At 44.2% G+C, this 144,179-nt stretch overlaps 3 protein-coding genes and 1 long non-coding RNA gene across 7 annotated transcripts; 2 read left to right on the forward strand and 2 right to left on the reverse strand.

Moving 5' to 3' along the window:
* Positions 1-2,670: 2,670 nt before the first annotated feature.
* Positions 2,671-6,064, reverse strand: LOC117096883. Its single transcript, XR_004442701.1, has 2 exons — positions 5,377-6,064; positions 2,671-3,058 (listed from the first exon to the last, which is right to left on the reverse strand). It is a non-coding gene; the product is annotated as an uncharacterized LOC117096883 (long non-coding RNA).
* An 8,133-nt stretch (positions 6,065-14,197) lies between these two features.
* On the reverse strand, positions 14,198-74,550 carry CEP43 (centrosomal protein 43). Of its 4 annotated transcripts, none has more exons than XM_033234236.1 (14): positions 74,526-74,550; positions 59,324-59,656; positions 58,719-58,772; positions 53,923-53,977; positions 53,363-53,451; positions 52,780-52,917; positions 47,180-47,260; positions 44,448-44,507; positions 34,531-34,757; positions 32,203-32,312; positions 30,180-30,248; positions 24,345-24,384; positions 23,043-23,139; positions 14,198-16,706 (listed from the first exon to the last, which is right to left on the reverse strand). In XM_033234236.1, the coding sequence occupies exons 2-14, from the start codon at positions 59,423-59,425 to the stop codon at positions 16,632-16,634; spliced, it is 1,197 nt and encodes a 398-aa protein (XP_033090127.1). In that variant the 5' UTR covers positions 59,426-59,656; positions 74,526-74,550; the 3' UTR covers positions 14,198-16,631. The 4 variants fall into 4 exon arrangements, with proteins under 4 accessions (XP_033090127.1, XP_033090126.1, XP_033090128.1 ...); XM_033234235.1 differs by having other exon boundaries at positions 32,203-32,315; positions 74,526-74,544; XM_033234237.1 differs by lacking the exon at positions 44,448-44,507 and having other exon boundaries at positions 32,203-32,315; positions 74,526-74,542.
* On the forward strand, positions 60,658-62,650 carry LOC117096885. Its single transcript, XM_033234239.1, has one exon. It carries the CDS (start codon positions 61,165-61,167, stop codon positions 62,089-62,091), a length of 927 nt encoding a protein of 308 aa, XP_033090130.1. The 5' UTR covers positions 60,658-61,164; the 3' UTR covers positions 62,092-62,650.
* Positions 74,551-105,891: 31,341 nt separating the features above from the next.
* RNASET2 (ribonuclease T2) lies at positions 105,892-134,262 on the forward strand. Its single transcript, XM_033234241.1, has 9 exons — positions 105,892-106,429; positions 109,701-109,761; positions 115,016-115,071; positions 117,495-117,552; positions 121,223-121,293; positions 125,332-125,445; positions 130,307-130,352; positions 133,049-133,123; positions 133,975-134,262. Exons 1-9 carry the CDS (start codon positions 106,344-106,346, stop codon positions 134,176-134,178), a joined length of 771 nt encoding a protein of 256 aa, XP_033090132.1. The 5' UTR covers positions 105,892-106,343; the 3' UTR covers positions 134,179-134,262.
* Positions 134,263-144,179: the final 9,917 nt, after the last annotated feature.

Below are 144,179 nucleotides of genomic sequence, written 5' to 3' on the forward strand. Positions count from 1 at the left end.
GATATTGTGTGTGGTGGTGACACATGAATGTCATGGCAGCAATATCGGTTGATAGCCCCTTCTGATAAGAACAGCCAAAAAACCCCAATTATTGTAATGAGCACAAAAACCCACTACTGTTCGCTTTCTTTCCCCTTGGGAACACTGACTCGCAGTGGACTCACCCCCACCGTGTCCAGCGGGTCCTTTCCTGCCATTCCTCCTCCTCTGTCCCCAGCTCCTCCTCTCCTTGTTGAACTTTCTCCTCCTGGCCCTGGATTCTGTCTCTCACATTCTATCAGGCTCTGCCACTCTCCTTCTCCATCTTTACTTCACCTCAAGGAATCAACCAAATAGTTGATCTTGTAAAGTTGCTCATTTAAACACTATTTTCCTCTAAAAACCTATATTTTTTTCAAAGTCTTCTGAGCCCTCAATTGATTTCCTCAGTAGAAAAATAAATGTAGGCCAGGTGCAGTGGACTCACGCCTGTAATCCCAGGACTTTAGGAGGCCAAGGCGGGCAGATCACCTGAGGTCAGGTGTTCAAGACCAGCCTGGCCAACACGGTGAAACCCTGCCTCTACTAAAAATACAAAAGTAGCTAGACATGATAGCGTGCCTGTAGTCCCAGCTACTCAGGAGGCTGAGGCAGGAGAATCACTTGAACCTGGGAAGTGTAGGCTGCAGTGAAGCGAGATCACGCCACCGCACTCCAGTTTGGGCGACAGAGTGAGACTACGTTTCAAAAAAAAAAAAAAGAGAGAGAAAGAAAAATAAATGAGAAAGGCTTTCCACTGTTTCTTAGGAGATGCATTGCCAAATATTTTTCTAAGCCCATGGCAATATTTTTTCTTTCTCTTTTTCAAAGAGGTGGAAATAGCTGCAGATAAACCACTTCCACAACTCAAGTGGTTTGACTTGAAAATGTGAGCTGGATAAATGACCTATTTTTTCTTGTCGTACTAGTAGTTATTTTATGTAGACAATCTTATTTAAATACCTACATATAAGTAAAAAAAGAAAGTAGTTTTAGCATTTTGGGAGAGGAGGTGCTTTTAAGATATTAAATAATTTTAGTCATTACTTTCACTGACTTTGAACACAGCTTCCCTAGACATGAGCAGGCATGCTTGTCTTCTAACGGAGGCCTGAACAGTCTGCCTTGAGCATCAGGACTTGATGTTGCCTCAGAACATGTTCAGCTGATAACACAGAGGTCACACTGGCCTTCTCTAGAAAGCTTTGCTTTCCTTCCCAGGTGATCGCACCATCCAGGCAGCTTGCTCACTGCAATCCTGAGGCCAGCCACTCGGTGGAAATGGACAGTTCCCAAAGAGCCAGAAAGTTAGGGCTGGGAGAACTTAGTCCAGTAGCTTTCCCTAAACCAGTTGTTTAAGGAGTATTGCTCTTTGTAAATGTTAGGAAAAAAGTGCTGTTCCTCTCCCTGTCCACAGCCCCCTGGAGCACCCTGAGAGCCCTGGAGCTCCAACAGCCCAGAGCGGAAACACTGAGAAACAGTTCCGCTCCCGCTGGTGAAAGGTGAAGCCCGGGGAAGCCAGCCAGGCTGCCAGGGAGTGGCATGGCAGGATCCAGAACCCTAGGATTCCGACCATGGCCCACAGTACTTCCCTTTAGACAAGGCCACCTTTAATTTCCCTTGAGCACTCATTTGTTCATGTACTGCATTTATTTTGCTATTGCACCTAAAACATAGATGTGTACAAATTGACAAACTGTTTTTCCAAAGGCTCATTTTAACACCTATTCTGACTTAGCACTTAAAACTCAGAATGTTCCCATTTCTAGGGAATGTCTAGACTTTAAGAAATCATCATTTGATTTTAAGGCAATGTATGGGTCAATGAAGCCCAGCAGACATTCATTATAGACATTATAGACATTCATTATATCTATTATAGAACTTATGCCTCCTCCACTGATACAGAGTACAACAAAACAAAGTTACTCAAGCTTCAATTTTTGAAAGGTTACATTTCAAAAGTTCCCTAGTATGTCAGTGGGTTATGTACATCTCTCTGTAGGAATATGTGTACTAACATGTAGAAAACAGGGTCCAGGCTGGGCGTGGTGGTTCATGCCTATAATCCCAGTGCTTCGGGAGGTCGAGGTAGGTGGATCACCTGAGGTCAAGATCAGCCTGGCCAACATGGCAAAAGCCCATCTCTACCAAAAATACAAAAATTAGCCAGGTGTGGTGGCGGACACCCATAATCCCAGCTATTTGGGAAGCTGAGGCATGAGAATTGCTTGAACCTGGAAAGCGGGGTTGGAGTAAGCTGCGATTGCACTACTGCACTCCACCCTGAGGGACAGGGCAATACTCTGTCACAAAAAAAAAAAAAAAGAAAGAAGGAAAGAAAAGAAAGAAAGAAAGAAAAAGAGAAAGAAGAAAGAAGAAAGAAAGAAGAAAGAAAGAAAGAAAAAGAAAGAAAGAAAGAAAAAGAAAGAAAGAAAGAAAGAAAGAAAGAAAGAAAGAAAGAGAAAGAAAGAAAAGAAAGAACAAAAAAAGAAAATGGGGTCTAAGCTCCAAAAGCATATTCATCTTCTAATGCACAAGTGTACTTCTACTTCCTGCTCTGAGGCTTTGCAGAACATACATCCTTAGAACTCATCATCCTGGACATGTTCACATTTTTTAAAAGATCACAGACAGCCATGAAAGGTTTGTGCATAAAATTTATTTAATTTCAACTGAACAAAACCCAGAGAGTAGGAAACTGCAGTAAGTGGAACAGTGTTTGACTATTGCAATGAAGTCTGTGATGAAAACTAGAAGTATGCGGAACCATTTTGAAATCTGCACAATCAGAAGTTCTGCCTCTGGGATAGGGTCACCTGGTGAAAGGCAAGGGATGTCCTCCAGGATACATTGTTCTAGTAAGATGCAGGAAAGGGGGGGATTTCATCTTCCAAAGAGTTGTCGGTGGGAGTTCACAAAGGCCCCTGGAAATAAGCTCAGGGTATCCACTAAAGGAGGTGCAGCCCCTTTCACATGCTTTTCCTTCCTCTTCCTTCCTTCCTGCATGCCCTGCTTCCCTTACTTCCAGTCTCAGGTTCTTTAAAAAACATAAAATTATATAAGAAAGTATAATAGTATTATTGAGTTTGTAACATATACAGAGGTAATAAGTATAACAATAATAGCACAAAAACAAGTGAAGAGGACCGAGAGCTATAAAGAAGAAATTTGTTTATATCTCACTGGACGTAAGTTAGTATAAACTTAAGTAGATTCTGATAAACTGAGAAGGAGATTGTGTGCCCTCAAGCATTCACTATGGAAATAAGTAAAAATAATAATATAGTTAAAAATAATTTAAGAAATTAAGTTGTTAAACTAGAAAATACTTAATGCGAAAGAAAGCAATGAAGAAGAAGCAAAGCCACAAAAAGACATGAGACATACGGAAAACAAAAATTAAAATTGCAGATACAAATCCAGCCATATCAATAGTAACACTAAAAATGAATGAATTAAACAATCCAATCAAAAGAAACTAAAAATTATCCAACTATATGCTATCTATAGGAGACAAACTTTAGATTCAAACATATAAATACACTAAAAGAAAAAGGTATCATACAATTAGCCACAGTAAGAGCAAGAATAGTTATGTTAATATCAAACAAAATAGACTTTAAATCAAACAGACAAAAAGTACTAAAGATAAAAAGCAATATTTTACAATGATAATAGTGTTTTTTTTTTTTTTTTTTTGAGACGGAGTCTCGCTCTGTCGCCCGGGCTGGAGTGCTGTGGCCGGATCTCAGCTCACTGCAAGCTCCGCCTCCCGGGTTTACACTATTCTCCTGCCTCAGCCTCCCGAGTAGCTGGGACTACAGGCGCCCACCACCTCGCCTGGCTAGTTTTTTTTGTATTTTTTTAATAGAGACGGGGTTTCACCATGTTAGCCAGGATGGTCTCGATCTCCTGACCTCGTGATCCGCCTGTCTCGGCCTCCCAAAGTGCTGGGATTACAGGCTTGAGCCACCACGCCCGGCCGATAATAGTGTATTTTACAGTGATTACAATACCAATCCATCAGGAAGATATAACAATTACAAATATGTATGCACCTAACAACAGAGTTCCAAAATACAAGAAGCAAAAAATGACAGAACTAAAGGAATAAATAAATAATTTAACAATAAAAGTTTCAGATTTTGAAACTGCCTTTGTAAATTTTAACAGTGAGAAAATTATAACAGTGAAAGAGATCTGATCTAACCAACTCCATCTTGACTTTAATCTCCAAATTGCCCTGGGTCATTATTGGGCATGGACCAAGCTAACTTTGGGAGAAATGATTCTAGTTTATAGTTTAGATGATAATAGCCCTGCCCCCCAAAATTAAACTGCCTTTGTAAAACTAATGAAAGACTACCAGGTTAGGAGAATTTGAGGGGCCTGAATTCTGCTAATACACAGGTGTAAAGATTATCACTTATTTTTTACAGAGGTCACAAGATTTGCAACTTCCCCAATTACTATAAATAACTTGACTATTGTAGACTCTAACATTGGAGATGACTTTCCAGGCTTTTGCATTTCTGACAACCAGATGGCCCTACTTGAACCTGTACCTCTTGAATTCTTGGTTCAACTCGTCCTGTGGCCCCTACCCAGAAGCTGACTTAGTACACAAGGAACATTTAGTTTCTTAGTACACAAACTCCTGCCCACCAAACTATCCTTGAAAAGCCCTAGCCTCCAAATTTTTGTGAGGCTGATTTGAGTAATAATATAACTCCAGTCTCTTGTTTAGCCAGTTCCATGTGTATTAAACTCTTTCTCTACTGCAATTTTCCTGTCCTCATAAATCGGCTCTATCTGGAAAGCAGGCAAAATGAACGTGTCAGAAACTTACAAATCCAATGCCCCGTTTTCTTTCTTCTCTCTCTTTTTTTTTTTCTTTTTTGAGTCTCACTCTGTCACCCAGACTGGAGTGCAGTGACATGATCTTGTCTCACTGGAAACTCCGCCTCCAGGGTTCAAGCAATTCTCCTGCCTCAGCCTCCCAAGTAGCTGGGATTACAGGCGCATGCTGCCACACCTGGCTAATTTTTGTATTTTTGGTAGAGACAGGATTTCTCCATGTTCGCCAGGCTGGTGTCGAACCCCTGACCTCAAGTGATCTGCTGGTCTCGGCCTCCCAAAGTGCTGGGATTATAGGCGTGAGCCACCACGCCCGGCCAATGCCCCATTTTCAATAATGGATAGAACAACTAAGAGTAAGATCAACAAGGAAATAAAAGACTTGAACGACACTATAATAAGATATAAAAAACACCTGTATTAGTCCATTCTCACACTGCTAAGAAGAAATAGCCGCAGCTGGGTAATTTATAAAGGAAAGAGGTTTAATTGACTCACAGTTCAGCATGGCTGGGGAGGCCTCATGAAACTTACAATCATGGCAGAAGGCAAAGGAGAACCAAGGCACCTTCTTCATAGTGTGGAAGGACAGTGTGAGTGCAAGCAGAGGAAATGCCAGATGATTATGAAACCATCAGACCTCGTGAGACTCACTATCATGAACACAGCATAGGGAAAAATCACCCTCATGATCCAATTACCTCCACCTGGTCCCACCCTTGACACATGGGGATTACGGGGATTACAATTCAAGATGAGATTTTGGGTGGGGACACAGCCAAACCATATCAACATCTCTCGAACAGTTTACCCAACAACAGCAGAATAGATGTTAATATTTTTAAGTGCACATAAGACATGCTCCCAATGCAAATCTAAACCACAAGGAGATACAATGTCACACTTGCCAGAATGTCTATATTTAAAAGAAGAGATCATAAGGAGTATTCGTGATGATATGGAGAAACTGGAAGCTTCATGCATTGCTGGTAGGGATATAAAATGGTGCAGCTGCTTTGGAAAACAATTTAGCAATTCTTCAAAATACTAAACATAGAGTTATTATATTACCCAGAAGCTCCACTTTTATGTACTCAAGAGAAAATAAAGTATATTATACATCTACACAAACATTGCATATGAATGTGCTTAGCAGTGTTATTCACAACAGCAAAAAAAAAGTGGAAACAATCCAAATGTCCATCAACCAATGAGTGGATCAAGTGTGGTCAATCCCTACAATGGAATATTGTTAGGAAACAAAAATGAACGAAGTACTGACAAGTGCTACAACACAGATGAATCTTGAAAACGTTGTGCTAAGTGAAAGAAGCCAGTCACAAAAGGCCACATAGTGTATCATTCCGTTTATATGTAATGTCCAGAAGAGGCAACTCTAAAAAGACAGGAAGTGGTTGCCAGACAGGGAGCTGAGAGGAAGGCGGAGCACAGGGAGTCACTGCCGATGGGTACAAGGTTTCTTTTTGGGGTGAATTTTTCAAAATGTACTGTGGTAATTGTTTTACAGCACTTGAAGTTCATAAAATTTAAGTTGCCTTCTTTTCAAAAGTGAATACAAAAGTATATAAAATTACCTGTGAATGAGGAACAAATCCCAACAAATCACAAATTTTAAAAATCTGACAAATACCACAAACATCACAAAATCCAAAAAACTAAGATATCCGTAACTGCCTGGCATGCCTTTTTGATACATGTGTGCTACATTAAACAGCAAACGTTCTCATATCACCTTTCCATAGGACAATGCTTTTAAAAATATCTTTCAACAGAGATAAAAAATCAGTTTACTCTGTTGATCAAAAGTGATTTTTAATTATTGAGAGGTTTTAAGGGTTTCATCAATCTTTACAATCCCTTTTTTAAAATGTCATGGAAGTGTTAGAATTGTCACATTTCTGGAAATCTTTTTCAAGTTCTTTTTTCACATATGAGTTTAGAGGACATTTCACACTTTCAGTGACTAAGAACATTTAGTGATATACATGTTCTTTCAATGACATTCATTATCCAATTTTTCATTAATGTCATCATAATGGCATATTACAGTTTTATGTTATTTACTTCAATATTTTGTGTCCAATCAGTAATAATTTGAATATTTTTACCATGTATTTGCATGGTGTCTTCCCTTCAGTAACTGCACTGTCAAATCATGGAAGAGCTCCTCACCATCTCTGGACAACATGGAATTTACGAACTACTGTTTTGATATAATTTGAAAGATAGTTTGTCACAATTATTTTTTTTTTTTTTTTTTTTTTTTTGAGACGGAGTCTTGCTCTGTCGCCCAGGCTGGAGTGCAGTGGCCAGATCTCAGCTCACTGCAAGCTCCGTCTCCCAGGTTCACACCATTCTCCTGCCTCAGCCTCCCAAGTAGCTGGGACTACAGGCGCCCGCCACCTCGCCCGGCTAATTTTTTGTATTTTTTAGTAGAGACGGGGTTTCACCATGTTAGCCAGGATGGTCTCGATCTCCTGACCTCGTGATCCGCCTGTCTCGGCTTCCCAAAGTGCTGGGATTACAGGCTTGAGCCACCGCGCCCGGCCCACAATTAGTTTTTTTTTTTGAGATAGGGTCTTACTCTGTCACCCAGGCTGGAGTCCAGTGGTGCAATCTCAGTTCACTGCAGCCTCGACCTCCCTGGCTCAAGCAATCCTCCTGCCTCAGTCTCCTGAGTAGCTGGGACCACAGGCATGTACTACCATGCCCAGCTAATCTTTGCTTTTTCTTTGTAGAGACAGGGTTTCACCATATTGTTGCCCAGAATGGTCTCAAACTCCTGAGCTCAAATGATCCTCCTGCATCAGTCTCCTCAATAGCTAGGACTACAGGCACAAGCCAAGATGACTAGCTAATTTTTATACTTTTTGTAGAGACAGGACCTTACCATGTTGCCCAGGCTGGTCTCAAACTCCTGAGTTCAAGCGATCTGCCCGCCTTGGCCTCCCTAAGTGCTGGGATTACAGGTGTGAGCCACCACACCTGCCTACAATTCAGTTTTAATGTCCAGATGATTTCTAATGTTGGATCACTCATTTTATCATGCAGATATCTAAAAGCAGAGCTAAATAAAGAGCTCATCATGTGAGTTAAAGCTTGTGTGTTATTCCTGGGCAGCACAGTCTGTGGTATACTAAGAATTGTCGTTTATCTAATCTCATAATTCCCTTGTGAACGAAATGAAAACGCAGGTTTTCGTGAAAATCCTTTTCAATGTAAACTCTTACGGCTTCCACCGTGAGGCTCCTCTGAGTGGTAGTAGAGTCAAGACCAGAAATCCACGGTTTCTGATTCTGTGTCTCATGTTCTTACCACAATACCACTAATAGGGATATGAGAAAAAAGCTACCAGGTCATAAAAATACATCACAGTAGCTTAGGGGGCGAGAACTTTGAGAAGGAAGTGACATATGAATTAGGTTTTGAAAGGGGAACAGACATTCATCAGAAACTGAACAATCATCCGAGAAATATTCTCTCTTCTCCTCACTCTCAACATTTAGTTAAGACACTAAGTGCTGTGAATCTTACCTTCTTAATAAAAATAGTATTTACTGAGTAGTGGTGACTTGCCAGGAACAATACTAAGCTCTCTGCAGGCACTATTTAATTTAAGACCAGGGCAGCCCTGTAAGGGAAGGAAGCATTTAACCCCCTTTGCAGATGAGAAAACTGAGAATATTGATATTAAATAACTTGCCCAACATCACTCAGCCAAGTTGCCCATCCAGGCTTCTAACCACTGTAGTGGAGTTGCATGATTTATATTCAATTACTCTGCTTTTCCACTTTCCTGAATGCACCTGTTGCCCCCACAGCACCTCCCTGCTGGTAGGGGACCCCTCCCCTGTCTAGGGTGGCCTGTGCTCATCCCTCATGATTCTGCAAGGGCCGCCAATCATGGGCAGACCCCATCAGCCCATCAGTTTTTCAGGTCCCAATGTTCAAATATCGCATTGAACATCCCCTCCCTGAAGGTTGGCTCACACCTTTGCATCCCCATGCGGAGCACACAGGCATTCTCCCAGCCAGGTTTGCACGTGGACACTGCAGGCAGCACCCCCTATTTAGCACATGCTGGAGAGCCAAGTGCTTCCATGGTCCCCACTCCTAGGGGTCACAGATTGGGCTCCCCAGGAAATGGACTCTGATCCCCACAGATTGAGTTTCCTGCCAGGAGTTTATCAAAAGTGCCCCAGAAATCAATGCCTGCTGGAAGCTAGAATAGCAAGAGGAACTTGCCAGGCAAGCTCTCAGGGAGCTTTGGAGCCAGAATGGACTCAGCCTGAGAGGGCCGGGCCTCTTACCCTGAGGCAGAACGGTTGTTGGATGGAGTCCCATGGGAGGGCCTGGCCTTGGTGGCATAGGTCTCTACAGCGGAGGCCATCCCTGGAGAGGCCATGAGAATGCCCACAGCAGCCAACAAAGCCCTTCGCTGAAAGGGATGTGGTGGCACATCACAGGATGGGGCCACCTCTGCATCTGTGGGCAGCGAGGACAGAAGAAATCAGTCAACTGCTTGTTGAAATGTACGGAGTGTTAATTTGCATAAGCAGTTCTAATTTAGAAATTAGGCTAAGAAATTCCGTTTCCAAGCCTGCAGTTTAACTCCAGGAACACACTTTCTGCCAGAACTTACTATGAAGAGGTTTAGGTTTGTAGGAACAAATGGCTTTCTTCTTTCTTTCCCTTCCTTCCTCCTTCCATTCTTCCCTTCCTCCATTCCTTTTCCCTTCCCTTTCTTCCCTCCTCCTTCCCTCCCTCCCTACCTTCCTTCCTTCCTCTCTCTTTCTAGTGTGATAGATATTTTATTGGAAATGTATGTTAAATAAGTTGGGGTAGATCAAATAAATGAGCCCCGCAACAAATCATGACAAATAAAAATAGTGGAGAATGTCTTCCATATATACCTAACCTCTATAAGTGTAATTAATATATAATTAATATATTTACACATAATAGTGTATGTTAAAATGTAGAGAGAAAACTAGAGGGAAACGTGAAGTTCCATCACTTACCTGCAGGGGGAGCACCGCCCCTTGGTGGAGCAATGCCTGCAGCAGAGATGAACCCAGGGGAGCTGCTAGAAAAGGCATGGCGCTGGGGCAGTAGGGGTGCTGGGGCAGGAGAGGCGCATGGGCAGGAGGGGCGCTGGAACAGGAGGGGCGGGGAGTAAAAGCGAGGGAAGGACCACAAAGGCAAATGCAAAGTAAAAGAAGCAGGAACGGGGTCGAGGCATCTGAGACGAATGCCCAGCGCATCAAAAATGTGGAGGAGACTCCCCAGCACAGCTGGAAGTGTGGCTTTCAGGAGCTGCTGTGATACTTTTGCTATGGGGAAAAAGAGTGTTAAATGTTTAGTGCAACTGCTTCCTCTTCTATCAGAAGAGCAAATCCAGAGAGAAGCTCTGTACCTTAAGGCCGTATTCCAAATCTGTAACTGCCTGCAAGAACGGCCAGACATGATGCAAAAAGCTAACCATTTCTGCAAACCTCGAATTCTTGGAGCTTTCAGGGGCAGTTCCTTCACCTCTTACCCTCTTCCACTTTGGCCACTTTCCACTACAAGACAACGGAGAGGACGATGCACTGCTTGTACCTTTATCTAGAGAAGAGTGAATGAACTCTATTATATGCCTGAAAAAAATATTTTCCCAAATCGGATGCTAAGAAATCTGTTGTGAACAGTGCTGACAGTAAGGAGATCAGCACGCCTCGCCTTGCACATCCGCACCTGATGCAGCACCTTCCGTGCATCACCCTGGGCATTTTTTGAAATATTGGTAACATTTCTCCCATGACAGGAATGTGCAGGGAGAAAATGAAACAGGTGATGATGACCTGGCATACCCTGGGAACGGAGACAAGTGGCTTTCTCTAACCTGGGCCTTGAGACAGGGGAAAAAGATGAGGAGTTTCCCAGGTTGGGTTAGATGAGGACGATGGATGGAAAGGCAAAGCGGATAGAGGAAGGTGGGGCATCCCAGGCCCCAGCGACGTGTGCAAGGACCTGTCGCAGCACAGGGCGTCTTCAGGACCCCAAGGTGCAATTCGATGTGGCTGGAGAATATTGTTCTATCAAAATTTAAAACTTAAGTCAGATAAAAAAGATCAAAAGACACATACCACATGGACTGAGAAGGATGGGGGAACAATGTTCAGTGCTTTAAGTGAAAAGGGAACTTATTCATTAAAAATCTTCCTTTCAGAAAGCTACTAGTGCTTTAGAAAGCACAAAGGATTTCAAACAAAGTATGATTAAGATACATATCCAATAGTCTTGGATATGTAAGATACATATCCAATGAAACATGCCAAAGCTGGTTTTTAAAGAAAATACAGGGCTGGGTGCGGTGGCTCATGCCTGTAATCTCAGCACTTTGGGAGGCTGGGGGTGGGGGGGTGGCGGATCACCTTAGGTCAGGAGTTGAAGATCAGCCTGTCCAACATGGTGAAATCCTGTGTCTACTAAAAATACAAAAAATTAACTGGTCTTGGTGAAACACACCTGTGATCCTAGCTACTTGGGAGGCTGAGGCAGGAGAATCGCTTGAACCCAAGAGGCAGTTGCAGTGAGCTGAGATGGTACCACCGCACTCCAGCCTGAGCAAGAGAGTGACTCAGTCTCAAAAAGAAAGAAAAAAATACAAGTGTCTGAAAATTAAACATTTATGGAAAAAAGTTTCATCATCAAATCTGATGATTCTATAAACTACCAAAAGCAAACCTCCAGCGAAAACTGCAGAATGACTGGCCTCTGCATGCCACCGTCCATGCTCCTCCACGCTCCTGCCTCGACCCGGCCCACTAAGCTCAGGCCCTCTCCTGTTCCCCAGTTCTTGGGAAGCAGGTCTGGTGTGCAGAGGGCAAACCTTGCCCAATGCAGCTGTTACACTAGCAGGCAGAGACATGGCCAAGCACAGCGTGTGCTAGAAGCAGGGTAGGAGTTAGGAACTCGCCCCTCGTCCCTGGTCTGTAGCAGAGCACACGTTGCCACAGGCAGGGCCACAACACAAAGTCCAATGACACATGCGGGGGGCAGCTCGATCTTACCTTGTTTGGGGGTTCATTTTCTAAGGGCAGCAAGATTCATTTTTGAAAACATGTATCAGGGCATACATTTCACATTCAAAAACACTGTCCCTCCTACCTCAGAGGCCTTGCTGTTTCCTTCTGTCTGCCACTCTTATTTACCCAGTGCACACCCAGGTTTCCTTGAACCTGTGGACACTTTTCCGATCTGACTTCCTTGCGGAAACTTTGTCAGCCTGGAGGTCCTCTGGACAAGTCTCTTGGCTGATCTTGTCATCTTGGTCTTCTTGCTAAACATAGAGATTTCTTTTGAAATTGCCTTTGAGGTTACTGATTTTGAGTCATCCCATTATTTAGCCCTGCTACTGAATTATCTTAGGCCAATAATTTTTAAGTCAAAGATCGTTTTAATTATAACCTCTTTCATGCAGCCTCTTTTAGGTTCAAATGTTACCTCAAATCTCGGAGTGGCATAATCAGGTTTGTCTGAATCCATTCAGGTTCTTAAAGTACCTTGGACTGGATAATTTATAAAGAATGGAAGTGTAGTACTCACAGCTCAGATAGCTGGAAGTCCAAGGTCAAGGCACCGGCGGGTTCAGCATCTAGGAGGGCCTGTTTCCTCATCAGCAACACCTCCTCACTGTGTCCTCACATGCTGGAAGGGGCAAAGCAGCTCTCCAGGGCCTCCTATAAGGGCACTAGTGACCTCATCAACTTCCAGAGGCCCCACCTAATTCCATCCTATGTGGGATTAGGTTTCGACATACACATTTGGGGGACACATTCAGTGCTTCACAGGTTTTTGTTCTTGAATTACCGTGTTCCCTAATTACATTTTCTTCAAGATCAGTTATTTGTTCATCTGTCTTTCGTGACATGCTATTCACTTTCCTTAAATGTCCGATATCCTTGTTGAACGTGTGCAACTCTGAATGCAGCATTAGGACAACTCACAAAGGTAGCTGCCCTTCCTAGAGCAGGGTGACTAGGCCGGGCGCCGTGGCTCACACCTGTATTCCCAGCACTTTGGGAGGCTGAGGCGGGTGGATCACCTGAGGTCAGGAGTTTGAGACCAGCCTGGCCAACAAGGCGAAATCCTGTCTCTACAAAAAAAAATAAAAAATTTAGCTGGGCATGGTGGCAGGCACCTGTAATCCCAGCTATTCAGGAGGCTGAAGCAGAAGAATCAGTTGAACCCAGGAGACAGAGGTTGCAGTGAGCCGAGATCATGCCATGGCACTCCAGCCTGGGCAACAAGAACGAAACTCCACCTCAAAAAAAAAAAGAAAAAGAAAAAAGAACAGGGACATTGGGAGCATGGACTGCTCGGAGGGCAGGGGTGAGATTAGCACGCATGGACAGAGAACTGATGGGGAATCCCTCCCCACCCTATGCCACAGGAGGACTCCAACTTGGGCTGGGTGCATTTTTCTCCAGGAAGAGCTGCCTCTCCTCTCCTGCCCCTTTCCCATGTCCTTCATGAACCACCACCACAGCAGAACTGCACAGAGGGTACCCCCTTCAGAGGCCCTGCTCCAGCTGAGCCTGGTGGGTGGGGCAAATTCATAGGACAGCCTTCTCCTGAACCAGATCCCCTTGCTGCAGACTTGAACCTAAGGGTCTCTCCAGGTTTAGGGTAAGGACAGCTTTCCCCCGATTGTGTAGATTCTCCCAGCTGCCTCGCCAGAAACCACATTCTCCAGGCCCCATGTCAGTGCTCAAGCCTGTTTACAGCCCCAAAGGTACCAAGCTCATACTAGGGGACAAATGTTGTGCCAGGTACATAGCGGTTTCAAAGAAAATCCCTGTTCTCATGAGCTCATAGTTAATAATAATAATAATAAACACATAATAAGCAAGACCATTTCAGAGTATGCTGAGATGAATAAAATAAAAGGGGTCAATGCAAGGTGGGGAGGCAGGGACAGGGAGGAGAATGGACATCTCCCTTAGGTCTGGAAGCTTCTTTGAACATGAGACCAAAACAAACCAGCTTCATGCAGTTCTAGGGGAAGGACATTCCAGACAAGGAGGGGCAACTATCACATCTTGAGGCAGGAAGGGCTTTGGCAAGCTCAGGTGCAGAGGCTGTGTGGCAGCGGGCTGGCCCAGCTCTGGCGCATGGGCAGGAGAGGGAAGAGAGGAGGGGAGGAAGAGCTGTGGGCAAGCATGAGGCAGGGACTAATGGTGGCATCTACACAACTGCCCACAGGTTGTTATCCAACATAAAGTATAAAAGCACAACTGAATATCAACAAAGAGAGAATAAATGCTTTTTATTCATTTGTAGTTATCAGTAAAAGACCTAGCATTTAAAAACCTCCACTGTAAAACAAAGGTTACCATAAAAATGTATTTCATGGGTTAATATTTCAATATTTATTAACAGAAAACACTCATCACATGCAAAACTTGTCACTTCACATCTTCAAGTTTAATAAGTTGATAATATGTAATCAAAAAGTACATGTGAAAAGAAAGCTTTTTCATAGTTGAACTTGAAGTCATTTAAAATTATTCAATAAAATGGATGTAGTGCTGGCCTGGCACGGTTGCTCATGCCTGTAATCCCAGCACTTTGGGAGGCCAAGGCAGGAGGATCACAAGGTCAGGAGTTCGAGACCAGCCTGACCGAAATGGTGAAACTCCATCTCTACTAAAAATACAAAAATTAGCCGGGCGTGGTGGTATACACCTGTAATCCCAGTTACTCAGGAGGCTGAGGCAGGAGAATCACTTCAACCCGGGAGGCGGAGGTTGCAGTGAGCCGAGATCACACCACTGCACTCTAGGCTGAGTGACAGAGTGAGACTCCGTACCCCCCGCCCCCCGCAAAAAAAAGATGTATGTAGTGCTGACAAAAAAGTTTCATATTTGGCATTTTTCTCTTACCCTTCCAAATATTATCAAAAGGTCTGATTCTCTGGGTAACAGAAAAGTGACAAATTTTAGTTGCTACTGTTCGACAGTTTCATAAATTTAAAAAGCCACATCCTGCTATGCTTTCAAATCATTTCACTGAAACCTAGTTCCTATCAAATATTAAAAATAAATTATACATGTGATCCAGATTCCAGAGGGCCAGAACTATAGTGCTTTTAGAAAGTGATTGTTTACAGAGATGACTTACAAAGAAATGCATTTTATAACAACCACACTGGGGGACTGCAACAAGATTACATCTGCACATGGTGCTGTTTACTAAGACATGAAGAGCTGAAGGAGACTGAGATAGCAGCTCACAGACAGAGGGCAGAAATACACAGGGCTTCCAGGCTGTACCGGCCCAGTTTATGTCCTACTTCCTCTTGATGTTTACAGCTCAGTTTCACTTAAAATTTAAAAAGCCAGATCCTGTTACACAGCCTCAATCCTTACATTTTCATTTCCTCTACATGTTAGAGCTCAAGGAGTAATTTCTATAATATTTAGGCTAATATGAAATGAGAAACTGGCATTGCACAAGTCATGCAGTCTGCTCACTTACCGAGATCAATGAATTAGGTCTAATTTCTCCTTTTACTAATAAAGGTAACTAGTAGTAAAAAGTTGCAACTTAACTGAAATTATAAAGTGCAAAAACAGCATAATCCTAGCTTTACTTATATATAAATATGCATGCATCACTTTCTACTGTTTTTTCTACTTGCACATTTTAAAATGTTTGGGTATTATAAATGTCCGTGACCTACGTAATAGCAATAATGCTTTAACCGTATAAATGAGACTGTGGAAATTCTATTATTGGCTCTATTTTTAAGGATTACAATGAAATTATGTACAGTATATAAAGCTTGTCAAACTGAACATGGTCTTAGGCCATTACTACTATTTCATTCCAATTTGGATTTTAATACAATTGACTGACAGCTCTGAAATGAAAGCACTGCTTAATGGTTTCAGATGCATTTCGGTACTGAGCATGTTTCAAAGAATCTTTACAAATAATAAATTATAATGAAGAGAACCTACGACTAAAGCTGCTTACATGGACAACAGGAGGAATGACAATTGCAAATGTTAGCTGTTATTGACAATTCTAAGAATTAAAACTCATAACCACTTCTAGATTTCTTTAAAACAAGCAAAACTAAATAGCACAGACAAGAGTACTTTAATATAACCTTAATGGTCTAACAAACCTTCCAAATGGAAGGAAATACAAAATAAAGTTGACACATCAAATTTAACTTATAATAATGTACTTCAGTATTACAAATTTACCAAGTCATTTTGCCAACTATGTGTAGAACCACCTAATATCAAAATATACTATGGTGGGTAAGCTCTGATTCCAGAGGGCTAAAGCCAAGGTTTTCAAAGACCACACGTACCAGCAGCCACACACACAAAGGGTTGTGCGATCCTACGGCTTTATTGACACCTTTCATCATGCTCTTAACACTGATGTTTTCATGGGTTCCTTCCCTGTAATGAAACTGTGTAGATAATCAATTTCCATAAAGAAATGTACAGTTAAATTAAGAATATTAAATCTTTCACACATGGGCTCAAATAGGAAGTATTTTGTTTAGTAAAATGAAAATTACTTTTAAAAAATATCTGCAGTGTTTTTGAAATGCAAGGCACCAATAGAGAGCAGACATTCCAGCTGAGTGATTGTCTGGGGAAAAACAAAAAATGGAACCAGTCAGTCATCTGTCCTTGTTAATGAGAATACTTCCTTCTTCATGACTATGCAACATCTTCCAGATAATCCGCAACATCACTGAGCTGGGATACAGTCAGGTCTTGTGTGAGGTCATCAAGCTTTGTTGTTCAAAAGAAAGAAAAGAATTAAGTGTCAGAATGTGAGTAGTCTTAAGTTATTTTAAAAAATCTAAACCACAATGAGACACCTACCTTACTCCTGCAAGAATGGCCATAATCAAAAAATCGAAAAATAATATAAACGTTGGTGAGGATGTGGTGAAAAGGGAACACTTTTACACTGTTGGTGGGAATGTAAACTAGTACAACCACTATGGAAAACAGTGTGGAGATTCCTTAAAGAACTAAAAGTAGAACTACCGTTTGATCCATCATTCCCACTACTGGGTAGCTACCCAGAAGAAAATAAGTCATATGAAAAAGATACTTGCACACGCATGTTTACAGCAGCACAATTCGCAATTGCAAAAACATGAAACCAGCCCAAATGCCCATCAATCAACAAGTGGAGATAAAGACATTGTGGTATATACACACGATGGAATACTACTCAGCCATAAAAAGGAACAAATAGGCCAGGTGCGGTAGATCACGCCTGCAATCCCAATACGTTGGGAAGCTGAGGCAGGCAGACCACCTGAGGTCAGGAGTTCAAGACCAGCCTGGGCAACATGGTGAAACCCTGTATCTACAAAAATACAAAAATTAGCCGGACGATATAGCATGTGCCTGTAGTCTCAGCTAGTTGGGAGGCTGAGGCAGGAGAATCGCTTCAACATGGGAGAATCGCTTGAACCCGGGAGGCAGAGGTTGGAGTGAGCCAAAATTATGCCGTTGTACTCCAGCTTGGGTGACAGAGTGAGACTCTGACTCAAAAAACAAAAAAGTAACAAAATAATGGAATTTGCAGCAACCTGGATGGAATTGGAGACCATTATTCTTTCTTTTTTTTTTTTTTTTTTTTTTTTTTTGAGGCGGAGTCTCGCTCTGTCGCCCTGACTGGAGTGCAGTGGCCGGATCTCAGCTCACTGCAAGCTCCGCCTCCCGGGTTTCCGCCATTCTCCTGCCTCAGCCTCCCGAGTAGCTGGGACTACAGGCGCCCGCCACCTCGCCCGGCTAGTTTTTGTATTTTTAGTAGAGACGGGGTTTCACCGTATTAGCCAGGATGGTCTCGATCTCCTGACCTCGTGATCCGCCCGTCTCGGCCTCCCAAAGTGCTGGGATTACAGGCTTGAGCCACCGCGCCCGGCCTGGAGACCATTATTCTAAGTGAAGTAACTCAGGAATGGAAAACCAAACATCACATTTTCTCATGTACAAGCAGGAGCGAAGTTATGACGATGTAATGGCATAAGAATGATACAATGGACTTTGGGGACTCCAGGGAAAGAGTGGGAGGAGGGTTAGGGATAAAAGGCTCAGATTGGGCCCAATGTATACTGCTAGGGTGATGGGTGCACCCAAATCTAATGAATCACCATTTAAGAACTTATTCATGCAACCAAACACCACCTGTTCCCCCAAAACCTTTGGAAGTAAGAAATAAAAAACTAAAAATTAAAAAAACTGTTGCTGTAATTAAAGTATTACTTTATACTTCATAAACCAACTCATATTTAAACCTGTGTTGAGAAGTGATTTGCCTAAAATCATGTCTAATAAGTTAGTACAATCGTTTGAGTTCAATGTTTTATGATTACTCTGAAATATTTCAAGTGAAAATTTAAAATAAAACACATCTTAGACATTATTCCAATTTAATCTAAGAAACAAATTAGTGAAAAATTATATTAAACTTCTTTACCTGAGCATAGTCCCAATGTATGATTCTGTTCACAGTATCACTCTATGAATTGCTAACTCTAAAACCATAATTTACTCACATTAAATTTCACAAAAAGTTACTAAAATGTATACTTTGGAAACTACCCCTTCTTATGTTTTCATATGATGGTATAGAACATTAAGTTTCTAACATCAAGCTCGATATGGTGTGACACACTTTAACACTGTGCCACCTGAAGCCAGATCACGAGTCCTTTTGGAGGCTGAAGTGAAAACAGAAGGGCAGACAGGACGGCCCATGTAGTCTCAGACTCCCAGCCCCGGGTTAACAAAGTGTTGTAAGAAATGACTGATTTTTATTTCTGTTTAAACTACTTGTAAACTAGAAAGTTAACCTATTAGCCAACTTATACCTATTCATTTTATAAACAACTTATGATGATGGAGAAAGGAAATATTAATAGCCATTTAAGCATAATGCAGGCTGAGAAAACATTATTTCTTAAGTAAGGAAAAAACCTTACTTCAGTAAGGGTGAGGATACAGGCTCCAGAATATTGAACATACAGCTGGGCAGGTCCCACTGACAGCTGAGCAAGGACAGAACCCAACCTTTCCAGTCCCACCTAGACTCATCAATTGTGGTGACAGACCAGGGGACAGCCACAGCCACACCCACACCCACACCCACACTCTAAGGCATCATCTATAGCTGTCTTATCCATACAATGGCAGGGTGGAGTAGTTATGGCCTGCAAAGCCTAAAATATTCACTATGTGGCCTTTTAGAGAACAAGTGTGCCAACACCTGGGCCAGATAATAACACACAAGAATAAGAACATCTTGTAGAGATGCAACAGTTCCATACTGATACACTGTGAGATGCTTTTGTCTGTTAATCTGCCCCCCACATATCCTCTCATTTTGTTATTCTTCAGATATTCAGAAATTTAAGTTATAAGTAAAACCCTTTTCAACAAATAAGTCCTTGCCCTTCCTCTTGGTCCAAACATAGTCTTGCTGTAAAACTATCTCACAAAGAAAATTACTAGGAATCTTAACTACAGCTCTTATGCATTCAATTCAAATTCAGTTTACACAAAAACTGAAGGGTCAGAAAAGCTTGCAGACAGATTATAAAACAGACTCTGATACCTCGGAACTGTATTTTCTCCTCCCATCATTATTACAGAGTGAAATCAGTAAGGCATTCCATTTTGTTTACAAAGTAACTGAGTGTTGTATTCATACGAATGCTAAACTACAGACAAGAGTGAATACAGGAAAAATCGTGGATTGAAAAGGATCTTAATCTAGATAATTCAGTTATTGGAGGTCATTAATTTAGTTTTGCTTTAAGGCAAAGAAAAGAGCACAGTAACAACCAGCAACTTCCAAGAAGAACAGCTTCATTTAAAGTAGTTACCAAGAAAGAAAACTGAATGAACAAAAGCTAACTAGAAATAAATGGCTATTTAATAAAGCCTTTCCGCCAGGTACGGTGACTCACACCTGTAATCTCAGCACTTTGAGAGGCCAAGGCGGGGGGATCACATGAGGCCAGGAGTTTGAGACCAGCCTGGCTAATATGGGTGAAACCCCATCTCTACTAAAAATACAAAAATTAGCCAGGCGTGGTGGTATATGCCTGTAGTCCTAGCTACTCAGAAGGCTAAGGTAGAATTGCTTGATCCCAGGAGGCAGAGGCTGAAGTGAGCCAAGATCCAGGCATCGCACTCTAGCCTAGGCAACAGAGTGAGACTCTGTCTCAAAAAAAAAAAAAAAAAAAAAACACTAATAAAGGCGGCTTTCATGCCTCATTAGTTTTAGAATAAGAACTTAAAGTGGGCAACTCAGTTCAAAACTATAAAAATAGATTTTATATCACAAAATAAAAATATCTAAAAGGTACATTTTGAGTCTTGAAAGGGAAATAAAGGATCCCTGTGATAGCAAGCTTCATACAAATCGACAGGAATTTTTTGTAAGATTTTAAAAAGTTTTATGAAGTGTAAATGTTGACGTTTGCTGAATTAGATTGCTGTGCATTAACAGAAACCTGGGATGCACACTGATGTTCTGTCCCTTACAAACGTGTGGCCCTCTTCCTCCAACGTCTGCCTATGTCTTTGTTCATGCTGGCTCCCGTGCAGAGACTACCCTCCCCAGGGCCTCTGTTCCTAGTTCATCTTCTGTCATTTCTGGTTCAAAGTCACCTTCTAACAACCCTGCTCCTCCCAACATTCTGTCTCCTCACACAGCACCCTCCAGTGAAGCTCTGCGTCAGGGCGGCACAGACACGTCCCTGGATCTCCCTTCTGTTCTCGTGGCGCTTACCATGTTCCTCCTCAGCCCTCACAGAACCAAGTCAGAGTCATCTTTCAAAATCCCGATCAAATATTAGTTCCTGCTTCTGAATTTTCACGGCCCATGAATGACTGGCATTTTATGGCACTTGTCACTATAAAAAGTGATTACTATAAAAAGTGTCACTATAAAACGTGATTTTCCTGTTTGTGTACATGGCTTTTCTCTCTCTGATCCTGCATAAATTTGAGGGGAGAAGTCTGTATCTGTGCCTACGACAGAAATGTCTATTGTGACCATAATCAATAATAGTATTAGATACCATTTATTGAATGCCTATTCTGCTAAGCACTGAGCTATATGCTTTACACGTTTATCTCCAATTTTCACAACCACCATCTCTCTTGCAAAATAGATGTGAGACCCAAGGACCCAAAAGTTAAACAACTTGGCCAAATTTGTGAGTGGTAAGTAGCAGCTCCAGGACTCAAACCCAGATGTGATGAACTTACAGAACTTGCCCATTCCACTGAGCTATCTCCTTCCTCACACCCCCATATCCCCAGCCCTGTGCTTTCTAAATAGTAGGTGCTTAATGGACACTGGTTGTGGTCACCTTGGCTGAAAGGTGACCAAATTGCTGTATTCTTACCGCAAAGAACACAAATGCTTTTGTGTTCCCCAAGTGCCCAGTATCAATTCTCTGCACAGAAGGCTTTAGAAAATGCTTCCTGATGAAGTACACTGACTGTCAAAGTCCATTCTATGTAAAAGGCTGCTAATAAATGGCAAAATTATCTAAATTTAAGCTTTTAAGTGAAAATTCCTAAGAACATTGATATGCTAAACCCAGTGAGTAGGACCCAGTGAGAAGCAGCCTAATAAAGCCCAGACTCCTGGACGCCATCCAAGGCCTTCAATGGCAAAGGGATGCCACGCCTCCTCTTCAACCCACATCATTTCACAAATCCTAGTTTAACAGTCATTTATTCGAGTCCTCTACCTCACATTTAAAGAATTCTTCTGGCCGGGCGCGGTGGCTCAAGCCTGTAATCCCAGCACTTTGGGAGGCCGAGATGGGCAGATCACGAGGTCAGGAGATCGAGACCATCCTGGCTAACACAGTGAAACCCCGTCTCTACTAAAAATACAAAAACTAGCCGGGCGAGGTGGCGGGCGCCTGTAGTCCCAGCTACTCCAGAGGCTGAGGCAGGAGAATGGTGTAAACCTGGGAGGCGGAGCTTGCAGTGAGCTGAGATCCGGCCACTGCACTCCAGTCCGGGCGACAGAGCGAGACTCCGCCTCAAAAAAAAAAAAAGAATTCTTCTATAGTTTCTTTGGTATAACTTTAAAGTAACATTTTTCAGGCCTCTTCAGGATGACGCAGGGTGAAAAGAGAAAGCTAAATTTATAATTATAAGGGTATAATACATCAGGAATTAGAGAAGTGCTTTACATAGTATCATTTAACCTTCAAAATAATCCTATCACATAGGTATTAATACTTCCATCTTACAAGTAAAGAAACTGAGGGTCAAAGGTTAAAGCTTAACTAAGAAAATATATGAAAGAATAAGAATGCAAACATGGATGTTGCTGACTTAGATTGTGTGGTTGCATTGTAAACGCTACCTCTCTCAAAGGCCTTCTCCCTGTGTGACGATCACAATGCTTAGAGAATCCCACCTCGTTCTGGAAAGCAAGTCCCCTCCCAGCCATGGCAACCTCCAACCTGACTGATAAACTCGTCTGAGCTGGGGACAGCTTGATGTGGGTGCTGACAGGTGACTCTGCAGTGCTACAGATCACCAGCGAAGGATCTTCTGTTCTCTGCCTACATAAAAAGGTCAAGTTTGGATCTCAAATATGGACTCATAACTTTATAGTCTACTGTCTTGTCTCCTGTGGTTTTTAGCCCAGCGTGGCTCGCATGTTCAGATGTTGCAACTGGCCAAGATGACCACACTCTCTGCACTCCAGGCTCAGCTTCATCCTGTGATCACAGTACCCTACACTGACTTCCATCTATGATACCAGGTGGTTAATTCTCACTAGGCCTGACCCACCCTGATCCCTCTTAATCCACAGCAATTCCAGTACCCCAGGAATAATCCTCAGGTATTTCAGCAGCGAGACTTGGGTACCAAAGGAAGTGACAACCAAAACCAATCTTACACATTCATCAAAGACATTCTTTATAAACTCGAGCCAGGACTGTGTCATGACTTTTCATAATTTTCAACTGTTTTTCTACTAATTAGTATGAATTTTTGAAGTTTTACAGTAAATCAACAAATAGGTTAAAAAAAAAAGCGCTCTATGGGAAATGCAGAACACTACACCTTATCACTGGTATTGATGTCATCTATTTCCACAGAAAGGTCTTCTTCAATCTCTTCACCAATACTTATCTCACTTTTCTCTGAGCGATGGCTGGTACTAATTTCAGGAGGGGAAAAAAAAATAAGAACTCTTAAAATAAACATTTAAAGAGATTAACTACCATTCTTTAAACATTCAGATATTTCTTTTCATCCTTTAAGTAAAATATAACATTAACTATAATTAATTTCATACATAATGTCTTGCTTGACCCTTAAAATAATATGGCAAGGGCAGCAGCAGTCAAGTCAATGTAACAGATGAGGAGACGAAGGTTCAAAGCAGTGACTTTGGTCACAATAGCAAGAAAGAAACCAACCCAGATTTTTACAATTTCATCTACTACATCATGCTCTTTCTCAAAAACTGTATAATAAATTATAAAAAATACAGACTTCCAATTGGAAAGATAATCTGTCAACTAAATAAAATTCTCAGGCATCTAATTTAAAATTTCGAATCATATCCACAACAAATATTACTTCTACATTACGTATTATATTTCTGTGTATAAGAAAGGAATCAACGGGCATGGTGGCTCTTGTCTGTAATTCCAGCACTTTGGGAGACCCAGGTAGGTGGATCACTTGAGGTCAGGAGTTCAAGACCAGCCTGGCCAACATGGCAAAACCCTGTCTCTACTAAAAATACAAAAATTAGCCAGGCGTAGTGGCACGTACCTATAATCCCAGCTACATGGGAAGCTGAGGCAGGAGAATGGCTTGAACCCGGGAGAGGGAGGTTGCAGTGAGCCCAGATTGTGCCACTGCACTCCAGCCTGGGCAACAGAGTGAGACTCTGTCTCAAAAAAAAAAAAAAAAGAACGGCAATCTTACTAGGGCAGACCACATATTAAGAAATGTGATCTGAATCAAAAACCTAATTTGAGAGCGTCATTATTTTAAGTCAAATGGAGACAATTCCTGCCACAAAAAGGTATGGAAGGAAGAGAAATTCAGCACTTACAACATGGCAACTGTACTGCTTCTAAATGACTTCTCAATTAATTCTTCAATGTTTCTCTTCATCTCATTCTTACCACCAAGTTTCCTGAACATAATGTGTCTACATTCTAATGTAAAATCAAAAACATGCTCTAAAGTCAAATATTTAATTTTGGATTAACTATCTTTTCTTCACCTTCAATCAATATGAACAACAGAATCAAATACACTAAAATAAGCACCAAATGTAATTTTGTCTGGTTTGTGTTTGGAAATTGTTTATAAATATGTATATATTTGCCCAATAGTTTTTCTTACCTGTTAAAATCATCCACATAGTCATCGTCTTCTCCAGTTCCTGATAAGTTTAAGAAAAGATATGTTATATCTAATACACATCACAATTTACCTACCATTAAACACATATTTCCTTTAAAAAAATTAATTATATTGCATCATTTAAAAAGTCCTGGACTAGAAATAACATTTTTAGCATATATAATATGAAGACAAATGACAAATGAAATACCTAAGAAATAATAAACTGTTACAAGAGACTATAAAATGTGGTTAACACCTCATCTTTACTCCAGGTACTCTAAGGCAATTAACATGGGGCACGCTCACGATTAATAAGGTCCCTTGACTTAATGGCATATAGCAATAGCTAGTCATCAACAATCCCCTCTAGGTACTAGAGGAACTACTGAGAGTTTTCAACATGCTAATGGTTTCGTTATAAAAGTTAAAAACACGAAGTGTGAAGAGGCCACGGAGCACAGCAAAAAGGGCACCTTCAGTCAGACAGAGCAGGGCTCAGCTGCCACTCAACAGCTCTGCCACCTGAGAATGTAAGGTGCCCTTTCTTGGCCATGTCCTCAGCTCTGACGTACAGCCAAAGCCACACCAATCAGAGTTAACACAAGGATTCAGGTACATGGTGTGCTTAACAGAGACCTTGGTCCACAGTAAGATCTTTTTTTTTTTTTTTTTTTTTTTGAGGCGGAGTCTTGCTCTGCCGCCCAGGCTGGAGTGCAGTGGCCGGGTCTCAGCTCACTGCAAGCTCCGCCTCCCGGGTTCACGCCATTCTCCTGCCTCAGCCTCCCAAGCAGCTGGGACTACAGGCGCCCGCCATGTCGCCCGGCTAGTTTTTTGTATTTTTTAGTAGAGACGGGGTTTCACCATGTTAGCCAGGATGGTCTCGATCTCCTGACCTCGTGATCCGCCCGTCTCGGCCTCCCAAAGTGCTGGGATTACAGGCTTGAGCCACCGCGCCCGGCCGGCCACAGTAAGATCTTAATAAAAGGCAACTGAATGAAGGTGGGATGGTGAATGGTGAGGCAGTGTTACCAGTTTCTCAAAGTGCACCACGAGCCTTTGATAGAGAGGGCACCTTCAGATCAACTTAAGGCTATAAAGGACAAATTTGCAGATCAGCAGCCTTTCCCTCCCAGGACTTCTGAGGGCTAGATAAGGAAAAAGCGTTGTCAGCCTCAAAGCAGACTTGGAGGCACATGAGAGCCAACTTAAAATGTGAATGGATGGCCTACGAAAGACCCGGGAATTATGTACAGCCACATGCAGAAGATGTGGATCACAAAAGAAGACCTGACGTGACAGAGCCGTTCAAAGATCTTGTGGGCCTTGTCCTCGATCCTCCCTCAGATAAGGCTGGACTGTCTCTAAATCGGTCGGACTGCTGAGGGGATTCAAGCTCTGTCCAGACAGTTAGACAAGGTAATTCTCTTATGGTCAAATCTTATGATTAATTTATCAAGCAGATGAGTGATGACTAGGTCCCCTAGAGGTATAGCAATGACTAAGATGGTATCTCAGATCTCAAGGAGCAAACACTCTAGTGCAGAGAAACAGTGGAATAAACCAAATACTGCTAGTGCAATTGGGAAGAACTCCAAGGATGCAACTGAGTGGAAACCTAGGTTGCAGAGGTACAAATTATTGGGGACAGTGTGTTCCAAGAAGAGGAAACATGTGACAGGCCCTGAGGTGGGGAAGGGTGCGGTGGTTTGAAAAACCACCAGTGCAGCCCAGAGCAGTGACGCACATCTGTAATCCAGCTACTTGGGAGGCCAAGGCAGGAGGATCACTTGCACTCAGGAGTTTGAGACCAGCCTGGCATTGCAAGATCTACCCCAAAATTAAAAATTTATTTTATTTTTAAATTTTTAAAATACCGTCTCAAAAAAATTTTTAAAACCACCAGTAAGGGAGTCACACAACCATAAAACAATGAATTTGGGGAACAGAATGGGTGGAGGGAGAAAAAAGGAGTCATGATCAGAGGGGTTGGCAGAAGCCAGATCATGAGAGCTTGGCTGGTCGCAATAAGGATCTTAGCCTGGATACAAAGGGAAGCTCGCCTGGGGTGGGGTAGGGGAAGACAGGAGTGACAAAGTCCAGGGAAGCACTATCTCACTTCTCTTTTCCCGGAGATAATCTTACCACCGCAAGAAGAAATGTGCTTACAGGAGGCAACAATGAAAGTACGGAAAGCAGAAGGCAGTCAGAAAGTCCAGGTCAAAGATAACAGGGGTAAAGGCTTGGGTCAAGGCAGGTGTCCCACAGATAAGACAGATGGGTAGATGATACGGGGTGGGAAGAATATCAGCAAACAAAGTAAACATGAATCCTTGTTACTGCTACACTCAAACCTTGCCCAGTAATGAACTGGAAATCCCTGACCATAAGCAGTCAGGAGGGACGTTTCCAGCTTCCTCTCCTCTCACTTAGCTCTTGAGAGCCTCAATTAGCCTCAAAGGTTAAAGGGCTGCAAGTGCTTGACAGAAACTAGGCACTGTCAGGGCAAACTAGGCACTGTCAGGGCTGAGCAGGAGAGGTGGAAATCTGATTAAACTGCGTATGTGGCTGGTTTGCAAGTGCTAAGTAAAACCAGCAGTGGCAGCTACTAAAATGTCAGCCTCCAAGGACCCATCATGGTGTTCCTATGCATGAAGGCCAGTGAGGAGAGCAGAGGTGGACACCGAGCTGAGACAGCGAGGACAGCTGTGGCTGCAATGTGGATTTAAAGGAAGCTAACTGGATTCCCCACCTGCTAGCATTTGTAGTCAATTCAAAACACAAGGTATTTACTGAATAATGTGCTATAACACATTAGATTCTGACTTCTTGGTTATGTATTGTTTAGTATTAACAATAATTTAAGCCAGTGTCAAAATGATTAACAGAATACATATAGGTTGAGCATCCCAAATGCAAAAATTTGAAATCCAAACTTGAATGAAATCCAAAACTTTCTGAGTGCCAATGTGATGCTCAAAGAAACTGCTCATTGGAGCATTTCAGACTTTCAGATTTTTGGATTTGGGAGGCTCATCTGGTAACAAAAACGCAAACATTTCAAAATCCAAAAAAATCCAGATTCCGAAACACTTCTGGTCCCAAGCATTTGCGTTAAGGGATACTCAACCTGTACTACATTACTTTAAGGGTTAGTAAATTTTGGCCCTCAGGCCAAGGATTCTTGTTTTCTTCATTTTTTTGACAGTCTCTCCTCCCCATCCCATACCCTCTGTCTTATCTGCCCTTACCCCAGTCATCTTTGGCCCGGACTTCCTGACAGCCTTCTGCTTTCCTTACTTTCATTCTTGCCTCTGGCTGATGACCTGCTTTTTTTCAGCCTGTAAACTAAGAATGGCTTTCACATTTTTAAAGATTGTTTAAAAAAAAAAAAAAAAGACCATATGAGACACAGTACATGCCGTCAGCAAAGCCTAAAACATAGACTATTTGGCCCTTTACAGAAAAAGTTTAGTAACTCTTGCTTTAAACATGCAAAGTACCTATCTATAAGCACTCCATTTGGGCACTTTTAATTAATATTTGTCTGCCAAACTAAAATAGATTGTGCTCTAAAGCTTTATTTGTAGATTATTTCTTTGGAACTCAGAATTTATGTTCCCATTGAAATGATTATTTCAGTACTGTCTAAATAACACGCAGGCAGTAAAGCACAATGGTGAGGGCTCTGTGTGATGCAGCGGGACTCTAAAAGCAGCACGACCGTGGGCAAGTTACTTAACCTAGATTCTTCATCTGTAAAAATGGAGATAGTAATAAAACCTACCGCATAGGATAGGAATTAAATAAAATAATTCCTTAGTACAGCACCAGGCACTTATCACTAACATCATTATTCTCCTAGGCTAGTCCACTAGCATCTCTCTATGTATTACTCAAAATACCTAGAGTACTGTATATTTAAAATGTGAAAAACCCAGACAGAACACAACATTGTTGCAAAACTAAATAAATCTTTATTTCTACTGAATCCTAATGCCTAGCTAAATGACAAACATCCAGCTAGTGAACTGGTAGTTCTCACCTGCATAACCACCCCAATTCCAACCCGAGGTAAGCCTAAGTCCCGAGAGAGTGAAGTGAAGGAGCACACCACCCTCCTGCCTGTACCCAGCAACTCTGCAGCCCCAGCAACCACATTCCCTTCTAAGGATGAGAATTCTCAGCAGCTCCCCACTCAGAAACAGGCAGGAAAACCCTCACTTTGGTAAGAGAACAGAGCAGTCAAGAGAAAAAAGCTAAAAGGTTTGGCAACAGAGTGAAACACCACAAAAGTGAAAAAAAACAACACAAAGGGGACAGGGCAGCCATCACGGTGCAGAGATCAGGAGTCAAGTCTCCAGTGGCAGTTAGCCATTGAGGTTGAGTGGAAAAGAACATCTAATGGCAACCACAACCACAGCTGACAGGAAAAGCACAAGAGAGGGAAAGGGGGCAGGCCCACCTAGCTGGCCAGCCAGCAACCAGGACGCACAAAGAGCAGAGGGCGGCACACCAGCAACTCAGTTACCAGGACTCCAGGGCACTGTGTGAACAAGAATCCGGGCGGCTCAGGGAACATTTATTCTTCTGCAAATGGGGGAACAAAGTAACATAAAAAGAAAACTAACATTTACTAGGCACCTACCATGCCAGGCACTGTACTTTAATTTACGTATGAAGAGGTATTTAAATCCTATTTACTCTTTAAAGCAAGGCAGATGTTACTAGTTCCACTTAACAGATGAGGAAGTAGCAGTTTAGTTTATCTCCCTACGCTACCCATCAATGAGTGCCACATCTGAGATGTCACTTCCATCTAACTCCAAGCCCAAGTTCTTTGCACTACCCAAAATGTCTCTCCAGAAGAGGGAAGGACATTCTCGGAGCTGCCCCTCCGACAGGGCTGGGTTTTAAAAGCACATGGAACACAGTTTTCTTTCTCCTCAACCTGCCTGTGCAGCTGTCTTCCAACGCTCCCGCGTGTGAGTGAGTACAGACCAGGAAGCGATGGCAGCACATCCACAGAGAGCAGAGGAAGTGGCCATTGAGAACCTGGCTGCCCCGATTCCTTCAGGTCAGCAAGTTTGCCTTGACATAAATGAGTTTGCCTAAAGTATGCCTGTCACCCTGCTACAGTCTTGTACAGAACAGAACACTCAACGAGAACTGTGCTCTCAGCATATTGTCCAGGGCTCAGTCATGTTCACACTGACACTCTTACTTCCATAGGAATGAATGTACTTACATGGCAGGCTTACCAACTTCTGCTCCATAGAACAGAACTGAACACATCTCACAATTTTTCTTTCAATAAGTCTGTTTCCCCATTAGACTGAATTCTCCGAGGCCTGGACCATGTATTAGCAAATGGCTCTGCCTCTGCACAAATTTTTCTATCTGAACTGAAATATCTTCCCTTCTCTCTCATACATCTACTTAACCATGAAGCTTCTGCACAGAAGTCACTTCTTATAAAAGGTCTTCCCTGAATGCCAAGACTGGACAAAGGTAACCTACTAGCCATTTCCATACAAATATATACTGACCCTTTTATACTCAAATATCTGTAGATGCCCATTTAATGTTCATATTCCTGACCAGAATTCAAACTCCATGAAGACAGAGGTTCATGAGGACATGATGGCTATTGCTGTAGCCATCTCTCGCATAGGGTGTAATCCTGAACACGTAAAAGCCATTCAAACACCTGCTGAATAAGCAGCGGCAGGAAGGTGTTCAGCGTAGGCAGCCTGAGTCACTTCTTTTACAACCTTACCGTACTAAAAATAATCACTTTAAAACGATCAACACAAAAACTGGAAATCTAGTTACCTAATCCAAGTGATCCAATTTTATCACTGATCAATTTCAGATCTTTCAAAACTGTATTTCCCCTTTTACCTGTGAACAGGAGAAAATATTAGCATTAGAGTGACTTTTAGAATACAACAGTCTCTAAACCACATCAATGTTTGTTGTTGTTCAATAAGAGGGCTTCTTTATGACAGGAGCATAATAACCTAAAACTAAGGAAAAAATAAACTGTGATTAATGATGCTTAAACTATGCATTACAACCCTTTTTTTGAGATGGAGTCTCACTCTGTCACTCAGGCTGGAGTGCAATGGCGCAGCCTCGGCTCACTGCAACCTCCGCCTCCCAGGTTCAAGCGATTCTCCCGCCTCAACCTCCCGAGTAGCTGGGACTACAGGCACGTGCTACCACACCCGACTAATTTTTGTATTTTTAGTAGAGACAGGGTTTCCCTATGTTAGATAGGCTGGTTTCAAACTCCTGACCTTGTGATCCACCTGCCTTGGCCTCCCAAAGTGCTGGGATTAAAGGCGTGAGCCACTGCGCCCGGCTACAACCCTTTTTAAACCACAACAATACTACTTTATTGGAACACAACCACCAAAAAATATTTTTGTCTAATTATAAGACATCACTTTCCATAAACAGCCCTGTTAGGTATGAATTCATAGACTACTGTTAATTATTTTCATGAATTTTATTTTTCCTTTGAACTTCTAAATTTTTCCTCAATGCAACTGCTATTTCATTTACTAAAGTGACAATCCTCACTGGTTTTTGGTCCTTCGTTCTCAACGTCCTCTCTAAATGATCATTCTCTAATCAGTGTCAGAATGACACGTTCATGATATCCTGGATTCCTTTCTTTTTTTTTTTTTTTTTTGAGGCGGAGTCTCGCTCTGTCGCCCAGACTGGAGTGCAGTGGCCAGATCTCAGCTCACTGCAAGCTCCGCCTCCCGGGTTTGCGCCATTCTCCTGCCTCAGCCTCCCGAGTAGCTGGGACTACAGGCGCCCGCCACCTCGCCCGGCTAGTTTTTTGTAATTTTTTTTAGTAGAGACGGGGTTTCACTGTGTTAGCCAGGATGGTCTCGATCTCCTGACCTCGTGATCTGCCCGTCTCGGCCTCCCAAAGTGCTGGGATTACAGGCTTGAGCCACCGCGCCCGGCCTGGATTCCTTTCTTAAAGGTGGCAGTAACCACAGGAAAGAAGCAAATGGGAAGGGATACGAACCTTATAAATACACGGCTGGTTTAAGAGAAGCAACAGGTCGGCTGTCTTTGTGCCCTAGGAAGTCCCACAATATATCAAGCAATACAAAAAGATTCGGAAGGACAATTATGCAAAATTCATCCTGCAAATTCCTAGTGAATCTACTTTCGGAAACTTTCCAAAAGAGGTACACGTGCTCTGAAACACTAAGCTAATTAAATACAACATTTACTATGATATGGTTTCCAAAGGACCTCTGCCCATCCTACCTGTTTAGAGCTATGCTTTTTAAATTCCTATCACTGTGTGTGGGGAGAGATAGGAAAGTAACTGGTGCCAGAGCTAGACTATTCCACATGTAATCAGTGCTCTTTAGCTCTGCTGCATTTACAATGACATGTCAGGTCATTCTTCTTGAAAATGATCTGCAGAATAGTTTTTTATTTAACATTTTATGATACTTACTGTGGTATCACTGAACAAATTTTTAAAAATTAATTGAAAGCAAATCTGACTCAAGTCACTGTAAATGTCCAAAAAAGGAGAGATGATTTAAAAATTATATTTCTACAGATAATACAAATCAGCTAAAAAATCAACTAAAAAGTATTCCAATGGTATGTAGGTATAGGAAGGGGCAGAATACAAAACAACATATGAAATATGACCACATTAGAAGTAACAAAATATTAACAGGAAAGATTTCCGAGTGATAAAATTATAGGTTATTTCAGTGATTTTCCTGGAAAAAAAAAAAATCAACAATAATCATAGTGCTTAATTAGACAAAAAATATCCTGAGTGTTCAAGCCCACATCTTTGGGCACTTACTCTCAGAGTCTTTTAAGGAAGGGGCTCCTGCGAGGGAGCTGAGTCCACTTTTTAAGGGGGGTGCATCCGAGAGCGAGGCCAGGCTTCCTGGTTGCTTCCTAGGTTCATTCCTCCTAGCAATAAGCAAGGACAGTTAATCGGTGCACTTATGTTCTGCCACTAAACACTTTTATTCTGCCACTGAAACAAAAGCAACTTAAAGATACTTTATATGCACAGTGGCTGGAAATCAAGAATATAGACTTTAAAAATTCAAAACCATAAAGTATCCCAAGGGAGTGCAAACTACAGACCAACCACAATCAGCACAGCCAGGGTGTAAGAAATCAGCTCACCTCTCTTTAGAATTCTGTTTGATAATCTTATAAACTAAATTGACCTCTGCATTGTGATTTTTTTCAGAAGCCCTTTTCCATCACCCAGACATGCAGCCAAGGGACAATACAGGAGTTTACTAGCAAATAAGTGCCACCTCTCAGGTTAAATATTGTTTACAGAAGCCACAAACAGCCATGCTGAAGAACTCCCCTTAAAGTCATGACCACTAACCTCAAGGGTGCCTTTAAAACTGCCCAACAACCCCCGGGTTTCCACAGTCCCCTCTCGCCTTCCTTTGTTATAGAAAGATTTCACACTTTCTCCACTCTCTCCAAATCTCCAACCTCCGTTCTCCATCCTCACTCAACTATGAACTAAGGTGACAGGTGCACAGGTGCCACCGTCATATCCACCCCCTGCCTACAATGGGACCCACACGCTCTCCACTTTTCCAGCAAACACAAGCCCCTGCATGGGATTCCATTGCTGCGCAGCCCTCCAGGAGTTCTCCTCTCACTCCCTTACATCATTAATTCTTCCATCTTTAAAGCTGAGCAGTTCTCGTCTGCATACAAGCTGTTCTTTCTCCCACCTAAACACGCTTTTCAGCCCTAAATCCTACCCCTCCAGCCACCATCCTGTTCCTCTGCACACGTTTACAACTCATCAGAAAACTATTTGTCATCTACAATCCTTTCCTGTCTTGAATGCACTCCAATTCTCTCACCTGCCTCACACCCCCATTCCAACAAAACTGTGTCAAGGTCATCACTGACCTCCAGATGGCTAAATCCAATGGCATCACACAGCTACTCCTCCCTACCGCCACCTCCAAAGACACCACTCTCCTGGTTCCATCTCCTCCACTGCTTCCAGCTCCCTACTCTGGCCTCAAGGTGTGCAGGACCTGCTTCCTTGGTGATCCTCTGTAGTCTCCCACACCCACATTATCTACAAACTGAAGACGCCTAATTTACATCTCCAGCCCAGACCTCTCCATCAATCCGAACTCATATACTCAATAGCCTACTTCGGATTTCCACTAGCAATCTTCTCTAACTTAGTACAGCGACAGGGGCCTTCAGGCTTTCATGCCATCTGTCTGTGCAATCCACTCTTCCTCTTGCCATTCTTCATCTAATGGGTTTCCAACCTTCTAGTTTTGCAGGCTAAAAACCATGATGCCACTCTGGATATTACTTTTCTCTCTAGCACTTACTGGTAAATCCTTTTCCATCTAACCTCAAAATACTTCCAAAATCCACCTATTTCTCCCCACCACTTCTATCACTTCTCACCTGAATAATCATTAATGGCCTCCTACCTGGAAACTCCAAGTCCAACCTTCCCCAGCAACCCTGGGATCCTTCTGTAATGGACGCCAGATCAAGATCCTCAGGGCTTCCAGTCTCAAAGGAAAGCCATCCAGCCCCTCATCTCTGAGTCCACCTCATCTGATCCCCATCTTGCTCTCTCTGCTACCCCCCCACTCACCTCCCTGCTTTCTGCTGTTTCCTCTCCCCAGAGCTCCATCAACCCATGGCAACTCCCTCATCTCCTCTAGTTCTTTGCTCACTGGGCAGCTCCAAGTGAGGCCCCCTCCAAATTGGATAGCTGACATGCACCTGCCCTGACCACACACTTGGGCTTCCATCACTGCTCTGCTCTCATCACATGACACACCGCAGCATAACCCTCATTGCCTGACTCCGTTGCCAGAGTGGGAGCTTCCTGAGGGCAGGAGTCTTCCCTCTTCTATCATTGCTGTACCCCACCCTGGAACAGCCCTGGCAAGTGGCTGACAATCTACACTTACCTGTTAGAATAAATCATGTCTAGGTTTTTCTAAAATCTGGGGTTGTTTTACAACATGAAAGGCATTAACAATGCATAATCAGATTTATGGATCCAATAATTATAAACCATCCATAGTTCATTATTTTTTAACTACAAAATGAAAACATTTATTTTTAAACCCCCAGTCTCGTAGTTCAAAAACTATTTACTCACAAACCATAAGTTTTCTCTGGCTTGGGAATGGGATCATCAAAGAAAGAATCTCCTTCCATATCATCTTCATCTGGACAAAGGCCAGCTTTGTCTTTGCCATCTAAAGTTTTGTTGCTTAGAAAAGATCCAATTTTTGCTTCATGGGACAGTAAGTGAAGGTTGCTTTTGCTCTTGGGTTCTGACAGGGAGACACTTGTATCACTCTGATTGGCCTCATTGTTGGCTTTCTAGAAAGAAAGAGAAAAGGCCTCCTTGGTGAGATAAAACCTTAAGATATTTTAAATAATAAAAGAAGTCTCATGAGCATAAGGAAACCTGTGTTAGTGTGTGTGCAACCTCTGTGTGTGTGTGTGTGTGTGTGTTGGGGGCAGCTCCCAGCAGTGTGAACTGCAGAGCAATGCCATGATTCATCACTCCATCCCCAGGATTCCTAACATGGCAAACTTTCAAAGGGGGAAAAATATTAGAGAAATATATTAATACCATTCCTTTCCTCTTTCCCTAAATGGAAATACCTTTAGTATACCTATCCCATTTATAAACACTTTCCCATTGAGAAACAATTTCCCATCTCCTCTTCCATATGTCATTGCTTCATAAACTATCTTAAATTAATACATTTTTCAACTTGAAAACAGGAGAGACCATTACTATTGAAGGAGAAAAGAAAGATTACATACGAATGAACCAAGCATTAAAGTAGTCATCCGTAAAAATAGCCATTTTCCATCCAGTGCTAAACACAACACGCATCAAGGTGAAAGACACCTGCCTTCAACCACTCGTGTTTCTAACAGAAACGTTTGCTGATTAAAATAATTATCTCAATTCTGACTTCCAGGGTAACTTCCTAACCTATACTTATTTTGATGTCCATGGACATATATATCTGTGTGTGTGTACGTGTATCTTTCTCTATGTATCTTAACATCAATGTTATAAAAAAAATTCTGAATCATCCTTATCCATGCCCTTGGATACAGAGTGATGTTACCACTTTTCTTTTCTTGTTTTCAGGGAGTCTTAACTTCACAGCTGACTTTCACTCCATTCTTGGTCAGATTTCTTTCTGCCCTTAGACGGGTCTATGTTAATAATAATAATGAAAAAATAAATAATGCTAGTAATAATAAAAAGCAGCTAACATTTATGGTGAACATTCAAATGCTTCACTTTATCTCATTTAATCTTCAAAATGGCCCTATGATCTGGAGATAGCTTTATCTCTGTGGATATAAATAAGGAAACACAGAGATAGACATTTATGTCACTTGTCAAAGTCTCCAGGTAGTTAAGTGGTAAGGTCAATATCAAAGTCAAAGCCTGATTCCAGAGGTTAACCCAATATTTATGCTATTAGGCTAAATTATAATGAATTTGTGGGCTTTATGGGTTAAAAATGGCAATTTCCCAAAATTCAGCCTTGCGTACTAAAGAGAGCAGTATTGTGTAAAATACCTGTGGAGTACTAGAAAAAGCACTCAACTGAAACAAAGAATCTGGAATGTAGTCCAAAATTATTAACTGCATTTTTTTTTTTTTTTTAAAGAAACAGGGTCTCACTATGTCACCCAGGCTGGTCTTAAAACTCCTGGGCTCAAGCAAGTCTCCTGCCTCAGTCTCCCAAGTAGCTGAGTTTATGAGATTACAGGCACAAACTACACCCAGTCGTATAATCTTTTTTTTTTTTGAGACAGAGTCTTGCTCTGTCACTCAGGCTGGAGTACAGTGGGGCGATTTGAGCTAACTGCAACCTTTGCCTGCCAGGTTCAAGCAATTCTCCTACCTCAGCCTCCTGAGTAGCTGGGTGTGTGCTACTACGCTCGGCTAATTTTTGTATTTTTAGTAGAAATGGGGTTTCGACGTGTTGGCCAGTCTGGTCTCGAACTCCTGACCTCAAGTGATTCACTCGCCTTGGCCTCCCAAAGTGCTGGGATTATAGGCATGAGCCGTGAGCCACCGTGCCTGGCCCATATAATCTTAAGTAAATTAATTTCCTAGGCATGAGTTTCCTCAAGAATTGAACTAGATTCGTATTTTTCAGACCAAATTATATCTAGGAGTTAAGAAAGAAGGGACGGATGGCTGAGAAAGAATTAAAGAGTAGTAACTACTGAACCATGGTGACCAAAGTCTGGGTTAGACATCATTAAACAAGACGCTCTTGAAGGATGGTTTCACTTTCCATATGGGTACAGACAGAATGCATTATGCATGTCTTATGATATATGTTTACATCTTTACACCAGGTAGAGGTCTTGACTAGTTGACAGTAGGCAAGATACATGCTGTGCAAATTTAGTGCCTTCTAGAGAGCTATACATTCCATTTTATTACTATAAATTAATGATTATAAAGAGATGTCTGAAAAAATAAATACCAAGTTAAAATTTTAGACAACATATTTTCAAAGAGGCAGAAACTTTCAAAAATTTCCTAACAACTTTCTTGACGTTTTCCTGGTATTATCAAATATAGAAAAGTATTATGTAATTCACACCAGTTGTAATTTCTGATTTTTACATTGTTTTAATAATGGATTTATTTAAAAGAATATGCATTTGGAAATAAATACCCTGATGTGACATTTAAACATATGTACAATGACAGAGCCTGTGGCCATGACAGATTCCCCTTCTAAACACTCATGAGAAAGTGCCAAAGAGTAACTGGCATGAAAGAAACTGAAAAATGTAAATGTAAAGCAACATTATGAGAAACAATAATTATTCTGATTTCCCCAAGAATTCACACTGTCAACGTAACTTAAATCCACATAATGAACTATCTAACATCAAAGCTGAACAACTAATAGGTATCCATGATTATTTTTTGACAGGTTTGACCAATATTCCTGTTATAGACAGAAAGACCAGTTTTAGGAAGACAAGTTTTACAGAGAATTACTGTATTACACAACACATACTTGTAAACATAACACAATTATTTTGTTTTAAAAATATAGTTCTCTTAATCCAGGAAGTAAAAATAAATTCTGAAACAATCTGCTTTGGAACTGCTCTCAAAATCAAGTTCTAAACCACACAGGAACATGTTACTGCTTTATAACTATGGCTCATTTTTGCCAAAAGATCATTACCCAACTAGGTTATTAATGAATTCACTAAACTTAATTCCAAATAAACTTCACTACTTAAAAAATCTACACAATGAGGAGAAATATTTGTCATCAACACATTTTGCAGATTAAAACCAAAGTACTGAAAACGTTGAGAGCAGTTTCAATGGGTCCTCCAAGTATACAACAGATGTATGCGTGTACACAGATGCGCAACCCACAAAAGGCCTTACCTGATAAACCGTCAAGTGAAAATATCACAAAGTTGAAAATGGGCACTTCACAGACATGATGAAGTGCAAAAACACAACATCCAAAAAATGTTGGATATTCAGTCCCCTGGCATCAGACTGCCTCATGACCATGTGGCTGACTGGAAGCCATGGCTCAAGGTCACTGCCCGGCCCCAAGAGAGAATCGTACCACCGATTACTGTCCTGGGAAAAGATCAAAACTCAACGTATGGTATCTACTTAATGTATATCACTTTTGTACCATCATAAAGTCGAAAAAGCATAAATCAAACTGTTGTAACATCGGAGACCATCTGTATACGTATGTATACCCTGGAATCTGCTTTAAAAACCCTTACCCTTATCATGAGTTAAGATGAACTTATATTACATACACAAACTTCAGTTACTTGGGTTTTATATCACCTGGATTTAGCTAAGTTGAAGATTCAAAATGAAGTTAAATAACTAAGGTTAAGTATTGTTTAAAAACTAAAAAATATGATTTAAAAACAGATGTGAGCCGCCAAGGCCAGGCATGGCAGCTCACACCTGTAATCCCAGCACTTTGGGAGGCCGAGGTGGGCACGAGGTCAATAGATTGAGACCATCCTGGCCAACATGGTGAAACTCGTCTCTACTAAAAATACAAAAAAAAAAAAAAAATTAGCTGGGTATGGTGGCACACACCTGTATTCCCAGCTACTCAGGAGGCTGAGGCAGGAGAATCGTTTCAACACAGGAGGCGGAGGCTGCAGTGAGCCGAGATCACACCACTGCACTCCAACCTGGTGACAGAGTGAGACTCCATCTCAAAAAAATAAATCAATAAAAATAAATAAATAAATAAATAAATAAATAGTATATACACTGGCTGGGCCCGGTGGCTCATGCCTGTAATCCCAGCACTTTAGGAGGCTGAGGTAGGCAGATCACAAGGTCAGGAGATCCAAAACCATCCTGGCCAACATAGTGAAACCCCGTCTCTACTAAAAATACAGAAATTAGCTGGGTGTGGTGGCAGTGCTGTAATCCCAGCTACTCAGGAGGCTGAGGCAGGAGAATCGCTTGAACCAGGAAGTTGGAGGTTGCAGTGAGCCGTGATTGCACCACTGCACTGCAGCCTGGCAACAGAGAGAGAATCCATCTCAAACACACACACACACACACACACACATCATGGCAATGCCTTAGAATTCATTCTCTGGACAAGCACAGAAGTTATGGGTCAAACTGTATCCCACAATGAAAAACTCCCAGTACTTCAGACTGTGACCTTATTTGGAAAGTGTCACTGCAGATGTATTTAGTTAAGATGAGCCCATTCAGGAGTAGGGTGGGCCTAGGTCCTAACCCAGTGACTGGTATCCTTGTTAGGGGGAAGAGACACAGAGAAACACAGGGAGAAGTCCATGTGAAGATGGAGGCAAAGACTGAAGTAATCCATCTACAAGCCAAACAGCATGTGAGTCTAGCAGCCACCAGAAGCTAGAACAGGAGCCACACCCCTCCTGGCACCTTGATTTCACATTTTTAAGCCTCTAGAACTGTGACACAATACATGTGTTGTTTTAAGCCACCCAGTATTGGTACTTATATTACATCAGCCCTAGGAAACAAATCAACTTATTTATAACAAAAAACTAAAACAAGTTTTGTCTTTTCATAAAAGTGAAGGACCTATTGCACAGTACTACAACGTTCATTAAGTTCTCTTGGCTGGAGCTCAAGACTAATAATAAGCTCTATCGGAAATTACAGTGCAGCCATAAGAAAGCTTTAGGCCGGGCGCGGTGGCTCACGCCTGTAATCCCAGCACTTTGGGAGGCCGAGGCGGGCGGATCACAAGGTCAGGAGATCGAGACCATGGTGAAACCCCGTCTCTACTAAAAATACAAAAAAATTAGCCGGGCGCGGTTGCGGGCGCCTGTAGTCCCAGCTACTCAGGAGGCTGAGGCAGGAGAATGGCGTGAACCCGGGAGGCGGAGCTTGCAGTGAGCCGAGATCACGCCACTGCACTCCAGCCTGGGCGGCAGAGCGAGACTCCGCCTCAAAAAAAAAAAAAAAAAAAAAGCTTTAGTATATATTTAAATCATCCAACAGTACACTCATATAATAAAGAAGCCAATCATTTCTGGAGTAACAAAAAGGCAGCACTACAGAAGTTTCACAGTAAAAAACCTTAATTTTTCAGTAGTCAAAAACTGAATTGTATCAGACTGTCTTAAGAACCTGAAAAAAAAAAAGAATTTTTTCCAAACTGTTCATGTAGGAAACATCAGTCAAAGAAATACTATGGTGTTGCAAAAGTATTCAAAAAATTCATGCAATACAGTTGTCCGTCAGTACCCAGGACCCCTGCAGACACCAAAGTCTGAGGATGCTCAAGTCCCTCATATAAAATGCTATAGTATTTGCATACAGCCTACACACATCCTCCCATATGCTTTAAATCATCTCTAGATTACTTGTAATATCTAATAAATGTAATGTTATGTAGACAGTTGTATACCATTATTTTAAAATTTGTATTATTGTTGGCCAGGTGCAGTGCCTCACACCTGTAATCCCAGCACTTTGGGAGGCCAGGGCAGGTGGATCACGAGGTCAGGAGATCGAGACCATCCTGGCTAACATGATGAAACCCCATCTCTACTAAAAATACAAAAAATTAGCCGGGCGTGGTGGCGGGTGCCTGTAGTCCCAGCTACTCTGGAGGCTGAGGCAGGAGAATGGCGTGAACCCAGGAGGCGGAGCTGGCAGCGAGCCAAGATCACACCACTGCACTCCAGTCTGGGCAACAGAGAGAGACTCCATCTCAAAAACAAAATAAATAAAAATAAATAAATAAATAAGTAAAATTTGTATTATTATTTTTTAACCATTTTCCATCCACACATGGTTGAATCTGCAGGTGTGAAAGCAATGCATGTGAAACCTGCAGATATGAGGACTGCCTGTATTTAATTCTCTTCCCCACCCATGCCTCTGTCCCCCACCTCCCTCCCTGCCAACGACAGTTTCTGATCCATGACTTACTAATGAATTATTTAGAGAAGTAATTTTACTACAGTTCTAACAGACATATATTTTGAAAGTTTAATTTGCTCACCTAGAAAAGTAAATACTGCAAAATTCCAGGACCACAAAAGAAACCTTTCTAAAAACTCAACTGCTTCTAGAGAAATTCTATCCTTTCCATCTATAAACAATCTGTAATTCCTACAGATCACAATAGAACCATGATTTCCTAGCTTTAGGAGTAAGACTTAAAGAGGACCCTACAAATAGCTTTTCTACTTTCTATATCCTCAGCCCTCCCACCCTACCCAACCAGCAGCTCATGGAGTTCAGTTAACAAGTGGTGCCAAGATGTCAAGTCTAGAATCTCGAATGGTTAGGATTACAGAGCTGACCAGGCAGAAATGGAAGGGCTAAGTGTGGGAACATTCATGTATCCATGTATCCACTCATTAAGGATGGTGTGGGAGTGTGACAGGGAATGATAACATCTGGTTTGGAAAATCCTGAGCTGAGTGCCAAAGATACAAAAACATATGCTCCAAAACCTACATGTGATGTGAAAAAGCATCTCAATACATATTAGTTTTAAAACATCTGAAAATTGGGCCAGGCACGGTGGCTCATGCCTGTAATCCCAGCACTTTGGGAGGCCGAGGCAGGAGCATCACTTGAGCCCCACAGTTGAGGATCAGAATGCGCAACCAGAGCAAGACTCCTGCCTCTACATAAAAACATTTTTTAAAAAATTAGCCAGGTGTGCTGGCATGCACCTGTTGTCCTAGCTACCCAAGAGGCTGAAGTGGGCACCTGACCCCAGGAGGACAAGACTGTGGTAAGCCATGATCACACCAATGCACTCCAGCCTAGGCAGCAGAATGAGACCTTGTCTCTAAAAAGAAAAAGACACCTGAAAACTATTTGTAAGAAGAAAGGATGATCTTTCATATTACATTTAGTATAATGATGAAGAGCAACTAATTCTAAATATTAAAAACAAAAAAAATATAAATCTTACTCAACATTTCCAAATGGTAAAAACCTAAGCTAGTAGAGCCTATCAAAAGTCTGTTATAATTTTCTGATACTTTTTTTTTTTTCAAACAATTAGGATGTTTGGTACAATGAAATGGTATACAATGAGATAAATTATCACAGATGATACTTTGGAAGTCAACAAGTGTTAATATATATTTCAAAATTATTAATTCATTTAAAAATTGCCCTCCCATTTCATATTTATACTCCTTGTATGCCAAATCTTTTATCTGTAACCTTTATTTTTATCTTTATTGTCTCTCAGCAACAACAAAAATAAGAACTTCAGTTTTGCCCAAGTTACATCAGTCCAAAAACCCTAAAAATCAATTCTAACTACACATATTAATGATTTTTTAAAGTTTATTTATAATATGAATATAGTTTCCCTGAAGAAAGTGCCCAGGGTCTCTGAATGAACCACTAGTACTTGCCCCCTCCTGCATTCGAAAGCAATTGGACACATGCGACACTCCTGATCAGTGCTCCAGAGTTCCGGGAGCAGTGGTACCCTTGGCCCTCCTGCATCGCATGCCCAGTTCACGTCTGCAGGACAAGCGGGGCTCCCACGATGGCTTTGCACACCTTGGGATGTGCCATTCACCTACCATGTGAATGGCTCCATCTGGAGTCTTGCTGTGTACAACCTCAACCACATGCAACATAGCATCTGGATGATGAAGATGTTGAGAATGTTAAGGCTGCTAGGAACTTACTGCATGCACAAGGCAAAGCAGAAAGGCAGGGGAACAAAGAGCTAAGGGCTTACCCATGTAAGGAAGACTGGCAATAGGCCACGCAGGGCACAATACAGATTTCTCACAAGGCAGTGCAGAAACAAGATCAGAAATGTACAGGGAAAAAGATTTCCAAGTAATTGAGGAAGCATCCTGGCCTCCAGGAACATAACAATGAAATAGAAGAGACCCAAATTACGGACTAAATCCTGGGATATGGGCCCATCTAGGTTCTTCAATCCCCTCTCAAGTCAGGGCACACACTACACTCTGCCCAAAATACAGCGAAAGCAAAAGTCTGGCCCATCACAGTTATATCACATCACACAAAGTGAAAACCACATCTCTCAGCATGCCTAGGCTCTATGTATAAACTTCTTGAAAATGTTTCAGTTGTTTAAAACCCACAACAGCAATAAGATTATAAACGCTTAATACTATAAAATATGCTTTTAAATTTTAGAAAAGTCCAAGAAACTGATTTTTTAAATCTATTAAGAAGTTTTATATCTAACTTAAGGTATGTCTCATCTCTCCAATTAAACTATAAACTCCTTAAGTGAGAACTGTTACATGTGTTGCCCAAAGCACTGACACACAATAACTTTCACTATGTAAATGTTAAAAAAAAAAACTTAATCATTATTTTAGAGCATCTTCTTGTTTAATAATGCATAAAGAACAGTGTGAACAAAGAGAATACAATAATAGGAATTTACCTTTGAAACTACTAGAACTAAAGCCAGCTAACACAACAGGTGGAATTTTTAAAAAGCTTTAATGTTGAAGATTTTCAACTTAGTGAAAATATCTATACATAACCGAAGCTCAACACAGGACTAATGAATCTCACAGAACTGAAAATTAAACATTTTGTCTTATCCTAAGTAGATGTAAAAACTGTACTGATAATGTTTCTAAAACTTCTAAAATTTAAATTTCATAAGCAGCTAATCTATCAGATTAGTCAATTTTTGCGATCTTTAGGGGAGGAGGAAAAAGCAGCCAAGGCCTTGGTGGTATGCAGCACTGGCCCCCAGCAGTCTACTATGAGCAGGGGCCCTGAATAAAGGGTCACGAAAGTGCAATTGTCTGAAAAATGACAGAACACAAAAATGTCTTGGAGGAAATAAGTTTATTTTTAATTTATCAATGGGAGCTTATCCAAAAATAGTTTGATGTTCTATTTTCCTCAGATAAAAATCAATGTTAATAATATGTGCTTAATCATCCATTCAAAAGAAAAATCCATATTTTCAACTTTTTTAATTGCCAACAAAACAGAAATTTTCAAAGTAAAACTGAGAGCATGGTTTTAAGATTCGACAGTATGATTTTCACCTGGATAAAAGTTAACAGTGAAATTTACTTTTTATTTCATGCCATCCTTACTTTTTTGTGTTTTTAGACAGAGTCTCACTCTGTCACCCATGCTAGAATGCAATGGCACGATTTCAGCTCACTGCAACCTCGCTTCCTAGGTTAAAGCGATTCTCCTGCCTCGGCCTCCCGAGTAGCTGGGATTACAGGCATGTGCCACCACCGCCGGCTAATTTTTGTATTTTAGTAGAGGCGGGGTTTCACCATGTTGGCCAGGATGGTCTCGAACTCCTGACCTTAAGTGATCCACCCGCCTTGGCCTCCCAAAGTGCTGGGATTACAGGCGTGAGCCACCGTGTCCAGCCTCAAGTGACATTTCATAAGAAAACTGAGAACCCAACCTGACAGGAGCCCAGCGCTCCAGGAGGCCCCAGAGTCGAGACCTGATGCCCACAGGCAGCTTTTCTCCTCTGCCCTCATGCGTGTTACCTTGTCACCAGCCTTCTGCCCGCTTGTCTTCTTCTTACCTTGTCCTTTATACCTTGGTATCTGAGCATGAGAATAAAATGAGATTTTACCACAAAATAGAAATCTTTAAAAATAAATTAACTCATTATCAAACAAAGATGCCTATTGAAAAATGTCTCAGAAGTGCAACATCTAGTGAATATGTTCTGTGAGGCCTGCTTTTTTGGTCCTTTCTTAACTCTATTCCTAAAGTGATCTACGTCATGTTTACTGTTTCCAATAGTTACTAGGTCAAACACAGATACTGTAGCCTCCACCTGCTCAGCTTCTACTGGGAGGAGAATCACCTCTTTCATGATACATTTTAGCAGCATACTAAATAAGCCTCACTTGAGTTCCTAGGAAACTTCCTTGAAGACTTGTCCTGACCTCATCTGATCTTTCTCAGGAGCACACAAAGCTGGTTCCTAAAGGCTGGGTGGACGCTACTCTTGGAGAGTTTCTAGCATTCCCCATGGGCCCTCAAGGCTGATTAGGTACCAGTAGGAGGTAGCTAGCAAGAAGAGGGTAGGGAAAGTACTGGATCCCCAATCCAGGTCCTTTAGTACTACAGAAATTGCATTTTACGTGTCAAAATAAGAGTTTATCTTAGAACAGATGCAACCCTACACAAGGACTATCTAGGGTGTTTCTGAAGTGGGTTTATGAGGCCAACTGAGAAATGGGGATTCAACTAGAATAACGGGATGGCAGCATGAGAAGCAGAGATAGCTGTTAGGACAAATGCTGTTCTTGAAAGCAGCCTCAGGACAGTCCCCGCTTCTCTGGAAAAACTCACAGCATCATTTCCTGACTGACCTAAAACACTGAGATTCTCATTTTAATTCTTAGATCTTTAATTCACTTAGATCTCATTTTAATTCTTAGATCTCTCTACATACTTAAAATGTATGTAGAGAGAATAAGAGTACATAACACAGACTTTAATATTTTACCCAGAAGACATACTCTATATGTAGAAGGTTAGGATTGCTAATTTGCTTTAAACATAGTAATAATTTGCTAAAAAGAGCTTCCAAATAGTCAAATGCTATAGGTACTGATAAGTATTTTGGAATATTCATTAATTTTAATTTTTCTAAAGCCAGATATTTTCATGAAAAGTAAAGCTTACTTACATAGGCTGTTTTATTTGCAATTAATTTAAAGAACTTTTAAAAACTTACTCATGACCTTATTCTGTCTTTGGGGTTATAGCCTCCTATGAGTATTTAGGAAAAAAAAAATTTTTTTAAAAGGCCTTCCCTACACCAACTAGAAATCTCAGAAGGAGCAACTATAAACAATACAATAGTTGTTCCCTGCTTAGAAATAAAGTATAAAATTCCTTTAGTTTTCCAAACTTAAATAAAAGGAGCAACAACATCAAAGAACAAGCAAAAAATAACAGCAATCGTTTAGCAATGTTCTGTGCCTAGACATTTAAAAAAGAAAGGAATCTTGTAGTATAATCACTACGCTCTGGAATTTCATCTGTTGAAAAAGATGCAACTATATCTGAGGGTCGATCCACCACCATAAACCCACATGGGCCTCATCTTTTGGAGTGGACTCCACGGCATCACTCTGTTCTTATGGAATGAAAATCAAAGGGAAAGTCAAAGAATACAAACCTGACCTGTCATGGACTGCAGGTTTGTGTAGTCTACAAACCCCCAGCTCCTATGTTGAAATCCTAACCCTCGATGTGATGGTATCAGAAGGTCGAGCCTTTGTGGGGTGAGCAGATCATGAGGGTAAAGCCTTTGTGAATGGGATTAGGGCCCTGACCCCAGAGAGCTCTCTCACCCTCTTTCCACCACATGAGGACACAATGAGAAGGCAGCTCTCTGCAACCTAGAAGAGGGACCTCACCAGACCTAACCACAGTGATGCTGTGATCTTGGACTTCCAGCCTCCAGAACTCCAGAGGAAAAATGTGTTGTTTGTAAGCTGCCCAATCTATGGTACTTGGCAGCCTGAACAGACTAAGACAGACCCCAACCTATCCTTTGATACGACCGCCCGGGACTACCAATTCAAGCTATACTCTCGAGAAAACACATTTCCTGACAATCATCTTTCTCTCCATTCCTACATATCCTGGATCTTAAATTCAAAGTGGACAGCTCATTTTTTTCTTTATGCTTAACTTCTGAAATCAAGTCTTACTTTTAACAACTCATAAACACACAAACAGATGCACACATGCATACACACATAAATGTAACCAAAGTACATATATTTTCTTAGAAATTCTATCAAAACAGCCCATGTATATTAAAAGCCATCATGATTTACAATTCTGAATCCCATCACCCATCTAGAAGTCTAAAATATTCATTCAATATTATATCCTGTAATACATATTCCCAGCTTAATATTCTCAAGTTAGGAATTTATAAATGAAAAGTAAGTAAATCTCCTTGTTAATAGGAGAAAAATGTCCAAAGTACCAAACAAATCCAAATATTCTGATTCTGTTACTTACCAGCACATTCCTTTCTACGATACAAATGTCAAACCACCACCAACAAAGCAAAAAAACAAAATTTTTTAATGTATACTTAATGGAAAAAAAGCACCTTCAAGAAACTAAAGAGCCCATGTGTTATAAAACAATACAACTTGTAACAAGAAAGACTAGAGAGAGAAGAGCAGAGCCCTCTGGAGTTGAGTCCAGACATGACTTCTGGGTTCTGCAGCTCACTCACCTTACTTGGTATTGTCTGTGCACTTGTTTTTCCCTCTGGTGACTTTGGCGGAGGATGTGCATCAGATAGATCTAGTGCACCCTAAAATATTTTAGTTTAAAATTAAAATACATTTAAAAATAAAACACGAATATACCAACTACACTCCAATAGAATTTTAGCATTTAGAAACACTATACAATGTTGGTATTTTATTTCTTCTTTATTGAAGTAACCATTCTTTTTAGATTTTCCTCTAATTTTACCCCCTCAAAAACCTTCTACACATCCCTAGATTCTAATTACCTGCAAAATATTTCATTCATTCACTTTGAACAGGATACTGTCTCCACTGAAATCTGTCCCAGGTCTACCATTCCAGCATTTACTTCCTCACTTCCCTTCTCCCTAGTCTCCAGACAAATAATATCCTGTAATTCTCTAAGATCTACTTTTTGCCCTCCTTGAATTTGTTTCCCTACTTCATTTTATCTCAAGAAAAAATACCAAATAACAATTTTCATTAAAAATACTTTACCCCTTCAAATAGTAGTATACTCTTCCACTTTTCTACTTCCACACCTGTTCTAGCCCAGCTTCCACAGGAGTCATCTGTGTCTGCTGCCCAGTGCCCTGTCACCACAGGGTTCTGAGCACTGTGGTTAACGCAAAGGAAGAGGTTTTTAAATGTTTCTTAAATGAAAATCACTTCCTACAATTCATCCACTACCAGAACAAGCTCTATGACACTGTGTACATATTAAATATTGGCTGTTTGTTACAAAAATCCTTTTATGACAGTAACTTTTTAAATAGGAAAATGTGCTGCTCTTCATAACTTCAGTTCTCCCTCTTCAGTCCCATTATTTCTGGTGGTAATACTATCTTCTTCTAGGCTAAAATCCTTAAACTGGCCTTTGAGAGCTTTTCTTTTCTCATATCGCCTTCTATGACCCTGCCCCAGGCCAAAATATTAGTTTACCAAGTCTTCTTGATTCTTAAAAGGTCATCTTAATCTATCCATTTCTTTTTCTTTCTTTCTTAATCTTTTTTTTTTGAAACAGGGTCTCAGTCACCCAGGCTGGAATGCAGTGGTGGATCTCGGCTCACTGCAATCTCCGCCTCCCAGATTCAAGTGGTCCTCCCACCTCAGCCTCTCAAGTAGCTGGGATTACAGGAAGGCACCACCACATCTGACTTTTTTTTTTTTTTTTTTTTTTTTTTGAGACGGAGTTTCATTCTTGTTGCCCAGGTTAGAGTGCAATGGCGAGATCTTGGCTCACTGCAACCTCCGACTGCTAGGTTCAAGCGATTCTCTTGCCTCAGCCTCCCAAGTACCATGCCCAGTTAATTTCTTGTATTATTTATTTATTATGTATTTTTTGAGACAATCTTGCTCTGTGGAGTGCAGTGGCGTGATCTCGGCTCACCACAACCTCCACCTCCCAGGTTCACGCAATTCTCCTGCCTCGCCCTCCTGAGGAGCTGGGACTACAGGTGCACGCCACCATGCGGGTGGATCACCTGAGGTCAGGAGTTCAAGACCAGCCTGGCCAACGTGGTGGAACTCCATCTCTACTAAAATACAACCTCGGCTCACCTACGGCTGGGGAGCATCCAATAAAATCAAACCAAAGTCACAATAAAGCGGGTGGGGCATAGCAACCTAATTCTTGAGGTGGTTAAAATGCAGTTGTGGTAAAAAAAAAAAAAAAAGTATCAGTAATTTAGTTCAGTGAACTTAACCTATAGCTAGTTTTCTACAGCCAATGTCAAAAGCTAATAAAAGCTCTAATTTTTTATTTCATTATAAATGACAGGTTTTCTTCCAAAGTAATAGAAAACACTAATAAATAATGAAGAGCCAAAACATACATCTTTGAGGTCTCTATTTTAAGTATTTTATCTATTTGTTTATATACATACACACAAACTATTAAAATTAAATACCCAGATATTAGGAAGGGAAAACTAGCAAAAAATGGAGATGAGATGCCCAACTTAGTGGTTCAGCAACTTGGGGGAGTAAAACAACTACCTTTTGAGGATACAGAATTCCTATCGTGGGTCTATTTGACAGAATCACAGCTACAAAAAAGTCCAGACAAACTTCAGGGGAGACCTCAAATCCACAAGTCAGAATGGAGTACTGAAGAACAGCAATTCTGTGTCCATTTTCACATCACACCCACTACACAGGAATGCTACTGGGTGTCATTTTGAGGTACACATCTTATCCAGCAGAGAACAGAAAGCCCTCCAGCAATTACTCCTTCTTCCACAGCCTGTTACCAAAGCTACTGGGTGCAAGGTAGAGAGTGAATCCTTCCTGACAGAATAACTGAATCTAGAGCACATGTGAACAGTCGGTGCTTGGGATGAAACCAAGGAGTCACAGGAATAGAATCAATGAAAACAGAGAAGCGAGCAGGAAGAACTGGAAGAGGGTTATTTGCAGGGAGTAAGGTGGGATTTGCTTTTGTCTTTTTTACTTTTTTAGCTGTAAAGAGAAGAAAGTAAGTTTTTCCACACAGGATTCGAACATACTATTGGGTTATCCAGGGAGGTATGTTTTGTGAAGAGCTGGAAATTCTAGTTTGGAGGACTGAGCTGGACTTAGGCAGACTGCACTGAACTTAAACAGTCATCCATACAATAACAAGAAACAGTAATACAAATACAGTCGTCCCTCAGTATCCACAGGGGATTGGTTGTAGGACTCCACTGTGGACACCAAAATCCAAGGATGCTCAAGTCCCTTATGTGAAATGACATATTTGCATATAACTTATGTACTTCAAATCATGTCTAAATAACTTATATCTAATACAATGTAAATGCTATAAAAATAATTTTATACTAGATTTGCATTCTTTTGTTGTATTGTATCCGAACATTTTTCTTTGAGATGGAGTCTCGCTCTGTCGCCAGGCTGGAGTGCAGTGGCACAACCTCAGCTCACTGCAACCTCCACCTCCTGGGTTCAAGCAATTCTGCCTCAGCCTCCCAAGTAGCTGGGACTACAGGCGCACACCACTGCACCCAGCTAATTTTTCTATTTTTAGTAGAGACGGGGTCTCACCATGTTGGCCAGGATGGTCTCCATCTCTTTTTTTTTTTTTTTTTTTTTTTTGAGACGGAGTCTTGCTCTGCCGCCCGGGCTGGAGTGCAGTGGCCGGCTCTCAGCTCACTGCAAGCTCCGCCTCCCGGGTTCGCGCCATTCTCCTGTCTCAGCCTCCCGAGTAGCTGGGACTACAGGCGCCCGCCTCGTCGCCCGGCTAGTTTTTTGTATTTTGTAGTAGAGACGGGGTTTCACCGTGTTAGCCAGGATGGTCTCGATCTCCTGACCTCGTGATCCGCCCGTCTCGGCCTCCCAAAGTGCTGGGATTACAGGCTTGAGCCACCGCGCCCGGCCTCCATCTCTTGATGTCATAATTCGCCCACCTCGGCCTCCCAAAGTGCTGGGATTACAGGCATGAGCCACTGCACTCAGCTAATCCGAATATTTTCAATTCACAATTAATTGAATCCACTGATGCCTACTATAATGACACACAGAGTCCTCCGTGCCAAGCACTGTGCTCAAAGCTTCACACATCTTGCTTCCTTAGACCCCCTCCAGACCTGCAGGCATGATACTTCTGTGACCTCCACGTTGCAGATAAGGAACCTGGGCACACAGAGGCTGAGTGACTGCAGGCTCACAGAGCTAGAATGTAGCAGAGCTGGGGTTTCACCCAAGTAACCTGGTTCCAGAGTCCATGCTAGTGGTATGTTAAGGAAGAAAGATCAATCTAGACACAAAAATGTGCATAAACACCACTGCAATGAGGTGAGCCAAAGCACAACTACTAAACAGAAAAGAAAATGAAAGGGCAGTTAGAAAGAGAAGAGAGTTCTTCAAGGGCACAGAAGCCAAGAGGGGCGAGCCAATAGAGGTCATCATGACCTACAGATTGCTGGCCCCAGGAGACTGGGTTCTTTAGTTTTTGATTGCCTAGTCCCCAGCACAGTATCTATCAAATAAGCACACAATAAAAGCTTGCTGAATATTGATAAATGAAGGAATGAAATTATATGCACAAGCTGAAGTGACAACTTGTGCTCTGGGTGAACCACCTCACTCCCAGCCAGCCCGGGATCTGGCTATGCTCTCCTGCTCCCACACTTGACTGGCACTGTTCCAGCTTCTCAGAACACCCTTCCCAATCCTCGCCCCACAACTGACATCCTACTCTCACTTTAAAATTGACTTCAATAAAATTTTGGCATGTGACAATCGCTTCCTCTTCTAAACTATTCATAACATGTTTGCAAATAACGTGTTAAATGACAATTCCTCCATAATCTTAAACTGTTATTTAAGTGTTAATTTCCTTATTTGAGAACATTTTATCTAAAATAGCCATGCGCTCTTCAGAGACATAGAAGTTTCTTATATTTTATTTTATGGTACCCACAAAGTCTATTTACCATGCCTTATATATATTAGTACTCAGGCAAGCTTTATCAATTTTTTTTTTTTTTTTTTTTGAGACGGAGTCTCGCTCTGTCGCCCAGGCTGGAGTGCAGTGGCGCGATCTCGGCTCACTGCAAGCTCCGTCTCCCGGGTTTACGCCATTCTCCTGCCTCAGCCTCCCGAGTAGCTGGGACTACAGGCGCCCGCCATCTCGCCCGGCTAGTTTTTTGTATTTTTTAGTAGAGACGGGGTTTCACCGTGTAGACCAGGATGGTCTCGATCTCCTGATCTCGTGATCCACCCGTCTCGGCCTCCCAAAGTGCTGGGATTACAGGTTGAGCCACCGCGCCCGGCCAATTTTCAAAAATTCTAATAGAAAGTATCCTCTGAGATTCACCAAAGAAAATAAGTAGGAAACCTATATAGCCCTCCACATTCTTACCTATAAATTGGACTAAAAGATCACATTTAATCAAATATCTGTAACAGTTACAGATGTTACCTATGTCTATAAAACAAGTATCTTTATGTAAAATTAATGTATGAAAATAAAAATTAGATCATTCATCTCATTAGCACAATTTCTAAAAAAAAGGTTGAGTATGAAAAGTACTACTAATCAAAAAAGTATAAGTTTGAACTGTTTCTAAACAGTTTAAAGCAAAATCAACAGCTTAGTTTTAAGCTTAAAGAGGCCTTTAAGTCCAAAAATTTATTAACTAGCCTATAAATCAGCCCTTTTCTATTTAACTGAGATGTTTTAATAAAAATACTAGCAAGTTGAGTGCTTCTGCTGGCTTATGCAGAGAAGTCTCAGAACACCGAGGTAGGGCCTGGTAGAGCCCACTTCATACACAGTATGAAATGAATGGAGGATCAAGCGAGGCAACGAGGAGTTGGGATTTGTTCCAGACAGTTTAGCTCATGACCCGACACCCTTGAGGATCAAAAACCAGAACAGATATGCCACAGAATCAAGAGTCAGCACATTCCTAATTTTCATTAAAATTTGCATTGATACAATCTGAATGCATTTCATTTCGTTTTTAAGGAATATCTTCCAGTATGAAAACCTTAATTTACTATATATGCACTAATCTGCATGGCTAAACAAAGTAGCCAATAATTAAAATAGAAAAAGATAACACAGAATTCTACTTACTTCCCCAGTGGTTGGCCCTTTTTCTTTCTGTTGACAGCGCCTGATCACTTCTAATAATAAGGGTCCACCCACAGTACCTTCTGCTTCAATTATACCTAAATCTCGAGCTAAATTCTCTCGACCTTCGAGACCTTGCAGCTAGAAAAGATGCAAGTGCACAAAAAAATAGCAGAAGTTATTTTCAAAGAGTAAAGAAAACATTTTCAGAGTTTAAAAACATCTTTAAACTCAGAGACCGTCTTAGTAATGAATTAAATGTCTATTTTTAAAAATTATGCCTATTTCTTTTACAGAGCCTCTACCTTCAAAGTTTCCATTAACAGGTGCAATCTAACATCATACCAAAATTAACTCTACAGTAACACTTTTATTAGCAAGCTTTCAAGTAACACAAAGCAGCAACACTTGTGCCAGCTATCTGAAAGCTCATATGGCTTTTAAGAAAAACAGATAATCAACTACCAAAAATAATCTAAATGTAAAAAACTATCAGTTGTCAAATTCTATTAACTTTCAGCTTAATATTAACTCATTTGTATCAAAGAAGGTTTCAAAGGATAGATGTAAAAATCATTATTCTTACTGTGCTAGTTTCAGGTTGAAAAACAGCCAAAGTAAAGTCAAGGTTAAAAAACTGAAGAAATTCTGCAACAAGACTAGCCACTAAACGACCTATAAAGATCAAGAAAAAGGTAAGTAAGCAAACCTTTAAAAACCAAATTTTTTTCATTACCATTATGAAATAGATACACTAAATTATGGAAGAAAGGTTTCTAAATTTTTTAAGTTACAAATTTCTTCTTTGAATAACATGATTAAGTAACGAAAATCTCAATCTCCTAATTTTTTCACTGGGATCATCAGTCTGTAACTAACTGTAAGACAATCATCTCATAGATTTCAGTGTTTCGCTTTTTAATAGTTAATATTGGCTTTTTGTAGTAAAACTGGCTTTAAGCAACATCCCAAGTACGAAAATATGTAATAGCAACACAATTGTTGTACAATGAAATATTATTTTAAAATGAGGACCTATAAGAATTGCAGACTTAAAAAACTCCCTGAAATTTCTGATTTCTCCCAAATGGTATCAAGATTCAAAACTTCAGAGATAGATAAACAAGAACAAGCTGAACATCTTACCGTCTTTGGTATTTAAAAACTTTTTCAGGCTCTCATTGACTAAAGGAGTTTTGTTCTGTTAAAAAAAAAAAAAAGTTAAGTGTCCTGTGTTTACCCTAAAAACAACTACAAAATATAAAGTTTAACGTTTTCATCGATAAAATTATGGTATTACAAAATCCATTCTATAACTGTTAATTACTACAGGACTTACTTTGTACTATTTAGTAATTTCTCAAAGTTAATATAACAAAACCATATATGAAGATTTGTATTTATTTTTAATTTTAAATGTTTTATAAACTGCTTTTGAGAATATTTTCAAACACCTGTGTGAAATAAAATTAAATGTCAACAACTGTTTATTATTTCAAATATATGAAGTTTGATATTTTGTCATCTCAGGTATCTACCATTTATAGCATACTTATTATGAACAGGAATTTAATTATACACTTGTAATTCCCAGTTTATCCATGAAATGTGAGATGATCTTATGTGGCCCATAGGCCAATGTATTTTTGTAATTATACATTTATTTGAATAAGTATGGAAAAAATACTTCTAGACCATCAAGCCTCTGATTGTTGCTGAGAACAGGCTACAATAGGTAGCACATGGTAGGGTTCCTTAAGACCACATTAATTGCTGCTACAGTGGCAGCCTCATACACTGCTGATGGGAATACAAAATGGCATAACGAGTTTGGACAGCAATTTGGTTGTGTTTCTTAAAAGTCACAAATATTCCTAGTATGTGACCTAGTCACTTCACCCCTACTGATTTTCTCAAGAGAAATCACAGATCCAAGCAAAGACTTGTACATGACTGTTCACAGAAGTCTTACTTGTAATACTCAAAAACTGGAAACAGCCTAAATGTCTGTCAATAGGTAATGGCTAAACTGTCGTATCTATACAATGTATTAATGAAATGATTTATTAATACGTATTACAGTACGAATGAATTTCAAATGCATTATGTTGAAGAAACCAGACCAAAAAAAAGAGCACATACTACATGATTCCACTTATATAATTCTTAAAAAGGTTTGGGGTAGGGGAGAGGGTTACAAAAGGGGCACAAGGAAAACTTTTGAAGGTCATGGATATGTGCAGTACCTTGATTGTGGTGATCATTTCACAGCTGCATAAATTAACTATTAAAAAATCAAACTGTACATATTAAATACTTTAACTTTATTGTAGGTCAATTATACCTCAATAAAGTTGTTAAAATAAAAGACGAGAGGAGAGATCATAAAGGTAGTTGGTAGGCTGGTTTAGGGAATTCTAAGATATTAAGTCAACTGAAATATTTAAAGAGAATGGAGGGACAAGATCAGATGTGTACTATAAACAGCCAATCTAGGAGCAATGTGGAAAAATGACTTCAGGGAGATGGTGAGGGACACCACGGAAAGGGAGGCTGGCACGTAGGAAGGAGATAAAGCAATCTGGAAAAGAAAAACCAAGCACAAAGGAGGGAGCAGAGCACTCCCTTGGGGCCACTTCAGATACACACCTGACAGACACAGAGCCAGGTGATGACTGAGCAGGAAGTAAGAAGAGCAAGGCTTAAGAAACGCTTAGATTTCTTGCCAGATAAATGATGGTCCCATTAAGGGCATAAAATAATGTGCAGTTTAACATACAGGTCTGAAGCTCAGGAGAGAAATATGCATGAAAGTTACAGGGCTGGAGTTATTGGATGAATAAGGTTAGTCTGTGAGAGAGTACACAATGACAACTGTGGATAAGTCTCAGTCAGGTGTACAGGAAAAAGATCATGCTAAACAAACCAAGGAGTGTTCAAAAAAAGAAAAACAGAACAGAAAAAGGTCTCAAAGGTCAAGGACATTTTCAAGAAGGAAGAATCAAGAATGTCAATTACAGGCCTAGCGTGGTGGCTTACACCTGTAATCCCAGCACTTTCGGAGATTGAGGTGGGAGGAATGCTTGAGCCAGGAGTTCGAGACCAGCCTGGGTAAAAGGAGAGACCCCATCTATACGAAAAAAATTTTTTTAAAAACTAGCTGGGAGTGATGGTGCATGCTTGTAGTTCCAGTGACTTGGAAAGCTGAGGCAGGAGGTTGAGGTTTCAGTGACCCATGATCATGCCACTCACTCCAGTCTGGGTGACAGGGTGAAACTTTGTCTCAAAAAAAGAATGTCAAATGCCACAATCATCAACTAGGATAGGTAGGAACTAAAATATGCTCACAATTAGGAGACTCCTCTTGACTGCAGCATAAGAAATTACTTAGGGTGGTAGTGGTAGATTTAAGATTTTAAGGGATTGGCCAGGCACGGTGGCTCACGCCTGTAATCCCAGCACTTTGGGAGGCTGACGTGGGTGGATCACAAGGTTAGGAGTTCAAGACCAGCCTGGCCAAGATGGTGAAACCCCATCTCTACTAAAAATACCAAAAACATTAGCCAGACACGATAGCAGGTGCCTGTAATCCTAGCTACTCGGGAGGCTGAGGCAGGAGAATCGCTTGAACCCCATCCAGGGGGCAGAAGGTCCAGTGAGCCAAGATCGCACCACTGCACTCCAGCCTGGGTGACTGAGTGAGACTCTGTTTCAAAAAAAAAAAAAAAGATTTTAAGGGACTAAGGGGAGCCCAGGACGTAATAAATGGAATAAGCTTGCATATTCTTTTAAAATGTGGTTGTGCACGCCTGTAGTTCCAGCTACTCCAGAGGCTGAGGTGGAAAAATCAAGCCCAGGGAGTTGAGGCTGCAGTGAGCTATGACTGCACCACTGCACTCCTGCCTAGGCAAAGGAGTAAGACCTTGTCTCAAAAACACCAAAGCAAAGCAAACCAAACCAGGTTTTGAAGGAAAAAAACCACAGTGGTATTAAAAGCAGAATGTGAGTAAAGGAAAACAGTTTACTCCTAATAGTTACTTAAACACATTTTCATGCTCAAAAGAAAAGCCACCAGAAAAGGATAGAGTCAAAGATACAGTAAATAATTAAAGACTTGAAAGTATACAGAAGACAGAATGATGATTCTTAGACAGGACAGAGCCTCTTCTAAAGCAGTAAGGAAAGAGGTACAGATCAATATAGACACAGGTAAGCATTTTCACAGGTGAGCAATAGATTGAGGGATAGGAGAGGAGGACATAAAGTTAGGATCTAATGGCTTCTACCTTCCCTGTGGAGGACGCAACAAGACCAAGTGTAGAGAGAGAAGGAAGCGGGGTGACACAGAAGGCTACTGCACAGGTAGGGTGAAGAAGAGAGCTGCTGGGCCTGCTCAGGACCTAACCAGGTTGGTACCTGCCAATTTGCAACATCAGCAATCCACATGGTTGACTGACTCTTCTCCAGGAGCACATATGTGTAAAATGGGAAGAGAGTTAGTTTGCTGGGTTAAATGATCATTGAGATTTCTTCCAGACCCCGTATGACTGTAAGGCAAGGTAATTAGGGGTCCAGACCCATAGGATCCAGAACAAAACGCCGCGAAGAGAAGACTGATGCCTGCACAGACATGGAAAGGGCAAATAACTGAAGATTTTGATGAAATTCGAGATTAGGTATACAGGTCTAACGAAGTGAGAGGACAGGAGACTGATATGTCATAAAGCAAGAGTTTAAGACTTTGATGATGGTTCTATTCTTGTTGACAAATTCCAGAATATTTACTCAGGATGGTTGGTGGGACTCAGAAAAAGTTAAATTACCCACGTAAACATAGAGAAGTGGTTGCACTTTTAAAATAATAACTGTCAGGCCGGGCGCGGTGGCTCAAGCCTGTAATCCCAGCACTTTGGGAGGCCGAGACGGGTGGATCACGAGGTCAGGAGATCGAGACCATCCTGGCTAACACGGTGAAACCCCGTCTCTACTAAAAAAAAAAAAAATACAAAAAACTAGCCGGGCGAGGTGGCGGGCGCCTGTAGTCCCAGCTACTCGGGAGGCTGAGGCAGGAGAATGGCGTAAACCCGGGAGGCAGAGCTTGCAGTGAGCTGAGATCCGGCCTCTGCACTCCAGCCTGGGCGACAGAGCGAGACTCCCGTCTCAAAAAAAAAAAATAAAATAAAATAAAAATAAAAAAATAAAATAAAATAATCACTGTCTTTTTCATTGTCAAAATAATTGAGTGGTCAGATAATTTTGGGAAAAGTTGCATACTACATACCCCGTTTCATAGGAATTAATAACATATTAGCTTATTTTTTTTTTTTTTTTTTTTTTGAGGCGGAGTCTCGCTCTGTTGCCCGGACTGGAGTGCAGTGGCCGGATCTCAGCTCACTGCAAGCTCCGCCTCCCGGGTTTACGCCATTCTCCTGCCTCAGCCTCCCGAGTAGCTGGGACTACAGGCGCCCGCCATCTCGCCCGGCTAGTTTTTTTTTTTTGTGTTTTTAGTAGAGACGGGGTTTCACCGTGTTAGCCAGGATGGTCTCGATCTCCTGACCTCGTGATCCGCCCGTCTCGGCCTCCCAAAGTGCTGGGATTACAGGCTTGAGCCACCGCGCCCGGCCAGCTTATTAAAAGATCTGAGTGAACCTGCACTTAACACATTGATAATGGAACCATTTCTTCAAGAAACTCCTATGAACTTTTGTTTCAGATTTAGCATTGGTATCAGAGTTACTGTGGTACCTTAACTTTAAGATTACCCCCAAATTCAAAAGCTATACAAAAAAAGAATAATTTTGGCTCTCTCTCAATATAATCCTTAACAGTTCAAAATTATCCCTAGCTATACATTACTATAAACTATTTTTAAGACGGTTTTTAATGAACGAGAAATTAAGTATTAACGAATACAGCCATTTTAAAATCTGGAAACTTCATACCTCTACTTTTTCTTGCTCCTCTAGGGCTAAAAACACAGCTGCTCGAAGTTCAGCCTTAAAAAAAAAGTTAAGAAACAAGAAATTACCATTTCAAGACAATTTTCACAACAAGCTCACATTTAGCAACAAACACGAGCAAGCCAACGAGCTGGGCGGGCAGGTGCAAAGGCCAGAAACACCTTCCAAAACGTTCTCAGTCACACAAGCTCTGTGACCCCCAGGCTTCGACTGGACGCGCTGCTTTCCCGCCGCGGATCATGCCCAAGTCTGAGGAAGAGACGCTGGGGCCACGCCACGCTCCAGGGCCGAGTTGCGGGCCGCCCGTGTGGCCCCCAGGCCCCACGGTCCCGCCCCCACGAAACGCAGCAGGGGACGGACCAGGCGCCCCGAGTCCGCGGTGCCCTCCAGGACCACACGAACGCACTAACAAGCCGACCTCCTCTGTGGGGCTGGCAGGACGGAGGCCCTGCCGGGGCGCGCCCCCAGTGCCCCCCGGCCCCGGTCCCTCGCCAGGGAGGCGGCCTCCTTGACGCGACCGTTGTGACGACCGCTGTCCACGCAGGCCCTGCAGATCCGCCAGACCCGGCCCCAGCCTCCGGCCTCACCTTGATGCGGTTCAGGACCCCGCTGTTCTCCAGCGTCTGCACCAGAAGGTCCCGCAGCTCCGTGTCCTCCTCGGCCACCACTGCGGCCGCCGTCGCCGCCATCTTGCTTCTCCAAGACAACCGCCCAAGCCAAGCTAACGGCCAACGGCCGCAGCAAGGTCCGATCTGCGCGCGCGCTACGCAGCCGACGCAGCCAAGGCCCCGCCCCGTCGGCCAGCGCGCTATCCCCGCCCCCTGGCGACGGGAGGCGGGGCATGAAGACCTCGGGGTTGACGCTGGGCGCCCGGCCTTGGTGAGCGCCGGACCACTGAACCGCGAAACTTAGGGTGGGCGCTGGGGGCGGGGCTTTGGGGCGCGGGTGGGCACGCAAGGGGCGGGGCGTCGAGGCGTGGGGGGCGGGGCGTCGAGGCGTGGGGGGCGGGGCGTCGGCGGGGCCTTCAGCGGCGAACCCGTTGGCCGCAGTCGCCTGAGGCGCGAGGTTTGAAGCCGGCGAGAGGTGAGGAGGAGGCGGCCTCGCGCGTGGAGAGCCGACTCCGCCGCCCACGGCCGCATTCCCTAGCAGCACAGGATCACCGGAGTCATATTATTGACGTAATTAAAGCGTACTAGCCTAGAGCCCGGCGGACTGCGGAAAGGAGGCCCCGAGACCGAACCTGCGGCCCCTGCAGCCCCGCGGGTGTCGGGAAGAGACTCCCGAGAGGTCGCGAGAGGCGGAAGGCCCTGCAGGTTGTCACCCAGAAATAATGTCCTGAGGCCCCCCAGCCAGGCAAACGGACACTGCTCGGCCAGGGTCTCCGAGGCTAACCGGAGAGGCACTAGGCCCTGGTGCAGGGGCGGGACGGCCCCAGGAAGAGCCGAGGGCCGAGGAGGGCGTTGGGTGCGCTCCGCGCTGCCCGAGCTGGGGCAGCAATCTCCACTCCCTCCTGCCTCGCGGCCCTCCGCCGACCTCCGGGCGCCGGCGGAGGGTCCTGGACCCCTTCCGGGCCCTGGAAGCTCCGTCCCGCCGGAGACTACGCGCTCTCCTGGTATCCATCCGGCCGCCTGGACTGCCCCGCGCCCCTCGCCTTGGCAAAACCAGCTCCCCGGACCGAGTCGTGCCTTGGAGAGTGCGGGTGCGCAAGGTCAGCCGAGTTGTCGGTTTCAGGGTGCTCCACGGTATGGCAGCCTAAGCCGAGAAGTGCCCGAGGCCAGGCTCCAGCAATTGAGAGGCTGATTTGGCCACGGTGAAGGACGCGTCCGGAGGAAGGAAACGGGAATCAGAAACGGGCGGTGGCCGCGCCTCTCCCGAGGGCTTCAGCGCCTCAGGGTGGGCGGGAGGGGAAGGTGGCGGAAAGGAGCAGCGGGAGCCGCCGCCTTAGGGAAGCCACGGGAAGAGAGCTGGCCGTGCTGCGATGCGCAACCCTCTCCCTGAAGCCCTTGGCTCAGGCGCCAAAGGAAAGGCTCTTTCGGGCAGGACTCAGCTTTCAGCTTAGGTTTTTCTCCTTTGGCTGAGTCAATTGCGGTGCCGAGTTGTATTTTCCTTTCACAGAGGTGTGTCCAAGAACCATTCTTGGGAGACGCCTGCCGGCCGCTTTGGGATAGGGCCTGTCTGCCCATACTGCCTTCCAAATGCCTCTGTGTGTTCCTGTATGTGGGTGTGCACAGACCACAGGATGTCCACACTGGCTTCCAAATGCGTCTCTGTGTTTCTGTCTGTGGGTGTGCACGCACGTGTCACGTGTACGCACAGATCACAGGGCATCCACACTGGCTTCCAAATGTGTCTCTGTGTTTCTGTCTGTGGGTGTGTACACATGTGTCACGTGTATGCATAGATCACAGGCGTCCACACTGGCTTCCAAATGTGTCTGTGTTCCTGTCTGTGGGTGTGCACGCACGTGTCACATGTGTACGCACAGATCACAGGGCATCCACACTGGCTTCCAAATGTGTCTCTGTGTTCTTGTCAGTGGGTGTGCATGCATGTGTCACGTGTGTGCACACAGATTACAGGGCATCCACACTGGCTTCCAAACACCTCTGTGTTCTTGTCAGTGGGTGTGTATGCATCTGTCACATGTGTATGCACAGATCATGGGTTGTCCACACTGGCTTCCAAATGTGTTTCTGTGTTCCTGTCTGTGGATGTGCACACACGTCACGTGTATGCACAGATCAGAGGGTGTCCACATTGGCTTCCAAATGTGTCTCTGTGTTCCTGTATGTGGGTGTGTATGCACATGTCTTATGTACACACAGATGACAGGTCATCCACAGTGACTTCCAAATGCATCTCTGCGTTTCTGTCTGTAGGTGTATATGCCCATGTCACATGTGTACACACAGATCACAGGGCATCTACACTGGCTTTCAAATGTGTCTCTCTGTTCTTGTCAGTGGGTGTGGATGCACGTGTCACATGTGTACACACAGATCATAGGGCGCCTGCACTGGCTTCCAAATGCATCTCCGTGTTCCTGTATGTGGGTGTGCGTGCCTGTGTCACATGTGTATGCACAGATCACAGGGATTCCACACTGGCTTCCAAACACGTCTCTGTGTTTCTGTCTGTGAGTGTGTATGCAGGTATCAAATGTGTACGCGCAGATCACAGGGCGTCCACACTGGCTTCCAAACACTTCTCTGTGTTCCTGTATGTGCGTGTGTATGCATGTGTCACATGTACACACAGATCACAGGGCATCCACACTGGCTTCCAAACACATCTCTGTGTTTCCATCTATGGGTATGTACACATGTATTGCATGTGGACATTGCAGCCTACCTAGGAAGAGGCTGAAAGAGGTAAGGGTCATGAAGGTGCAGTGCACTGTTGTACTGTTTGTGCTTTGTGTGTGTTTGGTTAGTTTTGCAAGAACATGTTGGTGAAGGAGAGAGAACCCCAAACAACTGATGAGCAGTGCTACTGAAACTCATATATACACAGGAATAACAAGGAAACATCCATGAAAAAAAAAAAAGCAGATTCTGGAACTCCATCCCCCTGAGATTGTCACTTATGGGGTCTGCAGGAAGTTTCAGGAATCCACATTTTCTTCTAATAAACGTGATCTACAGGTTATAATTGGAGATACAAATAGAACATATACAGTAAAAATTTGAAGTTTCCTGCCTAGCCCAACCCTTCTCACTGGTAGTGTCTGTTAAATTGGAAAGATATCTCTTTCCAGACATATTAATACCTTTTATACAGTTGACTTGAACAACATTAGTTTGAACTGCTTGGGTATACTTATATGTGGATTTTTTTCAGTAAATGGAGAATTTTTGGCGAAGGCAACAATTTTGTGAAAAACCTCACAGATGAATCTCTTAGCCAAGAAATATAGGAAAAAAAGAAAAGAAAAAGCTAGATATGTCATGAATGCATAAAGTATGTGTAGATACGAGGCTATTTTATTATTTACTACCATAAAATATATACAAGCCTGTTATAAAAAGTTAAAATTTATCAAAACTTGCACATACAAACACACAGTTACATGGCACCCGTTAGGTTCAAGAGAAGTGTAAACAGTTGTAAAGATGCAATATTAAATCATAACTGCATCAAATTCACTGTAGTACATAGTGTACTACTGTAATGATTTTGTAGCCACTTCCTGTTGCTATTCCAGTGAGCATCAGTGTTGCTGGTATTGGGTAAAAATTCCAAGTAACATAATCATCTCTGAGTGAGCAGTTGCATCTCTCCAGTACATTGCATATCACAGTAAAAGGTAAGCTCTTGAGGTTCTCACGTTATTTCTCATTGTGGTTAGTGCAGTACTGTAAACCTTGAGTAACACCATGGGACCCTTATGAAGTGCCATTAGTGATGCTAGAAATGCTCCCAAGAATCAGAAAAGTTAATGACATTATAGAAAAAGGTGAATTGCTTGCTATGTATTGTAGATTGAGGTCTACAGCTAAGGTCGCCTGCTGTTGAAGATAAATGAACCCAGTATAAGGACTGTTGTATAAAAACCAAAGGAAGTTTATGAAGCCATCATTGCAGCTACACCAACAGGCATGAAAACCTTGCACTTTTGGGGAAATACCTTTTTATTTCATATTGCAAATGTAACTTTTTGTGGGTGCAGGATTGCTATGAGAAAGGCATACCTGCCGGGCGCGGTGGCTCAAGCCTGTAATCCCAGCACTTTGGGAGGCCGAGACGGGCGGATCACGAGGTCAGGAGATCGAGACCACCCTGGCTAATACGGTGAAACCCTGTCTCTACTTAAAAATACAAAAAACTAGCCGGGCGACGAGGCGGGCGCCTGTAGTCCCAGCTACTCGGGAGGCTGAGGCAGGAGAATGGCATAAACCCAGGAGACGGAGCTTGCAGTGAGCTGAGATCCGGCCACTGCACTCCAGCCTGGGTGGCAGAGCAAGACTCCGTCTCAAAAAAAAAAAAAAAGAGAGAGAAAGGCATACCTATATAATCTAATATTCAAGAAGTGGTGAAGTCATTATCTGACAAAGCAAAAGGAAGATGAAGGATGGTATGATAACTTTAAAAAGAGGTTTGGCTTTCAAAAAATGTCAAGATAACAGGAGAAGCAGCTTCTGCTGACCCAGATGCAGCCGACGAGTTCCCAGACACCATTGAGAAAATCATTGAGGACAAAAGGCCAAGCTTGGTGGCTCACACCTGTAATCCCAGCACTTTGGAAGGCTGAGGAGGGTGGATTGCTTGAAGCCAGGAGTTCAAGACCAGCCTGGCCAACATGACAAAACCCTATTTCTTCTAAAACTACAAAACTTAGCCGGGTGTACTGATGCACATCTGTAATCCCAGCTACTGAGCAGGCTAAAGCATGAGAATTGCTTGAACCCGGGAGGCAGAGGTTACAGTGAGATTGCACCACTGCATTCCAGCCTGGGAAACAGAATGAGACTCTCTCTCAATAAATAAATAAATAAATGAAAATTTTAAAAATAGAGAAAATCACTGAGGAGAAAATATATCTGCCTGAACAGGTTTTTAAGGCAAACAAAAGTTACCTATTCTGGGGGAAAATAGTGCCACATAGGACATTAGGAAGAGAAGTGAACATCAGGATCCAAGGCAGGAAGGGATGGGCTAACTGTACTGTTTTGTGCAAATGCAGCCAGATTTATGATGAGGACTGCCCTTATCTATAAAATTGAGCCTTGAAGGGAAAAGAAACACCACCTGCCACTCTTTTGGTTGTACAGCAAGATGGCTGAGCAGCAACTCTTTTCCTGGATCAGTTATATAAATGCTTTGTTTCTAATGTCGGGAACTACCTTGCCAGTAAGGGATTGCCTTTAAGGTTCTTTTGATATTGGACAATGCCCCTGGCCATCCAGAACCACATGAGTTCAATACAAACACGTTGAAATGGTCTGCTTGCCCCTAAATACAACATCTCTAATTCAACCTCTAGATAAGGGAGTCATAAGGACTTTAAGGATCATTACACACAGCACTCTGTGAAAGAGAACCCCAATTGAGAGAATATCATGAACATATGGAAGGATTACACCATTGAAGATGCCATTGTTTCAGAAAAAGCCATGAAAAGCCACCAAGCCCAAACAAATTTCTGCTGGAGGAAACTACAGATGTTGTGCATCACTTCACAGGATTTATGACAGAGCCAATCAATGAAATCATGTGGATATGGCAAAAAAGGTTTCAAGATACGAATCTTGGAGAAATTCAAGGGCTAAGAGACACCATACCAGAGGAATTAACAGAAGACCACTTGATGGAGATTACTCCTTCTGAACCCAGTGCAGATTATGAGGAAGAAGACGCAGTACCAGAAAACAAATTGACATTAGACAATCTGGAAGAAGGGTTCCTCTTATTCAATATGGCTTTTGACTTCTCTTATAACACGGACTTTTCTATGAAATAGGCACTGAATCTAAAGCAAATGGTGGAAGAAAGATTGTTGCTAAATGGAAACATATTTAGAGAAATGGAAAAGCAAAAATGTCAGACAAATTATGATGTTATCTCCATCAGGTTACACTTATTGTGCCTGCCTCTCCTGCCTCCTCTTTCACCCTTTCTACTTCTGCCACCCCTGAGACAGCAAGGCCAACCCCTGCTCCTTCTCAGCCTATTCAAGGTGAAAATTATGACGATGGAAATATTTATGATGATTCACTTACACTTAATGAATAGTAAATATATTTTCTCCTCGTGATTTCCTTAAAACGTTTTCTTTAGCTTACTTTATTATAAGAATACAGTATAAGGCTGGGCGCGGTGGCCCAAGCCTGTAATCCCAGCACTTTGGGAGGCCGAGACAGGCGGATCACGAGGTCAGGAGATCGAGACCATCCTGGCTAACACGGTGAAACCCCGTCTCTACTAAAAAAAATACAAAAAACTAGCCGGGCGAGGTGGCGGGCGCGTGTAGTCCCAGCTATTTGGGAGACTGAGGCAGGAGAATGGCGTAAACCCGGGAGGCAGAGCTTGCAGTGAGCTGAGATCCGGCCACTGCACTCCAGCCTGGGTGACAGAGCGAGACTCTGTCTCAAAAAAAAAAAAAAAAAAAAACAGTATATAATACATGTAACATACAAAATTGCCAGGTGCAGTGGCTCACATCTGTAATCCCAGCACTTTGGGAGGCTGAGGCAGGCAGATCACTTGAGACCAGGGGTTTGAGACCAGCCTGGCCAACATGGCAAAACCCTATCTCTATTAAAAATATAAAAATTAGCCAGATGTGATGGTGCGTGCCTGTAATCGCAGCTACTCAGGAGGCTGACTCAGGAGAATCCCTTGAACCCAGGAGGCGGAGGTTGCAGTAAGCCGAGATTGCACCACTGCACTCCTACCTGGGTGACAGAGCAAGACTCCATCTCAAAAAAAAAAAGTGTTAGTTGTTTATGTTGTTGGTAAGACTTCCAATCAACAGTAGGCTGTTAGTACAGTTTTGGGGAGTGGAATTTCGACTGTGAGGGTCTGTGCCCCTAACCTCGTGTTGCTTAAGGGTCAGCTGTACATAGAATAATGTTACATACACACGCATACTGCCTCCCACTCCGTAATTTGGATCCTATGCCTATTGTCTTTTAGTTTACTAAAGAAGTCCTGATCATTTTTTGATGTTCATACATACTGTATAGATCCTACCTCATTTGATTTGACTCCTGCAAAATATTTGTTAAGGGTGTTCTAAAAGTTACTTTTTGTAGTTAAGCTACACTTTATTTCCATTTGTTTGTTATGGAAATAATGCATAATAAAGGTTAAAAATCCAAACAAAAGGGGGGAACATATTAAAAGAAAAGTAAGAGTCTCCCGCCTACCCTTCCTACCTACCCACCTACCTTATCTGTTACCATATCCTAGACCCAACTGCAATTAACAATTTCTGGTTTTAGTTCTTCTGGTTCTTTTCATTATAACCTCAAATACCGCACATATACATCTTGATTCACCAGCTGAAAATCCTTCAAAGGGACAAAAACTTATTCTTAGCTCCTAATTTAAAAAATTGTATTTTAGTTTTGCTAGAAGCTTTCATGACTTTAGGTTGTTTACCTAAATCATTATTTATAAATTTTACACACTGTGTATTGGCTGCCTACTAGGGGAGGTGAGGAATTGGTGCATTCTTACTTTCTCTTGTCTTTTCTTCCCCTCCTAATTTTGTTAGTTTCATTGTTATTTTTAGTCTGTCAAGAATTTGCATTCTTTTTGTAAGTAAAATTACAGACATCCCTTGATATCCATGGGAGATTCGTTCCAGGACCTCTTGTGTACACCAAAATCCACACATACTCAAGTCCCACAGTTGGCCCTGTGGAACCTGTGGATATGACCATTGGCATCCCAAGAATACTGTATTTTCCACCTACTCTTGGTTTCAGTTGTGGAACCCACTGATATGGAGAGCCAACTGTATATATTGAAAAAAATTTGCATATAAGTGGACCCACACTGGTTCAGACCCCTGTTGTTCAGGGTCAGCTGTATGTCTTTCCAGCTTTGTGCATTGATTGAAAAACCAACAACAGCATAATATTAGGGCTATAACAGATCCGTTAGGCCAAGCCCATATGCCCCTGAACAGAACTTTCTGCACATTGGGCCAACTTCTAACTGCTAGCACCTGAAGTTATTTGCATATCAGCTTTCTTTGTCCGCCAGAGCCTGCTTTGCCTGCATTTTGGGAAGACCTAAAGTGCCAAGGAATTAACACACCCTGAGAGTATGCTCAATTGAAGGCAATGAATAGAAAAAGACCTCCAACTGCTTCACCCCTGGAGTTCAGGGAGGTAAATCCAAGGTGTGTGCTAAGGAGGTGACAATGTCAGACACACCTGTTATGAGAGTTTCCTGATTGAAGAAGAAAGAGGCATTCCAGGCAGAAGTAACCGAACATACAAAAGTGCAAGACCAAGAGGCTAAGGCAGATTTCTCTGGCAAGAAGTGGCAGGTAGTGTGATGTGGCTGGAGATGAAGAAATGACTGGATTGGGAAGGACTTTATCCACCAATCTAATGAATTTGACTTTCATCCTGAAGATGTGAAATAGTGTGCTAAACAAGTTTAAAAGCAGTTTGTCATTAGCCTATTTGTATTTAGAAAGAGCACTCCTGAAGCAAGGAGGGGACGGATGAATTGGATGTACTGACACTGGAACAAGGAAATTATTCCAATAGTCCAGAGAAGAATTAAGGACATCAACTAAGATTGCACAAGTGAGCATGGAAAAAAAGAGGATGCATTTGAGAAATATAAATATTGGCCAGGTGTGGTGGCTTACACCTGTAATCCCAACACTTTGAGAGGCTGAGGGGCCGGATTGCTTGAGCTCAGGAGTTTGAAACCAGCCTGGGTAACATGGCAAAACCCCGCTCTACAAAAAATACAAAAATAAGCCAAGCGTGATGGCGTGGCCTGGGATGGAGTAGTCCCAGCTACTCAGGAGGCTGAGGTGGAAGGATCACTTGAGCCTGGGAGGTTGAGGAAACAGTGAGCCATGATCTTGCCATTGCACTCCCACCTGGGAGACAGAGTGAGACCATGTCTGAAAACAAAAACAAAGCAATATGAATATTGTATTAGGGTTTACCAAAGAAACAGAACCAATACGATATATGTATGTGTATGGGTGTATATATATAAGGAGATTCGTAAAAGAAATTGACTCACAAGATCATTGAGGCTGGCAAGTCTACAGGATGAGCCAGCAAGCGGGAGACCCAGGAGAACTGATGGCTTGGTTCCTGTCCAAAGGATAGCAGGCTTGAAATCCAGGAAGAGTCAATGTTTCAATCTGAGTCTGAAGACAAGAAACAAACTGATGACCTAGTCAAAAGACCAGAAGGCAGGAGAGATTCTTTCTTACTCAGGGAAGATCATCACTCTTTTTGTTTTATTCAGGCCTCCAACTGTTTGGATGAGACTCACTCGAATGTTAGGGAGGTCAATTTGCTTTACTCAGGCTATCCATTTAAATGTTAATCTCATCCCCAGACACCTCACACATACACCCATGATAATGTTTCAGCAAGTATCTGGGCACTCTATGGCCCAGTCAAGTTGACACATAAAATTAATCACAAATATATTCCAGTAACTTAGTTTTTAAATAACTAGATTCTTATGAGAATAAACTCAGGATAGGATAGGGGAAATGCTTTCTGGCTTTCCACTTGCTTATTCTTGGAATGTCACTTTTTCTTAAATTTAAAAATTTAAGGCCGGGCATGGTGGCTCATGCCTGTCATCCCAGTACTTTGGGAGACTGAGGCGGGTGGTTCACGAGGTCAGGAGTTCGAGACCAGCCTGACCATCATGGTGAAACCCTATCTCTACTAAAAATACAAAAAAATTAGCTGGATGTGGCGGCACGTGCCTGTAATCCCAACTACTCAGGAGGCTGAGGCAGGAGAATCACTTGAAACCTGGGAGATGGAGGTTTCTGTGAGCCAAGATCGTGCCACCGCACTGCAGCCTGGGCAACAAGAATGAGACTCCATCTCAAAAAAAAAAAAAAAAATTGAAAATGTGTCGTTAATCATCGAGATAGTCTTTCAGTCTGCACTCAGTAATATTAATGCTTTCATTAATATTGAAAGTCATCTATCCTGTTCCCATAAAGATCAGGATAGTTTAGGTAGTCGAGAACAAATAAGGTTCTCAATGGCCTATTAGTTTTTTTTAATGTTTTATAGATTGTTGAAAAGACAGTAGCATGTTGGGAAAAAGAGATGAATTCCACATTTTTCTGGTACAGTACAACTTACTGAAATTGCTTTCTTATTTCAACAAGGATTTACCAGGTTGTGTGTAGTGGTTAAAAGCATAGACTTTAGGAGGCCGGGCGCGGTGGCTCAAGCCTGTAATCCCAGCACTTTGGGAGGCCGAGACGGGCGGATCACGAGGTCAGGAGATCGAGACCATCCTGGCTAACACAGTGAAACCCCGTCTCTACTAAAAAATACAAAAAAACTAGCCGGGCGAGGTGGCTGGCGCCTGTTGTCCCAGCTACTTGGGAGGCTGAGGCAGGAGAATGGCGTAAACCCGGGAGGCGGAGCTTGCAGTGAGCTGAGATCTGGCCACTGCACTCCAGCTCGGGCGACAGAGCAAGACTCCGTCTCAAAAAAAAAAAAAAAAAAAAAAAAGCATAGACTTTAGACCCACATTACATGGTTTCAAATCCACTTACTAGTTATGTTAACCACAGCAAGTTAGCTAATGTCTCTCTGCCTCAGTTTTCTGTTTGTAAATTAGGATAAAAAATCTCTGTAGATGTGAATATGTGTAGCTAGATAGTAGATTGTATTCAAAATCTCAATCGTAACACAATAATAATATTAGCTATTATTAGCTGTTTTGAATATACAACCTAATTTCATTTTCTCCATGATCTGAGCTTATTTTTATTTATTTATTTATTTATTTATTTATTTATTTATTTTTGAGACGGAATCTCGCTTCACCCAGGCTGGAGTGCAGTGGCCGGATCTCAGCTCACTGCAAGCTCCGCCTCCCGGATTCACGCCATTCTCCTGCCTCAGCCTCCTGAGTAGCTGGGACCACAGGTGCCCGCCACCTCGCCCGGCTAGTTTTTTGTATTTTTTTTTTTTTTAGTAGAGACGGGGTTTCACCGTGTTAGCCAGGATGGTCTTGATCTCCTGACCTCGTGATCCGCCCGTCTCGGCCTCCCAAAGTGCTAGGATTACAGGCTTGAGCCACCGCGCCGGGCCGAGCTTGTTATTTTTAAACAACTCCATTTAACAGATGAGACAGTGTTCCAATAAGCTAGGTAGTATGCCCACAGACACATAGCTAGCAGCTGAGATGAACCACCCAAGTCTATTTGGTTTTCAACTCATGCTCTTTCCATGATATTTTGCTTTCTCTCAATATTTATAGAATTTAATTTAATTGACTAGAATTAAATAATTTATTTTAGTTTTATTTTATTTTAGAGGAAATGATTGAAGAGATACAGAAGTCAAGAGATAGAAAAGGTCATTCTAGGCCGGGCATGGTGGCTCACACCTGTAATCCCAGCATTTTGGGAGGCCTAGGCAGGTGGATCACCTGAGGAAGGGAGTTCGAGACCACCCTAGCCAGCATGGTGAAACCCCGTCTCTACTAAAAATACAAAAATTAGCTGGGTGTGGTGGCAGGCGCCTGTAATCCCAACTACTCGGGAGGCTGAGGCAGGAGAATCGCTTGAACTGGGGAGGTGGAGGTTGCAGTGAGCCGAGATGCGCCATTGCACTCCAGCCTGGGCCATAAAAGTGAAACTCCCTCTCAAAGCGAAAAAAAAGAAAAGCTACCTTACCAAAGACAGTCAAAATGAAGGCCACCAGGGGGCAGTGTGCAGCAGGTCAATGGGCAGAGAAGGTGGCTTTTTAAATTATTTTTCCCTGTCTGCTGAGACAAAGCTGTTACACCAGAATATGCCACCCTAACATATGCTTCTTTGGTATAAGGATTATTTTGAGCTGAAGACAATTGAGAAGAAACAAATATAAGAAAAACTCTGCCTTCCCCTTCTTTGCCTAAAGGCAGAACATAAATTGATAAAAGTTCACCACCTGCCCCCACCAGAAAGGACAGAAGTAAATTTCCAGAGACAACTCTGGACCCCATATCAACCTGGGGAAGGCACCAGAATACCCACACAACAAACGTTACTAACTAGCCTTCATCTTCCATTAGTTTCCCATTGTATTAGTCTATTCTCACACTGCTGTGAAGAAGTACCCAAGACTGGCTATTTTATAAAGAAAAGAGGTTTAACTGACAGTTCCACGTGGCTGGGGAGGCCTCAGGAAACTTACAATCATGGCGGAAGGTACTTCTTCACAGGAACACAGAGAGAGAAAGTTCCAGCAGGGTAAATGCCAGATGCTTATAAAACCATCAGATCTCATGAGGACTCACTATCAATCAGGAGAACAGCATGGAGGAAACGGCCCCATGATTCAGTCACCTCCCACCGGGTCTCTCCCATGAACATGGGGATTATGGAGATTCAAAATAGGGGTTACAATTCAAGATGAGATTTGGGTGGTGACACGGCCAAACCATATCACCCATATACTTACTTTCCCACAGCTTGCTGCTCTAGAAACTCAGTCCTTTTCCTTTTTCTTCTTCTCTAAAATGTATTGGTCTTTTGTTAAAATGTTGTATATGCCCAACTTCTAACAACCCCTTGGAGTTACTCATGGCTGAGTGCTCCTGTGTGTATATGGGATGCATGTGTGAATAACTTCTGTTTGTTTTTCTCTTGTTAACCTAAGGGAGGAGACTAACCCTCATATTATCTTATTCCCAATTTCTGCCTCCAAAGAAAGAAGAAGTAAAAACTAAAAGGCAAAAATGAAAGCCACAGGCAGACAACCCGGCACCACACCCTGGGCCTGGTAGTTAAAGACTGACCCCTGACCTAAATGGTTATGTTATCTATAGATTACAGATATTGTATAGAAAAAAAAATCCCTGTCCTGTTCTGTTCGGTTCTAATTACCAGTGCATGCAGCCCCAGTCACATACCCCCGGCTTGCTCAATCGATTACGACCCTCTCACGTGGACCCCCTTAGAGTTGTAAGCCCTTAAGAGCCCTTAAGAGGGACTTGGGGAGCTCAGTTTTTGGAGACATGAGTCTGCCGATGCTTCCAGCTGAATAAAGCCCTTCCTTCTACAACTCCGTGTCTGAGGGGTTTTGTCTGTGGCTCGTCCTGCTACAAACCTGTCTTTGGCCAGTCTAATTTACAGGACCTCAGCCAGAGAACTAAGATGGGTAGAGGCGATACAGGAGATAGAAATAATTTAGGTAGGTAGATAGGGTGAAAGAGTCCAGGGCAAAAGCTTTCCTTCTGACAAAAAACAGAAGGTCAGAAATTACTTCCTTTCTAACCACAGGCAATTCACATAAATCCCTTCTCTTCTAACAAAGAGCAGCCTCGAACATTGGACTATATAATGTAGATAAGCATCTCCGACACAGAGGGAGAGTTTCCTGGGTAATCATCAAACTTACATAAATGGGTCCCAGTAAAAACAGTAGGCTTTAGTGAGCACATTCCTTTCCCCTTTTTTGGACAGGGACACAGGTTAGCTAGAAGCTTGCATGGTGGGGTAGGGGGAATGCCTGCAGCTACAGGGAGATACCTGGGACCAGGCATGGAAACTCCCCCTCTTCTTGTTAGCACATACAAGGTGGAAGGAGATAGGCAGTGTGGAGTAGCCCAAGCTAAGAGCCTGCCTGCATGGTAAAAGAATGGCGTGGGGGCTGCCAGAGATTCCACTCTATACAGATGACACACCTGGTCCTAACCAGGTTTTCATGCCCTATATAGATAAGATACCCACTCCCTAGTAGCTCATTTATAAAAACCCTTACATTTACTGCAGTACAGCAATCTGCAGTAAAGAACGATTTTGATTTGAGGTTAACTCACTGTTTTGGATCACTATTTTGACTCCCATTACTTCAATATCTGACATTCAGGCTCAGAATCTGGCCAGTATATCAGGACTGGAGTTAATTGATTAACGCCATTAGATGGCAGTATTATTTTAATTCCAAAAATGGTTATAAATTCATTCTCTAAAATGTGTGTGAAACAGAATATTGGACTGATTTAATTGATGGCTCTAAGAGCACAAAAAGATTAAACACACACAACACAAAGTTTGGGATATAGCCATTGGAAAAACCCTTGTTCTCTTTAAATTTTTTTCATATGTATGTATATTGCACATATTGCCAACCTCTTTACCTCTTTTTCTGTTTTTGTTTTTGTTTTTTTGTTTTTTTTTTTTTTTTTTGAGACAGAGTCTCGCTCTGTCACCCAGGCTGGAGTGCAGTGGCGCAATCTCAGCTTACTACAAACTCCACCTCCTGGGTTCACGCCATTCTCCTGCCTCAGCCTCCCGAGTAGCTGGGACTACAGGCCCCCGCCACCACGCCTGGCTAATTTTTTGTATTTTTTGTAGAGACGGGGTTTCACCGTGTTAGACAGGATGGTCTCAATCTCCTGACCTCGTGATCTGCCTGCCTCAGCTTCCTACAGTGCTGGGATTACAGGAGTGAGCCACCGCACCCGGCCATTTTTTTTTTTTTCTTTTTTTTCTTTCCTTGAGAAGGAGTCTTGCTTTGTCACCCAGGCTGGAACACAGTAATGCAAACATGGCTCACTGCAGCCTTGAACTCCTAGGTTCAAGCAACCTTCCCACCTTAGCCACTGTGCCCAGCCTTCTTTTCCCTTTTGACTTTGTTCTATCACACTGACTCTAGAACTGTGCTTCTTTATTGGGGCGATTTTGCCCTCCCCCTGGGACATCTGACAAGGTCTGGAGACATTTTGGTTGTAGGTAGGGGGAGGGACACTCTGCTACTGGCATTTAGTGGGCAGAGCCCGGAGATACTGCTAAACATCCTGCACTGCCCAGAACAGCCCCTACCGCAAGGAATTATCAGGCCCAAACAAATACCAAGTTAGTTTTTAATTTCAAAGTTTATGTGTAACACTTTTTAGATATAAAACATATTCACATATTAATTTGAGATACAAAAAATATTCACACATTAATTTGATCACAGGAAATTTTAAAGAAATTTAAACATTTTCAGAAAAGGATACTTCAAGGTGTCATGATAGCTTTGAACCAAACATTAATGTTCTATATGACTTTGGGCAAGTCAGTCATATTTACTAGACTTAATAACCCATGTAACCGTTTGGACGAACGGAGGCAAGATGGCGCAGTTCTGGGTTCTTCACCGTCAGCTTTCCCGCGCCCGGGAAAGACACAGGTGGACTGCACAGGTGCAACCCAACCTCCGACGGAGAAAAACCGGAACCCGCCTAGCCACGCCCACTGCCCGGCCCCTGACCCGCCCACGTCCCGCCCACTGCCCTCCCACTCCCAGGCCCAGGACATAAAAGCCGCTCCCAGCCCCCGCTGCTCGCACTTCCTCAGCCCTCACTCCTGTCGGGACTGTAGGAACTCCCCCGGAGAGCTCCACCGGGTGACTCCCCCGGCCTCCCCTGCCAGAGACCGACGGACCTCACCCTTCCACCACACCTTCTTTCCTGAAGCTGGGGGACCAAAAATAAATGTGCAGTTTTGCTCCTAGCCTTGCCTACTCGCTGGTCATTTAATACTCGCCCTGGTTTCCTGGAAAGCAAATCAGCTTCCTAGAAAGCAAATCAGCTTCCTGGAAAGCAAATCAGCTTCCTGGAAAGCAAATCAGCTTCCTAGAAAGCAAATCAGCTTCCTGGAAAGCAAATCAGCTTCCTAGAAAGCAAATCAGTTTCCTGGAAAGCAAATCAGTAACGTTAACTGTTGGGGTTTTTTTTAAAAAACGTTTTATTTTGAAAAAACTTCAAACTTACAGGAAAAATGGCAAGAATACTACAAAGACCTATTTATTCAGATACACAAGTTGTCACAATTTTGCCATGTTAGCTTTATCTATTGATCAGTTTCTCTTTCAGTCTATTGACTTATCTATCTTGAACTATTTGGGATTAAGTTGTAGACATCAGATCCCCTTACCCTTAAACAACTTACGTGTCTTCCCAAGAATAAGACCGTTACTCCGCACAGTACAGTTATCTAAACCAGGAGACAGCATTGTTATAAAACTGTTACCAAGTGGCAAGCTGGTGCACTGTCCAGAGAGGGTGAGAGGGAGAGAGGACCTGATTTGTAACATTTGCCAGTTCCCATGTGTGATGTTTTACTTTGATTCATAACTACCATAGCCCTTGTTACAGTCTTTTATTAAAACTTGGGGTGTGTTAGGCTGCAGGGGCAAGTCTCAAGAAACAGAATCTGTCTCCTGCCCTCCTTTCACCTGCCCCAAGGCAGGACTCCATCTTCTCCCACCTTTCCAACTATGGGTCTTAAGACTTTTCAGAGAGGGTCCTGCCCTACACACTGGTGGAAGGAATGCTGATGTCATGAAGCTTCCAAGAAAACTCAAGAGGACTGAGTTCAGAGAGCTTCTGGATAGCCGAAAGCATGGAGGTTCCTGATTCCTGGAGAGTGGTGCCCCAGGCATGGAAGCTCTGAGCCCCTTCCTCCGCACCTCATCTCTTCATCTGTATCCTTAGTAAGATCCTTTATCATAAAACAGCAAATGTGTTTCCCTGAGTTCTGTGAGCCACTCCAGCAAATCAAACTCAAAGAGGGGGTCATGGGAACCCCAACTTGAAGCTCAATCAGAAGTTCCCGAGGCCCAGATTTGCAACTGGTATCTGGGGGTGAGGGCAGTCTTGGGGTCTGAGCCCTCAATCTGTGGGATCTGATGCTACCCCCAGAGAAATAGTGAAGGAACTGGGGTGGAGGTCCCAGCTTTGTCTGCCGCTTGGTGGTGGGAAGAAGTTCCCACACATATGGTCACAGGAGTCTTCTGTGTTAATGATTGCTATTGTAGTGTGAGAGCAGAGGAAAAGCACAGTTTGAGAAAGTTTTCCCAAAATACCATGGTAAGTGGCTCATGATAGCTGATTTCAGGTTATCAACCACTTAACAACCAGCTCAAAACATGCTTTGCTGTTTAACAATCAGCTCTCAGGGAATCAGTGAACTGGTGAGCACAAAACTACTGTTAACGAATCCATGGTTCATATGCAAAAGTTACCAGCTGCTCCAATAATGTCATTAATAGTCAGGTTTTTTCCAAGTTCATGATTCGGTCTGTATCATCATCTGTCACATCTCTTTAGTATCCTTTAACCTGGAGGGGTTCCAGCCTCTTTTTGTCTACTGGGGCATTGCTGTTCTTAAAAGAGAACAGGTCAGGTGTTTTGCAGAATACCTTTCAATTAGGGTTTACCCAGTGTCTTCTCTGGATTAGATTTACATTATGCATTTTTGGCAGGAATACCACATACACGATGTTTACTTGGTTCATTGGATCAGAAGCCCATGATGTCGGTTTATCCTGTTATTGGTGATACCAATTCCAATTTTGGTCACTTGGTTAAGTGGTGTGTGTGAGGTTTTTTCATTGTAAAACTGTTATTTCTTCTTTGTAATTAATATGAGACACTTTGAGACTATGCAAATATCCTCTCCCTCATCAAAGTTTTCTCCACCAACTTTAGCATCTGGTAGCCATCCTCCAAAATGGCCCCAGTGATCCCATCTCCTGAAATTTACATGTCTGTGTGGTCCTCTCCCACACTGAATAGGAATGGCTTACGTAACCAATAGGATGTTGAGGAGGTGATGCAATCTGACTTTTGAGGCTAAGTTGTAAAGAAAGACACTGTGTCTTCCTCCTTGTAGTCTTGGAGCACTTGCTGTGGAGAAGCCAGAAGTCATGTCGTGAGGGTACTCAAGCTGCCCTTTAGAGAGGTGCACATGGTGAAGAAATGAGGCCTTCTGCCAATGGCCATGTAAGTGAGCCACCATAGAGATACTCCCATAGCCCTGATCAAGCCCTCAAATCACTGCAGCCTCAGCTAGCATCTGGACTGAAATCTCATAGTAGGCCCAAGCCAGAATCACCTGGAAAAGCCATTCCCAAATTCCTGTCCCACAAAAACCGTCCAAAAATAAGTAATAAATAGCCACTAAGTTTTGGAGTAATTTGTGACATGGCAGTAGAAAACTAATATAGCATCCATTGAAAACTTTTTTCTTGGCCAGGCACCGTGGCTCATGCTTGTAATCCCAGCACTTTGGGAGGCCGAGGCAGGTGGATCACCTGAGGTCAGGAGTTAGAGACCAGCCCGGCCAACATGGCAAAAACCTGTCTCTATTAAAAATACAAAATTAGCCGGGCGTGTTAGTGCACACCAGTAATCTCAGCTACTTGGGGGGCTGAAGCAGGAGAATTGCTTGAACTTGGGAGACAGAGGTTGCAGTGAGCTGACATCCCATCACTGCACTCCAGCCTGGGTGATGGAGCAAGACTCTATCTGAAAAAAAAAAAAAAAGAAAAGAAAAGAAAACTTTCTTCTTGATTCAGTTACTAATAAGATGGCTACAAAAGGGTGAGGTTTTATTGTTTTGTTTTACTTCATTATAATATCTGCATTTATTAGTTGGCATCTACGCTAAAGAAGAGCTTTTCCTTCTTGTTTTATTTATTTATTTATATCAGTTTGGTATGTAGACTCCTGTTTTACTCAGTGAGTTATAATCCATTATTTTCATTGTTGCTGCTCGGATTGTCCCAGCCCTGGATGGTGTCCTTCTGACTCCTTTGTCCTTTGACAGAGTCCCATCGTCTTTGAGCATGTTCTTCCTTCCCAGCACAAGACACTCAGGTTCATCTTATATCTTCCCTCTCCCAGCTCTGGAGCCAGCCATTTCTCCACGGATCCCTATTTTCTTCTAGTGGAGAATGGTATTCAGAAACCAAACTTACTGTCTATAAATATTATTCTGTGTATTCTGCTGAAAATTTAAAAGTGTTGCTTTTTATATTTGAATCCTTAATCTGTCTGGAATTTAGTTTAGTGTATGGAGTGAGGGAGGTATCAACTTTCATTTTTTCCCACATACATAACCAATTATTTCAGCATCTCCTGTATTGAGGAGCCGCTTCTTTACCCAGATAGCTACAATGCTGACACTAACATAAATCAGCTTGATATATGTCAGTTTTTTTCCTGGGTTCTCCATTCTGTTTCATTTGTATGTGTTTCTATAACTACACTAATAACAGTGTTAAATTATTAAAACTGTATAATATGTTTTGACATCTAATAGGGCTATCTTTCATTTATTCTTCTCTTTTAGGAATTCTCTGGCTATTCTTAGGGCTTTTCTCATCCAGATAAGATATTGAATCAGTTTATCAAGGGCCAACCTATTGAATTGTTATTGAATTTGAGATGAATCAATAAAGAAAAAAGAGAGCCATGAAATTAGAAAAACTACCCTAATTAAGTCTTCCCTTCTAAAAGGTCAGGAAAACTAGCATTACATAAAGGTGAGTAACAAAAAAGTTAAGGTCAAATCCCATACAAAGTCATTATGAAGAAAAAAAGAATAAAAAATAATTTCTATAGAAAACAAATTATGACAGAAAGCCAGGGCTTTGAAACAGATGAAAACTAAAATATTTTAAAATAAGTTAATAAACATCTAAAATGACATAAGATATGAAAAGATGACATGTGTCAGATTTAGAAAAATACAGAAAGGAGATGACAAACTCAGAAAAGAAGTAAAAATTTAAAAAACATTTCAGAAATGAAGACAGAAAGAAACACGAGCAAATAAACAGAACTGATAATGCATTAAAAGAAAAGATGAAAAAATATGAGGCTATAAAAGAGATATGTGGTACAGGATAATGGTCACCCAAAGATGTCCCCATCCTAATCTCCAGAACCTATGACTGTGTCACCTGACATGGCAGAGTGACAGCAAATGTGACTACATTATGGATCTCAAAAGAGAAGCCTGATCCTGCATCATCTGGCTGAGTCCAGCCTAATCACATGGGTCCTTAACAGTGGAGAGCTGACTGCAGTGGTAGGAAGGAAATGCAGCTATGGAAGAAATGGTCTGAGAAATGAAACGTTGCTGGCTTTGTGAATGGAGGAAAGTAGTCATGAGCCAAGGGATGTGTACTATCTCTAGAAGCTGGAAAAGGGAAGAAAACAGATTTGCCCTAAAGCCTCCAGAAAGAAATCCAGACCTACTGACACCCTGGTTTTAGCTCAGTGAGACCCATGGTGGGCTTCTGAAAGGCAAAGTTGTAAGATAATAAATGTGTTTTTTAAGACACTAAATTTGTGGTGATATGCTACAGCAGCGGTAGAAAATTAGTACAAGATGAAAAAGATTTAAGAGGAAATGAGAGATATACAGATATAAGAAACAGGCAAGGAAGACCCTGTACACACAGACACGTGCACGCACACACACACACACACGCACACACACACAGATATATTAGTTCCTAAAGAAATAAAATCAAAGGAATAGATCCAAACAAACAAGATGTATAATTCAGGAAAAGTTTCCTGAAATAAGCATATATTTGAAATGACATATTGAAAGATTATCTATACACCTTGGAAAATGGAGTCCAAATATCCAATACCAAGACATTCTGGTAAAATTATTGGAAGAGAAAGGAAAGAAGGAAGGAAGAAAGGGAAAGAGGGAAGAAATAAAATTTTGGGGGGTTGCTTTCCCCACCCAAAGAAGATGCAGTGACATTTTGAAAGAAAATTAGTTTGACATCAGATTTTTCAACAGCAATGCCTTACATCAGAACAAAATGGAATTACATATTCAAGCCAAGTGTGGTGGCTCACACCTGTAATCCCAGGACTTTGGGAGGCTGAGGTGGGTGAATCACTTGATCCCAGGAGTTCAAGAGCATCCTGGGCAATGTGGCAAAACCCCGTCTCTACAAAAGATTAGCCAGGTATGGTGGCATGCACTTGTAGTTCCAGCTATTGAGGAGGCTGAGCTGAAAGGATCGTTTGAGTCCAGCAGGTTGAGGCTGCAGGGAGCTGTGATCTGCACTCCAGCCTGGGCCACAGAGTGAGACTCCATCTCAAAAAAAATAAAAATGAAAAAAATAAAAAAAGATACTCGAGGAAAGTAAAGATGAGCTAAAATAATTTTCAGGTATAAAAGCAGCAAACTGTTACCAAAATGCAAAGACTCAGGAAATACAGTTACCATAAGCTATTCCTAAGGAATCTACTAGTAAACAAGTTTCAAACAGTCACAATGACTGCAGAGATATCAACATAAAGACAGATAACAAATATTAAGTGGGTGGGTAGGTAGATACAGGTATAGATATGACCAGCTGTTTTCTGGAGGCAATTTGGATAAGCTTATGAGAGCCAATTGACTTTTCAAGAATTTTATGAGAAGGTTATTAAACACAGACATGAACAGTTAAAGTATATAAATGAACATACATTTAAATAAATTATATTAAAAACAATAGACACTAAAAACACATCACTTCATAATTATTTTACTACATTTTACAATTATCTATGCTTTTGAGGTTATTTACATTGATTGTGTCGAATGGTGGGGATATGGTCAGCTTCTGCACATCTTTTCCCGAACTCCACATTTAATGACGTCAACTTGATAGCTCACACCTGCAATGGTAAAAGTATTTCCTCCATGGAAAGCTGCAAAATGCTATGAATCAGGGTTTTTTCCCCCTTTTTCTGGGAACCGCTTGTTAAACATATCCTAGCACATCAATGGATTCAAAAAAGAGAAGATAGTATGCAACAGATGCGTGACTTGACAATGTAGATACACCACCACTCTGAAGACATGTGATGAGAGCACTGGAAGAGCATATGAAAAATGTCTTTTTAGCCTTTCAGTAATCATTTTGGGTGATAGTGATGGCATCGTTATTCTGAGAATGGAGTGTGTGCAAGGTCAATTAAAGCAAATAAATAATCATATGATATATTCAGTTGTGTTATCCTCTCTGTTTTGAAAACCAGGACTCGGCTGCGGATGGTGGCTCACACTTGTAATCTCAACAATTTGGGAGGCTGAGGCAGGTAGATCACTTGAGGTCAGGAGTTCTAGATCAGCCTGACCAACATGGAGGAAACCCTGTCTCTACTGAAAAATACAAAAATTAGCCAGGCGTGGTGGCAGGCGCCTGTAATTCCAGCTACTTGGGAGGCTGAGGTGGTAGAATTGCTTGAAGCCAAGAGGCAGGGGTTGCAGTTAGCCAAAATCATGCCACTGCACTCCAGCCCAGGCAACAGAGCAAGACTCCATCTCAGAAAAAGAAAACCAGGACTCTTGGTGTTGAAAAAAGAGGACACCAGATATAAGACAAATTAATTAAATACCCTGTGTCTTGAATTTTAATTACAAATATCAGTTTAAACTCATGAGGTATATCTTTAAGTGTGTGTGCCCATGCATATCAATTCATCAGCTATGTGCATATATACACACATATACACATGAATAAATGAATGTATACTTATAGATAGACGTAGATATATGATAGATGAATGTGTTCAATGGAAAAACTCAAAAACAATGATCAATCCAATAGAAGTGAATATTCCTCATTCTCATATTTTTCTCTTAGAATAACATTTCTCACTAAAAAAAAAAAAAAAGTCGGCCGGGCGCGGTGGCTCAAGCCTGTAATCCCAGCACTTTGGGAGGCCGAGATGGGCGGATCACGAGGTCAGGAGATCGAGACCATCCTGGCTAACACGGTGAAACCCTGTCTCTACTAAAAATACAAAAACTAGCCGGGTGAGGTGGCGGGCGCCTGTAGTCCCAGCTACTCGGGAGGCTGAGGCAGGAGAATGGCGTAAACCCGGGAGGCGGAGCTTGCAGTGAGCTGAGATCCGGCCACTGCACTCCAGTCCGGGCGACAGAGCGAGACTCCGCCTCAAAAAAAAAAAAAAAAAAAAGTAAACAAATTCCAAAGGCCAGGCGTGGTGGCTCACACCTGTAATCCCAGCACTTTGAGAGGCTGAGGTGGGCAGATCACAAGGTCAGGAGTTCGAGACCAGTCTGACCAACATGGTGAAACCCCATCTCTACTAAAAACACAAAAATTAGCCGGGCATGGTGGCGGGAGCCTGTAATCCCAGATACTCAGGAGGCTGAGGCAGGAGAATTGCTTGAACCCAGGAGGCGGAGGTTGCAGCAAACTGAGATCACGCCATTGCACTCCAGCCTGGGTGACAGAGCAAGACTCTGTCTCAAAAAAAAAAAAAGGAAATTCCAAGAGTTTTTGGAGAAGTAGCTGATTCCAGGTCTGAGGCATAATATGTACAAAATGAGCCTGGAACATTGTATTAGAGAGGCAGAAAGCTAGCAAAGACTACAAGCATCACACCCATAGGATTCAGAAGTCAACTTGAAGATGTTCCACCTGCCAAAATGGGACAATTTGAGCATCAATAAAGATGTTAACTGCAATGGATTGAAAACACCTTCAAAATTACTAAAGCCTCTAAAACATACAAACATACACATACACACACACACACACACACGTGTCTGGCCACCTGCAAAAGATGCTAGGTGCTGAGCACATTGGCTCATACCCGGAATCCCAGCACTTTGCAAGGCCATGACAAGATGGCTTGAGGCCAGGAGTTTGAGACCAGCCAGGGTAACATAGCAAGATCCCATCTCTACAAAAAATAAAACACAAATTAGCCAGGTATGATGGCCCATGCCTGTAGTCCCAGCCATGTGGGAGGATGGCTTGAGCCCAGGAGTCCAAGGCTGCAGTGAGCTATGACTGTGCCACTGCTTTCCAGCCTGGCAACAGAGTGAGATACCATCTCATAAGAAGAAGAAAAAAAGATACTAGAGAATCAACTCTTTATTTTGAAAATTAAAAGAAAGAGAATTGAGACAAAATTTATTATGCCTTTTTATTCAGACTGTACTATTCAATTCGAAAAGAATATATGTGGGAAAGTTTCACTTTATAGAAATATTTTGACAAATAAAGAATGACAGAATTGGGATAGTACTATTGTTCAACCCCCAAGGGTCTAGTCATTGAGCAGTAAAGACTGCAACACACACACATACACACACACACACACACACACACACACACAAAGATACAAGGCAATATGTTCCTCTTGAAGATGAATAGAATGCCACCCATGAAGTAGTTTTGTCAAAAGAATCAAACCTGCCGGGCACAGTAGCTCTCTCCTGTCATCCCAACACTTTGGGAGGCTGAGGTGGGTGGATCACTCGAGGCCAGGAGTTCAAGACAAGCCTGGCCATCATGGTGAAACCATGTCTCTACTAAAAATACAAAAATTAGCTGGGCATGATGGTGCATACCCGCAGTCCCAGCTACTCGGGAGACTGAGGCAGGAGAATCGCTTTAACCCAGGAGGCAGAGGTTGCAGTGAGCCAAGATCATGCCATTGCACTCCAGCCTGGGTGACAGAGTCAGACTTCGTTTCCAAAAAGAAGGATAATGGCGTAAAACCCAGGAGGCAGAGCTTGCAGTGAGCTGAGATCCCACCACTGCACTCCAGCCTGGGTGATAGAGCAAGACTCCGTCTCAAAAAAAAAAAAAAAAAAGAAGTGTGATTTTTTTTTTTTTTTTTTTTTGAGACGGAATCTCCGTCTATCACCTAGGCTGGAATGCAGTGGTGTGATCTCGGCTCACTGCAGCCTCCGCCTCCCAGGCTCAAGCAATTCTCCTGCCTCAGCCTCCCAAGTAGCTGGGATTACAGGCTCCCGCCACCAAGCCCAGCTAATTTTTGTATTTTTAGTAGAGACGGGGGTTCACCGTGTTGGTCAGGATGGTCTCAAACTCCTGATCTCAGGAGATCCGCCCGCCTCAACTTCCCAAAGTGCTGGGATTACAGGCGCGAGCCACCGTGCCCAGCCAGAAGCATGAATTTTAATTGTATTGACGTGAAGAAATCAGAAGATATAGTTTTGCATTTCTGGATTTTGATTTTTAAGTGATATTTCTCTTTACAACAGTAGCGTGTTTTCATTATAAAACATTTGAAAATAAGTAAAAGAAAATTTTTTTCAGGGTATTTTCTCTAGCCCTTCTTTCTATAAAAACATTATGTGTATACATATATATGTTTAGTTCAGTTACTTAAGACAAAACAAACATTCTTTTTTCTTTTTTTAGATGGAGCTTTGCTCTGTCACACAGGCTGGAGCATAATGGCGTGATCTCGGCTCACCGCAGCCTCCGCCTCCTGGGTTCAGCGATTCTCCTGCCTCAGCCTCCTGAGTAGCTGGGATTACAGGCACACACCACCATACCTGACTGATTTTTCTATTTTTAGTAGAGACGGGGTTTCACCATATTCGTCAGTCTAGTCTCGAACTCCTGACCTCGTGATCCACCTGCCTCAGCCTCCCAAAGTGCGGGGATTACAGGCCTGAGCCACCACGCCTGGCACAAAACAAACATTCTTAATGAGAGTACCTCTAATATATCACTTACATGCAGTCAACTCCAGGATAAATCACGTAGATATATATTCTAGCATATGATAGAGTCAATTCTTACCTCTCTGCAAAAGGCTGATGGTTTGGATTTTTAATGAGAAGAAATAAAACTGGTAGAAATACAGTAATGTTGAAAGTATTTTATGAGTTTTTAATTATATTCAATAATTTTCTCAATTTCAAAAGAAGAATAACATGTGAAACAGTATATATGAGTCAGCCTCATATTTGAATACTTATTGTATGGGGTAATAAGTTGTGTAACAGTTAAATTCCCAAGAGACCGAAAAAATGATAATTGCCCGCATTTTAAATTGAGGGTGAAAAGACTCAATCATTTCCTCAGAATGTTTTCTTGTAACTGACTCATAAATAAGTACAGTCTTCCTGTAGATTATTTTAATTTTACCCAGTGAAATTCACTATAGAGATGATCACTAACCAGGACATATTCTTGCATTTCTATCACATTGTTTTTGGTGACATTTCAAGAACCTATAGTCATAATTTAGTGTGGAATTTATGTCAGTATTCACAGCAGGCACATACACACAAAACAATGTCTTTTGACAGCATCCAAATACTTCTGTCCAAATCTGTTCTTCCATTTAAGAAGCAATTCTCTTTGAAAGAGCAGCTTTACATAAGCTTTAAAACCCTAATTATGAGCTCAGAAACTCAGCTCTAAATTACTTTAATTACACAAAATTGATGTAAATCATAAAGTGCAGAGAAGTCACTTTTCCTTTTGTCTGTTGGCTGGAGCAAGCATCCTAAGAACTGCTCCAATGTCTAAGCCAGGATAGAAACAGAAAGGAATGCTGTAAAAATGCCAAAGGAAGGAAAATTCAGAGAGGAATTTCTATTTGTCATCGAGTTTGTCCTGCAAAACAGTGCCTGGGAGGTATACACGAATGGGCGTGCACATGCATATATACACCTACTCCACACCCGCATAAACATATACACATATATGTGTATGCTGACTTAAAAGAAAATATTTCTCAACATCATAGCACTGCAGTCATTTCACCAATCTATTCACTCAACAAATTCGTTTCCTACTCTAAGCCAGGCATTCATTTCAGGGAAATAAAGAAGAAAAGGAATTGCCAGACATCAAAGCATTAAAAGAAAGGCGGGCTGGGTGTGGAGGCTCACACCTGTAAACCCAGCACTTTGGGAGGTGGGTGGATCACAAGGTCAGGAGTGTGAGACCAACCTGGCCAATATCGTGAAACCCTGTCTTTACTAAAAATACAAAAATTAGCTGGACTTGGAATTAGCTGGGCATGGTGTCGGGCGCCTGTAATCCCAGCTACTCAGGAGGCTGAGGCAGGAGAATCGCTTGAAAGCAGAAGGCAGAGATTGCAGTGAGCTGAGATCGCATCACTGCACTCCAACCTGAGTGAAAGAGTGAAACTCTGTCTCAGAAAAAAGAAAGAAAGAAAAAGAAACAAAGGCGATGCCCCCAGCTACAGAGCAGAATGAGGTGATGTCCTGTGACTCGAGGAGGCTGGAAAGCAGCTGGAGTGCTGATTCCCTGGAGGCCCATCTTGGGAAGATTTTTCTCAGAATCCAGCGGCTACTTCAGAAGGATCCCAGAGACACGATGCTGGGGGGACTCTGGTGGAGGGGAGGACATGTAGGGGGACTCTTGTGGTGGGGGGCCATGTGGGGGGGCTCTATGGAGGAAGAAGGCACATGGGGTGGAGCTCTGTTTGACCATCTCAGCTGGGCCTGTCTTCTTGCCATTGCAGCCCAGTGCCCCATGTGGGAGGAAGGGCCCTCTCCAGGTATGTGCACTCTCCAGCCCCAGCTGTCCCAGGGCCCAGTCATTTGAATAAATTGAAACTACGTGAGTCTTCCCAGCAGAGGCTCCAAACACCATGGAGCAATGGCAGCCATCCCAACTGGGTCTTTTTAGAATTCCAGACCCTCACAGTGTGTGGGCATAACAACATCATCATTGGTTTATGCTACAAGGCATGGGGTGTCACTCAAGCACCTAAAGTAACAGAAACCCAAGACATTGGTCTTGCAGCTGAAGAGGAGAGTGCAGAATCAAGGGCATTTCTTAGTTGGAATTGACAGTGGTTTTGGGACTGATTCAACATGGGTATGAGTGAGGGGGTTGTCTGGCTGATTCGTCCGTTTGGGCTTAAGGAAAACAGTGGCGCCTATTTCTGAGATGGTCTTTTACTAACACTGTGCATTGCCTGTGTCTTCCCGTGCATGATTTTGTTTGCTCCTATCTGCAGGTTGATGAGCCCCACAGGGCAGGCTGTACTATGCACTGTCATAGCCCAGGACAGCCACTTCAGATCAGGTGGCTTACTCCAGAGCCCAAGGCTAGTGAGGGGCAAAGCTGGGTCTAGAACTTCAACTTTCTCTTTTTCTACTCCATGATATGACTCACATTTAGGTTTGCACACAGCAGCATTACATCTATGGGTTCTTATATAATAATGATAAATAATGTCTTTTTTTATTTTTTTTTGAGACAGAGTCTCGCTCTGTCGCCCAGGCTGGAGTGCAGTGGCATGATCTCGGCTCACTGCAAGCTCCGCCTCCTGGTTTCACGCCATTCTCTTGCCTCAGCCTCCCAAGTAGCTGTGACTACAGGCGCCTCCCACCACGCCCAGCAATTTTTTGTATTTTTAGTAGATATGGGGTTTCACCGTGTTAGCCAAGATGGTCTCGATCTCCTGACCTCGTAATCCGCCCATCTCCACCTCCCAAAGTGCTGGGATTACAGGCGTGAGCCACCCCGCTCGGCCGATAAATAATTTCTTATTATTTTGTTGACCTAAAAGAAGGAACTGAGGCACAAAATACACTTTTATTTTATTTTATTTATTTTGAGATGGAGTTTTTGCTCTGTTGCCCAGGCTGGAGTACAATGGCACAATCTTGGCTCACTGCAACCTTCACCTCCTGGGTTCAAGCAATTCTCCTGCCTCAGCCTCCCAAGCAGCTGGGTTTACAGGCTCCCACCATCACGCCCAGCTAATTTTTGTACTTTTCAGCGGAGATGAGGTTTCACCATGTTGGTCTTGAACTGTTGATCCCAGGTGATCTACCCACCTCGGCCTCCCAAAGTGCTAGGATTACAGGTGTGAGCCACCATACCCAACCACAAAATATAATTTTAAGGAGTTTATGTAGCCATAAAGAAGAACAAGATCATGTCTTTTGCTGGAACATGGATGGAGCTAGAGGCGATTATCCTTAGCAAACTGACACAGGAAGAGAAAACCAAATACCGCAGGTTCTCACTTGTAAGTGTGAGCTAAATGATAAGAAATCATGAATAACATAGGTGGGAAACAAGACATGGGGTCTACTTGAGCGGGGAGGGTGGGAAGAGGGAGAAGAGCAGAAAAGATAACCATTGGATACTGGGCTTAGTACCTGCGTGATGACAAAATCTGTACAACAAACCCCTGTGATGCAAGTTTACCTTCACATGTACCCGCAAACCTAAAATAACAGTTAAAAAGAAAGAGTTTACTTGAGCAAAGTTGAGAGCACGGCTGCCTGGAAGACTCAGACCCAGGTCACCTTGGATATGAGCTCTATTAGGCCTTTGAGAGAACAGGTTTTCCAAAGCAATAGGAGGGACAGGGAGCGGGCTGATACAGCTGTTTGTCAGGAATTCCCGTTGGTTAGACAAATAAGATTGATTAGCGATTGACTATACATTGGTGAAGTGTGGGATATGCGATATGGTGTCCAGTGAGTGGCCTTGCTTGGTTAGTTGATAGCTGCTTCTGGCCACAGCTGGTCTAGAGTCCACATAGCAAGCAGCTTCAAGAGCTGATGACTTAGCTCAAGGAGGGGAAGTGGGATGTGACTGCTGCCTCACCCTCCTGCCTCTGTGGGTCTGATGATTTATAGCCGGCTCGCATTCCTCAGATAAACTTTCTTTTCTTTCTCAATGTCTATACAGGGATTCCTCAAGTTGCAGGAAATATGAATAGGTACTCAGGCCTTTTGATTCCCAGCACACAAGTTTCTATACTCTCGCCAAGAGTTAGTTGCCTGATCTTTTCTAAAAGGGCTCAATGAATGCAAACGTCAAACTTGTCTTTGCAGCTGGATCCAAATGATCACCCTGCATTAGTCTGTTCTCACACTGCTCTAAAGAAATACCTGAGACTGGCTAATTTATAAAGAAAAGAATTTCTTTTTTTATGCTGACTGCAAACTCCGCCTCCCGGGTCAAGCGATTCTCCTGCCTCAGCCTCTCCAGTAGCTGGAACTACAGGCGCCCACTACCACACCCAGCTAATTTTTGTATTTTTAGTAGAGACGGGGTTTCACCATGTTGGCCAGACTGGTTTCAAACCCCTCACCTCGTGATCCACCCACTTTGGCCTTCCAAAGTGCTGGGATTACAGGCGTGAGCCACCACGCCTGGCAAGAAAAGAGGTTTAATTGGCTCACTATTCTGTAGGCTGTACAGGAAGCCTAGCAGCTTCTGCTTCTCCAGAGGTTTCAGGAAACTTTTGATCATGGTGGAAGGCAAAGGGGAAGCACAGGCATCTTACTTGGCGGGAGCAGGAGGAAGAGAGAAAGGGAAGGTGCTCCACACTTTCAAACAGGGGAACTCATGAGAACTCACTCACTTTACAGTACCAAGGCGGGATGCTGCTAAGGTGTTCATGAGAACTCTGCACCATGATCCAATCACCTCCCACCAGGCCCCATCTCCAATACTGGGGATTCCAATTCCCCATGAGATTTGGTTGGGGGACACAGATCCAAACTGAGTCCGGAAAAAAGGGTCTGGAGGCAGGGAGCATAAGGCCAATTCACACCTCAGCTATTACAGGAAATATCTTCTCCGTAGGGGGCACGCTGAGTAAATGACCTTGTAAGTTTACTCCATCCTCTTCATTCACATAGGGTGTACCCAGAGTAACCAATGGAATGCAACCTCTAGAGGGCATCTAAACTCCCAGAAATACTGTAACCGGGCCCTAGAGCCCCTGTGTTCAGCCCCCACTCACACTGTGGATTGTACTGTCATTTTCTTTTTTCTTTTTTTTTTTTGAGACGGAGTCTTGCCCTGTTACCCAGGCAGACTCACTGCAACCTCCACCTCCCAGGTTCAAGCAATTCTTCTGCCTCAGCCTCCCGAGTAGCTGGGATTACAGGTGCCTGCCACCACACCCAGCTAATTTTCGTATTTTCAATAGAGACGTGGTTTCACCATCTTGGCCAGGCTGGTCTTGAATTCCTGACCTTGTGATCCACCTGCCTCAGCCTCCCAAAGTGCTGGGATTACAGGCATGAGCCACTGCGCCCAGCTGTGTACTTTTCATTTTCAATAAATCCCTTCATTCCTTCCTTCCTTTGTTTGTGCCTTTTGTCCAATTCTTTGTTCAAGACACCGAGAACCTGGACACTCTCCACCGGTAACATTTTGGCGAGCCAGCCATGAGAACTGGGGATTTATTTTTCTCCTTTCCCCTTTTACATACAGGGACATCTTTCTCTGTCTGTCTTTTCCTTTCCGACTCAGGACCCTTGGTGGGAAGCGTAGAAACACAGAAGCAACTGCAGGTTTCTGGCTGTGGCTAGTGAAACTAAGGGGTTTCCATATGGAGGCACCTAGCCACCATCACCCTATTCGTTTAAGGGACCTGAGTGTTTTTCTTTCCCGCCCCCCCACCCTTTGTTTTTCAGTCTTTCAGTGACTATTTCCTAGTAACTTCTTGGAAATTGAGGGCAATTCGCTGGGGTCACTCCCTGGTATTGCCTGAAGGCCAAAGAGTGAATGGGAATAATTGCCCTACCCAGAAGGGGGAATGACTCTTTTTTAAAATCTTCTCCGGGTGTGGTCCCTGATCCCTATGGTGGTGCGGCTCAGAGAAAACTCACAGTTGTTTCAGGTGACTTAAACCTTTTCTTATGCTAAGTTCTTTCCTTGTCCTATTCAACTGTCTAAGGACAAAAAAGCCCACCCAGCCTCCAGTTCCTATTTATCATTACAATTGAGAGCTATGCTTATAAAGCTCATAGTAGGCTCTGGAGGGAAAACATGCAAGTGGCCCCAGTGCCCACCTAAGGTCAGAGATGTCTGACATTCTTTTTTTTTTTTTTTTTTTTTTTTTGAGACGGAGTCTCGCTCTGTCGCCCAGGCTGGAGTGCAGTGGCTGGATCTCAGCTCACCGCAAGCTCCGCCTCCCGGGTTCCCGCCATTCTCCCCCCTCAGCCTCCGAGTAGCTGGGACTACAGGCGCCTGCCACTGCGCCCGGCTAGTTTTTTGTATTTTTTAGTAGAGACGGGGTTTCACCGTGTTAGCCAGGAGGATCTCGATCTCCTGACCTCGTGATCCGCCCGCCTCGGCCTCCCAAAGTGCTGGGATTACAGGCTTGAGCCACCGCGCCCGGCCGAGATGTCTGACATTCTAAGATTGGACCCCACAGGGGGACGCCCTGGGGATCCTCCGAATCTCAACCTCTCCAAAGGGGATGCTCTCGGCAGAGGTTCTGAGGTCTAGTACTAAGCCCCCCTTAGAACTTTCTCTTGGATTTGCAATACTGTTTAGCTCCCGTATAGTCTGGAATCTGGAGTTTCCTGTTGAATGGGAAAGTGGGATGGCGTTGCATGTATCCAGCCTTTGGTGCTGCTGTTCTCAACAGGGGGCCTGGTGAACATGTGACGTGCTCCTTGGGTGCTGTGTGGCCCCAGTGTTCTTTGGAATCTGGAGAGGTTTGGTCTTTAAAAATCAAGCTCCATGGAGACTGTTTTACCTGAAATTTTGGTTCACAGCCTTCGTTGGATTATCTACTGGGACAAAGTAAATAGCAACAAGCTTGTATTGCTCTCATAGCTGAGGTTCCAAGCTGTTGGTTCTTCGTTTACATGTGGGTATACATGTCTAGATGTGTTTATTTGTGTGTACACCTATTGCTATACATTGTGTCTACCAATTGGCTTATAAGTAAAAGAGCGCTCATAAATTAAGTAAATAAGTTTAAGCAATTTCAAGTTCACCTGACTTAAGTGTAACTTTGCTAAACAAGTTGACTGTAAAGTTATTGGTAGAATAAAAATAGAAATGTAGGAAGGGCACAGTGGCTCATGCCTGTAATCCCAGCACTTTGGGAGGCTGATCTGGGTGCATCACCTGGGGTCAGGAGTTCAAGATTTAAAATGCTACTACTGCACACAATGTGTTTTTAAAAATGTTAAGCCAGTAAGTACTCAAGCACTAGAAAAACCCTCCTAAACATGCCCTGACATAACCCTTCACAGAGAAAGGTCCTGTGAAACCAACCCACACGCTACCCTTGGGGAGCAGCTTGTTCCTATTTCCTTCTTGGTGCTGACTTCCTTGTGCACAAGCTAAAATAAACTCTCTTTGCTACCGTGTCTGGTGATCTCTCTTGATTTCTGTCCTGGGAGATTACAAGTGCCAGGCACCTGTAACACCAGGGTGCAATGCCAGCCACAGTTGGCTTCCTAAACTGGGTGTGTGGCAGGTGTCTGGGAGCGTTTGAAACCAGGGATCTAGATCAGTGGTTCCTGATTGGAAGCTTTTGGTCCTCAGGGGACATTGCAATGTCTAGAGGCATTTTGTGTTGTCGCAACTTGGGTAGGGAGTGCTCCTATCTTCTGTTGGGTAGAAGCCAGCAATGCTGCTAAACATCCTACAGTGCACAGGGCGGTACCCCCACCCACCCCACACCAAAGAATTACACAGCCCAAAGTGTCAGTAATGCTGAGATTGAATCTTGATCTTGAGGGTCAACTTTATTCAGTATGAAGTTATTTAAAACATAACCTCCAAAGCTTTGTATATTCATGAATTCTTCTGGTCAAGAATTCTTAGGAGACAGAGTGGGCTGGTCCCTGCTCCATGATGTTTGTGGCCTCAGCTGGAAAGAATTGAGTGTCTGAGGTGACTGGTACAGCCATAGTAGGCCCTAGGCTTCCTCACTCACGTGCCTGCCCTGGGGTCACCCAAGGGCAAGATGAGCTACGATTGTCCCTGGTACATGGGACAAGAGGTGCATGCAGCCTCTCTGTGTGGCTGGGCTTCTTTATACCTGACGACCTCAGAGCAGTCATCTCAGGGCTCTGAGGGTGAGTGTTCCTGCGCTCAGGGTGGGATTTTATGATGGGACCTTTATAGGAACCACCTAGGGTCCCTTCTGACATACACCGTTGGCTATAGCAGTCACAGCACTACCAGATTCAGAAAGATGGAACACAGACCCCATCTTTCTATGAAAAGAGGGTTCAGTAATTTGTGAACTTGTGTCAAAATTGCCACAGATATGGACCTCCCTTTTCACGGCTCAGTTCAGCCATGGTGTGACCCAGTGCTTGGGCTCCGTGTGTCCTAGAGCACCGTCCCTCCCACCCCTGCAAACCTGGGGCAGAAATGCTCCTGGTGTTTATCCTACCGGAAGCCTCCATATCAAGGATGTATAGGTTTTTCTTTTAAATCTCAACCAGAAATGTCTCTGTCCCTAGATAGCGGGGCTACTTCCAGTAACCCAGGTGAGTTCTCTTGCTAAGGCAAGTTTCCTCTGTACTCCTCCCTCTGCCCCAGTGTGCGACCCTTACTCTTGACATGTGCTTTCTGCTTCTCCTGAGGGCTGGAGGGGTGCACACAAAGCTACCTGCTGCCATGATTTCCAGATGTCATGGTTACTTTATTTATCAAAGTATAATTTTCAAGAATTTGTAAAACACAATCCTCATACCAATGTATGAGTACGCAATGTAAGTGCATGTCAAAGACTTAATACTAATATGGAAAAAATCAGGTGATAAAGCTAGTTCAAAGACAAACTGTTTATTTTCTGAAGAAAGATGAGGAATGAGATTGCTAGATACAAAACTGATAAATGCACCTTCAGAGAACTAAAACTTAACTTCAGAAATTATCTTTTCTCTGAGACAAAAATAATTTGCATTTGTACCCTAGCAAGATTCTAAAAGTTGTTGGAAACAGTGAGTTCCTCTTCAAAGGTTCCTCTTGTCCTTTATTTTCAAAGCCTAACTACCTTGCCTCCTTGCCCTTAGTTATAGTAAACAACCTTCCAGCCATTCCCAATCTGTAACCCACATCCATTCCCAATCTGTAACAACCCACCTCTACTCCTTATTTGGCACCCTTAACTCTCAAATGGCTCTTCCTGCTGCTGCAGTCCCCACCCCTGCTCCATTTTGAAGTAGCTGATCGGCACCAGCTTAGATTGTGCTGTCTGACTCCAGCCAATGCGGACCAGACACAGTAGCAGAAACTGACTGTGTTAAGGATAAAAACCCGTTCCCTTCTTTGTTCGGTGTGCTCTCACAGTGACAAGAAGAAGGAGCGGCACGCTTCTGCAGAAGGGTAACTCTATTACCCTACAGCTCTACAGTTCTGGAGTCTCATACAAGCCTTGGTGGGCTGTGTTCCTTCTGGGGGCTCTAGAGAGAGTCTCTTTCCTCGTCTCTTCCAGCTTCTAGAGGCCACAAGCATTCTCTGGCTCATGGGCCTCTTCCTCCACCTTCGGAGTCAGTGGCGGGGGCTGAGTCCTTTCCACACTACGTCTCTCTGACTCTCTTCTGCAGTTACAACTCCCTCTCAATGTCTTTAACAATCAGATCTGTAAAAGTTTTCTTTTGCCATGTAAGGAACATATTCATAGGTTCTGGGGAGTAGGACATGGGTGTCTTTGGGGGCCATTATTTTGACTATCACACATGGGCAAAAGAGCCATTCAAAATTCCTGATAGAGTGATGGATTCTAAAGGAAGAGTGAGAAAAGAGTCAGAGATTCCACGTGGCAGCTAACCTTTTAGAAGCTTTAGAGTTTGTGTCTAGTATCTAAAAAGGTGTTAAAATACCCTTCCCCTCCCCAACTACATATCTGTGTAGAGCTGAATTTTCTTGTAAACTTTATTTTATTTATTTATTTATTTATTTTTATTTTTTATTTTTATTTTTTTTTTTGAGACGGAGTCTTGCTCTGTCGCCCGGGCTGGAGTGCAGTGGCCAGATCTCAGCTCACTGCAAGCTCCGCCTCCCGGGTTCACGCCATTCTCCTGCCTCAGCCTCCTGAGTAGCTGGGACTACAGGCGCCCGCCACCTCGCCCGGCTAGTTTTTTGTATTTTTAGTAGAGACGGGGTTTCACCGTGTTAGCCAGGATGGTCTCAATCTCCTGACCTTGTGATCCGCCCGTCTCGGCCTCCCAAAGTGCTGGGATTACAGGCTTGAGCCACCGCGCCCGGCCTCTCTGTAAACTTTAACCAAACACCATATTGTAACAGACTGCATGCAAAAACAAATATAAGAATCCAACTTTCTTTTATTGAACCAGACATTAAAAAGATTTGCAAAAATATAAAGCAATGCTATTTTTCTTTGGAAAATATTTTTAAAACAAATTTTTAATAAAAATATATTAACATAATGGGTCATTATAGTTACTTTTAATTAATAAATATTTTAAAACATTCTCAATTTTAATTTCTAATAAGGTAAATATCATTAGACATAATGTATAGACACTGGAGTTCTTTTGGGTCCTCCACAAGTTTTGAGAATACAGCAATCCTGGCTGGGTGAAATGGTTCACGCCTATAATCCTAGCACTTTGGTAGGCCGAGGCGGGTGGATCACCCTGATGTCAGGAGTTCGAGATAAGCCTGGCCAACATGGCAAACCCTATCTCTATTATAAATACAAAACATGCGCTTGGTGTGGTGGAGGGCACCTGTAATCCCAGCCACGTGGGAGCTGAGGCAAGATAATTGCTTGAACATGGGAGGCAGAGGTTGCAGTGAGCCGAGATCCACACCACTACACACCAGCCTGGGTGACAGAGCAAGACTCCGTCTCATAAATAAATAATAAATAAATAAAAAGAAATAAAAAGAGTATAGCAATCCTGAGACCAAAAAGTTTAAGAACCACTGTTTTAGAGCATACACGAATCCTTGATGGGCCTGTTACACAATGTGCCTGGATGACAATGGAAGGACATGTTATCTCTTGGTGTTGTTTCCAAATTGTAAATAACATTTCTTTTTTCTTTTTTTTGAGATGGAGTCTTGCGGTGTCACCCAGGCAGGGGTGCAGTGGTGCGATCTCGGCTCACTGCAACCTCTGCCTCCCAGGTTGAAGTGATTCTCCTACCTTAGCCTTCTGAATTGCTGGGACTACGGGCGCACACCACCATGCCCAGCTAATTTTTGCATTTTTAGTCGAGACCAGGTTTCACCATGTTGGCCAGGCCAGTCTTGAGCTCGACCTCAAGTGATCTGCCTACCTCAGCCTCTCGAGGTGCTGGGATTATAGGCATGAGCCACCGCGCCTGGCCTATAGATAACATTTCTTAACAAATATTTTCTAGAATGTCTGTGTCATGGAAGAAATGTTGATAAAGACTTGGCATTGGACTGTGTCACTGTTTATGCATTAACTGACTGTGTCTCCCTCAGCACACACTGAACTTCACAAAGCCTCAATCTTCTCCTTTGTGAAATGGGCATAAATACTTGTTTCATCCAGCCACAGGGTTGTCAGAAAACAAAACAAGATAACTAAAGTAAAATGTATTCTAACAAAAAAAAATTGCTACTTAAATGTAAGTTGATTTTTAAAGTATCTATAGGAGGGTATCCACGGACAAACTGCTTTTGGCTGAGTGGATAAAGGGATACAAAAATAATGAATTAACAAATTATACTAAAACAATGAATGCCTACCCTAGTCGCAGCACAGGGGTGTGTCGGAATTACAAGACACAGCTGTGTCCTGAGGAGTTTATAATTTGTTGAAGAGGTTGATAAATTAGTATATGAGAGTGTATTTTCAACGGCTTTAGCCTTCAAGGAAAATAAAAGTTCAGATAAATAACTGAAGACCTTAGATGAAAGGGGCCAAGTTTCAAGAAAAAGATGAAATATGAGTTGCATTTTGACAAATGAAGAGGATGTGAAGGGCAGAAGGAGCAGAAACTATCAGCAGAGGTGCTAAGATGAAAGGTTAGCATACCAGTAGAGACAGACTGGGGAAAAGCCTAATTTCTAGTATTCTGAGCCATGCGCCATGGCTGGCTTTGGTTCTGGTGCATTTTCTATTCCTGTTGCTTGTCTGGTGCAGAGCAACCTCAGTCTCTTCCCCTGTACCTCCCTTTAATGTTCTTTCTCCCGATGCTTCTGTTTGATGTTGATATTAACAGACATGTACAGAAAGTTAACACTATGATGAGCCAATTAGCCATCCCACACACAGACTTATTAGGACAGTAATGAAAGCCAAAAGATGATGACATCTGGTTTACTTCAAGCTAGTAAAGACAAGTCATAAGCCATCATCTTAATCTGGTCCGGGTAAACAATTTTGTGGTTTAATTAGCTTTCCAAGCCAAAATCAGCTCCAAGGGTACAAGTAAATTACTTTAATGACTAACTATATTTTGAAGAAGGAACAAGATAGTATTTAGACTAAATAGACTCTCCTTTTTAATCTGTGGCCAAATGCTTGAAAGAGATTAAAGGAAAATGCAAAGATAAATCAATACAAGGAAACAAAATAAAATAAGACACAAAATAAGAAAGTCCTTTCATTCCTAAATTCGATTTTTAAACATTAATATGGACTCGTGATGTATTTTCTTTAAAACAAACATAAATCAAGGCTGGGCACGGTGGCTCACGCCTATAATCCCAGCACTTTGGGAGGCCAAGGCAGGTGGATCCCCTGAGGTCAGGAGTTTGAGACCAGTGGAGACAGGATTTCACCCTGTCTCCTGGGAGGCGGAAGTTGCAGTGAGCTGAGATCGTGCCACTGCACTCCAGCCTGGGCAACAGAATGAGACTCCATCTCAAAAAAAAAAAAAAGGCCGGGGCAAGCCTGTAATCCCAGCACTTTGGGAGGCCAAGATGGGCGGATCACGAGGTCAGGAGATCGAGACCATCCTGGCGAACACAGTGAAACCCCGTCTCTACTAAAAAAAAACAAAAAACTAGCCAGGCGAGGTGGCAGACACCTGTAGTCCCAGCTACTTGGGAGGCTGAGGCAGGAGAATGGCGTAAACCCGGGAGGCAGAGCTTGCAGTGAGCTGAGATCCGGCCACTGTACTCCAGCCTGGGCGGCAGAGCGAGACTCCGTCTCAAAAAAAAAAAAAAAAAAAAGAGCTTCTGCACAGCAAAAGAAACTATCAACAGAGTGAACAATCTACAGAATGGGAGAAAATATTTGCAAACTATGCCTCTGACAAAGGTCTAATATCCAGAATCTACCATAAAATTAATTTAACAAGCAAAAAACAAATAATCGCATTAAAAAGTGGGCAAAAGACATGAATAGACACTTCTCAAAAGAAGAGATACAAACAGCCAACAAACATGAAAAAATGCTCAATATCTGTGATTGTTAGGGAAATGCAAATCAAAACCACAACACCAACCAGAATGGCTATGATTGAAAGTCAAAGACCCTAGCTATGGCAACATGGTGAGGCCTCCATCTCTACAAAAAAAAAAAAAATTTTTTTTTTTTTTGAGATGGAGTTTTGCTCTTGTTGCCCAGGCTGGAGTGCAATGGCGCAATCTCGGCTCACCACAACCTCCGCCTCCCGGGTTCAGGCGATTCTCCTGACTCAGCCTCCCAAGTAGCTCTACTAAAAAATACAAAAATTAGCCGGGCAAGATGGCAGGTGCCTGTAATCCCAGCTACTTGGGAGGCTGAGGCATGAGAATTGCTTGAACTTGGGAGGAGGAGGTTGCAGTGAGCCAAGATCATGCCAATGCACTCTAGACTGAGCAACAGAGCAAGACTTCATCTTAAAAAAAAACAAACAACAACAACCAAAAACACTACCATTGTACCCAGAAAAAATCCCATTACTGGCTATCTATCCAAAAGAAAACAAATCAGGCCGGGCGCGGTGGCTCAAGCCTGTAATCCCAGCACTTTGGGAGGCCGAGACGGGCGGATCACGAGGTCAGGAGATCGAGACCATCCTGGCTAATACGGTGAAACCCCGTCTCTACTAAAAAAATACAAAAAACTAGCCGGGTGACGAGGCGGGCGCCTGTAGTCCCAGCTACTCGGGAGGCTGAGACAGGAGAATGGCGTGAACCCGGGAGGTGGAGCTTGCAGTGAGCTGAGATCCGGCCACTGCACTCCAGCCTGGGCGACAGAGTGAGACTCCGTCTAAAAAAAAAAAAAAAAAAAAAAGAAAACAAATCATTCTACCAAAAAGATACATGTACTCTCATGTTCATCAGAGCACTATTCACAATAGCAGAGACATGGCATCAACTTAGATGCCCATCCACGGTAGACTGGATAAAGAAAGTGTGGTATGTACATACCATAGAATACTACACAGCCATAATGAAAGAATGAAATCATGTCCTTTGCGACAACATAGATGCAGCTGGATTATTCTAAGCAAATTAATGCAAGAACAGAAAACCAAATACCATACCAAAAAGTGGGAGCTAGGCTGGACATGGTGGCTCACGCCTGTAATCCCAGCTCTTTGGGAGGCCAAGGCAGGTGGATCACCTGAGGTCAGGAGTTTGAGACCAGCCTGATCAATATGGTGAAATCCCATCTCTACTAAAAATACAAAAATTAGCTAGGCGTGGTGGCCCACGCCTGTAATCTCAGTTTACGCAGGAGGATGAGACAGGAGAACTGCTTGAATCGGGGAGGTGGAGGTTGCAGTGAGCTGAGTTTGGGCCACTGTACTCCAGCCTGGATGACAGAGCAAGACTCTATGTCAAAAAAATAAATAAGTAAGCGGGAGCTAAACCCTGGGCACCTTGTTGACAAGGTGGCAACAGCAGACACTGGAGACTATTATAGAAGGGAGGCAGGGAGCAGAGCAAGAGTTGAAAAACTAACTATAGGGTACTATGCTCACTACCCAGGTGACAGGATGAACATACCCCAAACCTCAGCATCATGCAGTATACCCATGTAACAAACCTGCACAGGTACCCCCAAATTTAAAATAAAAGTTGAAACTTTTTAAAAAAATACTTATTAAATATCTATTAAATTAACTGTTTTGTTTTGTTTTTGAGAGGGAGTCTTGCTCTGTCGCCCAGGCTGGAGTACAGTGGCAATATCTCTGCTTACTGCAACCTCCACCTTCTGGGTTTAAGCGATTCTCCTGCCTCAGCCTCTCGAGTAGCTGGGATTACAGGCACCAAGCACCATGCCTGGCTAATTTTTTTTTATTTTTAGTAGAGATTGGGTTTAATCATGTTGGTAAGGCTGGTCTTGACCTCCTGACCTCAGGTGATCTGCCTGCCTCGGCCTCCCAAAGTGCTGGGATTACAGGCGTGAGCCACGGAGCCCAGCCAAAATTAAATGTTAATGTAATTTTAAACTATTATTTGTAATGCAGAAAGGCTTATCTAAAGTAAAACATTTCAGTTACGTAGTGAAATCTCAGAAGTCTAAAATGCCTTGCTTATCTTTTTAAAATAAATAATTATAAAACAGCTCAAGTTAAGGAAAGAGACCACTACTACTCCTGCTGCCCTACTCCCCCCACCTTGCCTAGTTCACAAGACAAAAAAGAGAAAGCAGAAAGTTAGAAAGAAACAAAAGTAAGATAACTAGCCAGACAACCTAGGCACCACCACCCGGCCCTAGGAGTTAAACAAAGTAATAATAATAACATCAACCCCTGACCTAAACTACTTGTGTTATCTGTAAATCCCAGACACTGTATGAAAAAAGCGTTGTAAAACTTTTTGTTCTATTAGCTGATGCATGTAGCCCCCAGTCATGTTTCCCACGCTTGCTCGATTTATCACAACCCTTTCATGTGGACCTCTTAAAGTTGTAAGCCTTTAAAAAGGTCAAGAATTTCTTTTTCGGAGAGCTCGGCTCTTTAGATGCCAGTCTGCCGATGCTCCTGGCCGAATAAAAAACCTCTTCCTTCTTTAATCCTGTGTCTGAGGAGTTTTATCTGCCGCTCATCCTGCTACAAAGCAAGCAGCCTAATAGCCACATGTGTATGAATATGTGTGTGTATGTGTGTAGGTGTGTGTATGTGTGTGTAGGTGTGTGTATGTGTGTATGTGTAGTGTGTGTATGTGTGTACGTGCGTGTAGGTGTGTGTATGTGAGTGTATGTGTGTGTATGTGCGTGTATGTGTGTATGTGCGTATGTGTGTAGGTGTGGGTGTGTATGTGTATGTATGTGTGTATGTGTGTGTGTGTGTGTATGTGTGTAGGTGTGTGTAGGTGTGTGTGTATGTGTATGTGTGTGTATGTGTGTGTGTGTGTGTATGTGTGTGTGTAGGTGTGTGTGTATGTGTGTATGTGTGTGTAGGTGTGTGTGCATGTATGTGTGTGTGTAGGTGTGTGTATGTGTGTATGTGTGTGTGTGTGTAGGTGTGTGTAGGTGTGTGTAAGTGTGTATGTGTGTAGGTGTGTCTGTGTGTGTGTGTGTAAGCTCATGGGTCTTTTTCTTTTCCTTTTTCAGAGTAAATATGCTTTGAAAATTTGACATCCATGATTAAATGTAATATGTTGCTTTGCTTCACATTTCATAATAGCATGCTATTTGATCTGATTTATTCTTTTTTTTTTTTTTTTTTTTTTTTTTTTGAGACGGAGTCTTGCTCTGTCGCCCAGGCTGGAGTGCAGTGGCCGGATCTCAGCTCACTGCAAGCTCCGCCTCCCGGGTTTACGCCATTCTCCTGCCTCAGCCTCCCGAGTAGCTGGGACTACAGGCGCCACCACCTCGCCCGGCTAATTGTTTGTATTTTTAGTAGAGACGGGGTTTCACCGTGTTAGCCAGGAGGGTCTCGATATCCTGACCTGGTGATCCACCCGTCTCGGCCTCCCAAAGTGCTGGGATTACAGGCTTGAGCCACTGCGCCCGGCCTGATCTGATTTATTCTTATTGTCCAGTTCCAAAAAGTTTTTTTCCCTGTGATTCCAATTAGTTAAGTCACACTTGAAGAACAAATTATATTGTGAGAAACACGTGATTGGTCTTTTCTGTTTCTTTCCTGTCCTCCTTTTGTCATAGCCACAGCTCAGAATAAAAGAGTTCTACAAAATGTGTACCACAGTGGCCAGGCTGGCATGGCAAAGCCAGATGTGTTGGGACACCCTGACCAACATGGTCAAACTCCGTCTCTACTAAAAATACAAACATTAGCCGGGCGTGGTGGCACAAGCCTGTATTCCCAACTACTCCGAAGGCTGGCGCAGGAGAACTGTTTGAGCCTGGGAGACGGAGGTTGCAGTGAGCTGTGATTGTGCCCCTGACTGTGCTCCAGCCTGGCTGACAGAGTGAGACTGTCTCAAAAAAAAAAAAGAAGAAGAAGAGGAAGATAAAGGGCAGGGAAACACCCAGCAGCTGGCCTCACTTTCTCAGTAAATAAGTAATTTAGAATGCAAAGGAGTTTTTAAGGTGAGATTCTTTCAAGTGTGACAAAGCTCTTTAGAACTTGAGAATCCTAAAACTGTGCAGTTGTGCCATTGCTCTGCCATTGGAATGGCCAGCACCAGATATGGGCTGTTCCTACAGCCTCGGTTCCAGAGTGAAAAAGACCGGGGACCACAGTGGCATCTGACCCACAGCCAGCATGGAATGTGAGCAAATGAATGATAAACGACCAACTTCCGTGGAAGTGAGACACTGAGATTTGGGAGCGGTGTATTATTGTAGCATAACCCAGCAAAAGCTGGCATAGAAACAGGAAACCTGGAGCTACAGCCAAGAAGAGGTTGTGTGGTGAACGTGTCTTGGTCTCTTCAGAATTAACAAAGATTTAAGGATATCTGTTCATAGACATGGATGTTGCCATCCTGTCCCCCTCCCCTCTCCTGAGGACATGTTTCTTTTTTTTTTTTTTTTGAGACGGAGTCTCGCTCTGTCACCCAGGCTGGAGTGCTGTGGCCGGATCTCAGCTCACTGCAAGCTCCGCCTCCCGGGTTCACGCCATTCTCCTGCCTCAGCCTCCCGGGTAGCTGGGACTACAGGCGCCGCCACCTCGCCCGGCTAGTTTTTTGTAGTTTTTAGTAGAGATGGGGTTTCACCGTGTTAGCCAGGATGGTCTCGATCTCCTGACCTCGTGATCCGCCCGTCTCGGCCTCCCAAAGTGCTGGGATTACAGGCTTGAGCCACCACGCCCGGCCTCGACATGTTTCTACATAAGCCAGCAGCATCTTTTAAATCTCATAGTTTTACCCATTTACACTACGTTGTGGGAGCCAATGTAATTCCCATTCTGGCCCCTGCCCACCTGCTTGATGCTGGAGCCCTCTTTGTTTCTGTAAAGCTGGGCGGCTTCCAGAGCCAAATCCAGCCCTTACAGCCGCTGCCTCTCCCCTAGGTAGGGTTCTGTTTAGGATCCTGGTAGGTGGACAGGTAGTCAAGACAGATGACAGATACTCCAGGTTCACACCCAAGTTTTGGGGGGTTGAGAGCGTTTCCATTTGGATGTCCTTCTTCAAGAACAAGAAGGTAAAATTGTGGATACGGAATGAGATCTGGGGTCTTGGTGGGGTCCAGGCCAGCGAGGGGCTGAAGTTCCTCATTAGCTTCCGATGCAGGGGTGGGGGAGTAGGAGCGGGCAGTACAGGAGGAGGTGACAGGAACTCTCAGGGGTAGGGAGAGCTGTGTCGAAAATAAACAAGGAAGTGCAACAGGAAATGTCTGGGTGGCTCCTTCAGGCTGGGTAGGACGCTGCTGAATTTATCTGAGCCCTGTGATCCGATTAAAAATTCCCTCTTTGAGAGTTCTGGAAAATGGCTTCCTGCAAGAGACCCCCTTCTTCCCCACATGACATAGATAAGAGTGATAAGAGTGACGGATGCGGACAAAGGCAGACACAGATCATCAATGATGAGTCGATCAATAGGAATAACACACTTGCTAAGCAAACTTGGTGAGGCTCCTCTCTTGCCCCAGAGGCTGAGCCTCATCTTAGCGTGAGTCAGTCCCCCGAGAGAACAGGCTGGTCACGGGGTCAACCTTCTCTGATCTAATGTCCTATGAAGGCAGGTTCTCATCCCACTTCTCCATTCCCAATTCGTTCTTTCTCTCTCTTTGTTTTCTTTCTTTCTTCTCTTTCGTTCTGTTTTCTTTCTTTCATTCTTTTTTTTTTTTTTTGACGGAGTCTCACTCTGTCACCCAGGCTGGAGTACAGCCCAGGCTGGCACGATCTCGGCTCACTGCAACCTCTGCCTCCCGGGTTCAAGTGAGTCTCCTGCCTCAGCCTCGGTAGTAGCTGGGATTACAGTCATATGCCACCACGCCCAGCTAATTTTTGTATTTTTAGTAGAGACTAAAATAATGCTCCTCATAACGCCGCCTCTCCCTGAATACAGATTTGCTTTATATTTGGCAGTGGTCACAACAGCCCCGCTTGACAAGGGGATGTTTAAACAGACTAGACTGTGATTTAAGGGAAAATGAGGATTCTGGGAAGTACTTTTGTTTTAAGAAAATTATTTTTTAGTTTAAAAGAAAAGAGAAAAAGAACTGTGGCTTGTGCCTATATCCTTGAGAGGAAGGAATGAAAGGAGCCAGAAAGAAGTCATTAAGGAGAAGGAGAACAAGAATAACACCATGACCTGTAGGAGGTCCTGGAGGAGCTAAGGAGGTGTGGGCCGTCCCCCATCTGTTCCACAGGTGGCATTTTATTGAGGACCGACTGTCCCCCATCCACTGTGCTCAGTGGAGGGGACTCAAGGTGGGCAAAATAGACACGGGTCTCGCCTTGCAGCCTAGAGGGAAAGACAGATATGAACTGAATAATTATTTCTTTTTTTTTTTTTTTTTTTTTTTTTTTTTGAGACGGAGTCTTGCTCTGTCGCCAGGGCTGGAGTGCAGTGGCCGGATCTCAGCTCACTGCAAGCTCCGACTCCCGGGTTCACGCCATTCTCCTGCCTCAGCCTCCCGAGTAGCTGGGACTACAGGCGCCCGCCACCTCGCCCGGCTAGTTTTTTGTATTTTTTAGTAGAGACGGGGTTTCACAGTGTTCGCCAGGATGGTCTCGATCTCCTGACCTCGTGATCCGCCCGCCTCGGCCTCCCAAAGTGCTGGGATTACAGGCTTGAGCCACCGCGCCCGGCCCCTGAATAATTATTTCAATATTTTGTTTCAAATAATGGTGATGTATGCAGGCAAGGTCCAGGCCTGTGGGAGAGCTGGCTACAGGCCCACCTGCTATTTAGACAGTTACCAGTGGCAGAGGACTCCGAGGAAGCTGCAGTTTACTTGACATGTAAATAGGAATGGCCTTAACTAGCCGTGGGTGTGCGGGTGGGGAAGGCAGAGAGGAGAAACACCTGCAGAGACACTTTCGGGTGCACAGTCCGTGGACGGGGCGCGGGTGCGGGGGAACCCGCGCCTTTGAAGGGTTGGGAAGGCCAGGGTGCCGGGGGAGGAGTCCGGGCCTCTGGGACTGGGCCTGGCTGCGCCAAGGTGGAGCTGCCATGAAGCCCCCTTCATCCGTGGGGGGTGGCCCGCCCCTCTAGGAGGGGATCCCTCACAAGAGGACTTCCCAGGTCGCGCCCCGAGGCGGCTCTTTGCGGACCCCACAGAGATGCCTTCCGGGCTCCTGGGGCCCGCGGGGAGGGACAGGTGACGCCCAGGGTTGGGTGAGGGCCAGGCCCTTCTAGGAATGTTGGTGCTCCCAGCACCTAGGACGGGGAGACCGGAGAGGTTTCCAGGGCAGTGGCCCAAGTAGGTCCCCTCCTAATTCTGGAGCCGTCCCTCGGGCTGCTCAGTGGTGAGCCGAGGAGGCCGGAGGCTGCGGGGAGCCGGGGCGGCCAAGCACCGTCTGCAGTCAGGAGGTCCCGGGCAGCTTGCAGGGCGCAGTTTTTGAGAGCGGATGCGGCGTGCGGGCCGCAGATGATGGCTGTCCCTGGAGCGCCGGGTGACCCTGGGGCCCGCACATCCACTTGCTGGCGGGGGTGGCGCAGACACAGGCTGTCTCCCCGAGGGCGGTCCTCACTGGTGGTCCAGGCTAGCTCCGACCTGGGAGTTGGGGAGTGGCGCAGAGCTGCGTGGGAAGGCGCGGGGTGCCTGCGTGGCGAAGGAACACAGCTGCCTGACACGCCCGCAAGGCCCGCGGACCTGCTCTGACCCCTGCCTCTCCGGGCCAGCCGCGGGGCGGGGCGGGGCGTGAACGCCGGGCAGGGACGTGGCGTTCTGGGGGGCGTGTCCGCCGGCGGGGGCGTGCCGTACTGGGGGCGTGGCTCTCTGCTCCGGTGCGGGCCAACAGGGCGTCCTCGTGTGGGCTAGGCTGGACGCCACTGACCGTGGTCGTGGGCGGACGGTGGCTGTGGCGCGAGGGAGCTGGGGTCGCGGTGGGCCCGGGACGTGCGCGCTTGGTGCGCGAACCTGAAGGGGAGCTCCAAGGGGCCTGGGTCGCCAGGGTTGCTGCTGCAATTTTCAGAGCCCGGCGAGGGGCCCGCGAGTCACTGGCTCAGGCCGTCCCAGGGCCCCGGGCGCACCCGGCGGCCGCTGCTCAGCGGAGGGAGCGCAGCGGCGCGGGGTCTCGGAGACAGCTTTTCCCCCGGAAGCCTTCCTCGGGCCACAGGTGGAAAGTGGGGGCCGGAGCGGCAGCAGGCCGCGTCCTCTCCGCAAGTCAGCACCATGCGACCTGCAGCCCTACGCGGGGCCCTGCTGGGCTGCCTCTACCTGGCGTTGCTTTGCCTGGGCGGTGCGGACAAGCGCCTGCGGTGAGTTATCTTGCGAGGTAAAGTGGGGAGCGTGGGAGCCGGGCCCTAGAGCTTTCCACGGGGTGCAGGCTGCTACTCTCGGGGTCGGCGCTCGCTGAGCCCCAAGCAGCGACTGGGGAGGGCAGGGAGAGCCGAGCATGCTCCGGGGTGACCCCTGGGAAGGAGTGGGTTGGGGGGAGCCCTGGGCACGCTCCGGGGTAACTCCTGGGAAGAAGTGGGTTGGGGGGGAGCCCTGAGCACTCCCCGGGGTGACCCCTGGGAAGGAGTAGGGGGTAGGGTGAGGTTCTGGGTACACTCTGGCCTGGAGCAGGACCGGAAACTGGTCCCACAGACAACTCCCAGCCTAGAACGCGACAGAGCAGGTGGCAGGCTTGGTGGAGCATGGTTCCTGCACTCGAAGTTCTCCCAGAGGTCGAAGTCGTGGAGGGGACGCTTAATTTTAGCTTCCACTGCAGCGGGTGGTGAAACGACTGTTCTTCCTCTTTTTGAGTGTCCTGTTCTGAATCTCTTACCCTGGCTCACCCTCCCTGTCTCTGTGTGTGTGTGTGTGTGTGTGTGTGTGCGTGTGCGCGCGCGCGCGGGGGTTGGGGGGGCAGCCGCCCAGATTAATTAGGGGTAAACAGGCGTTGCTGCAAAGAATTCCAACTTGAATTCTGTGGAAGATACCAATATTTGAATACCATATTTTTTTCTTCTATTTGGGTAACGATCGGGTTAATAAAAGGATTTCTTACATAGAAGGTGTTGAAAAGGTGGGTTTTACTTGTTATTTATGTATTATTATTATTATTATTTTTGAGAGAGAGAGTCTTGCTCTGTCACTCAGGCTGGAGTACAGTGGCCTGATCTCAGCTCACTGCAACCTCAATCTCCCGGGTTCAAGCGATTCTCCTGCCTCAGCCTCAAAGTAGGTGGGATTACAGGCGCACACCACCACCACGCCTGGCTAAGTTTTGTATTTTGTATTTAAGAACTTCTGACCTCAGGTGATCCGCCCGCCTCGGCCTCCCAAAGTGCTGGGATTACAGGCGTGAGTCCCTGCACCTGGCCAGGGTTTTACTTTTTAAATACCTTTGTAGATTTTTTCTTTTTTAATCATATACATTAAAAGGTAGCATTATATTTCAATGTTCCAGAAAATGTATTTTCTGAAAAAGAGCTACATTTATGTCCTTATTTATTGGCCATGAGGGTCAGAGCCTCTCATTGGGGAAGTCTGTGGCTGGGGAAGTCTGTGGCGTGCTGACGGGTGCTGGCTGAGTGGAAACTGCTAGTTCACACCCAGGTGTGGGACGTTTCAGCTCTTTGCACTGCAGTTTCCTCTTTTGTAAAGTAGAAATAGTAACAGTCTGCCTCACAGAGTTGGCTTCAGGAGAAATCAGTTAAGGTACAGAATGTACTTGGAATGATGTCTGACTGGAAGTAAACGTTAGCATAAAACAGGCTGTCGTATGTGGATCCCCCATCCCACCCCATAATTCATGCAGCTGATATAATGGGACAACCTTGAGCAGGCAAGATTTGCGAGAATGTGGTGGATTCAGACCACCTGGGCTTCACAGATCGGCGGGTATTTTCCCAAGTTCTAACTGGGTTTGAGACCTTGGTGATTTTTGTTTCTTCTTAGACTTTCTTTAGCTTCTCCATTACTTTCTCCATGAATAGGGGAGGGGGGCGTGTGTGTGGGAGGGGGTCTCCTGCACTCACACCACTCTTTGCCTGGTTGTGGATGGAGAGTTTGTTACGGATGTCTGAGTCTTGGTAGTTTTGTTGTAAGCATATTGATAGTCTCATCTTCCTGGGCATTGCTAAGCTTTCCAGCCTCAGTTTCCATCTGTGTAAAATAAGGTTTTTGCACCCAAGGGTAAAAAAGTCTTTAATGCTTTTCCCAGCTTTGATTCTCACCCTGCAGCTCATCCTTTTTTTTTTTTTTTTTTTTTTGAGACAAGGTCTGGCTCTGTCGCCCAGGTTGGAGTGCAGTGATGTAATCTGGGTTCACTACAACTTCCACCTCCTGGGCTCAAGCTATCCTCTTGCCTTAGCGCCTTCCAAGTAGCTGGGACTACATGTTCATGCCACCACACCTGGCTAATTTTTATAGACAGGGTTTCACCATGTTGCCCAGGCTGGTCTTGAACTCCTGAGCTCAAGCAATCTGCCCGCCTCCACCTCCCAAAGTGCTGGGATTCTAGGTGTGAGCCACCGTGCTTGAACCCTTTTTTCCTTTTGTACTGAGAGCTGGCATAATTAGTTCCAATGTACAACTAAGTTTTCATACCATCTTAATTGTAAATTCTATACAAATTCAACAGGACTCAATTATTCACAAAAGCTAATGTGTAACAACTTGATCTTTTTACTTGGAATCTTCTCTTCTAAAATTTGATTTATCCTGAAGTGTCTGCTTGACTTATATTCCTGTGTTGCTGCTGGCTTTTTCCATGTGCATTTTTTGCAAGCTGCACATTTTACTTAGTCTCGTTGTTAAGTCTTGCAGATCTGGCTAGAGGCCTCCTGCCATGAATAAGCTGAAGCTCCACAGTGGCTTCTGTGAGGTCTTAGAGTCAGATGAGTTTCACAGTGTTCAGGTTTGTGATCTAGTGTGGCCCTGTGTTCTGGGTAACACATGTGATGCAGTGCTGCGTGCATACCATGTCTTGGATAACATTCAGGATGCAGTGCACATACCGTGCTCCAGTTAACAGTCCTGGTGGCATCTGAAGTAGCACCCTAAACTCAAAGGACACATCCTGCAGAGAAGCAAGTGAAGTCTAAAAACTGAGTCGGGGTAGTGACGATAAATAGCGTTATGCTAGTTGAGGTTATGTTTTGTTGCCGAGTGAATTACAAAAAACTGCCAGGTTTCAAGCTTTTATGGGTTTCACGAATGCAAGGGAGGGATCGTGGGTCTGCATTTCTCTTGAGCATCCTTAGGAGAAAGGTGCTTCGTGGCTCAGTGGCTTCCCTTCAGGGAGGACCTCCCTGGCTGCCCTCCTAACTTGCCCTGCCTCTGCTTCCCTTCCTCTCCCCTCCTCCCCTTCTCCTATTCATGTTCACTGCCACTCAGCACTGGATACCACCATGTGTGCCTTCTTAGTGTAGGGGTTTACCACCTTCCTCACAGGAGTGTGCGCAGCAGCAGGGCAGGCAGTGTTCCCTGTCCCACAGGCACTCAATGCTGAATGAATGAATGAAGGGATGGATGGGTGGATGAATTTTTTCTGTAACTTTAAAAAAGTTCTTGAAAAATATGTTTCTTGTGTTTTGACAGTGACAACCATGAGTGGAAAAAGCTAATTATGGTTCAGCACTGGCCTGAGACAGTATGTGAGGTGAGTGTTTCTGCCTTGACGGGCCCTGGGACCTGGGGAGCCCTGTGAAGAGGGGTTTGCATGCACCTGCCCGTCCAGGGCACCCACGCTGCTGGTGCAGGAGGTGGGCACTGCTCTGGTGGGTGGGCGGTGTCTCCTGCAGAGACTGCCCCCAGGAGGGCTGTGTGTGAGCTTCCCAGGGCTGCTGTAACAAAGTGCCACAAGCTGGGTAGCGAAGAGCCTCAGGAATTTATTCTCACAGTTCTGAAAGGGGAAGTCTCAACCTAGGGTCAGAAGGGTTGGTTCCTCCTGGAGGGCTCTGAGAGAGTTTGTTCTGTTTCTCTGCTAGCTTCTAGTAAGGACCCGTGGTCCTCTGCATTCCTGGGTGGCCCATCACCCCAATCTCTACCTCTCCTTTACAGTGTGTTCTCTGCTTTGTGTCTCTCTGTCTCTTCTGATGAAGACACCAGTAATTGGATTTAGGGCCCATCCTAATCTGGTATCACCTCATCTTAACTTGATGACATCCGCAAAGACCCTGTGTCCATGTAGGGTCATGTTCACAGATGGGAGGAGGGGTTAGGACGGGGATATATCTTTTGGGAGGACACGTTTCAACCCACAGCAAGCCTCAGTTTGTCTCCTCCCTCTGTGGGTGGCAAGCCATCCAGGTGCCAAGGCAAGAGACCGAGGGCACAAGCTGTTCCAGTATAATAAAAGAAAATATGTAAAACAAGAATAGCTATACTAGAAATAGATTATAGATATGATGATATATGAATATTATTAATCATCAGTTTGTAGCATTACTCTTTATTTCAATATTATAATAATCCTTGCTCTACAATTATAACGTAGGAAAAACCAGGCCATACGGAGATAGGAGCTGAAGGGGCACGGTGAGAAGTGACCAGAAGACAAGTGTGTGAGCCTCTGTCATGCCTGTACACGGCCACTAGATGGCTCCTTGGTCTAGCGGTAATGCCAGTGCCTGGGAAGGCAACCGTTACTTAGCAGACCTTGGTCTAGCGGTAGCGTCAGTGCCTAGGGAAGGCACCCATTACTTAGCCGACTGGGAAAGGGAGTCTCCCTTTCCCTGGGGGAGTTAGAGAAGACTCTGCTCCACCACCTCTTGTGGAAGGCCAGTCCCATCAGTCAGGCCCGCCCACAGCCATCCGGAGGCCTAACCATCTCCCCATGATGCTATGCTGCAGTGGTCACGCTCCTGTTTCACTTTCATGTTCCACCCTGTACACCTTCTAAATAGCAGTAGCAGAATTAGTGAAAGTACTAAAAGTCTTTGAAATGCATAGACGAAGTAATGGTGTAAGGTCTCTCTCTCTCTCAAACAGGGAAGGGCCCCCTGTCTGGTGGACACGTGACTCACGTGACCTTATCAATCATTGGAGATGACTCACTCCTTACCCTGCACTTTTGCCTTGTATCCAATAAATAACAGCTTAGCCAGGCACTCGGGACCACTGCTGGTCTCCGCGTCTTGGTGGTAGTGGTTCCCCGGGTCCAGCTGTCTTTTCTTTATCTCTTTGTCTTGTGTCTTTATTTCTACGGTCTCTCATCTCTGCACACGAGGAGAAAAACCCACAGACCCTGTAGGGCTGGTCCCCACATCCCTCCGCGTATTGGACATTATCGAACATCTTATTAACATGTCCTGTGAGTGAAGAGGACCCAAGAGCATCCCTGCCTCCTTTGCTGTGCTTGGCACCCATGGTACCCGCGGCCCTCCAGGCTGGCCCCTCTTCATCTGGCTCTGTTTTGCTCCATGCCCTACATCCCTTCAATGTCCCGTCAGTGTCCAGGCTCTTCTCACTGGAGCACCCAGAGCCAGGACGCTGCCTGGATCTGCCCCTCAGGGCCTGCCCTGCTCAGTGTATCGAGCCGACCCTGGTGTGCCTCGCACACTTCTACAGTGTTTCATCGTATTGCTGAGCTAGCGCCACATTCTGTCAGGAGCACGCAGGCTTTATGTTTTGCCTCTAGCACTGAGTGTTAATGATTTTCTCTTCTACTTCCTCACTGATTTTTCTGATGACAAATGAAAATGAAATTTTGCTTATCTGGCTCAAATTATGCTCTTGCTCATTTCTATACACGAGACTGTCCCGTTTTCAGTTTTGCAGACTTAACGTTGCGCTCCTGGTGCTGTTTCCTTGCCTTGGGGTAGGGGCAGTGGACAGGAGGAGCCGGAAGCTGCTTGGCACCAACTTTCAGTTGTTGGGAGTGTGGCTGGCGTTCTGAGATATCGTGAGGGATTGCTGGAGTCCTTGGTTCCTAAGGAAGGAAGGACCAGCAAGGTCCGTGGAGGAGGAGCTTGAACTTAAGCATTGTCTTTGACCCACACTGAAGGATCTGCCTCCAGGGCCTGAGAGTCGGCTGCTCTGCATTCAGGGAGGCATTTACATGACAAAATGTGGGTGTGTGCCTGCACACTAATGTAAATCTGCTTGGAGGCACATCTTTGCCTTGAGGCTTTAGAAAAAGATTTTTTAAAAATCTGTAGCAAAAGATCCTTGTTAGGGAGTATATTTCCTACCAGGCAGCCACGGTGAAGGGTTCTGTTTCAGCCCAGGTGTCCTCCTAGGCAGTGAGGGCCGTCCCTGGTGCCCTCTCCAATGAGATGCTTGTGTCAAAGGTGCTTGGTCTGTCTGGGGTTCCCAGTGTCCTGGGCTCTCCCACAGCTCCACGCAGGCAGGCCTGGGAACTGAGTGCTGTACAGAGCCCTCAGAGCCCTGCGTGGTGCAGGCGTTGCTCTCTGCAGTGTCCCCAGGAAAGGAGCCAAGCTTCTGGCTTTGAACCGGGTTCCCTGAGGGATGGAGTTGGGCGGCAGAGGTGAAGTTACAGGTTTTAGCCTCTGACCTTCTTCCTGTAGCACTTAGCTGTAAAGACTTTCTGTTCTACTTCCTCAACTGATTTTTCTGTTGACAAGTGAAAATGCAATTTCGCTTATCTGGCTCAAATTATGCCCTTGATCATTTCTTTTTTTTTTTTGAGAAGGAGTCTTGCTCTATTGCCCAGGCTGGAGTGCAGTGGTGCGATCTCGGCTCACTGCAACCACCGCCTCCTGGGTTCAAGCCATTCTCCTGCCTCAGCCTCTTAAGTAGCTGGAACTATAGGAGCCCACCATCATGCCCAACTAATTTTTGTATTTTTAGTAGAGACGGTGTTTCATTATGTCAGCCAGGCTGGTCTTGAACTCCTGACCTCAAGTGATCCACCTGCCTTGGCCTTTTAAAGTGCTAGGATTATAGGCCTGTGCCATTGCGCCCAGCCCAGTCTTGCTCATTTCTAATACTAGAGATTGCTGTGTTTCCAGCCTTTTTGCTGCTCAGGCTTTCAGTTGCTGACACCCCTCAGCTGAACCAGACCCCCGCTCCTTTCCAGATCGACCGTGAGCTGAAGCTGCCTCCTACAAAAGGCAAATTTGGGGAGAGCGCTGGGCGGGATGGACCCTGGTGCCCTGGCTGGTCCTCTGGGCTCAGACTTGTGCTTTCCTTTACTGCCCCCACTGTGTCGGGCCAGGCATGCCCCGTGCTTCATCCGCTCCCATAGCCCACATATATTTCTGGATAACTGTTTTGGAAAAACTTCATTTTAGCTAAACAATTTGAAAGTACTTAAAAAATGCTAAGCTGAGTTTTTTTTCTCTATTATTTTATCTTTATGATGGTGATTAAGGATGTACTCCTTGACTTGTTTTTTCTAAGACCACTAGAGCGGGCGCAAAGGAACCAGCGACTAGGCAAGGGTAGGAGCAAAACTGCAAGTTTATTTTGGTCACCTAGCTTCAGGGGAAGAAGGTGGGTAAGGAGAGGTCTGTTGGCCTCCGGCAAATGAGGCCCCCAGAGTTCTCCATGCTGCTCTCGGACGGAATTCCGACAGTCCCGACCGCACCGCAGTGGGGAAGCTGGGAAGTCCGCGGGTGGCACTCCTCCGCAGCGGCTTTTCTGGGAGTGGGAGGGCGATAGGCGGGGCACGGGCGTGTCCGGGGGCGTTCTGCAGGTGCGACCAGGTAAATCTTGGTCTCTTCAGATTGACGTCACCTGGCGCATGCCCAGTTGGTCTGCACCTTCCCGGGCGTCGGCTGCATTTGCGCGCGCACGGGAAAAGTTGGGGGAGATGAAGAACCCGGAAGTGCGCCATCTTGCCTCCGTTCGTCCAAACAGTCCTATTCTTACCTTTTTATTTTTCTGGCTTCAAATTTTTTGATACTTATTATTTCACTCATCTATTTGGACTTGGTACCTGAACAAGCATTAGTTTAGCAGGGTACTCTCAGCCTTTTGTCCTTAAACATGTATTTTCGGGTATATGTTAAGTAAATTATCTCTGGGCAAATGAGAGTGTTCACATCAGATTGGCTTAACAAAAACAGCTTTTTTTTTTTGAGATGGAGTCTCGCTCTGTCACCAGGCTGGAGTGCAGTGGCATGATCTTGGCTCACTGCAAGCTCCGCCTTCCGGGTTCAAGTGATTCTCCTGCCTCAGCCTCCTGAGTAGCTGGGATTACAGGCGTGTGCCACCACGCCCAGCTAATTTTTATATTTTTAGTATAGACAGGGTTTCACAGGTCGGCCAGGATGGTCTTGATCTCCTGACCTCATGATCTGCCCACCTCCACCTCCCAAAGTGCTGAGTTTACAGGCATGAGCCACCGTGCCCAGCCTTTTTTTTTTTTTTTTTTTTGAGACACAGTTTTGTTCTTGTCACCTAGGCTGGAGTGCAATGGTGTGATCTCAGTTCACTGAGTTCAAGCAATTCTCCTGCCTCAGCCTCCAGAGTAACAGGGACGACAAGCACCTGCCACCACACCCGGCCAATTTTGTGTTTTCAGTAGAGACGAGGTTTCACCATGTTGGCCAGGCTGGTCTAGAACTCCTGACCTCAGTTGAACCACCCGCCTTGGCCTCCCAAACAAAGTGTTAGGATTACAGGCGTGAGTCACTGTGCTCGGCTCATAAAAGCACCGGTTTCTGTTAAGTCAAATATTTGAGGAATGGCTTAACAAAAATGGCTGTTTCTATTAAGTCAGTTGTTTGAGGATTGGCTTAGAACATCCAGCCCGAGTGTAGCTTCCTCATGGATTTGTTGTTGTAAGCAATTTATTATGAACTAACACTGATTTTAGCTTGTGTTATTAGCACAGTACCTGTATCTCGTTGGCATATGTTGCAACTAGTTGCTAAATGTATTTTAATAGGGTTCTAAGTGTATTTTAATAAAGAGTCAACCATTTTCTTGTTATATTTTCTCCCTAGGAAATTCAAAACGACTGTAGAGACCCTCCGGACTACTGGACAATACATGGACTATGGCAAGTGTCTCACACAATTAAATCTTAGGCAGAAGAGGCTCTCTGACTGGACACCCTAGCTTGAATGTATTTATTCTTGCTTATTTTTAGGAGTTTATCCAATAGAGGATTCTTGTAAAAATATCTTTAGTCTTTCTAGCAGAACACTGATTCTCTTGTTCTTTAATTCTGTCTTCATATAACAATAACACTTTTTTTTTTTTTTTTTTTTTGAGATTGAGTCTTACTCTGTTGCCCAGGCTGGAGTGCAGTGGCACGATCTCGGCTCACTGCAACCTCCGCCTCCCAGGTTCAAGTGATTCTCTTGCTCCAGCCTCCCAAGTAGCTGGAATTACAGGTGTGCCCCACCACACCCAGCTGATTTTTGTATTTTTTAGTAGAGCCAGGATTTCACCATGTTTGTCAGGCTGGTCTCGAACTCCTGACCTCAGGTGATCCACCTGCCTTGGCCTCCCAAAGTGCTGGGATTACAGGTGTGAGCCACTGCGCCCGGCCAGTAACACTTTTTTTTTTTTTTGAGACAGAGTCTCGCTCTGCCGCCCAGGCTGGAGTGCAGTGGCCAGATCTCAGCTCACTGCAAGCTCCGCCTCCCGGGTTCACGCCGTTCTCCTGCCTCAGCCTCCCGAGTAGCTGGGACTACAGGCGCCGCCACCTCGCCCGGCTAGTTTTTTATATTTTTAGTAGAGACGGGGTTTCACCGTGTTAGCCAGGATGGTCTCGATCTCCTGACCTTGTGATCCGCCCGTCTCGGCCTCCCAAAGTGCTGGGATTACAGGCTTGAGCCACTGCGCCCGGCCAGTAACACTTTTTAAAATAGTGTTTACAGATTCTCGGTACATGTTAGGGTCACTACATTTTAATTTTCTCATTTTGTTCTTCTCTTGGGATTTATTATAAATAACTACATGAAAATACACAAATGTGTGTATCTCTCTTGTACACATTTCGGAGACACTCAAATTTATTTTTCTGGTTTTGTCTGCCTTTAGTTAATTCTTTTCTATTTAACATGGACATACTTGTGACGTTGAACTGGGCGCACGAGTCGCCCCATCTGAAAGACCAGTTTTGTCCTGCTGCCTCGATGCCAGGATTGAAAAAGGCCCTTTTAGCTTTATTGGTGCCTCTTGGTTCCTTAGGAAGGGGGATTGGTGGGAAAGAAGTTAAGTTGGAATGTAGCTACTCGGGTTTCACTTTCTTCTCCCGCTGCTCCGATGACCTTGACCTCCTGTCTCTGGGGCTCCTGGCTTTCCTAGACTTTGCGTGGTGTCCTCTCCCTTGCTGTTGCCAAATGCTCTCATTGTGCCTCTGCTCATCGTGGCCGTTTCATTTCTGAGGCTGGAATGAAGCTTTGCAATGCCATCCAGTCCGGTGCATGGAATCAGGCGGGTTTCAGAGGCTGGTCCAGCTGTTGACCCTGAAGACACTCTCCTCCCTCGCCTCTTTGGGGCTCTGAGAGGTCGGGGTCTTAGGAAGTTGGTGACCTTGTAGAGTAAGCAGCACTCAAGAGTCAGAGTTGATATGTCCAGAATTAGATGTGTGAGGATGGAGTTAAAGTTCTAGACAGTGTAAGTGCGTTTGCTACTAAAAATGAAATGAAGGCCGGGCGCGGTGGCTCAAGCCTGTAATCCCAGCACTTTGGGAGGCCGAGATGGGCGGATCACGAGGTCAGGAGACCGAGACCATCCTGGCTAACATGGTGAAACCCCGTCTCTACTAAAAAATACAAAAACTAGCTGGGCGAGGTGGCGGGCGCCTGTAGTCCCAGCTACTCGGGAGGCTGAGGCAGGAGAATGGCGTAAACCCGGGAGGCGGAGCTTGCAGTGAGCTGAGATCTGGCCACTGCACTCCAGTTCGGGCGACAGAGCGAGACTCCACCTCAAAAAAAAAAAAAAAAAAGAAATGAAAATCCTGCTAGCTGATCTTCTGTCATACGCTAGGTACTTTCTGACATGTTACATTTGTCATCTCCTGGAGTCCTCCTCACCATTGAAAGGAACAGGCTCTCACTGTTCTCATGCTGGATCTGTGGCATGGAGATTGGCCAGGGGGCAGCTTACTTAGGTCCTGGTGCTAGGGAGCAGCAGAGGTTGCTGTCAGCCCAGTCAGGGCGACCCCAGAGCCCCCGCTCCTAGGTGCTACTAGGCCTTCCATGGCACTTCCTTTACTAAGCAGCGGCCTGTTTGCATTCCTCCTGGATGCTCTTAACACAATTTCTTTTCTCTTCTAAAGAAATTCAAACTCTGACTACTCTTACCCGTGTCTTCTTTCTTAAGCGTCCTGCATGGGATAAGGAATTCCCAATTAGAATTTCTCTTTTTATGCTTTGCAGACTTTAATGAAAGTGTTTTCTAAGGTCGTGTAGAAGCCACCCCAACCAAGACTCATATTTCTTACTTTCTCTTTTAAATTTGAATTTCCAGGCCTGATAAAAGTGAAGGATGTAATAGATCGTGGCCCTTCAATTTAGAAGAGATTAAGGTATTGATTTTTAATTATATTTCTACTGCAGAGTGTTGACCTAGATTAACTCTTTTCTTCACAAGTGTATCTTCAAAGTCATCTTTAAAATTATGGGGTCATGAATGTATTCACCAGGATTGAGCCCTTGGTGCTGTTTTAGTAAGTATTGCTATCTCAACCCCACAAATTACACCAACTGACCTTTCCCCTCCCCTTCCCTCCCCTCCCCTGCCTTGTGCCCAAGCCACTGCATGAGGGGCCTGAGCGAGGGGCTCCAACCAGAGCAAGCCCTCACACTCCCCTGTGCCAACCTTGTGCAGATCCTGACACTCGCCCGCCAGCCCCGCCTCGTCCCAGGTCCCGGGACTCCTGGGTCAGATGGCTCACGTGGGAATCCGGTTGGTGTGCTATATTGCCAGGCATCTCCAGACAGCTGAGGCTCAGAGAGCCCAGGCCTGGGGCTGTCCTATCTGGTGGACGGGTTTCTGAGCAGGGTGGACGGGTTTCTGAGCAGGGTGGACATGCTGGGCCTTTCCAGTACAAGAGCTTGATTAAAGAAAACTCACAGGGTGGGAATTTATTAGAGATACTAGCAGAGGCGTTCCTTTGAGATACCTATACCTCATATGGCATAACAGAGTCTTCACTTGTACGCACTCCCTCATCTTTCCTTAGGGGTGCCAACAGTTCCTGTGTGTAACCAGTGTATGTCAGGGTAACTGGTCCTGGACCCAGGGAGGCGGTGGTAACTGGGGCCTTCTTTAAAATATGCAGTAGAATGGAAGAATTTGTGGAAGTTGTGGGTCCTTCCTAGGAATGGTACATTCCCCAAGGTCATTAGTTGCAAATCCATCACAAGTTCTTGTTTTTTGTTTTTTTTTTTTTTTGAGGCAGAGTTTCGCTCTGGTTGCCCAGGCTGGAGTGCAATGGTGCAGTCTTGGCTTACCACAACCTCCGCCTCCCAGATTCAAGTGCTTCTCCTGCCTCAGCCTCCCGAGTAGCTGGGATTACAGACATGTGCCACCACACCCAGCTAATTTTGTATTTTTAGTAGAGACAGGGTTTCCCCATGTTCGTCAGGCTGGTCTCGAACTCCCAACCTCAGGTGATCTACCCACCTTGGTCTCCCAAAGTGCTGGGATTACAGGTGTGAGCCACCGTACCCAGCCCACAAGTTCTAATCTGTATGGAATTGTTTTCTTTTTCCTCCCCATGAAGACCTTCAGTGGGATAAGCCAAGAGGCTGGGCACTGCCATGAGACTTAGAAGGGACACCCCCGAGCCTGGTGCCGTCTCTAGCTCCTCACACAGACTCTCCTCCTCTCCTCCAGGACTCACTGCAGGGAATGGGCTCTGGGGAGGCATGATGAAGAGGCCACTTCAGGATATGTTGAGTTTGAAATGCTCTTGAGACCTCCAGGTGGTGACACAGAGGATCTTCAGGGTCAGAGGAAAGGTGGCTTTAGACATAATTAGCATGAGGATGGTGAATCGAAATGACAGGTGGAGGGATGTGCATGGGTCTGTGGACATGGGTGGATGAGGAGCCAGGGCTGACAGGTGTGGGTGTGGGTGAGTGAGGGGGCAGCGCTGACAGGTGTGGACATGGGTGGTTGAGGAGCCAGGGCTGACAGGTGTGGGTGTGGGTGAGTGAGGGGGCAGCGCTGACAGGTGTGGACATGGGTGGTTGAGGGGGCAGGGCTGACAGGTGTGGGTGTGGGTGGGTGAGGGGGCAGGGCTGATAAGTGTGGACATGGGTAGGTGAGGGGGCAGGACTGACGGGTGTGGACCTGGGAAGGTGAGGGGGCAGGGCTGACAGGTGTGGGTGTGGGTGGGTGAGGGGGCAGGGCTGACAGATGTGGGTGGGCTAAGGGGACAGCGCTGACAGGTGTGGGCCTGATGGGCAGAGGGGGCAGTGCTGGTGGAGCCCCGTGATAACAACCAGGTGAAAAGGGGCATGTGTGCCTACAGCCGGGAAAGGCGGAAACCCAGGAGAGGAGAGATTGGTGCAGAGGCACCATGGGACTGCATATCCCCGAGGCATCCAGGACAGGAAGGCTGAATCGCCTTTTGGGTGGGGGGCGGCGGGTCATGGGTCTGTGGTGGCCTGAGCCGCCACTCCTCAGAGTAGTCCTGGCTTCCTCGTTGTGTAGCGGTGGATCCAACTTTGCATTGTCCCAAATGGAAGTAGCCCAGTTTGCAGAGTCAATCATATCATGGCCTAGGTCATCCCGGGGGCTGGTGGGGCTGGAGCCAGCATGGTGGGGCAGGAGAGGCTGGCTGGGGGCTGCAGGGGGTCAGAGCTGCGCCCACATGGGCGGGGGCTGTGGGGTGGGGCCACATTACAAATGGGCTGAGGAAAGAACCCTCATATAGGGTGCTGGAAAACAGGAGAAAGGGAAGAAAAATGAAGTTATCCGAAGTTTGTTCAGCATCTTTTTACTGACTATTTTGGTTTTTTTTGGTGTAGAGGGTGTGTAGAAATTGAAAAGTAAACTCCAGTTCCGTTGAATTTAGCGTGACCGGTGCAGCGTGGAGCCCAGGCTGTCCAGCTCACGCAAGCTCTTCTCTGGGAAAAGAAGAGCTTGTCCTTTGTTTGTTTGTTTTAATTGATGGTTTATTGTTTGTTTGTTTTTTAAGACGGAGTCTCACTGTGTCGCCAGGCTGGAGTGCGGTGGCTCGATCTCGGCTCACTGCAACCTCTGCCTCTCTGGTTCAGGTGATTCTCCTGCCTCAGCCTCCCGAGTAGCTGGGATTACAGACATGTGCCACCATGCCCGGCTAATTTTTGTGTTTTTGGTAGAGACGGGGTTTCACCAGGTTGGCCAGGAGGGTCTTGATCTCCTGACTTCCTGATCTGCCTGCATCAGCCTCCCAAAGTGCTGGGATTACAGTCGTGAGCCACCACGTCCGGCTGATGTTGTTTTTAGAACAGTTTTAGGTTTACAGAAAAATTGGATGGAGATTACAGGCAGTTCACACCCTTCCCCTCAAATCTCCCAATCATTAACATCTTCTCTAGTGTGTTACATTTGTTACAATTAATGAACTGATACTGATGCTTCATTATTAAATAAAGTTTAGCATTAACATTAGGGTTTACTCCTGTGTTGTGCAGTTGTGTGGCTTTGGACAAATGCAGAAGAGCAAGTCCCACCCAGTGCGATGCAGAGCCGCCCCTGGCCTCAGACCCCCTGAGCCATACCTCCCCTCCTTTCCTCCCCTTGAACCCCTAGCAACTGCAAATCTCCTTTCTGTCTCTTAAGACTCCCTTTTCCAAATGGTCACATCATCGGAACCGTATAGTATGGAGCCTCCGCAGATTGGCCTCTTTCACCAGCAATATATGTTTCCAGTTCCTCCAGTGGCTTTCCATGGCTTGCTAGTTCATTGGTTTTTGTTGCTGCAAATATTCCATTGTTTGGATGTACACTGTATCCCTTCACCTGTAAGAGCTTGTATTTTCGTGTGCAGTTTTATGATTACTCAAATTGCACTTGTAGATATATCTGAACAAACACTTTGTACAAAATGAGTATAGGGTTATTTTACTCACCCAAGTATTGTTAATTAGCAGAGCTCAATTCTTTGAATGTGTCAGTTTATCAAATTTATCTTCTGAGTTTGGAGTTTATTATTAAGATCCTGCATAGACTTCTTTTATTTATTTTTTTATTTTAATGCATAGGATCTTTTGCCAGAAATGAAGGCATACTGGCCTGATGTAATTCACTCGTTTCCCAATCGCAGCCGCTTCTGGTAAGTCCCAGCCTCTGATTGCTGTCTTGATTGCTGTCTGAGTGGGTGTGGGGAGCGTAATGAATCGCTCTAAGTGGAAACTGTGTGGGAAGCAAGATAACAGAATCTGTCTTATGGGGCTGAGCAGTTTGAACAACCTTTTATGAGATATGATTCTGTGACGGCATTTTTGGTGCCTTTCTCCAATATATAAAAAAATGAAAGCAAGTGGAATTTACCTTATAAGCCTGTTTTCTAACCTATGTGATATTTATTACTTGGCTTGAAAACGTTTCTCAGCCAGTCACAATGGCTCATGCCTGTAATCCTGGCACTTTGGGAGGCTGAGGTGGGTGGATTGCTTGAGTCCACGAGTTCGAGACCAGCCTGGTAACGTGACAAAATGCCGTCTCTACCAAAAATTTAAAAAGTCAGCCAGATGTGGTATTGTGTGTCTGTGGTCCCAGGAGCTCAAGGTTGCAATGAGCTGTGATCAGCTAGGGTGATAACCAGCCTGGGTGACGGGGGAGTGAGACCCTGTCTCAAAAAAAAAAAAAAAAAAGATACAAATTTTCTCTTCTGAGGCTCAACGAAGTCAAATGCTTGCATATCTAAGAATTGGTCTATATCAGACAGGAGAGAATATTGCTTAAGGAAATTGTGCTCCTGTCTTGAAATACATTAAGTAAAAAGAGAACAGCCACAGTGGTTCACACCTGTAATCCCAGCACTCTGGAAGGCCAAGGCAGGTGGATCACTTGAGGTCAGGAGTTCAAGACCAGCCTGGCCTTGAACTGGCAAAACTCCATCTCTACTAAAAATACAAAATTTAGCTGGACACAGTGGCGTACACTTGTAATCCCAGCTACTTGGGAGTCTGAGGCAAGAGAATCCATTGAACTCAGTAGGTGGAGGTTGCAGTGAGCCGAGATCACGCCACTGTACTCCAGCCCAGGTGACAGGGCAAGATTCCATCTCAAAAAAAAAGATGTCTTCTAAGATGATGATCTCATGCCTATGACTTAGGGAGGAGAGAAAGTGAGACTTAGCATGTGAGGCTGAGACCCCAGTCAGGGTGAGGTGCCTTTAAATTCAGCCGAAGCTGAGCCTAGGACCTAAATGTCATGTTCAATTCAAGGTAGCTTTTAAAATCATGGCTTTTTTAATAACATGAAGTGAATTCCTTTTATTAACGTTATGTTAACTGAAGGTAATTATTTTCTCTATCCCACTTCAATGTTGCAATTTATAATTCAGATTACAACCCATCAAATTTTAGGTAGAAAGGTTAACTTAGTAATATTTTTGTGTGTAATTTTCAGGAAAGTTATAAGTTAAGTTTAGAAGAAAGCTTTTTAAAACAAAATGAAATGGAAGTGATGTCCGTCTTCCTGGTTCATCGATGTGGCAGTGAAGTGGCCTTAGGATTCACGGACCCTCACTCTGTGCGTTGAATCACCCTTGAGTACAGAGAACCACTCTTAATGAAAATTCGGATGGTGAATGGTTCAGGTCTCAGTCACCTGTTCTGCACAGCCTGTGTTCTAGAAAATTATTTCAAAATAATGGCCATGATAAGTTGAAATGGAAGAAGATAGGGAAAAAAAATTGTATGTCACTTCACAGTGTACTTCAGATAATGAGTGTATGGTAACTGAGTTATATGAAAGAGAATTTTTCCAGTTGTTACAATGTTCCATGATAGAGTCTGTCAGACTAGCCAAATGGCTGAAAATAAATCAGCAAACATGCAAAGGCCTTCAGTGAGCTGGATCTTGAGCATTTAATCAAAACAGTGTGGGCAAAGTATGCATTTATTTTTGTGCTCTGATAAAGGCAAGATGACTTACTTTAAATTTTCAAGTTGATAGTTGAATTACACACTTAAAAAAACTGTTTGGTTCTAAATGAAAAGGATAAATCTCACACACAAATTAATATTTATATTTTTGAGTGCTCCTAAATACAAAATATCAGGGAGGAGCTCCTGTCTCGGCTGTGTCACCCAGTCCTGTGCCTATCACTCAGGTCACCTAACTCCATGGGGGTTGGCCTCTGGCTTCTCCACCTCTGCTCCTTGGGCAGGGGAAGGTGTCACAGCACTGCTGTGGAATGTATCTTTGGGCATAACCGGCCCCGAGGACTGGCTGCCTCTTGTGGCCGAGCGGGCCAGGTGACAGTGGGTGGGTGAGCCCGGGACATCCGCTCCTGGCTGCGTTTGCGCTTGGTGGGTGAGTCAGGGTGTCTCTCACCATAGAGGGCAACGCGCTGAGTCACTTCACATTGGTGACTGACCGTTTTGATGCTTAAAAATAAAAAAGGTCCAGTTCCAAATGACGTGTGAGTGAATGTCGTTGAGCTCCATGAATATCAGTCTATTTCCAGCATCTGTTGAGTTAAGCTTGCTCCAAGAATAATGATGGCTGACATTTGCAGTTTATTGTGAGCAAGGAACTGTTTTCATTTGTGTGGAAGGGCTCGGCACACCTCATCTCACCTGCAGAATTACCCCTGTTTTATAGCAACTAAGTCACCTGGAATTCAGGTTACATTTCAATTAGTTTAAAATAATCTCTTTTTTTCTACCCCATAGGATATAGGAAGTTATCAGGTAATTCGCTCTGGAAAGTCTTCTAGATGAAGATAGTTACTCATCCACTTTTATCCTTCCTGTTTTCAACTTTTCATCATTTTCTGCGACTTGATAGGAATTATTTAAAACTAGTATTTTGGATGAATTTTGCCAATGAATGCACATTTAGATTGTATTTTTAAGACTGCATATAAGTGCTTTATAAGTGATTGCATGAATGTTATTTATTAAAACATCATGAATTCATCACTAATAAAGCTGAGGAAATCTGATTCCCATTTTGTCTTTTCATGCTAATGATGATAAACATCTGAATGACACGCCGGTCATTCTGAAGGTGGCTGTCAGTCTCGTCAGCAGTTGATTGGACGGCAACCCAGTGCAGTGGGAAGGGCGCTGACCTTGGGCTTGAGAGTGGCCTTCAAGGGCAGGCTCTGAGTGACCTTCAGCAAGTCCCCTGGTCCTGCTGGGCTTCCGTTCCCTGTCTCTAAACTAGCAGTGATATTTTCGCCTTGCAGAGTTTTGAGAACCAAATGAAGAACGTGAAAGATTTTTGTAAGCCTTTAATCTGCAGTAAAATATCAGGAATCATTATCAGTGACCACATGTTTCTGGAATACAAATTGCTATCCATGTGCAGCCCTTTGGTGATGGGCTGTTCAGTTGTTTGTATTGTCCTCTATGTAGAATGGATGCTTGAACTATTATTTGTAGAAGCTGACATGGAAAATGGGCCTGAGGTGTTTCCTGGTAATTAGCTGTCCTGCCTTTCCGTGGCTGGTTGCTTAGAAATGACAGTTTGTGCCACTCTGCGAAATTCCCTGGCTGCAAAGCACCCACTCACTGCAGGAGACCACGCGTTGCTTTGTGAATCAGTGGGGGGTTAGGGCAGCATCGTGTTCTTTTTTCTCAGCTTTGATTTGTTGTTTAATTGAGCAAGCTGTAATTGTAGATGTGAACTGAAACTGATTATTTCATCGTGGGGGATTGAAATAATTGCCTATGTTGCATATAAAGAATTTTACCCTTCCTACTTTGTAAAAGAAATGACATGCCTACTGCACGGGAATAGTCTGTGCTAAGACAAAACATGCTTGAGCATTTTTATTAGGAATCAGTTTCATTACCTTTTTTTTTTTTTTTTTAAGACGGAATTTCTCTCTTGCCCAGGCTATAGTGCAATGGCATGATCTCGGCTCACTGCAACCTCTGCCTCCCCGGTTCAAGTGAATCTCCTCAGCCTCCTGAGTAGCTGGGATTTCAGGCACCTGCCACCCCACTCGGCTCATTTTTTTGTATTTTTAGTAGAGATGGGTTTCACCATGTTGGTCAGGCTGGTGTCAAACTCCTGATCTCAGGTGATCCACCCCCTTCAGCCTCCCAAAGTGTTGGATTTACAGGTCTGAGCCATTGCGCCCAGCCTGTTTCATTACTTTTAAGTGGAGATTTTTTTCTAATCCTCACAGGAAGCATGAGTGGGAAAAGCATGGGACCTGTGCCGCCCAGGTGGACACGCTCAACTCCCAGAAGAAGTACTTTGGCAGAAGCCTGGAACTCTACAGGGAGCTGGACCTCAACAGGTGGGTGTGCCCTTCCCCCTGCTGCACTTCCCAGTGGGGATCCCTGCTGTCTCCCAAGCCTGACGGCTGGATCCAGGGGAGTGAGTGTAGACCATGCTGCCCTCCAGCAGCTTCTGCATGTTCACTGTTTGGCCAGTGGGATCATTCCTGAGGAATGTTCTGTGCCTACCAAGCCTTTCCGGATCATTCTACATCACGATCACACAGAGTGGGTGCAGAGTATTGGGATACCTGTCTGGGCACCATCTCATCATCAGAGTCGGCCGTAGGGAAAATGAGAACTCCAACCAGCGCGTGCCTTTCTCAGCCATGATTCCTGATAAAGGATAGTGCATTAATAGGTCGTTTCCTTTTTCTTAGAAAGACGGAACCTCAGGAAGTCTGTGGGTCTTTGTCACAGAGCTCCTGGAACAAGCAGGCAGGAAAGAGATGTTGGCCAGGGTTATTTAAGCCCCAGAAATGACCCCAACCTGCCTGAATCGTCCCTGCCTGCCCTCACCTCAGTTCTTGAAAAGGAGAATATGTTGTCACCACTTGAACCAGTGAACTTGTAAAACAAAGTGCCTCCCGAGGGCCACGCCCAGCCCACTCACTGTCCAAATCTGGTTGCTAGAGAACAGGGTGTGCCCTTACCTCTCAGTCTGGACATTTCAGGGTGTCAGTGTCTTAGCTGCTCTCACTGACTTTCATCATAAGAGGTCATAATAAACCAGTGAAGTCATTGTAAAAAACATGACAGGCGATTGCACAGCCTCTGTGTTGGTGCTTTTGCAATTTACGCAGCTTGTTTTAGAGCAATTCTCCTTCAAATCAGAATAATACCAGGAGCCTTTGCTAATCAGCTGTATTTAAGGTTTCTGAATTAAATCTGCTTAAAAGATGAATAAACCTCCATTGCTTATCTAGACATGTGCTTTGCCTCCTCAATGCACAAAATCGTCTCACACAGATGGTCTCCTGTGTCATCTGATGAAATGCGGTCTAACAGCTGCGACTTGGGTGGGATAGAGCTCAGGCGCTGATAGAAGAGGGGCTTGGCATGGTTAGCGGGGACCAAGATTACAGCAAAGAATGCCCTGTGAATAAGCTTTTAAAAAAATCACCTCCCAGAGCTCACGGCTTTAGGTGGGCCTTTTCATCCTGGTTCTGACACTAACTAGTTGTACAATTTGTGTATCTGACCTCTAGATCTTCTTTCCATGCTGTAAAATAAATGGATAGGTTGCCAACAACCCTGAAGTCTCTTCTAGCTCTTAAAATCTGCACTACCAAGTACACACACTAAGAAACGTACACAGACCTATACACTTTGATTTGTATATAGTTTGTGTATATAATTTGCTCTATATAATTTAATGTTAGGTTTTTAATAGAGGAAGCATTGCTTTCTTGCAGTAAGAGCAATATTTTAGGAAACATTTTCTCACCCAAAAAATGTAGCTAATTAGCTGTTCAAAAGTCATTGTGGGCCGAGTGTGGTGGCTCATGCATATTATCCCAGCACTTTGGGAGGCTGAGGTGAGTAGATCACCTGAGGTCAGGAGTTCAAAACCAGCTTGGCCAACATGGTGAAATCCCATCTCTACTGAAAATACAAAAATTAGCTGGGTGTTGTGGTGCATGCCTATAATCCCAGCTACTCGGGAGGCTGAAGCAGGAGAATGGCTTGAACCCAGGAGGCATAGGTTGCAGTGAGCTGAGATCATGCTATTGCACTACAGCCTGTGCAAACAAGAGTAAAACTGTCTCAAAACAAAACAAAAAAAACGTCATTATGACGATTAACCAGGAGAGTGTCTTAGGTAGCTCCTGGAGCACAGGAGACTTACAATTAAAAAGAAAGTCTGTCATGGCTGAAAGATTGGAGGGGTAGGAGCCACTTTGGAGATAATAAGAAATATGCCTTCTGTTTCAAAATATGGGTCTTACGGTCCTGACCCTGCTACAGAGTGCTGGTGTTTTCCAGGCTGACTCCATAAACCCGTTCATTTAATCAAACGGAGAAAGGAGGATAAATGGATACTGCCGAAAATTTTAAAATCAATTTTCTAAATCATTCATCTCTGTATCCAACACATAGCTTATTAAGTGGCTCCTACTTACACTTGTTGAAACTCAGTAGCTTTCCTGCTATGGTTTGGATGTGGTTGGTTTATCCCCACCAAATCTCATGTTGAAATTTGATCACCGGTGTGGAGGTGGGAGGTGTCTGAGTTGTGGGGAAGGATCCCTCATGAATAGATGAATGCCCTCTTGCAGGGGTGAGCGAGTTCCCACTCAGTTCCCCAGAGAGCTGGTTGTTAACAGGAGCCTGGCACCGCCCCCACCACCTGGCTGCCTCTCTGGCCATGTGATCTCTGTACACACCAGCTCCTCTTTGCTTTCTGCCATGAGTGGAAGCTTTCTGAGGCCCTTGTCAGAAGCAGAATCTGGTTCCATGCTTCTTGGACAGCCTGCAGTCCCGTGAGCCAAATAAACCTCTTTTTTAAATAAATTACCAAGCCTCAGGTGTTCCTGTATAGCAACACTGGACAGACTAAGACATACACACACACACGCGCGAGACATATGCAAAACTCTTAAGTCCTGGAGTCCCTGTGGGGGTTCAGCAGGGCCCAGTGCTGCCCCGCTGTTGCGAATCCCTGTGGGAGTTCAGCAGGGCCCAGTGCTGCCCTGCTGTTGCGAGTCCCCGTGGGGGTTCAGCAGGGCCCAGTGCTGCTGTTGCTGTAGATGGGGATGGTGGGTCCTGTATTCATTCATTGATTCATTCAGTAAATGTTCACTGAGGGCCTGCAAGGGCAAAGCACTACTGAGAGTATGTTTGCTAGAACCTATAAAGAACAATTATAGGAAATTTATATTCTTAGTTTCTGCAAGGGAAATCTATAATTCTTAGTGCCTTAATTTTAATCTAAAAATAAAATTAAGAAGTCAAAATTTTAGACCCCTCATTTTTCCTCGTAAACTGGTATCACAAATTATCTTTTTCTCATAGGTTGGCTTTTCAAATTATCATAAACTGTAACAGGCCGGGCACGGTGGCTCACGCCTATAATCCCAACACTTTGGGAGGCCAAGGCGGGTGGATCAGGTCAGGAGTTCACGACCAGCCTGGCCAACATGGTGAAACCCCATCTCTACTAGAAATACAAAAATTAGCTGGGCATGGTGGTGCACGTAATCCTAGCTACTCAGGAGGCTGAGGCAGGAGAATCTCTTGAAACCAGGAGGCAGAGGTTGCAGTGAGCCAAGATCACACCACTGCAGTCCAGCCTGGGCCACAGAGCAAGACTCTGTGTCAAAAAAAATAAAATACAATACAAAACTGTAACATTTTTTTCTTCATAATATGAAGGCAGCAAACCTGAAAAACCACAAATCATCTTGAAGCAAAGTTCTCAGGGTTCCCATAGACTCAGATGAGCTGATGGCATGTCCTAGAGTACCCACAGATAAAGACCTGGGATGAGTGCCAAGCTCATCTCAACTCAGCAGAAAGCATGATGCTGGGCTAGGTGCTGCATTTCCCCACATCTTTCTCTCTTTGCCTTATTCCGTTGATCACCCAAGTCAGGAGCATGGTACCCAATAGACATGTAACACAAGCCACAGATGGCATTTAAAATGTTCTAGTAGCGTCATTAAAGGGAGCGAAAAGAAACAGGTTAATTTCAAAAATATTTTATTAAACTCAATATATCAAAAATAGGATCATTGAAACAGGATAAATATTAAAAAATTCATGAGCTAGTTTACATTTTTTTTTTTTTTTTTTTGCTGCAAAGTCTGAAACCTGTTATTCATACAACACCAACAGCTAGCGTATGCAAAGTCCTGTGGGTTCGGGCCATGTCTGGGGCTGAAAGGACCCTGGCCCAGCATCTCAGTCCTTGTTCCAGGAACTCTGTGGCCAAGACAGTCTGACAATCAGTTAGTGCCCACAGAGGCTGTCAGAGTCCTTGTGTCCACTCTGTGATCATGATCTAGAATTTTCTACAAAGGCTTGAATATAAGGAACTAGGATATTCTTCTGGAATGATTCAGAATTTTTACAATGTACCTTTATAATTTAATACGTGAATTCTGTATATGGTAGTTTGGTAGGATTCTGTGTAGCAGTGCTTTAGGAGACGATTGAAAGCTCTAGGGACTTAACATATGGTTGTGTATTGCTTAGTGATAGGGTATAAAATTGTCATTATGTGAATATCTTGGAGTGCACTTACTTAGCTGATACAGCCCATGACACACCTATGCTTTGTGGTATAGCCTGTTGCTGTGAGGCTACAAACCTGTACAGCGTGTGACTGTACCGAGTACTGTAGGCACCTGTATGTAACACAGTGGTAAGGATTTGTGTATCTAAACATATCTCAACACAGAAAAGGCACAGTAGAAATATGATCATATGGGACCACCCTCATACCTGCAGGCCTTCACTGACTGAATGTCGAAGTGTGGTGCATGACTGTGCTCAAAGATTTGACCAAATGCAGTTTACCAGGATAAGCCTGGAATCCAATTTCATTTGCTCTCTTTTAAAGCAGGTGTGGCAAATGGGTGGTGCTCTGTGTGCCAACTCCACTTGGTGGTGGCCCCTGTGCTCCCATGCTCAGAAAGAGTCAGGAATTGGAAAGGGTGTCTGGAGCAGTTAGTGTGTGTGCTGAGGAGTGGGAAGGCAGGGACTGGGAACCATGTATTTGCTGTCCATGTTGACACATTTGTTACATAAAGTCATAGAAAAAAAGCACTTTCCTTTAAGAGTGTCTTAATTTTTGCCATGAAATGTGATATCTGAAAAGAACAAGGAAGGAAAATGGACCTTCATTATACAGCTAACTTTTTTAAATTTAAATTTTAGTGTGCTCCTAAAATTGGGGATAAAACCATCCATCAATTACTACCAAGTAAGTCTTGCTTTTACTTCTTTTCTCCTGTGTATCTCCTGGGGACCTCCAGCGGGGCTATGTCAGCCTCTGAGTCAGTGGACTGTAAAGTGACCCGATGCAAACCCCCTTCCTACTTAACCGTCATCATTTAAACAGATGTTATGTGCATTTTATTTTCCTGTGCGTGTTGCGTATGAACTGAAGGCTTCTTAGACCAGTGATTTGGAAGCACAGATTCACGGCTCCTTTTGTGAGAAGCGTGTGCTCCAGGGTCTGGCAGAGCAGGTGGAATCTGCAGTTTGAAGAGTCACATTCACTTTTGTAACATAGTCTTATGTTTGTGGTTTGTTTTCATGATAAAATTGTGATTTGTTTTATGATTAAAAAAAAAAAACTATAGACATTTAAGCATGACAAGATGTTATTAGCTGGTAAGCATATACAAAAAGTTGTTTTTGGCCAGGTGTGGTGTAAATCCCAGGACCTTGGGAGGCTGAGGCTGGAGGATTGCCTGCGGCTAGAAGTTCGAGACCAGCCTGGGCAACAGAATGAGCCCTCTACAAAGAAGTAAAAGCAACTGAGCATGCTAGTATGTGTCTGTGGTCGCAGCTATCAGGAGGCTGAGGTCAGAGGATTGCTTGAGCCCAGGAATTTGAGGCTGCAGTGAGCCACGGTCGCCCCACTGCTCTCCAGTCTGGGTGACAGCCAGATCACGTCTCTTAAAAGGAAAGAAAAAGTAGTTGTTTTCAACTCTTGGTTGCCTGTTTTTGTAAACAAAATGGTAATCCTTTATTACCTGGGGATGCCTGTGCTCCCATGATGTAGCTGCCGTAGAGACGGATGTGTCACCCACAAAGCCTGGGATATTTACGATGTGGACCTTTACGGAAAATGTTTGCAGACTCTTGCCTTAGCGAAATGTATCAAATTCTTTGAGATAGTTCTTGTATTTATCACATGTTGTAGATTGAGAAAAAGGTTGAAAGTCACTGATTTTAGCAGTTCTGGGGTGATGGCTGTATGTTGAACAATTATTTTGGTGCCTTGACAGTTTGAGAAATAAATTGGCAACAATGTCTTTGCCCTCAGTGGTGTCTGCTTACCTGTGCAGCCATTTTTCCAGGGTGTGGGGAGCAGTGGACTTGAGGAAGGAGTCTGCCAGCCCTTTCCAGACTCCCCCACAACCCCAACCCTGGGAAGAGCTGTAAGATGATTGCTTGCAGGGCCCTCACAGTCCTCACCTGGACTCATGTGCGAATAGATGAGGGGAATGTGCCTGCCATGTTTGCCCAGAACTTGGTGTCCAGGGAACTGATTCCAGTGGTGGTAAAAGCCACAGCGACCACACTTTTGCTGAGCTGCTTCCAGGTGCTAATGGCATTTGGTTGGGCATCAGAAGCAGCACGTTGGATACTCAGAGTTCTGTCCTTTGAAAAGAGTTTGATTTATCGTCAGGAGAGACTTTCTGCTTTTGCATCCGGCATCCAGCCACTTGTCCACTCATCTGTTGTATGGGAATCAGGGCTGTGGGGACCCAGGAGATGTGCTGAGCCAGGCATTTCCTGGGAAATATGTTGCTGAGATGAAGGCCTGCCCGGGCCCTGGGGGGCGGCTCCGCGGAGCAGAACCGGGGGCTGGAAGATATGAGACCAGTTGCCACTTGAGGGGGATCGGGGGAGAGCAGGAAGTTTGGGAAGAGGCCGGGTGGGAGCCACAGACATGAGGGCCTCATCCTTCAGCAGCACTGAGCTCTGAGTAGGCTGGGGTGTTTGCTTGTTGCTGTGGTTGCCTGGTGCTGGGGAGGGACTAGGGACAGAGACCCTCCAAGTAGGCCACATGGTGGGGGAATCTTGGCCTATGGCCATGCAGCTGGAGAAGAAGGGATAGTGTGAAGGAGGCCAAGGAGTTGGGGCAGGAATGGCAGCCAGTAACCAGGCGGTCAGTGGAGCAGGTGCTCAGGAGGTCACAGGAGAGCTTCCTGGAAGGAGTGGACAGTGTCTGGGCAGACAGGCAGGCAAGGGGCAAAAGGCATCTACTGGAGCTGGTGACCCCAGCTCGGTGCCCCCCAAAGCCAGAGCACGAGGCTTAGAGGATGCACGTGTCCTCCTAGGAGGTTTGACTCAGAAGGCACGAGGCAGAAGCAGTTAGGGAGGATTCCCTCAGTAGAGCAGGGAGGAGGCCCCTCGTCCGAGAGGAGGTTGGAGCACATGGGGGTCTAGGTTTGCAGTTTGGGACCAGTACCTGAGGGCTCCCAGGGCCTGCCTTCTGTGAAGGAGAATGTGTCCGCCGTGGGAAGGGGGTCGGGAGAGAGGGAGACTTCTGAGTGGGCAGTGCTGAGAAAGCTTTGTGGGCCGTGAAAGGTGGAGTAGGAGTCGGTGGATGAGGGTGGCTGTGGCAGGTGGGATTTCAGGTGAGACAGCTTGGGAGGGAGTGTGGGGCCTGGAAAGACACTGGGAGGAGGAGAGCTCCGCTCTCCAGAGAAACAGGAGTCGAGAGAAAACAGCTGCAGTGAGCAGCTTGTGGTCAGGGGATGAAAACAGCATCCTCTGCTTTGCTGGTGGGGATGGGGGCTTCCTTCTCACACCTGTGCTGGGTTCTGTCCCTGCCAGCCAGGGGAGAGCAGGACCCTGCCACTGTTGCGCTTGGGATAGCCCAGAACTGTCAGATCTTTTCTGTTGAAGTTTAATTTCTAATACACTTGTATTTAATATCAGGTTGCAGATTTTAAAGATGCCCTCGCCAGAGTATATGGAGTGATACCCAAAATCCAGTGCCTTCCACCAAGCCAGGTTAGACAGTTATGTTTTGTCTTCCTTTTTTTCTTAAGAAGACAGGTTCTAGTTTCCTGATGGCTTTGTCTTCACCATACAGTTCCCATGGGCAGACTTGTATTTGTGCATTTGTGTCTGTATATGTGGGCATGTGCTGTGTGTGTGCGTGTGTACATGCATGTGTACATGTGTTGTGTGCACCTGTGTGTGTGTGTACATGCATGTGGTCATGTGCTGTGTGTGTGCATGGTCCTGTGCATCTGTGTGCATGTGCTATGTGTGTATGTGTGCACATATGGGCATGTTCTGCATGTGTGCACAGGCCTGCACATCTGTGTATGTGGGTGTGCATGTATGTCTGTGGGAGCATGTGCTGTGTGTGAGCAGGCATGGTTCCTTGGCAGCATGCAAGGACAGAGTTGTCTTCTTGCTTATCTTTACCAAGAATATACCTGTTCTTTTAGCAATAGGGTACTGTTGCCCCTTTGGCCTACAAAAGCCATTTTTTTCTCCTAATATCTTAATAGGTATGTTGAGTGCTGTTGTATCTGTATCTTTGTTAATTTTCTCTAAGATAAAAGCAGAGGCTTTTCACCAGGGCTGCCAGGCTGACCTCTGGTGGTGACAAGGAGATCCAAGCCCCAAGCCCAGCTCCACTGCCCACAGGCGAGTCGCCTAGAGCCACCCGTTCCAATTTAGTGCATGTCAGCAGCCTTCTGCTAATTGAAGGAGTCTGTTCTTGGAAACTCGAACCTGTGATGTGGAGCCTCTGCTTTTGTTATCTTCAAGTTCTGAAAGTTCATGATCCTAAGACTTTGATGATAATCCAAGATCTGAATTCTAAAGTGTCTTTCATCGTTTATTTTTAGGACGAAGAAGTACAGACAGTTGGTCAGATAGAACTGTGCCTCACTAAGCAAGACCAGCAGCTGCAAAACTGCACCGAGCTGGGGCAGCAGCCGTCCCCCCAGCAGGAAGTCTGGCTGGCAGATGGGGACGCCGAGAGCCGGGGTCTGAGGGTCTGTGAAGATGGCCCAGTCTTCTATCCCCCACCTAAAAAGATCAAGCATTGATGCCCACGTTTTGGAAATATTCTGTTTTAAAAAGCAAGAGAAATTCACCAACTGCAGCTTTCTAAAAAACAACTCCAAAGTGAAGTTTCGTGTTTGCTTTTCCACAGCAAGCCTTTCTGTTTGCTTTGCTGTTTCCCTTCCATGCCTGTGAAGTGGATGTTGTGGTCCGTGTGGAGTGAGCGTATGCAGTGTACATGGGGAGAGAGGAACTCTCCCACGCCTGAGTGGCTGTTTTGTCCTTTGGATGAAGTTCACCGGTTGGTTTTTCTTCTCTATTAAGCTCTTCAGTGCCCTGGTAAATCAGGCAGGCATACTTGGAATTTGGACAGATGGCGCCGATTCAGGGGACTCTCTAGCTTGAGTTTACCCCTCAGAGCCTGTTGCCTTCTTGGCACAGGGACCCTGTCCAGACGAAGAGCTCTGCGCATGGCAGGAGCCCATGCTGATGCCTGGTGGGCCTGGGCGGTGTCTCTAGCTCAGAGTGGGTCTGTTCCATGTGGCCAGAGCCCCAGGACATCGTTCCTTAGCCAGCTGCTCCCTTGTTGGAAGCCTGGTGTGGTCACGGGTGTGTCCTGGAACGGTGACTTTGCCACTCCTGCCCTAGGAGATTTGCGTGTATTCACAGAGAAGCCAGCCGCTGTCTCCATCAGAGCAGTCTCTTCAGGATTACTGGAAGGGCAGTTTCTGTCAGGCCTCACTTCCTTCTTATCAGAGGGTCCCTGCACTGATACGTATTTAGAAATGTACATGGAGCCTCCAGCGAAATGTGCCTCCGTTGTGTGTTCCAGAACTGGAGGTCCCCTTTCCTTCTAGATATGTGATGACATGGCTCTCACGTCAGGCAGACTGCTGCACCCACGGTCTCGGCCTGCCGTGCAGGGATTTCACTCGTGGAGTGAGGTGTCTGGGGGCTGTGCAGTGGGGAGCTTTCCATGTGTTGTTAAGACAACCTGTTGGCATTGTCTTCTCCCACTTCTCCTGGCCTCTTCTCTCTTTAAATCCTTTTCTCTCTTTGTCTTAATCACGTTAACATCCTATTTATGTTTTATTCAATACACATTTACAATAGAACTTACACTGTGCCAGGCATTGTGTTCAACACGTGAAATATTTAATCCCCAGAATAACCATATTGTCAACATAATTTACCAAAAAAGCCAGTTGTATCAATGCTTGTGAATATTTGGCTTTACTCGCCCATTAAAAGAAGAGATTTTCAAATTGGTTCAAACCAAAACCTCACTTCATGGTGTCTACAAGACAATCTGAAATGCAGAATGTTCAGAGAGAGACAAAGGTTTACCAGGCAGATGGGATAGTGAGAAAGCAGGTGTTGGCAGTCCTGATCCCAGACTAAGTGACCTCTGTGTCCCCCGCAGGCATTAAAGGAGACGCAGGACGGCCCCCTGCCCCTCCGGAAATGAGCTCTGCGGTAAGAGCTGGTTCCCTGAGACCGGCGGCACCCAGCCAGGCCTGACAGCTGCTTCAGACAGACAGAGCGAGATGATGAGGGATTTCATGGAAGCAGTCCCTTCATTTTGCCTCCTCTGTAATAGAGGGAGGAGCTCAGCCCTCTTCTGCATGCTGTGGGGAAGGCTAGTGGAGCCCAAGGGTTCAGGGTCCCCATGTTGTCATTGTCCCTCGGCCCCGCTCTGAGCTCATTTCTGTCTCCAGTGTTTTTCTGTGGCGTGGCGGGGCGGGATTTGTTTCTGTCGGGAACTGGTGATTTGTGTTTGGATGCCTGTGAAAGGGACAAGGTCTGATTTGTTTGGCACCTGGAAGGGCATTATTCCTGCATTTGCTCTGTGTCCTTGGGCAATGGGTGTACTTCAGGGTGTGGACCCTTAAGCCTCAGAGTCCTTTAAATGATGTCAGTTCTTTTTTTTTTTTTTTTTTTTTTTTTTTTTTTTGAGATGGAGTCTTGCTCTGCCACCCAGGCTGGAGTGCAGTGGCCCGATCTCAGCTCACTGCAAGCTCCGCCTCCCGGGTTTACACCATTCTCCTGCCTCAGCCTCCCGAATAGCTGGGACTACAGGCGCCCGCCTCGTCGCCCGGCTAGTTTTTTGTATTTTTAAGTAGAGACAGGGTTTCACCGTATTAGCCAGGATGGTCTCGATCTCCTGACCTCGTGATCCGCCCGTCTCGGCCTCCCAAAGTGCTGGGATTACAGGCTTGAGCCACCGCGCCCGGCCAATGTCAGTTCTTTTTTTGAGTCATTTTGCAAACACGGCTCAAGGCTCGGGTTTTATCTTCATTATTCCCAGATGAGCTGGTGGATTTGAACAGACTTCCTATTCAAATTCCATTTATTTTATAGCCTTGGGGGGTCAAGGAAAGCAGCTCCTCAGAGGCTGTCTGCAATCGGCTGCCTTTGCAGTTTTTAAACAAGTCATTCTTTTTTTTAAGTAGTGTGTATTTATTATATTAGTCTGAGCCTGGGACGCCAACAGGGTTGCATCCTGGTGGAAGGCATGGGCTGTGGAGTAAAACATCGTATGCCGAGTGCTGATTTCCTGCCATTGTCACATCAGCTAAATGGAAGAAAGCACTGATGAGGGGCTGGAGGGTTCAAAACACCAGCACAAGCAAATGCTTGGATCTCTTCATATTCCTTTTTCGGCCTAGAGCTTAGTAGCAGGTAGAACATAAGCATTTGATAACCTGCATCAGATCACTTAAGTATAAGGCACTCATGAGCCGCAGGAGACGGGAGAAGGGGAAGACTCAGTGTTTAAGGTTCAGTGATGGAGATCAGATCCAAGCACATGTTTTTACATCATTAAACAAGTAGGTCATGTGCATTTTCCAGATTCAACTTGGGAAGATGCAACTCTGACCACATGGTTCTCGCTGTTAACACCGGGCAGAGATGACTGAGAAAGGCCTCCCATGTGAGCAGGGTCTGAGGCTCGTATGTGTGGAAGGAGGAGCAGGCAGGGCTCTAGGATCAGAGCTGGGAGTACGAGTGTCTCCCAGAGGGGCAGAGGAGCAGGCACATCTCAGGACGGAGAGCAGCCAGTAGGGGCAGCCGGCCTGGGTCTCAGCCAGAGGAAGCTTATGCCTGGAGCAGCACCATGTAAAAGAGGAGCCGTGAACTAGGCCGCAGGGATGAGTGGAACTTACAGTGGAAAAAGACAGCACAGATAAAAGTCAGAGAAGAAAACCAGGTTCCCATGAAACTCCTCCAGACCAGCCCCTTCTCAGCAGGGCTGTTGCTGTACCCGAGAGCATTTCTCTTGCCCTGTGAGGGGATAATGCTTCGTCACCTAGAAAGCAATGCCTCTCTCCAAGCTAGTAGTGGAAGGTCATTATGTGCTTGAATTACTAACACCAGCAATTGTATCATATTTAGAACTAGGTATCTTTTCTTTCTTTTTTCCTTTTTTTTTTTTTTGAGATGGAGTCTCGCTCTGTCACCCAGGCTGGAGTGCAGTGGCGCGATCTTAGCTCACTGCAACCTCTGCCTCCTGGGTTCAAGCAATTCTCCTGCCTCAGCTTCCCGAGTAGCTGGGACTACAGGCGCCGCCACCATGCTCGGCTATTTTTTGTATTTTTAGTAGAGTTGGGGTTTCACTGTGTTGACCAGGCTGGTCTGGAACTCCTGACCTCAAGTCATCTACCTGCCTCAGCCTCCCAGAGTGCTAGGATTACAGGTGTGAGCCACTGCGCCTGGCCTGGGTGTCTTATCTTTCCACCGAAACTTTCGCCTCCATCTCAGTGAAAAACATCACCATCCACTTATTCCAGATAGAAACCTCAAAGTGAACTGGCAACTTAAAAAAAATTTTTTTTGCCTAAATTGCCTAAATTGTGAAAGTATTCTGAATTATATTCAGTTTCTCATTCTCATTTTTGACTTAGTTCAGAGCCTCAGTTTCCCATCAGAGCCTCAGTTTCCCATCTGGGCCACATATTGACTGCCACCCCACCTGTCATTCTGGACGCTAGCACCGTGTTTGTGTCACTCTCCATAATCAGCCATGGCTCTCTGCTCCCAGATCACACCTCCAGCCCCAGTATGGTGGCTCAGGGACCTTCCCTCGACCCCACTTTGTTTGCCCAGATAGGTAAATATAATAAGAGCTGTGGATCAGAATTTTGAGTAAAACAGTTTGGTTTTTAAAAAGAACGAAAACACCTCTTTTAATCCTTTTTTCAGTTTCAAATGACATTAGGGTTAAATTTTCAATGTTTACATTTTAGCTAAATTATATAAGAAGATCTCCAAGTGGCCTTGGATTTTAGTAACAATTTACCTTTTTGCTGGTCTGTTTTGCTTGAGTAGTCATTGTGGGTGGGGAAGTATTACAGTAGATTATGTTTTGGCTTCACCCCTATGTGGCAGACAAAGCAATTTTTACACCAGATAGAAATGTCTTATTCCTCTGAGCTCAGGAGTTCAACTTGTTTTATTTGAAAGCCTAATCTTTATATCTTTGTAAACATTTATCTAGTTCTTTTAGTTTTATATGAGCCAGTCCTTCAATTAATTATTAATTATCCTAAGCAATTGTTAGGCAAGCCCAAATTTACATTAAGAGTTGACCCTTAGGTCTAGTTTCTTGGTTACCATTGAGCTCTTGTTATTTGTAAAGCTATTAATTTGAATGACTTTTAGGACCTTTTATAAAAATATTGGCTGGAATGCAATAAGCAGTGAATTTTATCTGAACACCAGTAGAAAAGTCAGCAGATTCAAAGTAGGCAGAAAAAAATTGAAAGGGAAAGTTAGAGAACTTAGAAGCCACTACATGTTAACTCTATAGTTTCAGGGGTGTTTTTAGAGAGTTTCAATAAAGACCATTTCAGTCTCTGAATTTTCCTTGATGTAATTGGGCAATCGGTTAAAAAATATGCATAAGAATGAACCATAATATCTCAGAAAACTTAGCATGCCTTTATGTTTGAGAATCCCATTCCATTTCTTATTAATCTCTGAAGAAAACAAGATCCTATAAATCTTGTCAGAAGTTTGGACTGATGTTTTAGACAGTGGCAACCACCCTGATGGCTTTTAGCCATTTAGAATGTTTATTTTTTGCTCTCAGACTATACTCAAGAGTGTTCATTTTAACCCAGGGATGATGATCAAACAAATTATTCAACTAGGTGCATAGAACAAAAGTAAGTTCACCAGAAAATACATGCCTCATAGATAGAATATAAATTCTGTGGAAACCAGGGTACTCAAATCAGAAAGATTCTTGTTTTTATACCAGAAATGACTTGCCAGAAAAGACAAAAAGTCTTTTATCATCTCCAGGAAGGATGTAAGATCCTTTATTAAGACAGCCTTGTAACCAAACAAAATCCTGAATAATTTAAAAAATTCTCTACCCAAAAGAGGGAGGCTTGTCCTGAGAGAAAGTGCACCAAGGCAGAGAAAGTGACCCCTGGAAGCAGAGCATTCAACAGGCTCAAGTGAGTAGTCCACACCAGGTCCAATAATCACTGGTGCTTTCTGATGGTCTTTTTCAAGGTCCCACTTCTGACACCATTTATGTCATCCTAAATAACACATAGACATGGGCGCTCTAAAGAAAAATGATGGCCAGGCGCAGTGGCTCACACCTGTAATCTCTGCACTTTGGCAGGCCGAGGCAGGTGGATCACAAGGTCAGGAGATCGAGACCAACCTGGCTAACACAGTGAAACCCCGTCTCTACTAAAAATACAAAAAATTAGCCGGGCGTGGTGGTGGGCGCCTGTAGTCCCAGCTACTTGGGAGGCTGAGGCAGGAGAATGGCGTGAGCCTGGGAGGCGGAGCTTGCAGTGAGTTGAGATCACACCACTAAACTCCAGCCTGGGGGACTGAGCGAGACTCAGTCTCAAAAAAAAAAGAAAAAAAAAATAATTATTTGAAGATGGACATTGCAATGGGAATACATGTGCCATAGTAAACTATGGGCATATTTGGGGAACTAAAAGAAGACAACGGCTTTTAAAGGAAAAATGCAGGAGAATGACATAATTCTTTTGTGATAATTATCCTTGGCTACAAGGATCAACAATAAAGATGATGCTATTCTGAGACTGGAAAGGCAGTTGCTAGGCAGATGTCCTCACAGAAGCACTTTTTGTGTAAGTTTGTGATGGCTCTGTGCAAGGTTGCGTTTTAGTAGCCTTTTGTGACAGTTTTGTTACCAGGTATGCAAGCATGAGAACCCCTTCTTCATATCCTTCCCCAGATCAATTTGTCAGGGTTATTTTTGTTTTTGTTATTTTACACAAGTGACTTCATTTTGATTCTGAAAACTTTCACAAGGTACAGTTTGATCGGGGGTCCAGGTTAATTGTTTCCCAGGTCACTGGGCTCTGTCTTGCTTTATATTATGGCTTTTCTCTTAGCTTGTCTTCCACGTGAAACAAAATGGTAGGAGCCATGCCGGGACTCCAATCCATCTGGGGGAAAGTTCCCATTTATTTTCTTTGTAATGCAAAGCAACTTTCCCCAAAACCAAGTCTCTGAAATAATTATTCTCTTTCATTTTTTTCTATATAGGATTTATGAGGACAAGTGGTCCCTTTCTTATAGGCATTATTAAGAGCTGGAGATTCTAATAGAATAAGTCATTTTCCATCTTATGCACAATTGTAATATAAAGTGCAAAAGTGCACATGCTGGGCATTTTACATATATGTTCCTATTTAATTGTCACAACAGCTCTGCAAAGTATAGTCCTTGCCATTTTAATGAAGCATCAAAAATAGACATGTTAAACAATTTGTCTAGTGACACAGTGATGGTAAGTGGCATTTTTAGAAAAGCATTTGAACTGTTAAAATCACTAGTTGAGCACACTTCCAATCACAACACAGATTTTGATTTATCTTTGTGGAAGGAGTCAATGATGCTGAATGAACAGGCTGTGCATTTAAGCCATGCAGCCTTTCTGCCAGCCTCTGTCAGTGTGTTGCGCAAATAGTTGGTGCTGTGTGATTGCTTGCTGAATTGAATTGAAGACGTCATTTCATTCCAGGCCATTGTAAACAGCTGCTAGTTGCTGGCGTCCTCCAATTTTCTTTGTGAGTTTGAGACTGAAGCTTGAGATGTGAACTTGAATGCCTTTTTATGATCCTCTCCTTTGGGTCCTAGCTCATGCAAAGAAAAAGAGAGTTTGAGGAGAGCCCCAGTGGAGCAGGGCTTCTACAGCAGAGCTGCACTCACAGAGGCAGGGCTGACCTGGGCGAACTGAAGATGGAGGTCAGCAGGGGTCACCCTTGCTGTAGCTTGGTGAACACAAGTAGGGCCCCATGGGCCATGTATCAGTGAGGTAAGGGACTTCAAGATCACCATACCACCTTTTCAAACAACATAGGACCTGTAGACCCTCAGAAAAGCAGAGACAGGCACAAGCCTTGAGGGACGGAGTGGCTCTCTAAACCTAGACTTTAGGCAAAGCACCCCGAATGTGCAAGGTGTAACATACAGAAATGTACATTTGCACATGCAGGACTGTGATGTCTGTGGGCTCTGTCCTGTGCCCATCTTGAATGGGGAGTGTAGCTGCCAGCACACATCGAACAGTGATGCTGAAAATGCAAGAAGATACGAATTCTTCTTTTTTTTTTTTTTTTTTTTTTTGAGACGGAGTCTCGCTCTGTCGCCCGGGCTGGAGTGCAGTGGCCGGATCTCGGCTCACTGCAAGCTCCGCCTCCCAGGTTCAGGCCATTCTCCTGCCTCAGCCTCCCGAGTAGCTGGGACTACAGGCGCCTGCCACCTCGCCCGGCTAGTTTTTTGTATTTTTTAGTAGAGACGGGGTTTCACCATGTTAGCCAGGATGGTCTCGGTCTCCTGACCTCGTGATCCGCCCGTCTCGGCCTCCCAAAGTGCTGGGATTACAGGCTTGAGCCACCGCCCCCGGCCAAGGCCGGATTCTTCTACTTCCTGTCCTTGTGCTGTTCTCTGGGGACTCTTCACTGGTGAAGAATGCAATCACTGAGTAATTTTTTTATTCGGGCAAATTGGGCTTACAATGACATCTTTTTCTCCATAGTTCTTCCAAGAGAGCAGACAGGTGGCAACCAGGACTTGTAATGGGTGTTTGCTAAGCACATCCCGCATGGAACCAGCATATCACCCTGCATTACTGAGTCCTGATAAATGAAACTGGAACAAAGTAGACTTCTCCTTCTGTGCTGAACACCTGAAGTGTTTGTGTTCTGAGGATAAGAGCCCTGAAGACGATGTGAGACTTTCTTTTAAGCAAAATAGCTTCCTGATTGTGTCCTATTTGTCTCAAGTTCAATTTTTAAAATCTGAGTTATACCAGATATAGACAGGATCTTTGATAAAGGGAAACTAAACCCAACAACAAATTGAACTGGGTTTGGAAAAGCATGTATGGAATTCAGCCATTCCTCCGAATCTCATTTCTCTTCACCACAGATCATTGGAGGCTGCATGTTGCTCATCACTGTTGTTGAGAATTAGTTTTTTCATCAATAGTCCATATTTCTAAATTGGAAAATATGGATGGGCTGGTTACGGTGGCTCACGCCTGTAATCCTAACACTTTGGGAGTCTGAGGCGGGCAGATCACTTGAGGCCAGAGGTTCAAAACCAACCTGGCCAACATGGTGACACCCCGTCTCTACTAAAAATACAAAAAAATTAGCAAGGCATGGTGGTGCGTGCCTGTAATCCCAGCTACTTGGGAGGCTGAGGCAGGAGAATCACTTGAACCTGGGAGGTAGAGACTGCAGTGAGCCGAGATCACACCAGTGCCCTCCAGTCTGGGTGACAGAGACTGGAGGGGAGAGAGAGAGAGAGAGAGAGAGGAGAGAGAGAGAGAGAGAAGGAAGGAAGGAAGGAAGGAAGGAAGGAAGGAAGGAAGGAAGGAAGGAAGGAAGGAAGGAAGGAAGGAAGGAAGGAAAAAGAAAATATGGATGATGACTTTCTAAGGTGATCACCAGGAGGTGGATGGCAACTTGTTTTTACTCAGGCACTATGACTTGTTCAATATAAAATTAGGAGCTCTTCCCTCTTCTTCTCTGAATGCTGTTGCTGGTGATGCTGTCACTTCTCTCCGCCCCTGGTGTACAGTGTGGTGATCAAAATCAGATGTGCAGAGGAGTAGAAACAATGGGTTATCAACACACCGACGGCAGAACCGGGGTGTGTTATGAAATTCACCTTGCTCTTTCATGATCACTTTTGTCTTTTCCTGTCTGATGGGATACCTGTTCCTTTATCAGTGAGTTTCTCTAGTTAGCAATCTTCCTAAGAAAGGGTTGGTCAATCTCTTAAGAATGTGGTATGTCTTCTCCTTATTTAATGTCAACAGACTGATTGCTAATTTTTACACTGAGGTCAGGCGAGTTGCTTCTGTTGTGTTATCTTTTCTGCTGCTGTGAGTCAGTAGACAATTTCTGATACATGGTAATGCAGGAAGTGGTGACACAGATGTTGGGAACATATAATTGCATTTACATTTGGCCATATCTGTGAAGTTCAGGCAGTTTAACACATTTGCATTAAAATAATGAAATTATAACATAAAAATATAGCCCAGAAAAATTGAAAAATTGTTCTACTTTCCTTCCAGATTTTCTGTTCAACATAGTGGCTAATTTCATGCATCAACTTGGCTGGGTTCAGGGTGCCCAGATATTTGGTTGGCATTATTCTGGATGTTTCTGTGAGGATGCTCTTGGATGAGATGAGCACTCAAGTAAGTGGAGTTGAGTGGAGCAGATAGCCCTCCCTAATGTGGATGGGCTCATCCTGTCAACGGAGGCCTGAATACAACAAGACTCACCTCCCACGAACAAGAGAGAATTCTCCAGCACACAGCCTTTGGGCTTAACTACAGATTTTGGACTTGCCAGCCTTAGTAATCACATGAACCAATTCCTTAAAATAGATTGATCTCCCTCCACACACACATCCTATTGGTTCTGTTTCTCTGGAGAACCCTGACTAATCCATCCACTGTGAGTCAACATCGTCTGTTCAGTGCACGCAGGCACCCACACACCTGACCTCCCTGGGCTCTCTC

Source organism: Trachypithecus francoisi, unplaced genomic scaffold, assembly GCF_009764315.1.
Source record: "Trachypithecus francoisi isolate TF-2019V2 unplaced genomic scaffold, Tfra_2.0 Lachesis_group15, whole genome shotgun sequence".
Classification (NCBI taxonomy): domain Eukaryota; kingdom Metazoa; phylum Chordata; class Mammalia; order Primates; family Cercopithecidae; genus Trachypithecus; species Trachypithecus francoisi.

What these genes read in the sequence shown, in the direction of transcription:
- LOC117096885 (XM_033234239.1), top strand. Translation starts at nt 61,165, where the DNA reads ATGTGTCTGTGTTCCTGTCTGTGGGTGTGCACGCACGTGTCACATGTG.
- CEP43 (XM_033234235.1), bottom strand. Translation starts at nt 59,425, where the DNA reads ATGGCGGCGACGGCGGCCGCAGTGGTGGCCGAGGAGGACACGGAGCTG. An exon ending in GTTTTTAAATACCAAAGACG is followed by an intron (nt 53,452 to 53,922) that starts GTAAGATGTTCA and finishes TGATCTTTATAG; the next exon opens with GTCGTTTAGTGGCTAGTCTT. An exon ending in TTCAACCTGAAACTAGCACA is followed by an intron (nt 52,918 to 53,362) that starts GTAAGAATAATG and finishes CATCTTTTCTAG; the next exon opens with CTGCAAGGTCTCGAAGGTCG.
- RNASET2 (XM_033234241.1), top strand. Translation starts at nt 106,344, where the DNA reads ATGCGACCTGCAGCCCTACGCGGGGCCCTGCTGGGCTGCCTCTACCTG. An exon ending in TCAATTTAGAAGAGATTAAG is followed by an intron (nt 117,553 to 121,222) that starts GTATTGATTTTT and finishes TTTAATGCATAG; the next exon opens with GATCTTTTGCCAGAAATGAA. An exon ending in CCCAATCGCAGCCGCTTCTG is followed by an intron (nt 121,294 to 125,331) that starts GTAAGTCCCAGC and finishes TAATCCTCACAG; the next exon opens with GAAGCATGAGTGGGAAAAGC.